This window comes from Xenopus laevis, chromosome 7S, assembly GCF_017654675.1.
Source record: "Xenopus laevis strain J_2021 chromosome 7S, Xenopus_laevis_v10.1, whole genome shotgun sequence".
In the NCBI taxonomy this organism is placed as follows: domain Eukaryota; kingdom Metazoa; phylum Chordata; class Amphibia; order Anura; family Pipidae; genus Xenopus; species Xenopus laevis.
This window is the reverse complement of record NC_054384.1, coordinates 4,129,552-4,271,349: the sequence shown is the minus strand read 5'-3', so window position 1 is coordinate 4,271,349 and position 141,798 is coordinate 4,129,552. Positions and strand designations below refer to the sequence as shown.

Sequence of the window (141,798 nt, the reverse complement as noted above, 5' to 3'; positions counted from 1 at the left end):
TCGTCTGATCACGAATTCCAAATAAGTTCAGTAAAGGAAGAGGTTTCAGTCTTACCTTGTTCTTTCTTCTAAAAAAATTTCTGAAGCTTTTTGGAAATATTGTATTCATTTCTATTAATCCTATAAGAGAAAATAAATATTGTAAATCTCTCATGTTATGCAAAAACAAAAAAACAACTAAAACAATTTATAATATTAAATTACATTTTCAGCTTTCTATAAAATAAAAGTAGAAACATACAATTAAAGTTCAAGAAAAGTCTTGTGGGGATATTGGATGGTTATAGGACAAGGAAACATTGGGGGAGGGGAATATGTTAGCCACCCACTCCACGTTGAATAAGATTTCTAAGACGGAGAAAAAAAACTAATAGGAATTGTAAATTTTGTTGACCCACAGTCTCCCAGCTGAGACCATAGAAAATGTTGCTACTTAATGACAATTATGTCAAGATAGACCATATCAGAATAATATAAACTTTAAATATAAACTCAGGGATGCATGGAGTCTCAGTATAAGAGCAGCCAAAGATTTTCTAACATAGATATGAGATTTACACCCGCTTAGCGCCTAATTTGAAATTAAATACAGTTAAAAATATAAAGTGTATATATAACTAAATAATAAAAGTAACATCCGTACTTACAAAAGTTAGTTAAGATCTCTTGTTTTTGTGTAGAAAAAATGCTTTTTAACTACCGAAGAGTCACAGTGTGAACTCATCGGTAGTTAAGCAGCAAGTGACAGTAATCTGGCAGTGAGTCAAGTAGTCACCTTTGATGATTATGACATCACAATGCCTTTCTTGTTGCCATGGCAACAGAGATGACATCACAATGCCTTTCTTGTTGACACAGCTGGTGCCATGGCTGACATCACAATGACATTCCTGTTGCCATGGCAACACAGGCTAAACCAATTATCTAATTATCAAGATATACTATGGCATCAATATTATTTTAAATAATTAAAAGAAGAACAGAGTAAAATAATTCATAATGAAAAGTGATAAAACAAATGTGCTAAAAGTAAAAATATATACAATATGAGGCACATTTATCAAAGGTCGGATTTGAATTCATGTGATTTTTTTTATGAAAAAAATCCCATAAACTTGCACGAACCAATTCGACCAATCTAAATTTATTTTAAAAAAATCAAATTTCCTAAACTCGTTTGAATAGGATCCACCCGAAAAATAAAATTTCTAGAAAAAACATTTGTATTCACTGGGGGTGCTTTATACCCCACCCCCGAGTGTACAAGGCGTTTCTTTAACAAAAGCCAGAGAGGTCCAATTTAATGAGTTTTTGTAATGTTTATTTCCTACTTTAAATAAACTCTAAATTTAACAAAAAAGAATGCCTGCTTATTTATTAAAAATCTGAATATGAAACATGTGAAACAAATTGAATAGTTCAAATGTTATTCTATCATGGGTCTAAAAATGTGAAAAACTTTGTTAAAAAAAGCTTTAAGATTGCTATAGATGGCTCCTGTTGACTTCTACATGAACTTGACAGCTTATAGATGTCAACGTTTTACATTTTGAGCTTTACAATTTTTCTGCTCTTTGTAAATTTTCGTGCATAGAAATTTTCGTGCATAATTCGATTTCAAAGTTTGATTCATATCAGAATAATATAAACTTTAAATATAAACTCAGAGATGCATGGAGTCTCAGTATAAAAGCAGCCAAAGATTTTCTAACATAGATATGAGATTTACACCAGTTTAGCACCTAATTTGAAATTAAAGGCAGTTTGACATACAAAGTGTATATTATAATAAAAGTAACATCCGTACTTACAAAAGTTAGTGAAGATCTCTTGTTTTTGTGTAGAAAAAAATGCTTTTTAACTACCGAAGAGTCACAGTGTGAACTCATCGGTAGTTAAGCAGCAAGTGACAGTAATCTGGCAGTGAATCAAGTAGTCACCTTTGATGATTATGACATCACAATGCCTTTCTTGTTGCCATGGCAACAGAGATGACATCACAATGCCTTTCTTGTTGACACAGCTGACGTCCTATTATCATGGGGTCAGGGACTACTTTAATTTACTATGGACCCTGATATTCTTTGACTGGCAACTATGCTATAAAAAAAGACTACTTGAGAAGTTGTTACTTAAAGGCAAACTGCCTCTCAAAGGACACAATTCATCGCCCAACATTGGCACTATGGGAAGACTTTATCTGCAAGTCTGCCCACAGAAATTTGAAAAGGTTTGGGGCCCATGGGTGGAACACGATGATGCTGACTAAAGGGCTCCCCCTAGGCTGCTCCCCTCTCTGAATACCCCTCCCCCACACTGGATAATGATGTATTTTCTTTTGTCATAGCCCCAATCGCCCAGTACAACACAATATGTACTTCATAGCCCTTGTTAAGAATGACATAACAACATCAACAAGGTTGAATGATCTCTGTGTTTACTTTATTGGTTTTGCATTCAATTATTTTACATACAGGAAATATACGGTAACAACATATTTGTTTTATACAGCATTTGAGATTTATTTATTACTAAACAAACAAAAAATTGTGTATAATATATATATATATATATGTATATATATGTACAATATATAAATATATATGGATGCCAAAATGCACCCTGAATTGCAACTTGAAGTCCCTCCACCACCCCCGTGCTTGTATGTTAAGTGGCACGGGCAGGGTCCCCAGGGAATTTTGCATTCTGTCCTAAACGGGCAGCCCGGGGCCCCCCACAATTGTGGGATCTGCTATATAATTTCTTATGCCACTGCAGGGCAGACTCCTTACGAATATCGAGATTGAAAGGTGAGCTCTCTCTCTGGGCCCATCTTATAGAGCCATCATATTTTTAAGTCGATTTCTGCTGGAATTTATTCTCATGTTTCAGTTTCTGAAGATGAAATTACACCACAATCCAGTTCTTTTAAGGCCATTTTAGTGTCCTCTAACAGTCTTATTGGCCAGATCGGCGGAGGCAATGCAAGGCTTCTAAAGCTGAAGAAAGGAGTTCTGATTGTAGGAACAAATGGAGGCTGGACTTGTTTTTTCTGTAAAGCCTCCCAGTCTAATCCCTGTAACAGATAAGAAATAAAAGAGTAGTTACATAATACAGATATACTATTCCCTGCTTGTGCCTAAAGTCAGTCCATACACAGGGGGCACAAGCAAAACTTTATAGAGGATGTGAGCAATAAGGAGTGAATCATAGACATAAACAGAGGGACTTACATCTTTCAAACATTGGCCCTAAGCAAGGTGCCCGAACAACTTACCTTGTAGAAATCACTGTTCTTTATATCCTCAGCACCATTTTTGCCGGATCCAAGACGATCCTCTGGGAATTTATTCAAGAGCTGCAAAATACATTGTTATACAAATAGAAGATTAGCAAACAATGCACAGACGGCACCAAGTCAGCATGTATTTAATTAGGTATAGTAGTTAGTAAGGTTTTAGAATAAATCTTAAATTCTAAAACTGTGGATATTTTAATTATAAGGCCAGACTAATGCTAAAGGCTTTGGGAACTTTTGACTGCCATAGTGCCCTTGAGGAAGAAATATTTTATGAGCAATGGCCATATCATGGTTGAATGAATAGAATTGGTGCCAATTTGGGTAAGGCTGGAAAGAGAAGGGCAGGTTGGTGGGCTTCCAGGTCTTGGGAGCCAATAGAACATGCCCAGGCACTGCCAAGTTATAGACCACTTACAGAGTCAAGCCTACAACTTCAGGCATCTCTAGTGAATGAAATTGGGGTTTTGTTAGAAATATGTCACTTTTACCTAATAGTAAAGTAGAATATAGAAGGCAATCATTATCATGGGTCTAAGTGATAATAGAAAGGGGCTTCCTTATGGATATATCACATGTGGCACTTACCCGTACTAAGATATTACGGGACTCCGTGGGCAGGTCGGGTGGGTATGTCGGCTGTCTGCAGGTTACACTTATAATAATCTGATTTTTTTTCTGTCCTTCAAAGGGAAACTGTAAGAGAAATACAATAGGTTTTTTTTTTTAGTAATTGAAATAATTTGCCTCAATTTGTCATTTGATTAATTTGATATTGTTTTATAGTTTGCCTTTATGTGTCATTAAGTATGTACTTGCCCACGCCAATAAAATGCTTTAACAGAAAAAGTATAAAGTACAGAAATTAGCCAGACAGTCTTTGTTTAGTCTGATTATCAGAAGGGGCACTTACCTTGCCGACGAGCATTTTATAAATGGCCACTCCCAGTGCCCACCAGTCGACTGATCTCGTATAGTAGGGAAGTGTAAAGATTTCTGGGGCCATATAAAATGCAGTTCCACATTGAGTTTTGGTTATGTCCGAAAATCTCATTCCTGAAGCAGAAAGAGAAGAGTAAGTTACATTTTAGTTAAAGGAAGTAAGTTATGTTCTATCCAATTATTATTTGTTATTTCTATAGAGCCAACAGATTTTGTCATTCACATCAGTCTCTGCCCCTCTGGAATTCTATTCATGAAACGTACCTTCTTTGCAGATGCCAAAGTCAGTCATTTTGGCATATCCGTCTCTATCCAGTAGAATATTTTCTAGTTTTATATCCCTGCATTTGAAAAAATGGACAGAAAAGCAAATGTAAATATTTACATTCAGTTTTAATAATGTAAATAAGAATAAATAGCAAATATCTGGGACTAAGGCAACACACGTGTGTATTCAGTACTCACCTATGAACGATGTTACGATCATGCAAGAATTGCAGCCCAAGAACAATACAAGCTGAATAGAATCTGCAAATAAAAAATATAGAAAATGAGCAGTGAATGTATAAAATGTACTGGGCTATTTGTCTATAAGTGCAACAAACACCAGTGATTACTGAGCCTAAATATTCAGCGGCCCATGCCTAAGGAACTGGGATACTCAAGCAGTCTATGTACAGATTACCCTATAATAATGGAGTTATTTAGGGATAGTGATGACGAGGATACTAGCAGGTTAGTTATTGTGTGACCCTGCCTATAAACCCACTGGTACTTACACAGCTCTCTCCTGTGATATTGCACAGTTACCTATCAGGGATATCAAGTCTCCTCCTTCAGCAAAATCCATAGCAAGACAGATATAATGTTCTGTCCTAAAGGAGGCAAATAGTGACCTAAGGAAGGGGCACTTTTCGATCTTGGCCAGCTGGAGGATGCGTTGCTCTCGGAGAATGGAGTTATTTAGGGATAGTGATGACGAGGATACTAGCAGGTTAGTTATTGTGTGACCCTGCCTATAAACCCACTGGTACTTACACAGCTCTCTCCTGTGATATTGCACAGTCACCTATCAGGGATATCAAGTCTCCTCCTTCAGCAAAATCCATAGCAAGACAGATATAATGTTCTGTCCTAAAGGAGGCAAATAGTGACGTAAGGAAGGGGCACTTTTCGATCTTGGCCAGCTGGAGGATGCGTTGCTCTCGGAGAACACTGGGAAAGAAAAGCCAAAATGTCAATCCAGGAAAAGATGCACAGAACAAATGATACAAGTAGAATTGTGGCAGAGCCAATGATTTAGTGCTATGTTAGCACAAAACACATAAGAATAACTTACATAGCATACGCGTCCGTTATATCCATGCAACGACTTTCAATAGCCTTAATGGCGATAGTCCTTCCTGTATTCCTGTGTTTTGCTTGATAGACCTGAAACGAGAGAGTGCCGTAGGATTATATACAAGTGTTGTTACTATAAAAAAAAATTAATTGGATGGACACAAAGGGGTTGAAGCTATGGGCACTAAACCTATTGGAAACTTTGCAAAATTAATGAGCTATTCCCCAAGGGCTGCACTCAGTAGGTAAGTCCTTGTAATGTTACTAGTGACAGAGGAGGAACTGTCAAAGCAATGAGCTGCATCTACCTACAGAACCAAGATGCATTTAAATACTGATTTGTATTTCCAGCACTGGACAAGAGGTCCAAGGTGATCATCTGCTTCTAAGTAACAAGCAGAAGCAATGGGGAACCCTACACAATACTGTGCAGTCTCCAGTCTGATTAAATCCCTGGATAACTGAATTAATAACATATTAAGCTTAGTTACAAACAGAGCAACTCACCTGTCTAAGTGATAATAGAAAGGGGCTTCCTTATGGATATATCACATGTGGCACTTACCCGTACTAAGATATTGCGGGATTCCGTGGGCAGGTCGGGTGGGTATGTCGGCTGTCTGCAGGTTACACTTATAATTATCTGATTTTTTTTTCTGTCCTTCAAAGGGAAACTGTAAAAGAAATACAATAGTTTTTTTAAATAATTGTAAAGTTTGCCTTAATTTGTCATTTCATTAATTTTATATTGTTTTATAGTTTGCCTTTATGTGTCATTAAAAAGTATGTACTTGCCCACGCCAATAAAATGCTTTAACAGAAAAAGTATAAAGTACAGAAATTAGCCAGACAGTCTTTGTTTAGTCTGATTATCAGAAGGGGCATTTTATAAATGGCCACTCCCAGTGCCCACCAGTCGACTGATCTCGTATAGTAGGGAAGTGTAAAGATTTCTGGGGCCATATAAAATGCAGTTCCACATTGAGTTTTGGTTATGTCCGAAAATCTCATTCCTGAAGCAGAAAGAGAAGAGTAAGTTACATTTTAGTTAAAGGAAGTAAGTTAAGTTCTATCCAATTATTATTTCTTATTTATTTCTATAGAGCCAACAGAGATTGTCATTTACATCAGTCTCTGCCCCCCTGTAATTCTATTCATGAAACGTACCTTCTTTGCAGATGCCAAAGTCAGTAATTTTGGCATATCCGTCTCTATCCAGTAGAATATTTTCTAGTTTTATATCATTGCATTTGAAAAAATAGACAGAAAAGCAAATGTAAATATTTACATTCAGTTTTAATAATGTAAACGAGAATAAATAGCAAATATCTAGTACTAAGGCAACACGTGTGTGTATTCAGTACTCATAGCATACGCGTCCGTTATATCCATGCAACGACTTTCAATAGCCTTAATGGCGATAGTCCTTCCTGTATTCCTGTGTTTTGCTCGATAGACCTGAAACGAGAGAGTGCCGTAGGATTATATACAAGTTTTTTTAAAACTGTACCTGGAGGATTCTTGACTACCATTTCCCTTTTTAATGTTTTCGCTTTCTCAGCCTTTTTTTCTTGCAGGTAAAGTATTCCTTGATTCACTGACTCTTTTTTTCTGCTGTGTTCCAATTTACAAAGCAATGACACAGCCATAAGCTTATATCATAAAACCTTAAGGCCTATAAAAAAAAAGGAAAATTAGTTTTTCTTCAAACTATATAATAGAGTAGCTTTGGTAAAATGTCTGGACAGATATGTGCAAACATTCTAGTATTAGTTGTTTTAGTATTAGTAGTAAACATGTCATAAATAGAGAGGATAGGTCTTAGAACTCATTGCAGACAATAGCCTTCCCTCAATCGAAACTCACCTTCATCTGAATGGGAATTACGGGAAAGAAGTATTTTAGAAGACAACTGTTTGGTAAACGTATGGTAACATTCATTATATCTTTTTAAAATATAACTGAACTCAAAGTTATCCAACTTGGGAGTTTGATGAGGACCTCAGACCTCTCCAAGTATCGTGTTTTGTAATGATATGATTTTTTTTAGAATAGATCTGTCAGTTCAGTTCTCCTTGTTACTTGTATTATCTTAGTCATTTAAATAAGTGGGAAATCGATAAGGAATAGTGACGTAACTAGATATTACTGGGCCCCACAGTTAATTATTTTTCAGGCCCCCAAAATTACAATATTTAATTAAAATGTATTTGAATTAGGGCCTCATGGGGCCCCTATACCTCCTGGGCCCCCTGCAGCTGCAGGATCTTATTCCTCTGTAGTTACACCCCTGGTCATGAATAAAATCATATACAAACACATAACTCACCATCTGCTGAGCAGGAACATCCTCTTTCATTTCACAGCACTTCTCTGAAATAACTAAAGACAAAAGAAAAATACTGATTAAAATAATGATTCTCAATTTGGCAAAAACACAATTTACTGTAGTGATAAAATCATTGGCCAGCTGGTAAGAGGTGTTTTTTGGTTCAAGCCCATCATAGACACTTCTGGTATTTTCCTGAGTGGTCCATCCCAAACTTTGCCATGTCTTATTTGTTTCGTGCTTTCACCCTATTATTTTGACCCAACTACAGTCACATTGATAGTTTTATGGTATCTCTTTGTGGGTTGTTTAAGGTATCAGTGGCACCAGTCCAAAACTCTTAGTGGTGGGCCCCCACAGCAGCCATAATGTATGTGTAATAGTATTACCCTCAAATAGGTGATTGTGACTGTAATTAGGCAGGTTTAAAGGAAAAGTCTGTTCTTATTGAAGTACACACCACCCTGGACCAACAGCCATGGGAGCAGGTAAATTGTAATCACAAATACCAGCTTTTTATAAGATGGACATTCATTGGTCTGACCAAACCCCTATTACAATAATTATCACACCCCCTGCTGGTCTCTAGTGAAGAAACAAGAAACCAGTAGGGGGTGTGATCTGCCTTTAATACTATAATAAGAAATCTATTAAAAACCAATCACAATTGCTCAGGGTTGTCCAATCGTTTACACCAACATCATGTTGGATCTTGATTTATATCAATACTTTAAGCTGAAATTGGAAGATCTAAATGTAAATATTTATCTATCTTATGCTTTATCTGGGGTGTTGCATATTTTATCTTCAGACTAGCAATGTCTGTTCCTCAAAAACCTTACCTGGAGGGGGTAGACTAATTATCTCCTTCTCATTTGCAACATTTGCAACTACTTTCTCTTTTACATATTCTTCAGTTGCATCTTCATCAACACTGCATGGCAGACTAATTATCTCCTTCTCGTTCGCAACATTTTCAACGACTTTTTCTTTTACATATTTTTGAGGTGCATCTTCATTAACAATGCATGGTAGACTAATTATCTACTCATTTGCAACGTTTTCAACTACTTTTTCTTTTACATATTCTTCAGGTGCATCTTCATCAACACTGCATGGTAGACTAATTATATCCTTCTCGTTCGCAACATTTTCAACGACTTTTTCTTTTACATATTTTTGAGGTGCATCTTCATTAACAATGCATGGTAGACTAATTATCTACTCATTTGCAACGTTTTCAACTACTTTTTCTTTTACATATTCTTCAGGTGCATCTTCATCAACACTGCATTTCTACAAATGGACAAAGTGAAGTATTAATGTTAGGCATTTTAGGAGAATTCGTAATATAATGGAATATATATATATATATATATAATTTCTAATAATACATTATATGAACATAATTAATTATATTAAAGAAAGTAAGCAAGCTTTTCCCTTTGTGACAGCATATGTAAATAACTTATTAATAGAATAGAAGGGCATGGCCCATGTTGTCTTGTGAAGAGAGATATAAAATAGATTAGGCACTCTCATTTTTGAATATCAAGACTATGTTTTTAAAAATCTTATTGGTAATGAACTTCCGGAGCAATAGCAGGTTGGGAGGAGACCACCTTTTTTAAATATGGGAAGTAGAAATTACTATTCATGTAGAAAAATCTAATTCCAGTGATGTAAGCAAGGGGCAGTTTTCGATCTTGGCCAGCTGGAGGATGCGTTGCTCTCGGAGAACACTGGGAAAGAAAAGCCAAAATGTCAATCCAGGAAAAGATGCACAGAACAAATGATACAAGTAGAATTGTGGCAGGGCCAATGATTTAGTGCTATGTTAGCACAAAACACATAAGAATAACTTACATAGCATACGCGTCCGTTATATCCATGCAACGACTTTCAATAGCCTTAATGGCGATAGTCCTTCCTGTATTCCTGTGTTTTGCTTGATAGACCTGAAACGAGAGAGTGCCGTAGGATTATATACAAGTGTTGTTACTATAAAAAAAAAAAATTAATTGGATGGACACAAAGGGGTCGAAGCTATGGGCACTAAACCTATTGGAAACTTTGCAAAATTAATGAGCTATTCCCCAAGGGCTGCACTCAGTAGGTAAGTCCTTGTAATGTTACTAGTTACAGAGGAGGAACTGTCAAAGCAATGAGCTGCATCTACCTACAGAACCAAGATGCATTTAAATACTGATTTGTATTTCCAGCACTGGACAAGAGGTCCAAGGTGATCATCTGCTTCTAAGTAACAAGCAGAAGCAATGGGGAACCCTACACAATACTGTGCAGTCTCCAGTCTGATTAGTTACAAACAGAGCAACTCACCTTTCCAAACGCTCCCTCACCAAGAAGTGACTGGAGTTGGAAGTCCTCAATCGATGGTGGGGTTTTAGGCAGAAACCTGAAAGAGAAGAAATACATTTGATTCACCCAACTATTGTATTTGTATCAATGTTCTTATGGAATATTCTCTGTTTTAGGGCAAGATCCATATTCATAGCAGGAAAGCCATGCATGAACAGGCATTCTAATGGACCATATATCCACTATTGGTAAGATCTCATATGATTTGCACCCCAAAGGGACAAGAAATACATCAAAAAGAATTACCTTGTGTCAATTTTGGTGTGGCTCATGACACGATTAACCCTTACAGGAGTAAAAACTCCTGTCAGCCTCCAGGTATAACAATTTACCCGCTGATTCTCAGGATTAGAAAATATCACTTGTTTCTGACGGTCCTGTAAAAACAAACAAAAGTTTCACAAACGAGCCATCACCAGGAATGAAGACCTAAGCCTGCTGGTTTGCATCCCATTATAACTTTAGTCTTTAACTGAAAAACATTACAGAATCATTTCTAAAATTTCCAAACAAGCCAATACCCAAAATGGCTCTTAAATTTATATCCATGGATTAACTGGTTAGATTGGACAGATTTAGCCCTTGTTAAGAATAACACAACAACATCAACAAGGTTGAATGATGTCTTTGTTTACTTTATTGGTTTTGCATTCAATTATTTTACATACATGAAATATACGGTAACAACTTGATGTTTTATACAGCATTTGAGATTTATTTATTACTAAACAAACAAAAAATTGTGTATAATATATATATATGTAGAATATATAAATATATATGGATGCCAAAATGCACCCTGAATTGCAACTTGAAGTCCCTCCACCACCCCCGTGCTCGTATGTTTAGTGGCACGGGCAGGGTCCCCAGGGAATTTTGTATTCTGTCCTAAATGGGCAGCCCGGGGCCCCCCACAATTGTGGGATCTGCTATATAATTTCTTATGCCACTGCAGGGCAGACTCCTTATGAATATCGAGATTGAAAGGTGAGCTCTCTCTCTGGGCCCATCTCATTGAGCCATCATATTTTTAAATCTATTTCTGAAGGAATTTATTCTCATGTTTCAGTTTCTGAAGATGAAATTTACGCTACAATCCAGTTGTTTTAAGGTCATTTTAGTGTCCTCTAACAGTCTTATTGGCCAGATCGGCGGAGGCAATGCAAGGCTTCTGAAGCTGAAGAAAGGAGTTCTGATTGTAGGAACAAATGGAGGCTGGACTTGTTTTTTCTGTAAAGCCTCCCAGTCTAATCCCTATAACAGATAAGAAATAAAAGAGTAGTTACATAATACAGATATACTATTCACTGCTTGTGCCTAAAGTCAGTCCATACATGCGGCACAAGCAAACTTTATAGAGGATGTGAGCAATAAGGAGTGAATCATAGACATAAACAGAGACTTACATCATTCACTCCAAACATTGGCCCTAAGCAAGTTGCCCGAAAAACTTACCTTGTAGAAATCACTGTTCTTTATATCCTCAGCACCATTTTTGCCGGATCCAAGACGATCCTCTGGGAATTTATTCAAGAGCTGCAAAATACATTGTTATACAAATAGAAGATAATCAAACAATGCACAGACGGCACCAAGTCAGCATGTATTTAATTAGGTATAGTAGTTAGTAAGGTTTTAGAATAAATCTAAAACTGTGGATATTTTAATTATAAGGCCAGACTAATGCTAAAGGCTTTGGGAACTTTTGACTGCCACAGTGCCCTTGAGGAAGAAATATTTTATGAGCAATGGCCATATCATGGTTGAATGAATAGAATTGGTGCCAATTTGGGTAAGGCTGGAAAGAGAAGGGCAGGTTGGTGGGCTTCCAGGTCTTGGGTACCAATAGAACATGCCCAGGCACTGCCAACTTATAGACCACTTACAGAGTCAAGCCTGCAACTTCAGGCATCTCTAGAGAATGGAATTGGGGTTTTGTTAGAGAGAAATATGTCTCCCAGGAAACTGCAGGAAAGAGTGAATAAACACTATGACTTAATAGTAAAGTAGAATTTAGAAGGCAATCATTATCATGGGTCTAAGTGATAATAGAAAGGGGCTTCTCTATGGATATATCACATGTGGCACTTACCTGTACTAAGATATTGCGGGATTCCGTGGGCAGGTCGGGTGGGTATGTCGGCTGTCTGCAGGTTACACTTATAATTATCTGATTTTTTTTCTGTCCTTCAAAGGGAAACTGTAAAAGAAATACAATAGTTTTTTTAAATAATTGTAAAGTTTGCCTTAATTTGTCATTTCATTAATTTTATATTGTTTTATAGTTTGCCTTTATGTGTCATTAAAAAGTATGTACTTGCCCACGCCAATAAAATGCTTTAACAGAAAAAGTATAAAGTACAGAAATTAGCCAGACAGTCTTTGTTTAGTCTGATTATCAGAAGGGGCATTTTATAAATGGCCACTCCCAGTGCCCACCAGTCGACTGATCTCGTATAGTAGGGAAGTGTAAAGATTTCTGGGGCCATATAAAATGCAGTTCCACATTGAGTTTTGGTTATGTCCGAAAATCTCATTCCTGAAGCAGAAAGAGAAGAGTAAGTTACATTTTAGTTAAAGGAAGTAAGTTAAGTTCTATCCAATTATTATTTCTTATTTATTTCTATAGAGCCAACAGAGATTGTCATTTACATCAGTCTCTGCCCCCCTGTAATTCTATTCATGAAACGTACCTTCTTTGCAGATGCCAAAGTCAGTAATTTTGGCATATCCGTCTCTATCCAGTAGAATATTTTCTAGTTTTATATCATTGCATTTGAAAAAATAGACAGAAAAGCAAATGTAAATATTTACATTCAGTTTTAATAATGTAAACGAGAATAAATAGCAAATATCTAGTACTAAGGCAACACGTGTGTGTATTCAGTACTCATAGCATACGCGTCCGTTATATCCATGCAACGACTTTCAATAGCCTTAATGGCGATAGTCCTTCCTGTATTCCTGTGTTTTGCTCGATAGACCTGAAACGAGAGAGTGCCGTAGGATTATATACAAGTTTTTTTAAAACTGTACCTGGAGGATTCTTGACTACCATTTCCCTTTTTAATGTTTTCGCTTTCTCAGCCTTTTTTTCTTGCAGGTAAAGTATTCCTTGATTCACTGACTCTTTTTTTCTGCTGTGTTCCAATTTACAAAGCAATGACACAGCCATAAGCTTATATCATAAAACCTTAAGGCCTATAAAAAAAAAGGAAAATTAGTTTTTCTTCAAACTATATAATAGAGTAGCTTTGGTAAAATGTCTGGACAGATATGTGCAAACATTCTAGTATTAGTTGTTTTAGTATTAGTAGTAAACATGTCATAAATAGAGAGGATAGGTCTTAGAACTCATTGCAGACAATAGCCTTCCCTCAATCGAAACTCACCTTCATCTGAATGGGAATTACGGGAAAGAAGTATTTTAGAAGACAACTGTTTGGTAAACGTATGGTAACATTCATTATATCTTTTTAAAATATAACTGAACTCAAAGTTATCCAACTTGGGAGTTTGATGAGGACCTCAGACCTCTCCAAGTATCGTGTTTTGTAATGATATGATTTTTTTTAGAATAGATCTGTCAGTTCAGTTCTCCTTGTTACTTGTATTATCTTAGTCATTTAAATAAGTGGGAAATCGATAAGGAATAGTGACGTAACTAGATATTACTGGGCCCCACAGTTAATTATTTTTCAGGCCCCCAAAATTACAATATTTAATTAAAATGTATTTGAATTAGGGCCTCATGGGGCCCCTATACCTCCTGGGCCCCCTGCAGCTGCAGGATCTTATTCCTCTGTAGTTACACCCCTGGTCATGAATAAAATCATATACAAACACATAACTCACCATCTGCTGAGCAGGAACATCCTCTTTCATTTCACAGCACTTCTCTGAAATAACTAAAGACAAAAGAAAAATACTGATTAAAATAATGATTCTCAATTTGGCAAAAACACAATTTACTGTAGTGATAAAATCATTGGCCAGCTGGTAAGAGGTGTTTTTTGGTTCAAGCCCATCATAGACACTTCTGGTATTTTCCTGAGTGGTCCATCCCAAACTTTGCCATGTCTTATTTGTTTCGTGCTTTCACCCTATTATTTTGACCCAACTACAGTCACATTGATAGTTTTATGGTATCTCTTTGTGGGTTGTTTAAGGTATCAGTGGCACCAGTCCAAAACTCTTAGTGGTGGGCCCCCACAGCAGCCATAATGTATGTGTAATAGTATTACCCTCAAATAGGTGATTGTGACTGTAATTAGGCAGGTTTAAAGGAAAAGTCTGTTCTTATTGAAGTACACACCACCCTGGACCAACAGCCATGGGAGCAGGTAAATTGTAATCACAAATACCAGCTTTTTATAAGATGGACATTCATTGGTCTGACCAAACCCCTATTACAATAATTATCACACCCCCTGCTGGTCTCTAGTGAAGAAACAAGAAACCAGTAGGGGGTGTGATCTGCCTTTAATACTATAATAAGAAATCTATTAAAAACCAATCACAATTGCTCAGGGTTGTCCAATCGTTTACACCAACATCATGTTGGATCTTGATTTATATCAATACTTTAAGCTGAAATTGGAAGATCTAAATGTAAATATTTATCTATCTTATGCTTTATCTGGGGTGTTGCATATTTTATCTTCAGACTAGCAATGTCTGTTCCTCAAAAACCTTACCTGGAGGGGGTAGACTAATTATCTCCTTCTCATTTGCAACATTTGCAACTACTTTCTCTTTTACATATTCTTCAGTTGCATCTTCATCAACACTGCATGGCAGACTAATTATCTCCTTCTCGTTCGCAACATTTTCAACGACTTTTTCTTTTACATATTTTTGAGGTGCATCTTCATTAACAATGCATGGTAGACTAATTATCTACTCATTTGCAACGTTTTCAACTACTTTTTCTTTTACATATTCTTCAGGTGCATCTTCATCAACACTGCATGGTAGACTAATTATATCCTTCTCGTTCGCAACATTTTCAACGACTTTTTCTTTTACATATTTTTGAGGTGCATCTTCATTAACAATGCATGGTAGACTAATTATCTACTCATTTGCAACGTTTTCAACTACTTTTTCTTTTACATATTCTTCAGGTGCATCTTCATCAACACTGCATTTCTACAAATGGACAAAGTGAAGTATTAATGTTAGGCATTTTAGGAGAATTCGTAATATAATGGAATATATATATATATATATATAATTTCTAATAATACATTATATGAACATAATTAATTATATTAAAGAAAGTAAGCAAGCTTTTCCCTTTGTGACAGCATATGTAAATAACTTATTAATAGAATAGAAGGGCATGGCCCATGTTGTCTTGTGAAGAGAGATATAAAATAGATTAGGCACTCTCATTTTTGAATATCAAGACTATGTTTTTAAAAATCTTATTGGTAATGAACTTCCGGAGCAATAGCAGGTTGGGAGGAGACCACCTTTTTTAAATATGGGAAGTAGAAATTACTATTCATGTAGAAAAATCTAATTCCAGTGATGTAAGCAAGGGGCAGTTTTCGATCTTGGCCAGCTGGAGGATGCGTTGCTCTCGGAGAACACTGGGAAAGAAAAGCCAAAATGTCAATCCAGGAAAAGATGCACAGAACAAATGATACAAGTAGAATTGTGGCAGGGCCAATGATTTAGTGCTATGTTAGCACAAAACACATAAGAATAACTTACATAGCATACGCGTCCGTTATATCCATGCAACGACTTTCAATAGCCTTAATGGCGATAGTCCTTCCTGTATTCCTGTGTTTTGCTTGATAGACCTGAAACGAGAGAGTGCCGTAGGATTATATACAAGTGTTGTTACTATAAAAAAAAAAATTAATTGGATGGACACAAAGGGGTCGAAGCTATGGGCACTAAACCTATTGGAAACTTTGCAAAATTAATGAGCTATTCCCCAAGGGCTGCACTCAGTAGGTAAGTCCTTGTAATGTTACTAGTTACAGAGGAGGAACTGTCAAAGCAATGAGCTGCATCTACCTACAGAACCAAGATGCATTTAAATACTGATTTGTATTTCCAGCACTGGACAAGAGGTCCAAGGTGATCATCTGCTTCTAAGTAACAAGCAGAAGCAATGGGGAACCCTACACAATACTGTGCAGTCTCCAGTCTGATTAGTTACAAACAGAGCAACTCACCTTTCCAAACGCTCCCTCACCAAGAAGTGACTGGAGTTGGAAGTCCTCAATCGATGGTGGGGTTTTAGGCAGAAACCTGAAAGAGAAGAAATACATTTGATTCACCCAACTATTGTATTTGTATCAATGTTCTTATGGAATATTCTCTGTTTTAGGGCAAGATCCATATTCATAGCAGGAAAGCCATGCATGAACAGGCATTCTAATGGACCATATATCCACTATTGGTAAGATCTCATATGATTTGCACCCCAAAGGGACAAGAAATACATCAAAAAGAATTACCTTGTGTCAATTTTGGTGTGGCTCATGACACGATTAACCCTTACAGGAGTAAAAACTCCTGTCAGCCTCCAGGTATAACAATTTACCCGCTGATTCTCAGGATTAGAAAATATCACTTGTTTCTGACGGTCCTGTAAAAACAAACAAAAGTTTCACAAACGAGCCATCACCAGGAATGAAGACCTAAGCCTGCTGGTTTGCATCCCATTATAACTTTAGTCTTTAACTGAAAAACATTACAGAATCATTTCTAAAATTTCCAAACAAGCCAATACCCAAAATGGCTCTTAAATTTATATCCATGGATTAACTGGTTAGATTGGACAGATTTAGCCCTTGTTAAGAATGACACAACAACATCAACAAGGTTGAATGATGTCTTTGTTTACTTTATTGGTTTTGCATTCAATTATTTTACATACATGAAATATACGGTAACAACTTGATGTTTTATACAGCATTTGAGATTTATTTATTACTAAACAAACAAAAAATTGTGTATAATATATATATATGTAGAATATATAAATATATATGGATGCCAAAATGCACCCTGAATTGCAACTTGAAGTCCCTCCACCACCCCCGTGCTCGTATGTTTAGTGGCACGGGCAGGGTCCCCAGGGAATTTTGTATTCTGTCCTAAATGGGCAGCCCGGGGCCCCCCACAATTGTGGGATCTGCTATATAATTTCTTATGCCACTGCAGGGCAGACTCCTTATGAATATCGAGATTGAAAGGTGAGCTCTCTCTCTGGGCCCATCTCATTGAGCCATCATATTTTTAAATCTATTTCTGAAGGAATTTATTCTCATGTTTCAGTTTCTGAAGATGAAATTTACGCTACAATCCAGTTGTTTTAAGGTCATTTTAGTGTCCTCTAACAGTCTTATTGGCCAGATCGGCGGAGGCAATGCAAGGCTTCTGAAGCTGAAGAAAGGAGTTCTGATTGTAGGAACAAATGGAGGCTGGACTTGTTTTTTCTGTAAAGCCTCCCAGTCTAATCCCTATAACAGATAAGAAATAAAAGAGTAGTTACATAATACAGATATACTATTCACTGCTTGTGCCTAAAGTCAGTCCATACATGCGGCACAAGCAAACTTTATAGAGGATGTGAGCAATAAGGAGTGAATCATAGACATAAACAGAGACTTACATCATTCACTCCAAACATTGGCCCTAAGCAAGTTGCCCGAAAAACTTACCTTGTAGAAATCACTGTTCTTTATATCCTCAGCACCATTTTTGCCGGATCCAAGACGATCCTCTGGGAATTTATTCAAGAGCTGCAAAATACATTGTTATACAAATAGAAGATAATCAAACAATGCACAGACGGCACCAAGTCAGCATGTATTTAATTAGGTATAGTAGTTAGTAAGGTTTTAGAATAAATCTAAAACTGTGGATATTTTAATTATAAGGCCAGACTAATGCTAAAGGCTTTGGGAACTTTTGACTGCCACAGTGCCCTTGAGGAAGAAATATTTTATGAGCAATGGCCATATCATGGTTGAATGAATAGAATTGGTGCCAATTTGGGTAAGGCTGGAAAGAGAAGGGCAGGTTGGTGGGCTTCCAGGTCTTGGGTACCAATAGAACATGCCCAGGCACTGCCAACTTATAGACCACTTACAGAGTCAAGCCTGCAACTTCAGGCATCTCTAGAGAATGGAATTGGGGTTTTGTTAGAGAGAAATATGTCTCCCAGGAAACTGCAGGAAAGAGTGAATAAACACTATGACTTAATAGTAAAGTAGAATTTAGAAGGCAATCATTATCATGGGTCTAAGTGATAATAGAAAGGGGCTTCTCTATGGATATATCACATGTGGCACTTACCTGTACAAAGATATTGCGGGATTCCGTGGGCAGGTCGGGTGGGTATGTCGGCTGTCTGCAGGTTACACTTATAATTATCTGATTTTTTTTCTGTCCTTCAAAGGGAAACTGTAAAAGAAATACAATAGTTTTTTTAAATAATTGTAAAGTTTGCCTTAATTTGTCATTTCATTAATTTTATATTGTTTTATAGTTTGCCTTTATGTGTCATTAAAAAGTATGTACTTGCCCACGCCAATAAAATGCTTTAACAGAAAAAGTATAAAGTACAGAAATTAGCCAGACAGTCTTTGTTTAGTCTGATTATCAGAAGGGGCATTTTATAAATGGCCACTCCCAGTGCCCACCAGTCGACTGATCTCGTATAGTAGGGAAGTGTAAAGATTTCTGGGCCCATATAAAATGCAGTTCCACATTGAGTTTTGGTTATGTCCGAAAATCTCATTCCTGAAGCAAAAAGAGAAGAGTAAGTTACATTTTAGTTAAAGGAAGTAAGTTAAGTTCTATCCAATTATTATTTCTTATTTATTTCTATAGAGCCAACAGAGATTGTCATTTACATCAGTCTCTGCCCCCCTGTAATTCTATTCATGAAACGTACCTTCTTTGCAGATGCCAAAGTCAGTAATTTTGGCATATCCGTCTCTATCCAGTAGAATATTTTCTAGTTTTATATCATTGCATTTGAAAAAATAGACAGAAAAGCAAATGTAAATATTTACATTCAGTTTTAATAATGTAAATGAGAATAAATAGCAAATATCTAGTACTAAGGCAACACGTGTGTGTATTCAGTACTTACCTATGAACGATGTTACGATCATGCAAGAATTGCAGCCCAAGAACAATACAAGCTGAATAGAATCTGCAAATAAAAAAAATAGGAAATGAGCAGTGAAATGTATAAATGTACTGGGCTATTTGTCTATAAGTGCAACAAACACCAGTGATTACTGAGCCTAAATATTCAGTGGCCCATGCCTAAGGAACTAGGATACTCAAGCAGTCTATGTAAAGATTACCCTATAATAATGGAGTTATTTAGGGATAGTGATGACGAGGATACTAGCAGGTTAGTTAATGTGTGACCCTGCCTATAAACCCACTGGTACTTACACAGCTCTCTCCTGTGATATTGCACAGTCACCTATCAGGGATATCAAGTCTCCTCCTTCAGCAAAATCCATAGCAAGACAGATATAATGTTCTGTCCTAAAGGAGGCAAATAGTGACCTAAGGAAGGGGCACTTTTCTATCTTGGCCAGCTGGAGGATGCGTTGCTCTCGGAGAACACTGGGAAAGAAAAGCCAAAATGTCAGTCCAGGAAAAGATGCACAGAACAAATGATACAAGTAGAATTGTGGCAGAGCCAATGATTTAGTGCTATGTTAGCAGAAAACACATAAGAATAACTTACATACGCATATGACTTTTTCTTTTACATATTTTTGAGGTGCATCTTCATTAACAATGCATGGTAGTCTAATTATCTACTCATTTGCAACGTTTTCAACTACTTTTTCTTTTACATATTTTTCAGGTGCATCTTCATCAACACTGCATTTCTACAAATGGACAAAGTGAAGTATAAATGTTAGGCATTTTAGGAGAATACGTAATATAATGGAATATATATATATATAATTTCTAATAATACATTATATGAACATAATTAATTATATTAAAGAAAGTAAGCAAGCTTTTCCCTTTGTGACAGCATATGTAAATAACTTATTAATAGAATAGAAGGGCATGGCCCATGTTGTCTTGTGAAGAGAGATATAAAATAGTTTAGGCACTCTCATTTTTGAATATCAAGACTATGTTTTTAAAAATCTTATTGGTAATGAACTTCCGGAGCAATAGCAGGTTGGGAGGAGACCACCTTTTTTAAATATGGGAAGTAGAAATTACTATTCATGTAGAAAAATCTAATTCCAGTGATGTAAGCAAGGGGCAGTTTTCGATCTTGGCCAGCTGGAGGATGCGTTGCTCTCGGAGAACACTGGGAAAGAAAAGCCAAAATGTCAATCCAGGAAAAGATGCACAGAACAAATGATACAAGTAGAATTGTGGCAGGGCCAATGATTTAGTGCTATGTTAGCACAAAACACATAAGAATAACCTACATAGCATACGCGTCCGTTATATCCATGCAACGACTTTTAATAGCCTTAATGGCGATAGTCCTTCCTGTATTCCTGTGTTTTGCTCGATAGACCTGAAACGAGAGAGTGCCGTAGGATTATATACAAGTGTTGTTACTATAAAAAAAAAAATTAATTGGATGGACACAAAGGGGTCGAAGCTATGGGCACTAAACCTATTGGAAACTTTGCAAAATTAATGAGCTATTCCCCAAGGGAATGTAGAAAAATCTAATTCCCTCATATCAGCAAGTCCCACAAACATGTCCCATGACCAGAAAGCTAAATATCATACCCTAAACCCACAATCTTCTATCCTATACATACAGGGCCCTCAAGCTTTCACACTTACCCTGGTCCTACATCCAAATAAGCATGCTTTTCTGAGTTTTCTTAGTTTTCTTGGTTTCCGCGTTGCTTCTACAGTGCAAAAATAGATATTTATTTTAATTCATTTCATTTATAAAATGGATTTACTATCATATACAATAGAAAATAAACTTCATAAACTTAGGATAAAATAAGGCAGTTTTCATACCGAGAGGTTTCTCAGAATTAGACTCTTGGGTCGGTGATACATCTTTCCCTTTGATATCAATGTTTTCCTGGAGTGAAAAGATACAAAATACCATTAAGTATTATTGGAAATATATAACCAATTGATACACTAAAGAAAGGAAGCAAGAGCAAAGGCCAAAGCCATAGACAAACAGGATAATAAAAAACAGACAGATTGAGGCAAATGCATGTTAATATTGATGGATGGGTGATGTCTATAATAATGGATTGCAAGTGTATTCGTCTGATCATGAATTCCAAATAAGTTCAGTTAAAGGAAGAGGTTTCAGTCTTACCTTGTTCTTTCTTCTAAAAAAATTTCTGAAGCTTTTTGGAAATATTATAGTATTCATTTCTATTGATCCTAAAAGAGAAAATAAATATGCATGGAGTCTCAGTATAAGAGCGGCCAAATATTTTCTAACACAGATATCAGATTTACACCATCTTAGAGCCTAATTTGAAATTAAATACAGTTTAAAATATAAAGTGCATATAATTAAATAATGAAAGTACTTACAAAACTTAGTTTAGATCTCTTGATTTTGTGTAGAAAAAATGCTTTTTAACTACTGAAGAGTCACAGTGTGAACTCATCTGTAGTTAAGCAGCAAGTGACAGTAACCTGGCAGTGAGTCAAGTAGTCACCTTTGATAATTATGACATCACAATGCCTTTCTTGTTGCCATGGCAACAGGGATGACATCACAATGTCTTTTCTGGTGCAATCGCTGACATCGCAATGACATTCCTGTTGCCATGGCAGCACAGACTAAACCCATTATATAATTATCAAGATATATTATACTATAACATCTATATTATTTTAAATAACTAAAAGAACATAGTAAAAATAATTAAAAATGAAAAGTGATAAAAACAAATGTGTTAAAAGTAAAAATATATACAATATGAGGCACATTTATCAAAGGTTGAATTTTGACATCATGTGGTATTTTAAAAAAATCCCATAAACTTGCATGAACATATTTGACCAATCGAAATGTATTTAAAAAATCTAATTTCCTAAACTCGGGTGAATAGGATCCATCCAAAAACTCGAATGTCAGGAAGGCTGCAAACAACTCCAAATTGTCTCCCATTGACTAAAACAGCAATTCGGCAGGTTTTAGGAGGGAAATAGTCTAATTTGAGTTCGTAAAGGGCCAGTGTATGAGAAATCTCGAAAATCAAATTTTTACACCAGCTAAAGATCTAAGATTTACAGCAGTTTAGAGCCTAATTTGAAATTAAATGCAGTTTAACATTCAAAGTGTATATTATAATAAAAGTAACATCCATACTTACAAAAGTTAGTTTAGATCTCTTGTTTTTTTGTAGAAAAAATGTTTTTTAACTACTGTGATATGAACTCAAAACAGTGACCTTCCAACTTCTATCCCACATCAACTTCTAGAGACTACACTGCAATATCACCACCACCACAAATCTAAACACTTCTAAAATAAATGCATTCACACGCCATCCAGATATGATTCTTTTTTTCGGCTCTAAAACATTAGAGCAGTCAAAAACACAGCTGTTTTACCTGTTAAGCAGCAAATGAAAGTAACCTGGCAGTGAGTCAAGTAGTCACCTTTGATGATTATGACATCACAATGCCTTTCGTTTTGTCATGGCAACAGAGATGACATCACAATGCATTTCTTGTTGACTTGATCACTAACCAAATATCATCCAGGTATCTATCCCATCCTATCATCCAGGTATCTATCCCATCCTATCAGGCTAGGTCCACATCAGCACCTTTATTCTGTCCTTATCTGATGGCTTATCTGCTTATTGTCCTGCATGGCCCAGAATTAAGGGTCATGCACCATTATTACATATGTGCCCACTCTGTACAGGCATAAGGGTAATAGGGTTCTCCTTAGTTCCTAACATTCTGCGCTGGGGGGGGTGCTGCCTTGACTGCATGTGTATAGGAAAAAGATAGGACTGGATCCTAAAGGACTATAATAGCTGTTGTAGGGACCCTGAGATTTGTATTAAATTACTCAGGCAGTTCCCCTGTAGTATTCAGACACCTAAAGGTCTTTTAGTAACTCAGGCAGCTATGTCCCTAGCTGGGTCCACATTAGTACCTGGGGATTGTCCACTAGATGGCACTGTTTGATAATATAAAAGGGTTTAGCACCATGAGGTCTGGGTCTGTCCTGGGACTTTGCCTCAGTGTGAGGTACTACAAGTCCAGGTCTGCCGGAAAAGTTAGTGAAGCGTGAGATAGGGATAGTACTACAGTAATAGTCGCTCTAGGAGTGAAAGTTAGCCCAGGGTAGCTAGAGAGCAGACGTGGCTCCAACGAGGAGAAATAGTGGGGTTAGGACCCCGTGGTATTTGAACCACTAGTGCAGGGACTACAGTGGGTGAGTTGAGGACCAGATAGGATACCAAGACCCAAGATCCCAGGCTGAATACAGTGGGTGAGGTGAGGATCAAGTCCGGTGCCAAGATACAAGACCCCAGGCTGAGAAACCCATGCCTTAGTGTTCAACCATAAAGGATAGTGCCAGTGAGAGTGGTAACTATTTCCCAAGTCTATTGTTACTGATCTATATTGATTTCTACTCCGTCTGTTGCATCTTCTAACCCCCTGGAGGGAATATTGTTGTTGGAGGCTACTCTATAACTGCCAGTGAACATCAAAGTACTGTAACCTATGATCTTGCCGGTGCTCTGTTAATAAACCAGTTATAATTTACTGCAAAGGACTTGTCTGGCTGAATCTACTGCTGCATTTATCCACACCAGGTACCGGGAGTTGCCCGGGTACACTGGGGGTCGGGGGCACACTAATAGCAGTGTTAGCCTGGTCACATACAGCCTCAATACACAGCAAAAGTACACTCAAGGGTGTGCTACACTGTACATCTGTTTCTAAACAGCATTTAATTAAGCAAACCCAGGGAAAAGCAACAAAAAATGCATTGATGGTGTAGTAACTCTTATTAGAAGCATTGGGAAGAGACAGAATATTAAATATCTCTGCTGTTATTGGTATAGTGCCCAATATATCAAGTATAGGAACCCACATACTATATATTTACATGTTTCCAAAAAGAAAAAAAAAGCTAATGTAGTGCACAGAAAATGATATAACGTGGGACCCCATGCAATGCCGTCTCAGTGTTAAATGTAAAAATGGGAGAGAGGAGGGTCCAGAAAGGGCATTATAGGATGACAAATGGGCAGTGGGTGATTCAGAACACGGATTGAGGTCTGCAATTAGTTATCATCATTACCCCTTGTTCCGTAGGGTCTATTATTCCCTGTTAGTTATGCCGCTGGGCACAGTGTATTTATTCAAAAGTAATGAAAAAAATCTGAATGGTTACATACAAGCAGCTGTTGGTACCAAGTAAATGACCATTTTAAATGATCAGTATGATCAGTTCTGAGCTGATATTTGTACTTAGCAATGAGAACTGCCACAGCCAAATCTCTATTTAATAAAGTACTTGCTCCTATCTGTGCTGCTCTGTGCTTGAGCCACGTGAGATAGGCTTCTTTTCACCTGCTTTGTAGAATACAGAGGAAGGCGCCGCACATTGTTGTCCCGTTTACTTCACTGCAGCCTTGAACAGGCAGCAATTGCAGGGTTTGGTTTTTGTAAAATATTTTTGTGTGACATATACAGTATACAATATATGTATCTTAGAGAACTTAAGAAGATATAGTCCATGAGTTTTCACACTAGGAAAGGAAGACAATAAAATAGCAATATGTCTTTGATTTCATATAACAACATATTTTGGTCCCTCAAGTGCCCTTTATCAAGTGTGGGGAGCCGAAAAGATGTCATTTTATGGTCTTATGAAATAAAAGAAACTCTACACTTTAATTGTTTTGCATAGTGCTCCCCCAGCCACTTGCTTTTCATATAGTATGTAAGATAAGGAGTATGGCTTATAAAACAGGGGTTGATCCATTGTGCACTGAAATCCTCACTTTTCACACTTTCTGGTATTCTACTGCTAAACTTAAGAGAGGCCCAGATTATCACAGCTCGGGGAGGTTTCGGTGAAGATGAATAAACAGTAGAGTAGGAGACAAGACATGGTGGAAATCTTTGTTCCCACTCTACTGGTTATGAATATTTCAGTCCTTACAAAGGGGGTCTCCTGGAGTAAGAAGAACAAAGCCTTTTGATGGAATTATGAGGCATGCAAAGCCTTTCTGCCTGAACTCAGTGAGCATTGGAGAGAATGTCCATCTGCTCTCCTAAATACACCTGAAAGCCCAATGTGAAGGCCAGTTAGGCCATATGTACATAATGTCCTAAATATTCATTGGGGCAAATTCACTAAGCAGCGAAAATGCACTAGCAACGCCTTCGTCGCACTTCGCCAGGGTGCCACTAATTCACTAAAATCCGAAGTTGCGAACGGTAGCGAAGTTGCACTCGCGTTAATTCGTCAAGCAAAGCAAAGTTGCGCTAGCGATGCCTAATTTGCATACGGCGCCAAGTTAAAGTTGAATGGACGTATATGCCCATTCTGCCCATCTTCCTGTCTCATGTTATTGCAGCAAATACATTACACTACACAAGGCTGGGAAAGCTTCATTAAATAAAATAGAGTTGATATTTTGCCCTATACATGTGCCCACTGTATAGATTAGGTGCCATATGTTAGGAAATGTAGGGGGGAAGGAGGATGCCCCCCAAAAAAATTACGATCCTTTTCAGCCTATCACCCTTAAAATAGGAAAAGACAACAGCGTTTTTTGGGACTTAGAAAAAATTTCAACTTTTTTTGAAGCAATCCCTATCTTCTCTATTGCACTTCGCCTGGCCTGAGGTAAAATGCGCAAGTTAGTGAATTAGCGTAGTTATGTCATCCCTTCGCCATAGCACAACTTCGTCTGGCGTAAGGGTGCGAAGTAGCGCTAGAGTAGGTCCACTTCGCTAGCGAATTTACGCCAGCGCCCATTAGTAAATCGGCAAAGTTACAAAATTACGTCATGCTGGTGAATTTGCGCTAGCATTAGGCGCTTGCCCTTTAGTGAATTTGCCCCTTTATCTCATAGAGATATAAAAAAAAGATTGAAATTTAAGCGAGACTTGAATAACCACTGTTTTAGAATATAAATGCAATGCCATTGACTTTTTAGGCAAGCAGATCAGAGGAAACATCTGAAATGTCCCAGGAGCAAGGAGAGCAGGAGATGGGTACTTGGCTTCCCAGTGGTCACGCACAAAATAACCATTTATAAGAACTACTAAATGTGACCATTTATTGTGGATGTATGGGAGCAGTGCATTGTGGACAAAACCTTTAAAATGCTGTAGAATAGAGGCAAATCGGAACTCAGCATTGTGGCTTTTCTTCAATGTGGCCCTTCTTTTAATGGTGTTACCATTTAATATTTTAAGAAATTCACACAATTTCACACAATTTTGCCATAATTGTTTTTTTTTTAAAATACCAAATTGATATTGAATTAATGGATATTTTGTCATCTTGCCTTATGTCTTGCTGGGGTTTCTCCACAAGCCTGTTCCTCAACCATTCTGCCCATCTTCCTCTTTCGTGTTATTGCTCTCCATGCCAGCTGGTACCCATTATTCCTTCATCTCAATTAATTCTGGAATGCAAACACTTAACTCAACTCCATCTGTAGTGAGAAACAAATACATATGTGGGTAAGCTTAATGTAGAAGGCACAGTGGTGCATTAATTTAGTAATTTGCCACTGGAATTTTTCTATGTATCTGTATGACCCGTATGGCAGGAGTGGGTCCTCCGGTGTAGCACCTGGTACCACAAAGGGTACATGATCAGGGGTGGAAGCACTCTACCATTGTTTTAGTGGTGCAGTAATTGGCATGGCTATCTTATAATTCTGAGGTTCAGGCCTATACATCGTCAATGTGTTTATTGTACATAGAAATGATTGTCTGTTTCATCATGTTTGGCTCCAGTTTATCTATATCAGATGTAATAACTGAAAATGGGAAATCTGTCAATGGACATCTCCTTCTATTTGGATGTTCTGAGATGAGTAATCTGGCTAGTTTGGTCATTCCTAAATGTTAAGTAAATATGATCCCTCATTAAACCCTTAAGTGGATGTTTGGAATCAGCCAGTTTGTGGAGACTTTTGGAACAGAGTAATTACTAAACAAGTGTGTAGCATAATGTGGGATGTTATGATGAGTAGGTCAAAAACAGTCTATATTATCGAATAAAAACGGACTCACTGGGAACATAAAAATATGTATGTATAATCTAAACATGTATATTATTATTTTAATACATTTTCCAAACACATACACTTCCCTTACAACTTAGGCAGGTTGTACATTGCATTGGCTTCTTCCCCTGTAATATGAGGACATGACATTAATATAAAAACTTATCTAATTGGCACCAGAGCCTGGGGGGGGGAGAGTAGATGTAGTATCTTTAGGCTCTGCACATAGTGGGGCCAACTAAAGCAGCAGTCTTAGGTAGAAATATCCTAGGTATAGTGAGATAGGGGCCCTTGGCTCACGCATAGGGGCCCTTGGCTCACAAATAGTACTGTTTAAGCACTAACTGCCTATCAGAAATCTGGATGGTCTGTGAAGGGAGATGGTGATGATTTTACTTCACCACATCTGTTAAAGTCCATGTGCCTGATTACATTGACTGCATAAAGTGGGCAGGAACATCTAACTTAAATACATTTTTAAGAATGATAAACAGGTTGCTGCTAGAGGAATAAATAATTATTCCAGCTATACCTCTTTGGTAAAAGTCATACACCTTCACCAGCTGTGATGCCAAATTTTTTACTGGGACATCTTGTCTTGCCAGGAAGGAAAAACATTGTATTTCATGGGAGAGCTACTAAAGACCAAAAGGGTGAACACAGGCAATGATATAATAGGGGGCAGTCAGCTCTAAAAGTAGAAATGGAGATGAGGGGAACAAGGACTTTCAAACATTGGAGACAAAATAACCACAAGCATTTGCATCTTGGGATCCAGCTGGTTTGTAATATCTGAATTTTGTACAACTGTAAATCCAATGTAGTCTGAATGGAGCAATGCCTGATAAACATGTACACAACCTGATATCCTATAAATCTTATTCTGTCTTCTCATTTCTTTCTCAGCACAAACATCCACCTTCGACACCAGCCTCCTGCTGAAGAGGAGGTTCTACCTTTCTTCTAAACCTCATGCCATCTTGTATAATTTGTACTTTCTTATACACTACTTGATATTTTTCTCACCTCTTGGTATAACTATGCATAAGTGTCCCTAAGTTTATATAAATTTGTCCTGGTTCCTCTATATGGTTACAGGATGCAAGCTTGGTCTATACATACCTATGCCCATATGTCATTTTTTTCTTAACAGGTTACTTTTTATTAATCTATCTATTAATCCATTCCCTGTCTGGCATCTTCCTGGTTGCTATGGTATGTGGGAACCAATGGTGAATTCTCATTTGGTATAACCATGCCCATACTTTCCCGGTAACCCAGCACTGTGAAGAAGTGGTTTTGCATACAATAGGGAAGGAACAGAGGTTAGGGATAGGGGAACAGGCCTTTCTGGGGCATCCATATAATTTCAGAAACTCTTCATTGCTCTCTACATCATACTTAATATTCATTGTAAGGTCTACACGCCTATAATGGACCCACTGTTCTTAGGCACCTTTTGGAACCAAACACAACTCAGTTTCTGTCATTCACCCCTCATCTCATTGATATAAATCACTATTTAATCTATTTTAATTTCAATCTTTTTTAATTATTTTTTCAATTCTTTTTTTTCAAGCTACAGAAAGGGAAACAAAGAGAAAAAAATTATATAAATGCACAAGCAAAAACATAAGCAAAACAAATTATATGGATAAATAATAATTAGTGATCTGTCTCAGATAATGATCCTGTCCTATGGTTCTAGAGCTCTTTTATGAAGGTGCAACATACAACAAAAATAGCCGCAAAGCAACATGTAATTTTTTTTAAAGTGCACGCATAGGGTTGCCACCTCTTCTGGAAAAAAATACCGGCCTTCCTATATTTTTGTGGTTTTTCCCTATAAATAACATTGGCATCAAGTAAAATACCGGCCAGGTGGCAACCCTATGCACGCAAGGAGTTAAATCCTGTCAGAACTGCACTTTGCATGTGTCATTTTGTCCTACATTTCTAGCATCATTGTGGTTGTCATCTAGTTGCCTGGAGCTGCTCCTCCAATCTGTGCACACGTTTTAAACTTGTGTGCTCAGGTGAGAATGAATACAAAATTTCGTGTTTTCACTCCAAATGTTTTGTGTGCACCACAATTTATTGTGTGTGCTGGCTTCAAAATTGTGTCTGTGCGCACGAGTGCACACCTTACAGGGTACGTAGGCAGGAAGGACTAAATAGCACTGAGCACAAAAAACACCCTTTGACACAAGTACTGTATCTTTAATCAGTGAGATTATTTGCACAAATAACTGCAGGGAACTTTGTGTAACTGCAACTGAGGTATGGGATGTAAATGAGCCCATATATGTACAGTATGCTGGTATAAATTAACATTTTTTGTGTCAGGAGAGCATTCCATGTTTTTCTTTGAACACCAATAAAAGGCTGCTTCATTATGTGGGACAAATGCCTGATAATTGCACTTGTGGATGTACAGGTATGGCATCCGTTATCTGGAAACCTGTTATTCAGAAAGCTCCGCCGTCTCTCATAGACTCAATTATAGTGAAATAATCCAGATTTTTAAAGATGATTTCATTTTTCTCTGTAATAATAAAACAGTACTTTGTACTTGATCCCAACTAAGATATAATTAATCCTTATAGGAAGCAAAACCAGCCTATTGGGTTTATTTAGTGTTTAATTGATTTTCTACTACACTTAAGGTATGAAGATCCAAATTACGGAAAGATCTGTCATCCAGAAACCCCAGGTCCCGAGCATTCTGGATAACAGGTCCCATACCTGTATAAAGAAGAATAAAGAATAATTTATGAATAATAAATAGTAGTAAAATCAATATGATTTTACTACTAATTATTATTCATCAATTATTCATTGTGTTTCCTGGCCAGACAGTGTTTTAGGGATTATATAATAAATTGTATTCTTAAATATATTGGTTTTGCAATCCACCTTCTACTTGTTCTATGTATTTTGGTTTTTAGCCCCAATAGGACCTTGGGGATTGAAGGTGTGCAGCCTTGACCAATATAATATCTTTCCCCCATCCGTCACAAGACCTCTATCCATACCTGTATAAGATTATTGCAGCTGGATATAATACACATTCCCCAACAGATAGGGTTGCCATCTTTTCTGGAAACAAATACCGGCCTTCCTATATATTTATCTTTTTTCCCTATTGATAACATTGGGATCACTGACCTTCCTATATATTTATCTTTATTCCCTATTAATAACATTGGGATTACTGACCTTCCTATATATTTATCTTTATTCCCTATTAATAACATTGGGATCACTGACCTTCCTATATATTTATCTTTATTCCCTATTAATAACATTGGGATCATATCACTGGCCTTCCTATATATTTATCTTTTTTCCCTATTAATAACATTGGGATTACTGACCTTCCTATATATTTATCTTTATTCCCTATTAATAACATTGGGATCACTGACCTTCCTATATATTTATCTTTATTCCCTATTAATAACATTGGGATTACTGACCTTCCTATATATTTATCTTTATTCCCTATTAATAACATTGGGATCACTGACCTTCCTATATATTTATCTTTATTCCCTATTAATAACATTGGGATCATATCACTGGCCTTCCTATATATTTATCTTTTTTCCCTATTAATAACATTGGGATCACTGACCTTCCTATATATTTATCTTTATTCCCTATTAATAACATTGGGATCACTGACCTTCCTATATATTTATCTTTTTTCCCTATTAATAACATTGGGACCAACCATCATTTTTACCTGCCAGGCTGGTAAAATAGCAGCCAGGGGCAACCCTACCCACAGATCCATACGCACAGCAGCACTTGGCCATGACAGACCCACAGCTACTTTATAGTTTTGTTCTCTGTTTCAGGCGTTAGTGTCAGTGCCAGGGGTTGCGAATTAAAACAGGCCCTGGCATTTCAGGTACACAAAGGCCCAATCAGACCACACAGGGGTCTAATAATCCCACACAGAGGACTAATCATCCCACACAGAGGCCTAATCAGGCCACACAGAGGCCCAAACAGTCCCCAGCAGCCCACTAAATAGTGACTGTGTATGGCACCTTATAGCAGCCTCTCTGGCATTTGCCAGAAGCCACAGATTGCCAGTCATTGCCTGGTGGGCACAACATACTCCAGGACATAAACACAGGAGCAAACAGTGCCACATTATAATTGTGCTGTGTGAGGGTTGGGGCGGGGCAGAGCTTGCTGATGTGGGAGGAGCAGACTCTGTGACTGGTTCTGTGAGGGTTGGATCAGCAGGGCTGTAACTGATCTCTCCTCTTGATTTAGAGCCTGAACTACTGAGTCACACTCCCATCCCCCGCTCTTCTCCCTGGCACCGGCTCCATTACTGAGCTGCGGGTGGGAAAGGGTTGTTGGCATTAGTGAGTGACTGTACCTCACAGTGTTCCCTGATTATCTTGCAGGGAGGAGTCTGTTTATTGTTGCACAGTGCACTGCCCTTTGAAACCTACAGATATCTGACAGGGAATGCCGGTTGCTGCAGTAACAAGTCACAAATGGAATATGTAATAAGCACCATAAGCCTGTGCATGGCCACATAACAATGAAGTAAACAGAAGTAATAACCTTTGCTGCTTCTTGTGCTATTCTCTTGTTTAATGTTACCACAAAGAAGGAGTATGGCTCATAAAACAGGGGTTGATCCATTGTGCACTGAAAGCCTCACATTTCACACTTTCTGGTATCCTACTGCTAAACTTAAGAGAGGCCCAGACTATCACAGCTCGGGGAGGTTTCAGTGAAGATAAATAAACAGTAGAGTAGGAGACAAGACATGGTGGAAATCTTTGTTCCCACTCTACTGGATATGAATATTTCAGTCCTTACAAAGGGGGTCTCTTGGAGTAAGAAGAACGAAGCCTTTTGATGGAATTATGAGGCATGCAAAGCCTTTCTGCCTGAGCTCAGTGAGCATTGGAGAGAATGTCCATCTGCTCTCCTAAATACACCTGAAAGCCCAATATGAAGGCCAGTTAGACCGTATTTACATAATGTCCTAAATATTCTTTATCTCATAGAGATAAAAAAAAGATTGAAATTTAAGCGAGACTTGAATAACCACTGTTTTAGAATATAAATGCAATGCCATTGACTTTTTAGGCCAGCAGATCAGAGGTAACATCTGAAATGTCCCAGGAGCAAGGAGAGCAGGAGATGGGTACTTGGCTTCCCAGCGGTCCCGCACAAAATAACCATTTATAAGAACTACGGTACTAAATGTGACCATTTATTGTGGATGTATGGGAGCAGTGCATTGTGGACAAAACCTTTAAAATGCTGTAGAATAGAGGCAAATCGGAACTCAGCATTGTGGCTTTTCTTCAATGTGGCATTTCTTTTAATGGTGTTACCATTAATATTTTAAGAAATTCACACAATTTCATACAATTTTGCCATAATTGTTTTTTTTTTAAATACCAAATTGATATTGAATTAATGGATATTTTGTCATCTTGCCTTATGTCTTGCTTGGGTTTCTCCACAAGTCTGTTCCTCAACCATTCTGCCTATCTTCCTGGCGAGGCTGGTAAAATACCGGCCAGGTGGCAACCCTATGCACGCAAGGAGTTAAATCCTGTCAGAACTGCACTTTGCATGTGTCATTTTGTCCTACATTTCTAGCATCATTGTGGTTGTCATCTAGTTGCCTGGAGCTGCTCCTCCAATCTGTGCACACATTTTAAACTTGTGTGCACAGTTTTTAAAAACTGTGTGCTCAGGTCAGAATTAATACAAAATTTCTTGTTTTCACAATTTATTGTGTGTGCTGACTTCAAAATTGTGTCTGTGCGCACAAGTGCACAACTTAGAAGGTACATTGCAAGTGATGTGTGTGCCTTAATTTTTTGGCACAACTGTGCTACAGCGATTGACACACGGTGCTGTGGGAACCCTAAATTTACCAGCTGCTTTAGAGGTGGAGGTAGACTCGTGTAGCAATAGGTGCAACTGTGCTTATTTGGAAAGGCAAGGCAGGAAGGACTAAATAGCACTGAGCACAAAATGCACCTTGACACAAGTACTGTATCTTTAATCAGTGAGATTATTTGCACAAATAACTGCAGGTAACTGTGTGTAACTGCAACTGAGGTATGGGATGTAAATGAGCCCATATATGTACAGTATGCTGGTATAAATTAACATTTTTTGTGTCAGGAGAGCATTCCATGTTTTTCTTTGTACACCAATAAAAGGCTGCTTCATTATGTGGGACAAATGCCTGATAATTGCACTTGTGGATGTACAGGTATGAAATCCGTTATCTGGAAACCTGTTATTCAGAAAGCTCCGCCGTCTCTCATAGACTCAATTATAATGAAATAATCCAGATTTTTAAAGATGATTTCATTTTTCTCTGTAATAATAAAACGGTACTTTGTACTTGATCCCAACTGAGATATAATAAATCCTTATAGGAAGCAAAACCAGCCTATTGGGTTTATTTAGTGTTTACATGATTTTCTAGCAGACTTAAGGTATGAAGATCCAAATTACGGAAAGATCCGTCATCCGGAAAACCCCAGGTCCCGAGCATTCTGGATAACAGGTCCCATACCTGTATAAAGAAGAATAAAGAATAATTGATGAATAATAAATAGTAGTAAAATCAATATGATTTTACTACTAATTATTATTCATCAATTATTCATTGTGTTTCCTGGCCGGCCAGTGTTTTAGGGATTATATAATAAATTGTATTTTTAAATATATTGGTTTTGCAATGCACCTTCTACTTGTTCTTTGTTTTTTGTTTTTTATCCCCAATAGGATCTTGGGGATTGAAGCTGTGCAGCCTTGACCAATATAATATTTCCCCCATCCGTCACAAGACCTCTATCCATACCTGTATAAGATTATTGCAGCTGGATATAATACACATTCCCCAACAGATAGGGTTGCCATCTTTTCTGGAAACAATAACATTGGGATCATATCACTGGCCTTCCTATATATTTATCTTTATTCCCTATTAATAACATTGGGATCACTGACCTTCCTATATATTTATCTTTATTCCCTATTAATAACATTGGGATCACTGACCTTCCTATATATTTATCTTTATTCCCTATTAATAACATTGGGATCACTGACCTTCCTATATATTTATCTTTATTCCCTATTAATAACATTGGGATTATATCACTGACCTTCCTATATATTTATCTTTATTCCCTATTAATAACATTGGGATCACTGACCTTCCTATATATTTATCTTTATTCCCTATTAATAACATTGGGATCACTGACCTTCCTATATATTTATCTTTATTCCCTATTAATAACATTGGGATCACTGACCTTCCTATATATTTATCTTTATTCCCTATTAATAACATTGGGATCACTGACCTTCCTATATATTTATCTTTATTCCCTATTAATAACATTGGGATTATATCACTGACCTTCCTATATATTTATCTTTATTCCCTATTAATAACATTGGGATCAACCATCATTTTTACCTGCCAGGCCGGTAAAATAGCAGCCAGGGGCAACCCTACCCACAGATCCATACGCACAGCAGCACTTGGCCATGACAGACCCACAGCTACTTTATAGTTTTGTTCTCTGTTTCAGGCGTTAGTGTCAGTGCCAGGGGTTGCGAATTAAAACAGGCCCTGGCATTTCAGGTACACAAAGGCCCAATCAGACCACACAGGGGTCTAATAATCCCACACAGAGGCCTAATCATCCCACACAGAGGCCTAATCAGGCCACACAGAGGCCCAAACAGTCCCCAGCAGCCCACTAAATAGTGACTGTGTATGGCACCTTATAGCAGCCTCTCTGGCATTTGCCAGAAGCCACAGATTGCCAGTCATTGCCTGGTGGGCACAACATACTCCAGGACATAAACACAGGAGCAAACAGTGCCACATTATAATTGTGCTGTGTGAGGGTTGGGGCGGGGCAGAGCTTGCTGATGTGGGAGGAGCAGACTCTGTGACTGGTTCTGTGAGGGTTGGATCAGCAGGGCTGTAACTGATCTCTCCTCTTGATTTAGAGCCTGAACTACTGAGTCACACTCCCATCCCCCGCTCTTCTCCCTGGCACCGGCTCCATTACTGAGCTGCGGGTGGGAAAGGGTTGTTGGCATTAGTGAGTGACTGTACCTCACAGTGTTCCCTGATTATCTTGCAGGGAGGAGTCTGTTTATTGTTGCACAGTGCACTGCCCTTTGAAACCTACAGATATCTGACAGGGAATGCCGGTTGCTGCAGTAACAAGTCACAAATGGAATATGTAATAAGCACCATAAGCCTGTGCATGGCCACATAACAATGAAGTAAACAGAAGTAATAACCTTTGCTGCTTCTTGTGCTATTCTCTTGTTTAATGTTACCACAAAGAACTCCATTTTATGGGGCTCTCCTGCCTCCATTCATCAGGTACCCGAGTAAAGGAGGCACAGACACCCCTGAAATGTTGTTTTTTGTGGTAACATGGGCTAATGAACACAAGAAGTGACACTGTGGGACAGTCTGTGCCTTTGGGCCTGAGTCTTTTACTCAGCAGTGCCGTGGGCTGTTTTACAATACGACACCGGGGTAGTTACCAATAGCAACCAATCAGCAATCGGTTTTGAGCAGCCTACTCCATGTGGAAGAAAATGAAAACAAAGATCTGGTTGGTTTCAGAATGATTCTGGTGCAGTTTAGCACATGTGTAAGAAAATCAGCCCCGCTCTTCCCTCAGTGGCCCCCTCCTTCTCTTTGTCCCCTCTCATCTGTGTCTTTTCCCCTGAGCTGTCTCTTCTTTCTACTCCTTTCATTCTTCCTTTTTCCTCTGACCCTGCTCTGAATGTCTCCTTTCTACCAGTTCTCTCCCACAGGTGCATCTCCTCTCTCTTTCTGTCCTGTCTCTTCCTGGTCTCCTATTCCCTTCTCCTCCCTGTCCTCCTCCCTTCAGCTCTGCCCTATCCCTTGGCTCCCAGATCATGTGAATAACTGGGGTGACTTGTAGAAAATATTTGTATCTTAGAGAACTTAGGAAGATATAGTCCATGAGTTTTCACACTAGGAAAGGCGAGTGGCTGGTGGGAACTCTGTACAAGGCAATAAAATAGCAATATGTCTTTGATTTCATAGTGCCCTTTATCAAGTGTGAGGATGTCATTGTATGGTCTTATGAAATAAAAAAAACTCTACACTTTAATTGTCTTGCACAGTGCTCCCCGGCCACTTGCTTTTCATATAGTATGTACGATAAGGAGTATGGCTCATAAAACAGGGGTTGATCCATTGTGCACTGAAAGCCTCACATTTCACACTTTCTGGTATCCTACTGCTAAACTTAAGAGAGGCCCAGACTATCACAGCTCGGGGAGGTTTCAGTGAAGATAAATAAACAGTAGAGTAGGAGACAAGACATGGTGGAAATCTTTGTTCCCACTCTACTGGATATGAATATTTCAGTCCTTACAAAGGGGGTCTCTTGGAGTAAGAAGAACGAAGCCTTTTGATGGAATTATGAGGCATGCAAAGCCTTTCTGCCTGAGCTCAGTGAGCATTAGAGAGAATGTCCATCTGCTCTCCTAAATACACCTGAAAGCCCAATATGAAGGCCAGTTAGACCGTATGTACATAATGTCCTAAATATTCTTTATCTCATAGAGATAAAAAAAAGATTGAAATTTAAGCGAGACTTGAATAACCACTGTTTTAGAATATAAATGCAATGCCATTGACTTTTTAGGCCAGCAGATCAGAGGTAACATCTGAAATGTCCCAGGAGCAAGGAGAGCAGGAGATGGGTACTTGGCTTCCCAGCGGTCCCGCACAAAATAACCATTTATAAGAACTACGGTACTAAATGTGACCATTTATTGTGGATGTATGGGAGCAGTGCATTGTGGACAAAACCTTTAAAATGCTGTAGAATAGAGGCAAATCGGAACTCAGCATTGTGGCTTTTCTTCAATGTGGCATTTCTTTTAATGGTGTTACCATTAATATTTTAAGAAATTCACACAATTTCATACAATTTTGCCATAATTGTTTTTTTTTTAAATACCAAATTGATATTGAATTAATGGATATTTTGTCATCTTGCCTTATGTCTTGCTTGGGTTTCTCCACAAGTCTGTTCCTCAACCATTCTGCCTATCTTCCTGGCGAGGCTGGTAAAATACCGGCCAGGTGGCAACCCTATGCACGCAAGGAGTTAAATCCTGTCAGAACTGCACTTTGCATGTGTCATTTTGTCCTACATTTCTAGCATCATTGTGGTTGTCATCTAGTTGCCTGGAGCTGCTCCTCCAATCTGTGCACACATTTTAAACTTGTGTGCACAGTTTTTAAAAACTGTGTGCTCAGGTCAGAATTAATACAAAATTTCTTGTTTTCACAATTTATTGTGTGTGCTGACTTCAAAATTGTGTCTGTGCGCACAAGTGCACAACTTAGAAGGTACATTGCAAGTGATGTGTGTGCCTTAATTTTTTGGCACAACTGTGCTACAGCGATTGACACACGGTGCTGTGGGAACCCTAAATTTACCAGCTGCTTTAGAGGTGGAGGTAGACTCGTGTAGCAATAGGTGCAACTGTGCTTATTTGGAAAGGCAAGGCAGGAAGGACTAAATAGCACTGAGCACAAAATGCACCTTGACACAAGTACTGTATCTTTAATCAGTGAGATTATTTGCACAAATAACTGCAGGTAACTTTGTGTAACTGCAACTGAAGTATGGGATGTAAATGAGCCCATATATGTACAGTATGCTGGTATAAATTAACATTTTTTGTGTCAGGAGAGCATTCCATGTTTTTCTTTGTACACCAATAAAAGGCTGCTTCATTATGTGGGACAAATGCCTGATAATTGCACTTGTGGATGTACAGGTATGGCATCCGTTATCTGGAAACCTGTTATTCAGAAAGCTCCGCCGTCTCTCATAGACTCAATTATAATGAAATAATCCAGATTTTTAAAGATGATTTCATTTTTCTCTGTAATAATAAAACGGTACTTTGTACTTGATCCCAACTGAGATATAATAAATCCTTATAGGAAGCAAAACCAGCCTATTGGGTTTATTTAGTGTTTACATGATTTTCTAGCAGACTTAAGGTATGAAGATCCAAATTACGGAAAGATCCGTCATCCGGAAAACCCCAGGTCCCGAGCATTCTGGATAACAGGTCCCATACCTGTATAAAGAAGAATAAAGAATAATTGATGAATAATAAATAGTAGTAAAATCAATATGATTTTACTACTAATTATTATTCATCAATTATTCATTGTGTTTCCTGGCCGGCCAGTGTTTTAGGGATTATATAATAAATTGTATTTTTAAATATATTGGTTTTGCAATGCACCTTCTACTTGTTCTTTGTTTTTTATCCCCAATAGGATCTTGGGGATTGAAGCTGTGCAGCCTTGACCAATATAATATTTCCCCCATCCGTCACAAGACCTCTATCCATACCTGTATAAGATTATTGCAGCTGGATATAATACACATTCCCCAACAGATAGGGTTGCCATCTTTTCTGGAAACAATAACATTGGGATCATATCACTGGCCTTCCTATATATTTATCTTTATTCCCTTCCTATATGACCTTCCTATATATTTATCTTTATTCCCTATTAATAACATTGGGATCATATCACTTGCCTTCCTATATATTTATCTTTATTCCCTATTAATAACATTGGGATCACTGACCTTCCTATATATTTATCTTTTTCCCTATTAATAACATTGGGATCATATCACTGGCCTTCCTATATATTTATCTTTATTCCCTATTAATAACATTGGGATCAACCATCATTTTTACCTGCCAGGCCGGTAAAATAGCAGCCAGGGGCAACCCTACCCACAGATCCATACGCACAGCAGCACTTGGCCATGACAGACCCACAGCTACTTTATAGTTTTGTTCTCTGTTTCAGGCGTTAGTATCAGTGCCAGGGGTTGCGAATTAAAACAGGCCCTGGCATTTCAGGTACACAAAGGCCCAATCAGACCACACAGGGGTCTAATAATCCCACACAGAGGACTAATCATCCCACACAGAGGCCTAATCAGGCCACACAGAGGCCCAAACAGTCCCCAGCAGCCCACTAAATAGTGACTGTGTATGGCACCTTATAGCAGCCTCTCTGGCATTTGCCAGAAGCCACAGATTGCCAGTCATTGCCTGGTGGGCACAACATACTCCAGGACATAAACACAGGAGCAAACAGTGCCACATTATAATTGTGCTGTGTGAGGGTTGGGGCGGGGCAGAGCTTGCTGATGTGGGAGGAGCAGACTCTGTGACTGGTTCTGTGAGGGTTGGATCAGCAGGGCTGTAACTGATCTCTCCTCTTGATTTAGAGCCTGAACTACTGAGTCACACTCCCATCCCCCGCTCTTCTCCCTGGCACCGGCTCCATTACTGAGCTGCGGGTGGGAAAGGGTTGTTGGCATTAGTGAGTGACTGTACCTCACAGTGTTCCCTGATTATCTTGCAGGGAGGAGTCTGTTTATTGTTGCACAGTGCACTGCCCTTTGAAACCTACAGATATCTGACAGGGAATGCCGGTTGCTGCAGTAGCAAGTCACAAATGGAATATGTAATAAGCACCATAAGCCTGTGCATGGCCACATAACAATGAAGTAAACAGAAGTAATAACCTTTGCTGCTTCTTGTGCTATTCTCTTGTTTAATGTTACCACAAAGAACTCCATTTTATGGGGCTCTCCTGCCTCCATTCATCAGGTACCCGAGTAAAGGAGGCACAGACACCCCTGAAATGTTGTTTTTTGTGGTAACATGGGCTAATGAACACAAGAAGTGACACTGTGGGACAGTCTGTGCCTTTGGGCCTGAGTCTTTTACTCAGCAGTGCCGTGGGCTGTTTTACAATACGACACCGGGGTAGTTACCAATAGCAACCAATCAGCAATCGGTTTTGAGCAGCCTACTCCATGTGGAAGAAAATGAAAACAAAGATCTGGTTGGTTTCAGAATGATTCTGGTGCAGTTTAGCACATGTGTAAGAAAATCAGCCCCGCTCTTCCCTCAGTGGCCCCCTCCTTCTCTTTGTCCCCTCTCATCTGTGTCTTTTCCCCTGAGCTGTCTCTTCTTTCTACTCCTTTCATTCTTCCTTTTCCCTCCTTTCTACCAGTTCTCTCCCACAGGTGCATCTCCTCTCTCTCTCTCTCTGTCCTGTCTCTTCCTGGTCTGTCTCCTATTCCCTTCTCCTCCCTGTCCTCCTCCCTTCAGCTCTGCCCTATCCCTTGGCTCCCAGATCATGTGAATAACTGGGGTGACTTGTAGAAAATATTTGTATCTTAGAGAACTTAGGAAGATATAGTCCATGAGTTTTCACACTAGGAAAGGCGAGTGGCTGGTGGGAACTCTGTACAAGGCAATAAAATAGCAATATGTCTTTGATTTCATAGTGCCCTTTATCAAGTGTGAGGATGTCATTGTATGGTCTTATGAAATAAAAAAAACTCTACACTTTAATTGTCTTGCACAGTGCTCCCCGGCCACTTGCTTTTCATATAGTATGTACGATAAGGAGTATGGCTCATAAAACAGGGGTTGATCCATTGTGCACTGAAAGCCTCACATTTCACACTTTCTGGTATCCTACTGCTAAACTTAAGAGAGGCCCAGACTATCACAGCTCGGGGAGGTTTCAGTGAAGATAAATAAACAGTAGAGTAGGAGACAAGACATGGTGGAAATCTTTGTTCCCACTCTACTGGATATGAATATTTCAGTCCTTACAAAGGGGGTCTCTTGGAGTAAGAAGAACGAAGCCTTTTGATGGAATTATGAGGCATGCAAAGCCTTTCTGCCTGAGCTCAGTGAGCATTGGAGAGAATGTCCATCTGCTCTCCTAAATACACCTGAAAGCCCAATATGAAGGCCAGTTAGACCGTATGTACATAATGTCCTAAATATTCTTTATCTCATAGAGATAAAAAAAAGATTGAAATTTAAGCGAGACTTGAATAACCACTGTTTTAGAATATAAATGCAATGCCATTGACTTTTTAGGCCAGCAGATCAGAGGTAACATCTGAAATGTCCCAGGAGCAAGGAGAGCAGGAGATGGGTACTTGGCTTCCCAGCGGTCCCGCACAAAATAACCATTTATAAGAACTACGGTACTAAATGTGACCATTTATTGTGGATGTATGGGAGCAGTGCATTGTGGACAAAACCTTTAAAATGCTGTAGAATAGAGGCAAATCGGAACTCAGCATTGTGGCTTTTCTTCAATGTGGCATTTCTTTTAATGGTGTTACCATTAATATTTTAAGAAATTCACACAATTTCATACAATTTTGCCATAATTGTTTTTTTTTTTAAATACCAAATTGATATTGAATTAATGGATATTTTGTCATCTTGCCTTATGTCTTGCTTGGGTTTCTCCACAAGTCTGTTCCTCAACCATTCTGCCTATCTTCCTGGCGAGGCTGGTAAAATACCGGCCAGGTGGCAACCCTATGCACGCAAGGAGTTAAATCCTGTCAGAACTGCACTTTGCATGTGTCATTTTGTCCTACATTTCTAGCATCATTGTGGTTGTCATCTAGTTGCCTGGAGCTGCTCCTCCAATCTGTGCACACATTTTAAACTTGTGTGCACAGTTTTTAAAAACTGTGTGCTCAGGTCAGAATTAATACAAAATTTCTTGTTTTCACAATTTATTGTGTGTGCTGACTTCAAAATTGTGTCTGTGCGCACAAGTGCACAACTTAGAAGGTACATTGCAAGTGATGTGTGTGCCTTAATTTTTTGGCACAACTGTGCTACAGCGATTGACACACGGTGCTGTGGGAACCCTAAATTTACCAGCTGCTTTAGAGGTGGAGGTAGACTCGTGTAGCAATAGGTGCAACTGTGCTTATTTGGAAAGGCAAGGCAGGAAGGACTAAATAGCACTGAGCACAAAATGCACCTTGACACAAGTACTGTATCTTTAATCAGTGAGATTATTTGCACAAATAACTGCAGGTAACTTTGTGTAACTGCAACTGGGGTATGGGATGTAAATGAGCCCATATATGTACAGTATGCTGGTATAAATTAACATTTTTTGTGTCAGGAGAGCATTCCATGTTTTTCTTTGTACACCAATAAAAGGCTGCTTCATTATGTGGGACAAATGCCTGATAATTGCACTTGTGGATGTACAGGTATGGCATCCGTTATCTGGAAACCTGTTATTCAGAAAGCTCCGCCGTCTCTCATAGACTCAATTATAATGAAATAATCCAGATTTTTAAAGATGATTTCATTTTTCTCTGTAATAATAAAACGGTACTTTGTACTTGATCCCAACTGAGATATAATAAATCCTTATAGGAAGCAAAACCAGCCTATTGGGTTTATTTAGTGTTTACATGATTTTCTAGCAGACTTAAGGTATGAAGATCCAAATTACGGAAAGATCCGTCATCCGGAAAACCCCAGGTCCCGAGCATTCTGGATAACAGGTCCCATACCTGTATAAAGAAGAATAAAGAATAATTGATGAATAATAAATAGTAGTAAAATCAATATGATTTTACTACTAATTATTATTCATCAATTATTCATTGTGTTTCCTGGCCGGCCAGTGTTTTAGGGATTATATAATAAATTGTATTTTTAAATATATTGGTTTTGCAATGCACCTTCTACTTGTTTTTTGTTTTTTATCCCCAATAGGATCTTGGGGATTGAAGCTGTGCAGCCTTGACCAATATAATATTTCCCCCATCCGTCACAAGACCTCTATCCATACCTGTATAAGATTATTGCAGCTGGATATAATACACATTCCCCAACAGATAGGGTTGCCATCTTTTCTGGAAACAATAACATTGGGATCATATCACTGGCCTTCCTATATATTTATCTTTATTCCCTATTAATAACATTGGGATCACTGACCTTCCTATATATTTATCTTTATTCCCTATTAATAACATTGGGATTATATCACTGACCTTCCTATATATTTATCTTTATTCCCTATTAATAACATTGGGATCAACCATCATTTTTACCTGCCAGGCCGGTAAAATAGCAGCCAGGGGCAACCCTACCCACAGATCCATACGCACAGCAGCACTTGGCCATGACAGACCCACAGCTACTTTATAGTTTTGTTCTCTGTTTCAGGCGTTAGTGTCAGTGCCAGGGGTTGCGAATTAAAACAGGCCCTGGCATTTCAGGTACACAAAGGCCCAATCAGACCACACAGGGGTCTAATAATCCCACACAGAGGCCTAATCATCCCACACAGAGGCCTAATCAGGCCACACAGAGGCCCAAACAGTCCCCAGCAGCCCACTAAATAGTGACTGTGTATGGCACCTTATAGCAGCCTCTCTGGCATTTGCCAGAAGCCACAGATTGCCAGTCATTGCCTGGTGGGCACAACATACTCCAGGACATAAACACAGGAGCAAACAGTGCCACATTATAATTGTGCTGTGTGAGGGTTGGGGCGGGGCAGAGCTTGCTGATGTGGGAGGAGCAGACTCTGTGACTGGTTCTGTGAGGGTTGGATCAGCAGGGCTGTAACTGATCTCTCCTCTTGATTTAGAGCCTGAACTACTGAGTCACACTCCCATCCCCCGCTCTTCTCCCTGGCACCGGCTCCATTACTGAGCTGCGGGTGGGAAAGGGTTGTTGGCATTAGTGAGTGACTGTACCTCACAGTGTTCCCTGATTATCTTGCAGGGAGGAGTCTGTTTATTGTTGCACAGTGCACTGCCCTTTGAAACCTACAGATATCTGACAGGGAATGCCGGTTGCTGCAGTAACAAGTCACAAATGGAATATGTAATAAGCACCATAAGCCTGTGCATGGCCACATAACAATGAAGTAAACAGAAGTAATAACCTTTGCTGCTTCTTGTGCTATTCTCTTGTTTAATGTTACCACAAAGAACTCCATTTTATGGGGCTCTCCTGCCTCCATTCATCAGGTACCCGAGTAAAGGAGGCACAGACACCCCTGAAATGTTGTTTTTTGTGGTAACATGGGCTAATGAACACAAGAAGTGACACTGTGGGACAGTCTGTGCCTTTGGGCCTGAGTCTTTTACTCAGCAGTGCCGTGGGCTGTTTTACAATACGACACCGGGGTAGTTACCAATAGCAACCAATCAGCAATCGGTTTTGAGCAGCCTACTCCATGTGAAAGAAAATGAAAACAAAGATCTGGTTGGTTTCAGAATGATTCTGGTGCAGTTTAGCACATGTGTAAGAAAATCAGCCCCGCTCTTCCCTCAGTGGCCCCCTCCTTCTCTTTGTCCCCTCTCATCTGTGTCTTTTCCCCTGAGCTGTCTCTTCTTTCTACTCCTTTCATTCTTCCTTTTTCCTCTGACCCTGCTCTGAATGTCTCCTTTCTACCAGTTCTCTCCCACAGGTGCATCTCCTCTCTCTCTCTCTCTCTGTCCTGTCTCTTCCTGGTCTCCTATTCCCTTCTCCTCCCTGTCCTCCTCCCTTCAGCTCTGCCCTATGGCTCCCAGATCATGTGAATAACTGGGGTGACTTGTAGAAAATCCAGCTAGAAGGGCTGCACTGATCGCATGTGTCTCTGTCTCAGCTTTGTCTCCCTCCCCTCAGTCGTCTCCCTCCCCTTCAGACTTATGGCCCGGAAGAAAACCCAACCCTGCAGGAAGCAGAAGTTCCTCCTCTAGCTGTCTGTAGATTCCCCCATCCACAAACCCTGTCGTTCCCCCCTCCCCAGCCTTTGCCGTGGAGAGGGGGCGACCCCGGAGAAGAGAAGGGAGAGGAGTTGCACCATGTGAGGAATGACAAGGGGGGACTGGGACAGAGGGAAGGGGAGAGGGGCAGAATGGACGGACAGAAGGGGAGGGGGTGGGGAAGTGACAGACAGATATGAGAACAGGCACAGACATACAGACTGTCACACACACACACAGATACACACACTTATGCACAGACAAACTGTCACACAGACAACCATAGAAACACACAGACCCACATTATCAGACACACACCCAGACTGTCATACACAGACACCCAGATTGTCACACATTTCATACATACCACTTAGACACCTAAACACATACAGATACCCAGACTGTCATATAAACATATAGACACCCAGACCCATATACAGACACCTAGACTGTCATTTATGCATTACACACACACATACTAACATACAGCACCCAGCCTGGCACATAGACAACCACTGAAACCCAGACTGTCATACATCCATCCAAATTGTCTTACAGACCCACAGACTGATATATAAATACCTAGACAGACATAGAGATCCCAGACTGATATATAAATGCCTAGACAGACCCCAGACTGATATATAAATGCCTAGACAGACATACAGACCCCAGACTGATATATAGATGCCTACACAGACATACAGACACACAGACTGATATATAAATGCCTAGACAGACATACAGACACCCAGACTGATATATAGATGCCTAGACAGACATACAGACACACAGACTGATATATAGATGCCTAGACAGACATACAGACACACAGACTGATATATAAATGCCTAGACAGACATACAGACTGATATATAAATGCCTAGACAGACATACAGACACACAGACTGATATATAAATGCATAGACAGACATACAGACACACAGACTGATATATAAATGCCTAGACAGACATACAGACATACAGACTGATATATAAATGCCTAGACAGACATACAGACACACAGACTGATATATAAATGCCTAGATAGACATACAGACCCAGACTGATATATAAATGCCTAGACAGACATACAGACACACTGACTGATATATAAATGCCTAGACAGACATACAGACACCCAGACTGATATATAGATGCCTAGACAGACATACATACACCCAGACTGATATATAAATGCCTAGACAGACATACAGACCCCAGACTGATATATAGAAGCCTAGACAGACATACAGACACCCAGACTGATGTAAAGATGCCTAAACAGACATACAGACACACAGAATGATATATAAATGCCTAGACAGACATACAGACACACAGACTGATATATAAATGCCTAGACAGACATACAGACACCCAGACTGATATATAGATGCCTAGACAGACATACAGACCCCAGACTGATATATAAATGCCTAGACAGACATACAGACCCCAGACTGATATATAAATGCCTAGACAGACATACAGACACACAGACTGATATATAAATGCCTAGACAGATATACAGACACACAGACTGATATATAGACGCCTAGACAGACATACAGACACCCAGACTGATATATAAATGCCTAGACAGACATACAGACCCCAGACTGATATATAGATGCCTAGACAGACATACAGACACCCAGACTGATATAAAGATGCCTAGAGAGACATACAGACACCCAGACTAATATATAGACGCCTAGAGAGACATACAGACACACAGACTGATATATAAATGCCTAGAGAGACATACAGACACACAGACTGATATATAAATGCCTAGACAGACATACAGACCCCAGACTGATATAAAGATGCCTAGACAGACATACAGACCCCAGACTGATATAAAGATGCCTAGACACACATATAGAAGAAACAGACTGTAGATAATCGGGCTGGCACAGATAGGCACATGGCTGTGTAGACAAATACTCAAGAGGAACTTATTTCACATACAGACACAGCAAAGGCTAATGACAAGCACTGTATATCATATTTGCACTGGTACATGTATATCTATATATCATATCTGCACTGGTACATGTATATATATATATATATATATATATATATATATATCATATCTGCACTGGTACATGTATATATATATATATATATATATATATATCATATCTGCACTGGTACATGGTTCAGATAGTGACACTGGGCCTGGATTTGTTTTTTGTATGTTTCACCTTTATCTTATGGAATGTCTCATTCTAAGCGACTTTTCAATTATATATTTTTTTTTATATATTTTTTGAATTATTTGCCTTTTTTTCTCTTTCCAGCTTTCAAATGGGGGTCACTGACCCCATCTACAAACAAATGCTCTGATGCTCTGTAAGGCTACAAATCTATTGTTATTGCTACTTTTTATTCCTCAGTTTTCTATTTGGCCTCTCTTATTAATATTCCAGTCTCTTATTCAAATCAGTGCATGGTTGCTAGGGCCATTTAGACCCATGGCAACCAGATGGCAGATATTGCAAACTGGAGAGCTGCTGAATAAAGAGCTAAATAACTCAAAAACCACAAATAATAAAAAAATGAAAACCAATTGCAAATTGTCTCAGAATATCACTCTCTACATCATACTAAAAGGTTAATTCAAAATGAACAACCCCTTTAATAATAGCAGTAATAATCATCAGATGTAAGTTTTAATAATAATAATAATAATAAGTCAGATGAAATACTTACCTGGAATTCCCTCCTTCAGTTCCAAGATGGCGTCTGACTTGGGAAGCAGCCTCACCTCCATAGACTGGCTTCCGCAGCTCACAATCCAGGCTTCGATAAAGGGTTCCCAACAGAACAGTGTAGGGCGTAAGGGCCCAGGATCCCCCGCAGACCCAAGTGCCATGCTGAGCAAAGAGGAAGCTGCGGCCCACCGAGATGGAAAACCCCCTTACAGCTATGCCAACCTCATCCAGTATGCCATCAACTCTGCTCCAGCCAAACGCATGACCCTCAGTGAGATCTACCGCTGGATCTGTGACAACTTCCCGTATTATCGCAGTGCTGGGGTGGGCTGGAAGGTGAGTGTAAGCAGGGGTTCCACTTAAAGGAGAACTAAAGCCTAACTAAAGAAGTAGCTTGAAATGTTGTACATGATGTTTTGTGCTTCTGTACCAGCCCAAGGCAACCACAGCCCTTTAGCAGTAAAGATCTGTGTCTCCAAAGATGCCCCAGTAGCTCCCCATCTTCTTTTCTGCTGATTCACTGCACATGCTCTGTGCTGCTGTCACTTACTGAGCTTAGGGAGCCACTCACACTATACAGTACACATAGAATAGAAATGTCACAATATAAGGCTGATTAGTAATTAATACACATAATTACTACATGGCAGCACAGAAACCAGTGCAATTAGCATCAGAATTGAATAATCAGCAAACCTGTAGCATCAGCTTATATTACAGCCAGGGAAGCTCATTTTCTGCTGGATAATTAGTGACGAGCCCTAAGCTTAGCTTCTCAACAGCCAATCAGAGCCCACTGAGCATGTGAGTGTCACAGACACTTTCCAAGATGGTGACCCCCTGTGACAAGTTTGAAGTCCTGGATCATTGCTGCTATTGACAAGCTCAAACTTTAGCCTCGTGCAATAAGTTCACTATATAAAATATAGCATTTTGAATAGGGTTGCCATGTGGATAGGGTTGCCACCTTTTCTGGAAAAAAATACCGGCCTTCATATATATATATATATATATATATATATATATATATATATATATATATATATATATATATAATTTTTCCCCTATATATATATAGACAAACACTCGCACTCTGATCCAGTCTTGGAGTTACTGTGGGTGCTGGTTCAAAGCTTTAGCATACAGTAATTAAATAGGGACCCGCACTCCAATGTTGCGTGAAGAAAAAAAGGTTTTTATTTCAACTTGCGCATCCAACGTTTCTGCCCATGCCTGGGCCTTTCTCAAGGATCCAGGCATGGGCCGAAACGTTGGATGCACAATTTGAAATAAAAACCTTTTTTTCTTTACGCAACATTGGAGTGCGGGCCCCTATTTAATTACTATATATATATATATATATATATATATATATATATCTTTTTTCCCTATTAATCACATTGGGATCAACCATCATTTTCACAGGCCAGACCTGTAAAATACCGGCCATGTGGCAACCCTAAATGCGGATAGAGGTTTGTGCCAGTGACTGGATATCAGTGGCAGTTCTAATGCTAAATATTTGGAAAGCTGTACAGGTGATGGGTTCCATTATAGCTGTTGGGTAATGTAGTTAATGGGCCACCTTCCAGCTGATAGGCTGTACAGACAATGGGTTAGTTTCCAGCATTCTTGAGAACTGATACTAGGCCCAGATTTACTGGGTGCACATGCCTCAGCCCAGTTTTACTGTATAAAGGGAATGCAACTAGACGAGCCATGTGCTCCTCACCAGGGCCATCAGGGGGCACAGAGAGAACAGTTGTCCCAGGCCCTGCAGGGTTTTATGTCTAAGGGAGGCCCGGCCATGCTTTACCTGCTTTCACCATGCTGCCAGCTTCATAATGTAGGACAGCAGCTCTGTGCACACCAGATTTTTCTGCTATTCTGATTCTCTGTACCCTCATTGGTTCTTTAAGGATAAGTCCCGGTAAAGCTGTACAGGGATTGGATAGGGGAAGTTAGAACGTCCCCTTCAGCCTATCCAATCCCAATGTAGCTTTACCGGGACTTATCCTTAAAGAACCAATGAGGGTATAGAAAATCTGAATCAATGGCTTTTTATGGCTTAGGGGGGTTTAATGTTTTAGCTCTGATGTCTGTGTGGCCTTTTTACTGTGGGGTGGTCGAGATATAGGTGTGGCCTTTTTACTGTGGGGTGGTCGAGATATGGGATGGGGTTTAAAGGTGGGCGGGGGCCCAGAAAATGTTGCACGATAGGGCCCTGCGATTTCTGATGGCGGCCCCGCTCCTCACTCTGTAATCGTTTCTATCTGTGGTTGGCACAGAAGACTTGGCACAGGATAGGATGGGCCAAGTGAGCTTGGGGAGGCGGTCGCAGCAATGCCATGGTAATTCTTATCAGGAGAGTCAGACAAGCTCATTGTGTGCATTACCTGCTCTCGTGCTTGTGTCTTGCAGAACTCGATACGACACAATCTGTCCTTAAATAAATGCTTCAGGAAAGTTCCGCGCCCCCGAGATGATCCCGGAAAGGTAAGAACAATGTGCCATACAGGGTGAGAAACAGCACGAATGGCAGACGAGAAAGGGAACCTGAACCATTCATTAACTTGGCCTTTATTGCAGGGATCCTACTGGATGATTGACAGTTGTCCAAAAGAAGACATAACTCTGCCTCGCAGGAAAAGGCCGCATCCAGACGATGAGGTACCTACATCCTTTCAGTCACTGCCATCCATATGGGTGCAACACACACATCCAACCCCTGCATCATAAAATGTGACAAATACAACATTATGTTAGCAGACTTGTAGTCAGCACCACTTCCACTTTCTTCCTTGGATGGGTGCACGTCCTCCAATGGCCACTTTCCACTGGCAATACTGACAAAGAAATGAGTCCAGCACCCGCAGTTTTAAATATTTTACTTTATTGGTGCAAGGGCATTACAGCAACGTTTCAGACTGTATGGTCTTTTATCAAGCTAACCAGCATGTGTTTAATAGTGCTACTTATACTCTATTCCACCATCTAGTGGTCATTTGTGCAAACTTATTCAATTAACATGAAACAATAAACAAATAATTCTTATACATTTGTCAATTTAACACTGTGTGTCTAGAACATTACGCAAGCAAGTGTTCAATATCGTTTGAAGCGAGTTCGACAAAATGTCTATAGTGAATATATCTGTAAGAGATAAAAAATAAAACATGTAAAATCAGAATAAAAACCAAGTAAGAATTAAAATCATCAGAAAATGGGACTCAAGTTGTTTAAACCCCCATGGTTCTAGGGTTTCAAGTTTTCTAATCCAGAATGCCTCATTTTATAATAACTCTTTTAATCTATTCCCTCCTCGACGCTTAGATTCAATGGTCTCTACAATCTGGAATTTTAACTGATTGACCCTTTGAGCATGATCGATAAAGTGATCGGCAACTGCTTGTTCTTTTTTTCCGGTATTAATTGCAGATTTGTGTTCTCGTATCCGTTCACGGACCGTTCTCTTGGTGTGGCCCACATATGCTAGCCCACATGCGCATTTGATCACATACACTGCATATGTGGAACCACAAGAGTATTGGCCCCTTATTTTAATAGGATTACTCTTTCTGGGGTGAAAAAATACACTCCCCTACTTGTACATTAGAACAACAGTTGCAATTAAGACAAGGATAAAGTCCCTACTTTTCCCTTAAATACAACATTATGCACATACTATAACCAATACATACGTGCACTGTTCTACTAATATATTGTGTTGGTCTACCTGTTGTCCCTCCTGCAGGTTTTGCTTCTGGGAGTTTCAGGGGATCCTGTAGAATGTAATTACATTGCTGCTGAAAATATCAATGTGCCTGATCTCTAGTGTGTGGTTCTTTTGCAGGTTTCCCAGGATTCATTTGAACAAGAAGTCAACAAAAGCCCCCTGAGTTCAGCCAGTGAGGTGTCTATGCCCCAAGAAGCCACCCAAGGGCATCCTATGAACAATAACTCTCCTCTCCCTACCTACAGCCAGGTGAGCGTGCATAGCAAGGTTAAAGGCATACTGTTATGTGAAAAAAACACATCAGTTAATAGTGCTGTTCCAGCAGAATTCTGCACTGAAATCCATTTCTCAAATAAGCAAACAGATTTTTTTATATATAATTTTGAAATCTGACATGGGGCTAGACATATTGTCAGTTTCCCAGGTGCCCACAGTCAGATAAACTTCAGTCACTCTTTACTGCTGTACTGCAAATTGGAGTGATATCACCCCTCCCTCCCCCCCCCCCAGCAGCCTAACAACAGAACAATGGGAAGGTAACCAGATAACAGACTTCAGATTTCAAAAATGTTCAGCTGAGCACTCTGAGCAATGTTTTGTGAATTTGTTTATATTGCCTTTAATATATATCTACATGGAAAAGCTCATGATATCTGATCTGGTTAGCTGTCATTTAGTTACTCTGGTAAATGGTTAGGTGTGCAATGCTTTGTCTGAGACCAGTTCACCATCGGACTGGGACACTGTTGGCCCCCTGGGGCTGCGACTTGAAGGGGTCCTCTTCCTGACATACGCAGGAAACAAAACAAACGTTAGTATTAACTGGCAGCTGACTGCACTTGGGGTGATTTTCAATACGGTGGTACAGGCAGGGGAGCAGGCCCAGGTTTGCAGGGGCCCATGACTGCCGGGGTTTTCTCCTACTGGCCCAGTCTGACCCTAGTTAGATGTATAATCAGTACAAATTCTTAATTACTGCATTCACTTCATTCTATGGATCCATTGTCTCTCTTCCTTACCAAACAGGCCAACCCCACTCAGATGCCACCAGATTCCCGGGCTCCTACATACAACAACAACGACTGCTACAAGTTCTCCTTCTCAGAAAGCACCTTCCCAGATCTGAGCTGTTCCTTCCGGAGTCTGTATCACTCTCTGTTGGGCAAACAGGGGGAGAGAGGAGACAAGGATCTGTACAACTCTATGCAGAGCAAACAGGGTGAGATGGGCACATAGGCATCTGTCACTGGTAGCATATGGTGTTGGTAAGGGAATATGGTAATGGCTAATGCTGGGCATGCGACAATGCAGACAGAAGTACTTTTTATGCACCTTCCATTGTCCTCTTTGGTGCCTTAAATGGGAGAGGATCACCTTGATGAGGAAACACCCTGTTTAAGTCAATGATCTGCCACCATAGTTCTTCATCTGTTAATCTCATTTACACCAATCAACCACTTCCCCGTTTGTCTCCACCAGTTCTGCCCCCTGTTCATTCAGAAGTACAGTCATCGAGCTGCTGTATGTACCAGCAGAATTCTGGTGCTGCTCCCTCTAACCTGCACCCCCACAATGTCCCCAGCATCAGTGGCCTTCCCCCTTCTCACCATCAAGCTCAACACCAGCAACCTCCATATCTGCCCCAGCAGCAAATGCCTCGCCCCCCAGCTCCTGGCATGTCTTTGGGTAAGTGTCCCTCGGTGTGAATGGGTAGAAAGGGCATGTCTCTGAAATACCCCATAACTAACTGACATTCATCTCTCTGCCTTAGGGCTTCCAAGTGACTGGTGTTCGAATATTGACTCCTTAAAGGAAAGCTTCAAGATAGTCAGCAGTTTGGATTGGTCCTCTGTGGATCTGTCCCAATTCTCAGGTAAGCCGCTAAAGCCCACCTGGGCCTGTTTGCAGTATACCCCAGTATAAACGGAAACTATATCAGTTTGTGATGCATTGTGTATCAGATAACATCATTTAATGCTAAATTAAGATTAATAGAAGGTTCGGAGTTAAAGGACCTATAAATAACAGGACAGTACAGTTTCAGTTGATCTTCCACTGGGTGGATCTCAAATACAATAAGAGTTGCCTGTCTGGAAGGCTGCATAAAGCAGGTCATGAGCACACTATGGGTAAATGTCAGATAATTCCCTTTATTCCTGTTGGCAGATCTGATGGAGAGTCTGCGTCAGGCTGAACTTAAGAACTGGAGCCTGGACCAGGATCACATTGCCAGCCTGTGTGATTCCTTAAGCCATCTGCTGAGTACGACTGGCCTCCTCCCACAAAACCATGGACAGCCTCCATCTTGCCAGGCTCCCTGTATGCCACCAACTACCAGCAGTGCCTGCGCTCTACGAGGAGGGAAGCCTGGACATAACATGGCAGGTAAGAGGAATGGAACAAGTCAAGAGCTGTAGTGAAGAAGGGAGAATCGGAATGTAGAAATGGGCGGAGATGAGGTCTGTAGTCTTGTAACCCATAGCAACCAGTCAGCTGTTTTCATTTGCTTGTCTACTGTCATTAGAAATATTAAAGGAACAGTTCAGTATAAAGATAACAACTAGGTAAATAGGCTGTGCAAAATACAAAATGTTAACAGAATAGCCAGAACACTACTTCCTGTTTTGCAGCTCTCTTGGTTTCCACTGATTGGTTATCAGGCAGTAACCAATCAGTGACTCGAGGGGGGGCACATGGGTAATAACTGTCCCATGTTTCTCCCGTAAATTTGTTGACTAAAGGTGGCCATAGACACAAAGATCCGCTCGTTTGGCAACATCGCCAAACGAGCGGATCTTTCCCTGATATGCCATTAACGAGCATGGCTATATCGGGGGTAATCTGATTGTTCGGCCGTATGGCCGAACGATCCGATTACGATGCGCAATGGGCTCCGGCAGGATCGGTCAACCCTGACCGAATCGACCAAACTACTGATCTCCGCTGGACGAAAGACACACACCACACTCGATCCGAAAATCGTACGAATCAAAGATAGGATCTGTGTGTCTATGGCCACCTTAACTCAGAGTTAGAGAGCTGAAAAGCAGTTACTGTTCTGTTACACATCCAGTCACTCCAGCCTTTATACATTATGTTTTTGGCTAACTAACGATATTAGAATTTTTATTTTATTTTGCACAGTCTATTTATCCAGTTTTTATTTTTAAGCTGAACTGTTCATTTAAATGCAAGCCTCTGATTGGATGCTATGGGTTATAAAACCTAGATAAAATATTCTACTTATTACGCTGTTCTCCCCAGAAAAGGGAAATAAGGATGAGACATTGGGGTATATTTATCAAAGAGTGAAGTTAGAGATCCCCACAGTCCTCTAGAGTGAAATTCCGCCACTCTCCATTCATTTCTATGGGATTTTTAAAGGCGTATTTATCAAAGGATGAACTTTCACTTTCACCCATTGATAAATACTTGTTTAAAAATCCCATAGAAATGAATGGAGAGAGGAGGAATTCCACTCTAGAGGACTGTGGCGATGTCAGACTTCACTCTTTGATAAATATACCCCATAGCCAATCTGATCTTATAAATGTTTGTGTCTCCCTCCTCAGTAAATTCATATGGACAGAATCAGCCTCCTCCCGTGTCCTGTGGTCACACCTTTACCGTCTCTTCCGGTTATCCCATCCAGTCCCAGGCACCACCAACGTACAGCCAGCAAGGTGAGCAGCTTCATTAAACAAGTTGGTATGACGGAGAGAGGGCATCACAATGATAATGCCAGTGATCAAAGAGATCTTCTTAACCAAGTACAGAGGCAGGGGCGTAACTACAGAGGAAGCAGATCCTGAGGCTGCAGGGGGGCCCGGGAGATATAGGGGCCCCATGAGGCCCCAATTTATAGAAAATTTTAATAATAAAAAACAGGTCAACCGTTAGACATTTTGGAAGCCTGAAAAATAATTTGCTGTGGGCCCAGTAATATCTAGTTATGCCACTGAACAGAGGTCTGATTCTCTTCCTGGTTTGGGCTGCTCTCTTTCCCATGGACAGCCTGGGGGTGGAGGACTTTGAAGCAACGGACAGCCAGTTAGGAAGGTTTCATTGACCTGTGTGGGCGGGGTACTGAAGATCTGGTTCATGAAGCTTTGGTCAGGGAGCCAGTCACATAGTCATTTCAGGAAGATTTATGTAGAAGATTAGGGTTTTAAAAGAACAGTTCAGTGTAAAATAAAAACTGGGTAAATAGACAGGCTGTGCAAAATAAAACTTGTTTTCAATATAGTTAATTAGCCAAAAATGTAATGTATAAAGGCTGGAGTGAGTGGATGTGTAACATAATAGCCAGAACACTACTTCCTGCTTTTCAGCTCTCTAACTCTGAGTTAGTCAGTGACTATAAGGAGGGCCACATGGGACATAACTGTTCATTTTCTATTTTGCACAGACTATCTATTTACCCAGTTTCATTTTTTACACTTTAATTCACTTTTTTATTCATTTTAACCAAAAACCAGCTGATTACAGGTTACAGGTTAATTACAGGTTAATTACAGGTTACAAAAAGTTTAGAACATTAGCACATTTCAGATAACAATATAAAGTTTGAATTCATATGAATTAAATAAAAACTCAATAAAGTAACATATGATCCCATGTAGGTAAACAAAGCTAAAAATAAAATGTAAAAAAAAAAATCAACTTAAAGATTACTATTCCAAGTTGCAATTTTCTCTACTCGACAACAAAATAAAGAGGGTAATAAAATCCTTTTGAAATTAAACATAAAATCCAAATTCTTTTTTTTTTTTTATTAAAGCATTCGTAGCTGTTGTAAAGTCATTTGAAAACCTCAGCTGTCAATCAAATATTCTGCAGAAAATATGAAGGTGTGGGACACATCCAAGGCAGCAACTGGACTGCAATAATTTCTTTATTGGGGGTAGAGATACACAACATGTTTCGGGCGGCGCCCTTTGTCAAGTGTGTTGTCAAATATTCTGCCCCACCTCTATGCCTTAGGCAATTACTTTCACTTTCTATTCAGCAATTACTAGGGGGCACATTTACATAGGGTCGAATATCGAGGGTTAATTAACCCTCGATATTCGACTGCCGAATGTAAATCCTTCGACTTCGAATATCGAAGGATTTACCGCAATTAGTTTGATCGAACGATTAAATGCTTCGAATCGAACGTTTCGAAGGATTTTAATCCTTCGATCAAGCGATTTTACTTTGCCTAAAAAAAGCTAGGAAAGCCTATGGGGGACCTTCCCCATAGGCTAACATTGCACCTCGGTAGGTTTTAGGTGGCGAAGTAGAGGGTCGTAGTTTTTTTTAAAGAGACAGTACTTCGATTATCGAATGGTCGAACGATTTTTAGTTCGAAACGTTCGATTTGAAGTCGTAGTCGAAGTAGACAATTCGATGGTCGAAGTAGCCAAAAAAAAATTCCAAATTCGACGTTTTTTCTATTCTATTCCTTCACTCGAGCTAAGTAAATGGGCCCCTAGATGTCACTGCTCTCCCCATCCCTCCTTACCATCTAACTGTAAAGCCAGTTCATTGGGATTGTCATCAGGTCCCCCATTCTGGTGCACAAAGAAGATCCTGAGATGATACAAGGCTTAATAACGGTGTCCACAAAATGGCTCCTGCCTGCTTGTTATAATTATGAATTCCCAGACTGAAGGAAACAAGATTTAAATAATTTATACAGTGGAATTAAAGTGCATTTTGCTTGATTTATGGGATGAAATAGGATATCGAATAATTTTTTGGGGTGATGGGTCCCCTTTAATAAACTTTTCCACTTTGTGCCAAAACCTTTTCACATCAGGACATGACCATAAGTAATGAAGGATATCTGTAGTATATTCAGTTCATTGCATTTTGGGCAAACAGAAACAATTGAGGAGTTGTGTCATTTCTTGTAGATTAAATCCTGCCCCAAATGTTATTTTTTACACTTTTTTATTTTTTACAGGACGCCACCCACATCGTGCTTTGTACCCACCTCAACGTCCGACACTTCGTTACCCACAGAGCAGCGATGACATTCAGGATGATTTTGACTGGGACTCCATTGCCTAGAGACATTATTCACCCTCTGGGGGGGGGGGGACAAAACAAAGAGAGAGAGATGCGAGGGGCCACGGTATTCCCTCCCTGTGTATAATATATATGAATATATATAAATGTATATCTTCGCCCGACAATCAGGGACAAAAGCCACACTGTACCACGTGGAAACTGTCAGTTTATCAACAAAACCCCGTCTGCTAAACCACAGCCTAATGCCTTTTGCTGCATTGTGAAGATTGTGACTTCCCAGCCAATGTATCTGCCATCAGCAAAGCGTGGATATGCCAAGGACAGAGGAAAGGGCACCCAGCATGGGGCGCCCGCTGGGAGAAGCAAGGGTAACTTCATTTAATTTATTTACATGGCACAAACCTTGGAACCAGCAGGACGGCACAGACAGGACAGCAGAAGATTCCGGGTGAGAAGATCCAGATATATAAACATGTGAACTGGGCAGTACCCGGGTTGAATGGTTCAGCTGTGCCCACAGTCTCATTAACGGAGCTCATGTTTTGGCACTTTCTGGGATTTTCTCATTATTATTATTTACGTGTGTGTGACCCTTAATTGTGCGTTGGACTGCAAACCAGACCCGAAGATGAGTTCATTCTAGTATTAAGCACCACCTTATCCTCTTCTACCACTGTGTATAATATATATATATATATATATATATATATATACGACAAAAAAGCTGAAGCACACCAGGATTTTCTTCAAGAAATATAAAAGTATTTATTCCATCAACGTTTCGGCCCTCGAGTGGAGCCTTTATCAAGATAGAGATTACACCAAAGTGAAAACAATTTAAAGACTCACCCAGCTCACTCCCACCTCCCAGTGACGCCCCCTTTTTTTTCAGGTGTGAGGGATAATTAGAGAATTCATTAATGTGACTGGTTTTTCCAACAGGTACATTCTGTAGAAACAAATACATATAAAGCACAGAATGTGAAATACAGTGTATAACGTGCTATACATTAGTAATAAATATTAAACATCAAAATAGAATTTTTATATAAAAAACACTTAAAAATCCACCAAAGGATTACCAGTATCAAAACCTAAAAACAAACTGTTTGCAGAGATCGCTAGAACCTACTTGTCAATCATTTTACAGAATCTACCACTTTTATCTTTTGTCCAAAAAGATTGTGCGTTGGACTGCAAACCAGACCCGAAGATGAGTTCATTCTAGTATTAAGCACCACCTTATCCTCTTCTACCACTGTGTATAATATATATATATATATATATATATATATATATACGGTGCCTTGGATCCCTATGAGCAAGTGTCGCTCAGACTCAGTCCGTGCGCATAGACAGGAAAACAAATAATGCTGCAGGTACAAAGGGAAGGTGTAAATTAAATACAAGCTGCTTCTATACGAGTCTGTTGTTTGGTGATTTTTTTTCCCACACACTGTCTGCTGTGGTTCCCTTAGCGCAAACTATGGGGGCTGGAGCGCGTCTGGGGGACGGGGATGTAGGAAAAGGCCGTTTAGGGTGATATTTGGGGGAATTGCTCAACTAGACACTCCTGGAAGCAGCTTGTTGGTCAGTTAGGGGTGGATTTGGGATATGGAGATTTGAATGATTCTGTGTTGAACTAAATACTCATGGGACAATGCACAGGATACACAGTAGATAACAGATACTACTATAGTTTATATAAACAAGCTGCTGTGTAGCCATGGGGGGGGGCAGCCATTCAAGCACAGGATACACAGTAGATAACAGATAAGTACTACTATAGTTTATATAAACAAGCTGCTGTGTAGCCATGGGGGCAGCCATTCAAGCACAGGATACACAGTAGATAACAGACAAGTACTACTATAGTTTATATAAACAAGCTGTTGTCTAGCTATGGGGGCGAGTATCTCTTTAAGGGAAGTTTTATTTGCATCCAGGAATTCTTTGCTATCTGAGCGTTGCTCAGCCAGTGCTCTATGTAGAGCTAATCTGATTGCAGCTGCTTTTCCAGGCCCAAAATCTCCAAATGATGTGTAGTTTTGCTTCAGTTTACAAATAAGTCATTAAGATTGAGTTCAGATCCAGTATTAGAGATAGGGGCAAGTCAGTTTGTACCCTAGATAAATGGTAGTAGCTCCACATACCTATAGCACAAGCACTACATAAGCTCTTGGCGTCTATGTGGCTTTAGTGCACAACACTGTATAAAAGAATTGGAACCACAAATGTGATATTCAGGCAGATACTGAGCTTAAAGGGATACTGTCACTGTCAATAGTACTGCTCCAACAGAATTCTTCACTGAAATCTGTTTTTCAAAAGAGCAAACTGAATTCTTTATATTTAATTTTAAAATCTGACATGGGGCTAGACATATTGTCAGTTTCCCAGCTGCCTCCAGTCATGCGAATTGTGCTCTGATAAACTTCAGTCATTCTTTACTGCAAGTGTGAGTGATATCACCCCCCCCCCCCCATCAGCAGAACAATGGGAAAATGACAACTAAACTAAAAATAAAATAATACACTTGCTGGTTCAGGAATGACATTTTATATTGTAGAGTGAATTATTTGTAGTGTTAGTGTCATTTAGGAATAAAATGACACCATTAAAATCATGACAGAATCTCTTTAAAGTCAGGAATTAAATGAATGAAACGAACGTGGGGTATTCATGGCACATCCATGCCTTTGGTGAAGTCGCCTGACGAGTAGATATTTACCTGATCTGGTAACACCAACCAGATTAATCCAATAGTAAGGAACCAGTGCCGATGATCAGATCAGAAAAGAGAACAATTCAGTATAATACTGTAGGACATTCAGATTTTTGTTCACGAGCCACTCCATTGTTGCTTTGCTTTTGGGATCATTGTCCTAATGAAAGATGGACTCTTGCCCAAAAACTTTAATCAAGGTTTCAAGCCCCTGCTTATGAAAACAAGCCCTCGGCACAATTTAAGGGGAATATAGCAATATGTAGGCATGACACCCCACACCTTGTGAGAGGTCAGAGATCCATCCATCATGTTCCGTTCCCTAGTTACAGCCGCCATATAAACTCTGTAATTCTTCATTTCGGCTGAAAAGTAACCATGGCAGGGAAAGGGACGATATCCTGAGATAATTGTGGTTGCAGGATGATCCACCACTGAGAAGGGTACAGTCAGGACCTGTGTTGGGTCGTCTAATGGGTCCATCAACACAATTATTGACTTGGTGGGGCTTGTTCAGCACATGGCTCCACTGCTAAGGCAGGGCAACTGGGGCACCCCTGACTCATACCGATTCCCATTTGAAGCACAAATGGGTCTCTTCTATTCCCTATGGAGGCTCTAGGTAACTGATAGTTTTATCAATTTGGAATACTTAGGGCTGAAGTTAAATCCCTGTAATGGTGCAGACTTACTGTGCCATTCTACTGCGTCAAAGGCTTTAGCCATGTCTAGAGCAGCAAGCACGCTTTGGCCAGAGTTGTCATGTTTGGTTGGTAGGTTTACAAATAATCTTCTGATGTTCAGAAAAGTCGCTTAAAGTTCTTAACTTGGAACTTATCTTAGTGGCTATATCCTTGGCCAAATGGTTATATCTAACCTAATATTCATCTGGGCTTGGCACGGTTAATTAAAGGGGCCTCATAAACTCATGGAAGGAGTTGGCCACCAACAATGGCAGATTATGTGGCCAGTAGATTTATACTGTATATCTCATTAGAACGGCAGTCTCGGCCTTTATTGCCGCACGCATTACTGAAATTGTCATTGAGGTAGGCCTTGCGGATGGAAAGATAAATCAGCGGGCTGATCCCGTGCCTGGCAGCAAATACACATTCAGGTTGAGAAAGGCAGCAGAGGAGCTTTTCTCTATTTACACACCAATGGCAGAATCAACCCGAGTCCTGTTAGCCTAGAGGTGGCCATAGACGTTACAATTACGATCTATCCTGGAAAAGAGGTTTGTAGAGCTGAATAGTCATATATACAGATAGAAACAATAGAATTCTGACAATTCAGCACTAACAATGGGCGACATTTCTGGCCAGCCTGATCAACGACCGATATCGAACGGAAATTCTTTTCCTATGATATTATCGGTGTGTCTATGGCCACCTTTAGGGAAAAGCATCGTTCATTTTTTATCGCTTGTTGTTGAAGCCCTTCTAGAAGGGGAGAGGGGCGCTGAGCAGTTTTATCTTCCCACAGCTTAACTGCCTTGATTTGTTGATGTAGAACCGCTTTAGATAAGCTTCCAATGCCAACCCAGACCACTAGTGAGTCAACAGAACCATGAAAATCTTGGGTTGTACTCCTCATATTTATCAATAACATTCAGTCAAAATGGGTCCCACTACTTATATTAATGTGCTCTTCAGTTACCCAGTTAATCTTTAGTTGAGTGTGGTCAGAGACACCCCTGGATAAATAGAGTCTACAGGCCCCCCCAGACATTTAACATCATGCTTATCCTTGATAAAGAAAGATGGTGGAGAAATAGGAATAATGATTATTGTGTCTCCATAAGACTTGTTTAAGATGTCATTGGCAAGAGATTTGAGTGACACACACACAAACACACACACACACATAGGATATCAGTGAAGTACAGGCAACTGGAGAAAGCATCACTTTTTTAAGGGATTTGGTGCCTCCCCCTCAGCTCAGTGTTCCAATCTAGCGGTCACTTTCCTCTTCCATTGCTACAAGGCCGAATGTTGCCAGTGTTTGGCTACTGGGGGGTGTGTTTTGGCTTTTTGATCTCACAAAAGGGGCCCAGGTAACAGAAACGTCCTCTCACTTTGATCTTGTAACCAAAAATTTAGTTTTTCATATAAAAACTATATTGACAAATATAAATACATAAATATTGATTGTACAAGCAGGAGTAACTGCACCTGTATCTCTAGTTAATACAGAACTAAATAGCTTATTACAATATATCTTATACACTGATAACACCATGTAGGAAGGTATAAAGGACATTGTAACAACTTTCAGGGGCTATACACTATTCTATACACTCACTGCACTGTCCATACATCACATTCACGCACACGGCTCTGCCCCCTGAACAACATTCACACACGTGGCTCTGCCCCTGAACAACATTCACACACGTGGCTCTGCCCCTGAACAACATTCACGCACACGGCTCTGCCCCTGAACAACATTCACGCATGCGGCTCCACCCCTGAACAACATTAACACATGTGGATCTGCCCCTGAACATTCACACATGTGGCTCTGTTCCTGAACAACATTCACGCATGCGGCTCCGCCCCTGAACAACATTCAGACACGCGGCTCCGCCCCTGAACAACATTCACACACGCAGCTCTGCCCCTGAACAACATTCACACACGCAGCTCTGCCCCTGAACAACATTCACACATGCGGCTCCGCCCCTGAACAACATTCACACGCGGCTCTGCCCCTGAACAACATTCACGCATGAGGCTCCGCCCCTGAACATTCACTCACGTGGTGCTGCACCTGAACAACATTCACAACAACTCTCTAGTCTAACTACCAGTCTAGTTCCTCTGTTGACAGGAGCCCAGTCAGGTAGAGGGAAGGCCAAGACTGTGGTTCAGAGTATCATCCAGTCGGGCGGTTTCTCTCTCCAGGATTTCTGGTCGAGGATCACTAACCACAGTAGCCAGTGATTCAGTAAGATCATTGCGTAGATTCATGATATCATCATTGGTGCGTGAACAACGTTGTATGTAATGCGAGCGGAGTTCTTGTTCCGCCTTCAGCTGTGACTTTAAGAGGGACACCTGCAAAGATATGAACCCAAATTTCCATCTGCAATTTCATGTGTATCCGCAACCAGCCACCATACTCCCAATATCATGCCCTTATAGTATACTGTATAGAGTAACTGTTTATTGTGAGTGGGTCCCTATGCTCAGGTACAGTAACTGACAGCAGCCCAGAACATGGGGGCTTGAGGGCTAAAGTGCTTTGGTTTTTCTGAAGAAGACTTTGTTTCAGCTCTGACCCAGCACCCTGATGACTAGCCACCGTTTCCTCTCTAGTTTTTATCACTCACCTGTTTTTGCAAGTCTAGCAAGCTTAGCGTTGACGTAGAGCTCCCTACATCCTAGAAAAAGAGAAAAACATAAATCTCAAGTTATTGTATTTAAGCCCATCATCCTTGGGCATTGCCATAGACTGACCTTCAGTTGCTGCATGGCCACAGAACTCTGAGGCGACATCATGGTGAGACTGCGCATTTCCCTTCGGAGATTCCTCCTCTCACTTTCCACCTGAGGGAAGATCATGGGTGAGTTTCTCAGCCAGAACAAATCCAAAGGCTCACAAAGACAGGTCCGTTACAAACACTTACTCTTTGCAGGGTCTGACTCAGCTGCAGGGTTCGGATTTCCAGTGCACCTTTCTCATTCTCCAGTCTTGCCACTGTCCCTTGTAGGACTTCCAGTCTTTCTTCTAAACTGCCACGAGCTGCAGCAGGTGTGTGGAACTAGGGACGGCAGGTAAGAACATATCAGGTATACCCACCACAAAATGCACTCACTAGCTGCATGGCTACTTGCATACTGGCTCTTAGGGGCAAATTCATTAAAGGTCGAATTTTCATCTGCGAAGGCTTCGCCACACTCTCTGCGGCAAAAATTGGCTACCGTTACACTAATTCGCTAAAATGCAAAGTTGCGTCTCAGCAGCCAAACACTGGCGATGTTTCGTTAGTGTTAATTTGTAAGCGCGAGCATCTCATATGGAACTTTCACTAACGTTCTTTTCTGCCTAGCGAAACTTTCTTAGTGCCTTTACGCTTAGGTCAATGTGAATAGGGCGGGTACATATAGGACATATATACGTCTTTATTAGAGATGTTGGTGCAAATGCTTCAAGTGGCCATTTATTATAAATGTCCAAGGAAGCAAAATAAAGACAAAAGAGATCCTCTAATCCCCTAGACATGAGCCCACCCTAAAAAAAATGGTTAAAAAATGGTTAAAAAAAGGTTAAAACAAACATTTTTAATAGCTAGAACTTTTGAAGACAATCCAACTTTAAAATATGAAAAAACGCCAGTGGTTGTTAGAACCTTTCTGCATACAGGATATGATGTCACTGACATACGGTTGAGGAGGACGTAGCTTCATTTTATCAGTTTGCCAGGTCTAAGGTGACGCAGGAAACTCTGGCGAAACGTTCTGTACAATTTGCACTTTAGTGAATTTGCGGAGTAATGATCGTTCGCCTGGCAATAGGGCATGAAACTGCAATAGTAACGATCTCTTTCGCTAGTGAATTGTCGTCTACGTCTGTTAGTAAATTGGCGAACTCCCTGCAGATGCGGCAAATTTTTGATAGTGACGTCACTTTACCCTTTAGTAAATCTGCCCCTTCTTGATCCAAAAGACTAGGTTGAGTCAAATCCTTAGTGCTACATTGGACCTAAGCTTTTCTTCTTCAATGCATACATGATGTCTAATGACTATATGCAATTTCTATTCATTAAGCAGCATTAAAGCTCTGGCACTGAAGAATTTAGATCTCTTTGGATGATCCCCTATATGCCCTGTATGGAAGCTCTTTTCGCTGCCTTACTATCTCTATCAGACACCTTTTGCTCTTACACCACTTACATTTCTGAAACTACTGATCACATGACTTTTTCCACAATACCATGAGGAATATGATTGGGGAAACAGATTCTCTGATTCAATGGACCAAACTCTCCTGCAAGCAATTCTCTGAAATCTAAGGACAATTTGCTATGATTACTGCCATAGTTAAAAAAAATGCCTCTGTACATTTGATTCTCACCTGTCTGGCCCTGTTCTTGGCTTCCAGTTCCCGAGCCTTTTCCCTCCAGGCAATCTCCTCTGACTCTGTGTGTCTCAATGCCATTTCTGTTCTCTTGAGCCTGTGTTTCAGACGTTCCTCCCTTTGCTTCCCCTCATTGTTTTCTCTCTGAAGAGTCTCTATCTTCTGATACAAATCACCCAGACTTGTGTTCCTCTCCCATTCTCTACTATAGGGGCCACTTTCCTCTAGTTCTTCATCAACCTCGTTCATCAGCCTACACCTCCCCTGTTCCTCCTTCTTTGTTGGCTTCCCTTTATCAATATCCAGGATGTTTCTCATGTCTTCTCTTATCTCATTGTCCAGCTTTGTTGTTCTTACAGAGGCACTCTCTCCCTTTGAGTCTTTTTCATCAAATATCAAGTGGCCAAGTTTCTCCAAATTTTCCCTGAGAACTTTATGTTCTGCTACTCTCTCAAAAATCCCACTCCTCTTCTTTTCCAGAAACAGGGAAAGTTCTGTAATTTTATTACTTAATAATTCATTCTGCTTTGCTTCTTTATCCTCTTTTAGAACCTTAAACAATTCTATTAGTTTTCTCAACAGTGAAGCATTTTCTTCATCTTCTTTTATTTCTATCAATTCTCTCCTTTTCAAATCCTGAGTTATTTCTTTGAACCTCACACCCAAAGCCATTCTTTCTGCTTCACTCAACCATATTTGATGTTCTTTTTGAGTCAGAGTTTGTACAAGTTGTGCTATCTTAACCTCAAGGGCTGCAATTTCTGTCTCTTTAATCTGTTCTTCTGTTGGAGTTTTGGAAAGTTCTGTCAGCGTTCCACCTAGAGCCTGCCTCTCTTTCTCATCCTTTAAATTCTCCTCTATTTCTTGCATTTCTTCTGTCTGGGCAAGTTCAGCTTCCACTAACTTGTTTCTTAGACTTTCCATCTGGACTCTGTTCATCTCTGCCTCTCTTTTCTTCTCTGCCATGGCCTCTGAAAGTGTGGCCACCCTCTCTTTAAATTTGTCCTTTTCAATTTCACTTTGTTTTGCTCTTTCTTTTACCTCTTCCTCCTTCTCTATGAGAGCTTGCTCAAGTTGTCCTATTTTTTCTTTCAGAGCTTTTATATCCAAACCTGCATATTCTGTCTCTCTTTCACTTTTTAGCAGAGCGTCAGAAAGTGATTCCACCCTCTGCATTAATTCTTTCTCGCGTTCACGTCGTCTATCTTCCTCTATTATTTCTCTTTCCTTATTTATTAGGACCAGTCTGAGTTCTCCTATCTTCTCCCTCGCTGTTTTCAGCTCTGTTCCTGTCAACTCCACCTCCTTTTCCTTCTCTTTCAGAGACTGACAAAGTGATGTTAGGTTTAATTGCAGTTCTTTTTTCTCTTGCTCTCTCACTTTTTCTGCATTTTTAATCTCTGTTTCCTTCTGAACCAAATTTTGCCCAAGCTCTTCAATTTTCTCCATTAGGGTTTCCAGCTCTTGTTTAACATCTATCTCCTTTTGTAGCAACGCCTGTGAAAGTTCTGTCACTTTCTGTCTCAGAAACTTCTTCTCATTTACACTTTGTGCTTCCTCCACTGATTTCTCTTGCTCTTTTTCTATGAGTGCTTGTCCAAGTTCTCCTAACTTTTCTCTCATAGAGTTTGTCTCTCTTTCTATCATTTCAGAGTTTCTCTCCTTCTCTAGCAAAGCCTGTGAAAGTTCCAACACTTTCTCATTCAGTTTTTTCTTTTCCTTCTTCTCTACCTCATACTCTTTTTCCTTCAGTTTCAAACTCTTTCCAAGTAAATCAAGTTTGTCTATCAAGGCTTTGTCTTCACTTTCACCCTCAAATATTCCCCCAGCCAGCGTGTGGAAAAGCTCCGAAATCTGGTTCTTTAGAGATTCTTTCTCCAGCTTCTCTTTTTGTGCCTCCTTCTCTTTCACGAGAAGGGTATTTTCACAAATGTCCAGCCTTCCTTTCAGAGATTTTACCTTCAATTCCTTCTCTTCTTCCTGGAGTGTCTTGTTTATCAGAGTTTCAAAGAGTTCTGTGACTTTCAATTTTAAAGCTTTTATCTCTTTCCTGCTCTGCCTCTCCTCTTCAGTTATTTCTTGTTCCTTGTCTATCTGTGATCTTCTGAGGTCCCTTATTTGAATGGTAAGATCTTCCATCTTTCCTTTTGTCAATTCAAATTCTCTCTCCTTCTGTAATAAAGCCTGTGAAAGGTTTTTTACATTCTGAGTCAGAGCCTCCTTTTCTTTCTCATTCTGGTTATCTGCTTCCATTTTTTTTTGCTCTTTATTTCTCAGGGTTTGTTTGAGTTCTTCTTCCTTCCTTCTTGCAGCTTTCACTTCCTCTTGCAAAATGTCTGCCTCTCTTTCCTTTTCTAATAATGCCTGTGAAAGTTTTTCTGTTTCTTGAATTAGAGCCTCCTTTTCTTTGCCATTCTGTACATCTGTTTTAATTTTTGCATGCTCTTTATCTTTCAGGGTTTGTTTGTATTCTTCTTCCTTCCTTCTCACAGCTGTTACTTCCTCTTTCAAAATGTCTGCCTCTCTTTCCTTCTCTATCAAAGCCTGTGACAAATCTTTTGCTTTCTGACTTAGAGCCTCCCTTTCACTGTGGTTCTGTGTATCTGTGTCAATTTGTTTGTGCTCTTGATCTCTCAAGGCTTGTTTGAGTTCTTCCTTCTTTCTTCTCACAGCTGCCATTTGCTCCTGTATCATGTTTGCCTCTCTGTCCTTCTGTAAAAGAGCTTGAGAAAGTTCTTGTACTTGTTGTCGCAGAGTTTCTATTTCCAACTTATCTTCTTCAAACTGTTTTGCATTCTCTCTGACAGCTTTCCCAAGTCTCTCTGTTAGACTCTTGTCTTGAGATTCCTCAGAAACCTCCCCAATCACAGCATGGGAAAGTTCTGAAATCAGCTTAGCTAACGTTTGTCTCTCTTTTTCCTGTTTCTCTGCCTCCATCTCCTTCACTAAAAGGGTATGGCTAGTTATTTCCAGTCTTCCTTTCAGAGCTTTCACTTGCCCTTCCATCTCCTCTTCATGGATATTTTTGTTTATTAGTGTTTCGGAGAGTTCAGACACTTTTTTCTGAAGAAAACAAATCTGTTTCTCATGCTGTTTCCCTTCCTCTCTTAACTCACTGTCTTTTTCTGTCAAAGCCTGTTTGAGCTTGTTCATATCATATCTCAGGTGATCCAGCTCTTCTTGCCTTATTTCTGATGCCATCCTATCCTCTTCCAGAGTCTGTAAAAGTTCTTTCACCCTATGTTGCAGGGCCTCCATCTCTTTCTCACTCCACTTTTGATCCTCGGCTTTCTTCTTCTCCTTTTCTATCATAGCTTGTCTGAGTTCTTCAGTCTCCATTCTCAGAGTTTTAATTTCCTCTGCTGCATCTCTCTCTTTATGAAAAATATCTTGTGAAAGTTCATTGACTCTCTGTCTTAGCAATTCCCTCTCTCTGTTGCCTTCCAGATATTTCTTCTCCTTCTCTTTGAGGGTTCTTCCAAACAGCTCAACTTTCTGTATTAGAGTATCATTTTCTCTATCAACCTCAGATACTTCTCCAAGTACATCCTGGGAAAGATCTTTTATGAGATTGTGGAAAATCTGCCTGTCATCTTTTGCTCTCTCTGCACTGTCTATCAGGACATTTTCAACTATTTCTAGTCTCCCTTTCAGTGCATTCACCTCTATTTCTCTCTCTTGCTGTTGTACATCTGTGCTAATTAGAGCTTCAGAAAGCTCTGTTACTCTCTGTTTCAGTGAGCTTATTTCTCGCTCACTTTGTCTCCTCTCATCCTCTACATGCTTTTCTTTATCTTTCAAGGCTATTTCACACACTTCTATTTCCTTTTTCAAAGCTTTTATCTCCTCTACCCTTCTCAACTCTTTAGTATCTCTCATTATGACAGCCGATGAGAGCTCCGATACTCTAACTTTCAGTGCACTGGTGTCTTTTTCTGCCTGTTGTTTCATGCGTTCCGTTTCATTTTCATTCTCTGTCAATGTCTGAGAAAGTTCCTTTAACCTCTCTTTTAGGACTTTGATGTCTTTTTCTCTGTGCTCCTCAGTTTGGGTGAGTTCTGACACTCTTTGCATTAGATTCCTATTCTCCCTCTGAACTTCACTATTGTTTTTATACATTCTCTCTTTCTCTTCTATATGCTGGGTAAGGGAATCTAATTGCTCTGTAAAAACTTTACTGTCTCTTTTGGCCTGTCTCTCCAGGAGTACTGCTTCACTTTCTTTCTTACTTAGAGCCTGGGAAAGCTCTGAAATTCTATCCAAAAGAGACTTCAATTCTATCTCTTTTTGTCTCTTAGCTGATTCTCTTTGGGAATCCCACTGATCTAATGTGTGTTTCATCAAATCCTTCTCCCTCTGTAAACTCTCTTGCAGTATCTTGATGTCTCTGTCTCTTTCCTGTACAATAAACATATGTTGAACTAGCATACTCTCTTTTTGTCTATGGCATTCCTGCACAACCTCCTGCAAGGATGTCAGTTTAGTGTCTTTCTCCCCTAAAAGTTTCTCCTTGTTCTCCAGAATTAGAAATGCTTCTTCTATTTCTTTCTGCAGAGACCAAATTCTCTCTTCCTGCAATCGTTTCTCGCTTTCTTTTTCTGACAACTTTATATTTTGGGACTCCAGACAACCAAGGGTAGCTTCCTTTTCCTCCTGGCTATTTTGTAGAGCTTCTTTCAGTGTTGCCACTTCTTTATTTCTGTCTTCAATGGTCCGGCATTGGATATCTAAAGTGCAAAGTGCTATCTCTCTTTCCTGAGCTGCCTCTTTTAAATGACTGATCTCGGTGTCTCTTTCCTCTAGAGCTAAAATCTGATCCTGCAATGAGTTAAGAGCACTTGTTTTTTCCAGCTCACACTCCATCAACCTCTGTTTTAATGTCTGGAGTAAAGTGTCTTTATCTTGTGCGATGATGGTTTGAGACTCTAATTCCTTCAAGACATTCTCCATTTTACACTGACTCTCTTTTTCTGTCTCTTTCATTTGACTGATTTCTCTATCCTTCTCGCTCAAAATAATGCGACTGCTCTCTTCTGCTTTCAAAGCAATGTCTCTCTCTGTCTCGCACGCTCTGATACGCTCTGTTAGGAGGACCACTTGGGCTTCTGTTTCACTGGCGATATTTTTATAATGCTCTAAAGCAGTGACAGCATCTTCATTTTCATGTTGGACCTTCTGAATATTTTCTTTCAAAGACCTGATTTGACGTTCTCTCTCTTGTACAGTCATGGTTAATTGTGCTAGAGAAGTTAAAGTGGTCTCTTTTTCCTCACTGCAAAGTTGGACAGTCTTTCTCAACTCTATAATTTGCCTTTCCTTCTCCTCTATAGTGTAAGCATTACGCTGTGTGATTATCAGAGCACTTTCTTTTTCTTCCTGGAAGCTTCTGTTGGCCTGTTTCAAGATCTCAATTTCACGGTCCAGCTCTTGTTTCATTAGAATCTGGTGCTCTAAGTTGTAAAGAGCAGTCTCTTTCTCAGTTTGGCTGTCTTGCAGGCTTTGCCTGAGATAAGACACCTCTTTCTCAAGCAGTTTCAGAGAGGCAGTTTCTTCTTTAAGTTGCAGCTGAAGATGCATAGTTACTTCTTGCTCTTTTTCCAGCGACTCTTGCAGCGTTCTCTGAACTTCCCTTTCTTTCTCTGCTTGTCTCTCAGCAGCTTGTTTTAGGGATATTTCCTCATTCAGATTATCTGCCACAATCTCTAATTCATTCTGCAATGAGATTTACTTGTTACTTATGGAACAGGCAGAACAATGATCCAATAACCCCCACCCCAAACGGCAGGTTATTGCCACTTTAGTAGGACTTTACAAAAGGCAGGCATCCCCTTTAAGTTCCCTCACAATTACTCAAAACTCTTTGCTATTAGTGCTTGGTAGTGTCAGCATGTCCCCTGTCACAGATACATAGGCAATCCTGAGCTCATTCATTCAAATTATTAGACACCACTGTAATACTTTCATTTAAACTGAATGAACTGGACAATCTATATTCTGTTGCTGTTTTGTTACTGGGATGCACATTGAATTCACTTGTGTAGTTGCTATAATGGTTTCTCAACAGACCTGGACTGGCAACCTGTGGATTCTGGCAAATGCCAGAGGAGCTGCTGTAAGATGCCATAAACAATCATTATTTTGTGGGCTGGTGGGGGCTTTTTGGGCCTCTGTGCACTTGGAATGCCAGGGCCTATTTTGAATCCCAGTCTGGACCTGCCACTGGCAGATTCACAGTCACTATCCAATATGTATGTATAGAACTAGCTTTATTTCTGCAGAGCATTCCCACCACCTTGTATTTCACTGTATACCACAGGTCTGCAGAGTACTGCTACTAAGTTACACCTAGGCCAGCCACAGGCCTGTGCAGCACAACACAGCTTTAAATAAATATGCTTCTATTATACCCCAAACCTACCTTAGCATTTTCAATGGCCAATCTCTGTGCTCTCTCTTCCTGCAACTCTTGCTCCATGTCAGACAGTCTCTGGGACAGAGCAAGCAGGTTCCTCTCTGACGTCTCCCTCTCGGCATGGAGAATGGACACCTCACCTGAAAAAATCCACAAGCGGGTGTAACTGCCGGTATCTTTCTGCCACAATGATATATATTGTCATTGTCAGTATGTCTCCCACCTTGGATTGTGTCTTTAGACTGCGCTACTGATAAAAACTCCATCTTCAGCTGGCTGCAAGAGATGTCAAGCTGGGATGCTCTGTCCTGGGAGGCAAACAATGAACTCTCAAGAGACTGCTTCATGGATCTGAAAGATAAGAGAACTTTTTAGGTATTATTCTTGCTATACTTACTAGTTATTGTTGTTTATTGATATAGTGCATTGCAGTCATATGGATTTCCTTTTACATTTTTTTCTGGTATTTAAATTGCTTGGACACATTTCTGCAGCGCTTTACAGAGAATATACATCAGTCCCTGCTGATGGAGCTGCAATATAAGGTCCCTACCACATTCACATACACCATGGTCTATTTTATAAGGAGCCAATTAGCCTGCCTGTGTGGTTTTAGAGTTTTTCCTCCACATTACCAGGAGGAAACACAGACAGAAGGGGGCAGCAAATACAAACACCTCACTGGGTTGCAAATTGCAACCTCCCACTGCCCTGCAGAACACTCTCATTGTTTCCCATTGTCTACAACAGTGGTACTTTTATTAAATGTTTGCCTATATTATATTCATGGAACCATGTTTCATTTTTAAAAACAACCCTCTATGTAGCTGTGCAAATACCATTTGCCCTCTAATGCTTTTCTATTCTAATACTACATTCACTTTTCTAAAATTCATTGCATTTTCCATGCATTTGAACAAAGGAAAGAGAAAATATGAATGTTCTGTGCGCAAAAACAAAATGCTGTTGGAGGATATATCTGATGCCATGTTTACTAAGCACTGACAGGCATGGAATCCTACTCTGGGTGGATTTCCACTAGGGTGCATTTTTTGGGGCAGTAAAGGCTGAAAAAAGGTTGGCATTAAACGTCAGAGGAAAAAACATGCATCTTATATTAGCTTTACTGTCTGTTTAATGGAAATAAATAAATAACATATTGTGCAAAATCTCAGGGACAATGCTTCCCACTATCATAGGAAATTAAGCAAGCAACCTTTAAAGGAGAAGGAAAGGTTAAAGTGAAGTAAGCTTTATCAGAAAGGTCATATTTATTTCCTTCTATTGTGTATACATGGACTTGCTTCTTTCAGCTTAAACCCCCAGGGCTTGAGCATGCTCAGTTTGCTCCTCTCCCCCTCCCTCTTGTAATCTGAGCCCAGAGCAATAAGTGAGCAGGGAAAGACTCAGGCAGGAAGTGATGTCACACCAAGCTAATATGGCAGCTGGTATCCTAAACAAACAGAGAGTTTCTAGAGCTGTTTATTCAGATATGGTAAAGTATTCTACAGAATAAATATAGAGTTCTAGCTTGCACTATTGTGGTTAATCTATTTGCAAAATACTGTCTTGGTAGCTTTCCTTATCCTTTAAGGAGGATATTTATACTGAAAGACAGATTTTTACCTGGGGTATTCACACACACACACAAACTTACTCTTTATGCCACGATTATATATTCCTGCTAAAATTATACTACCAGCACATATGTGGCACTGATACTTACTGTGTATCTTTCAGCTTCTCCCTCAGGTCATGGCATTCCCTTTCTATTACTTCTAGCTGTACAGTAAGGGTAGATTTCTCTCGCTCCATTGTCTCTGCCTCTTGGGCCCATCTGCCTTTCTCCTCTTCCAGCTGGTCTATCACCTTGGGAGATAGATACCAATACAATTATTAGAAGTTAGAATTCTACTTCCGTCAGTATTTACTACTACAAAGCAAGAACATATGCATTTCTGTAGCCATTATAAAATTGCACTTGGAGATAGTTTACTCTTTTTGGCAGGAACTTCCAAAAATAATGACTTTTTTGTTATGGAAATGAATGTATCTGTGTGTTGGGACCTAAAACAGAACAGGCTTCTGTTTAACGCATCAGTTAATAGTGTGGCTCCAACAGACTTCTGCACTGAAATTCATTTTTCAAAAGAGCAAACAGATTTTTTTATATTTCATTTTGAAATGTGAAGGGCTAGACATATTGTCAGTTTCCCAGCTGCCCCCAGTCATGTGACTTGTGCTCTGATAAACTTCAGTCACTCTTTACTGCTGCACTGCAAATTTGAGTGATATCAACCCCTCCTGTTTTCATCCTGTTTTTACTTAAAGGACAAGGAAGCCCAAATACTCTTACTCTGTGTATCGATAGTCCCTCCACCTAAACCACATCATTTTCATGCATTACTCTGCTCACATCACAAGCGATGCTGCTTTTTATAAAACCAATTCTTGCGTTTCACCCGGGTGTCATTTTCATCCAATCGCATCATCAATTACATAGTGTAGTGCGCAATGCGCATTTGTTTAAAGTCCCTCCCGCAGACCAAACCCTCTCAGGTTTTTTTTTTTAACTTTATTTAAGTGGGCTTTACTTGTCCTTTAAAGTGAACTGATGGTTGGCTGAGTTGGGTTATGATGCAACACAGTCATTGTACCATTTTCTTCTGTCATGGTGCTCTTACCTTCTTCCAGTTGTAAAAATAGGGCCAAAGAAAAAGCATAATTCAACCTAACTAAACCTGAACTAATCATCTTTCCACCTAAGTCTGGTCCTACCCCCCCCCCTTTACTATCTCTATTGTTGGCATGCTCATTAACCCTGTCAACTCAGCTCGCTGTCTGGGAGTAAACTTTGACTCCTCTCTCTCCTTCTCTGATCATATTTCACTTTTCACTTTTTCTTGCGCATTATTGCCACCTGTTACAGCCAAGATGCTCATGCATGCTCTCATCCTATCCCGACTAGATTACTGTAACCTGCTACTAACTGGCCTCCCTAACTCCCATCTCTCCCCTCTACAGTCTGTATTAAACACTGCTGCCAGAATTCTCCTCCCCCTCATCCAAAAGGGTACAGGCCCCTCCCCTGCTGAAGTCCTTATCATGGCTTCCTATAAAACAAAGAATAACTTACAAACTCCTCCTCATAACCTTCAAATCCCTGCACTCCTCTGCACCTAACTACATCTCATCTTTTGTTTCTCTATATGTTCCTGGCCAAAACCTCTCACTCCTCTCAGAGCAACCGCTTGGTTGTATCCCCCACTAATACTGCTGTTTACCGTATAAAGCCCTTCTCTATTGCTACTCTTTATATTTGGAATGTCATTCCTGAATCTCTCTGGAGAGAATCCTCCTTCAATATCTACTCAAAGACTACATCTGGGAGCACCTGGATAACACCTGAACTGGGAACTGACACTTATATGTGACACACACTTTAACCTACAGCCTTTACTACCCCTCCGAATTGTGTCTGTAAGTTACCCTCCCATTCAGACTGTAAGGCCTAGGGTAGGGTCCTCCATCCTTTTTCTCCTAGACACTGAGCACTTAATCTGTAGTGTTATTATATTTTATACTTATTTGAATTGTATTTCTAATAATGCACTTAATGCAGTGACCCCTTGTTTGTTCCTAATAAGTTATAGTTCTGCTGTACAGTGCTTTGCTCTCAAGGAGCGCTAAATAAAAATATACATACATACAATATACCTGCGTGAGCTCAGCCCGTAGTCTCTCTCTTTCTCTGTGGACATCCGCTAGCTCGACTTCTAGGCTCTCAACTGCACCTTGATTTTCTTGTGCTAGAAGCTGTCTCTTGGCAATCTCTGCACTCAGGTCTGAATGAAGCTGCTCTCGCACCAGTGCAAACTCTTTTTCTGACTCCTGCAATTGCTCTCTAAGAGATGCAACCTCCCTCTCCAGCTGCAGCCCGTAGGGAACAGATGGGATAAGATAAAAAGAAAGGCAGCAAACAGTAATTACTACACAAAACATGATCTATTTAAGTACCTGAAGATTGAGGTTGTTTAATTCCACTTTATCCAGGGACAGGGCCCGGTTCAAATCGGCCATCTTGCTGACGGCATCTTGAAGATTATCTACTTCTGCTTTGTGCCTGCTCTGAGTCTTGGCTAACTCAACATTCTTTGTCTCTGCCTGCAAAAACACCTGGTAAGTGATCTGTCATGCTCACACTGTTGTCTTGTTGCTCATGGGGCTGTGATACCTCTATCTCTTATCAGCATACTCTACCTCACTGAGAGCACTCCGAAGGCCTTTGCACTCTTCCCGACATAATTCTCCTTCCAGACGTGAGCGCAGTAGATCCTCCCGACACTGTATCAACTCCTGGTGCACAGCAGATCGCTCGGACTCTAGAACTTCAAAAGACTGCTGCCTGCATGGAGTGGGCCGTGGAATAAAATAAAATACACAGTAAAGTTATGATAACATGGACAGATATGCCCAGGTATCAAGCTTAAATAGAAAGGAATACATTTAAAGGAGCAGAAACCAATTTCTATAGATAGAGCCTTTGGCTGGTAGGGCACAGCAGGGGTGGGTCAGGGGCATGTTTGTACATGCATTGACCATATTTTCTCTTACTGGGCCCTATATTTCATGTTGGCAAGGCCCTCTGCCCAAATGGTTAATGGGTTAATACCTGAGGCTTTCTGGGGGCATGCCATGTTAAAGGGATTCTGACAGTTTTTGTTTCTAAATGACACTGTTTACACTGCAAATAATTCACTGTACAATATAAAATTTCATTCCTGAACCAGCAAGTGTATTTAGTTGTAATATTGGTGTGTAGGTGCATCTCGGGTCATTTTGCCTGGTCATGTGCTTTCAGAAAGAGCCAGCACTTTACGATGGAACTGCTTTCTGACAGGCTGTTGTTTCTCCTACTCAGTGTAACTGAATGTGTCTCAGTGGGACCTGGATTTTAATATTGAGTGCTGTTCTTATATCTACCAGGCAGCTGTTATATTGTGTTAGGGAGCTGCTATCTGGTTACCTTCCCATTGTTCTGATGATGGGCTTCTGGGAGGAAGGGGTGATATCACTCAAACTTGCAGTACAGCAGTAAAGAGTGACTGAAGTTTATCACAGCACAAGTCACATGACTGGGGCAGTTAAATATTAAAATATGTTTGCTCTTTTGAGAAACAGATTTCAGTGCAGAATTCTACTGGAGCAGCACTATTAACCATTCCCATGACAGTATCCCTTTAACTTAGGTGGGGCCCTGTTATGGTGGCCAGCAGCGGACTTTCTATCCCGTCCTGACCCACACCACGCACAGAGCTCAATAATGCCCATACATGTTCCCATACATGTTAATAAAATGTAGAACAGTGGGTATGGCATGTTCCATTTCTCTCTGCTAGATGTCCTTTTCCCAGATATCTGGTGTTGCTAGGTTTCACTGACTGGGAAACAAGATTTGTGCCAATGAGCATGTTCCTGAATGCCAGAGAGCTGGGAGAGGGCATCAGGCGGGCAGAGACGGCGGCAGTCCACCATTAACAGGTATGTGCAAACAGGGCTGTGTTGGAGAATATAGGTGGTGTGGTTAAGAAGTAGAAGGCCCCTTAAGGGAACATGCAGTAAATGGGTTTTCTTGTGCTTTAGCCTTTTCTTACATTCTCTGACTATTTCGCAACTGTTGCTTCTTATCCTCAAGTCGTGACTTTGCCTCCATCTCGTAGGTCTCCAGGTGTGATTTTAATGATTCAGCCTCGAGTGTAAATCCTGCCAGCTCTGACCTCACAAAACTTAATTCAGCCGCTGACATTTGAATTTGCTGCCTCAAAGCTTTGATTTCCTGCTCTGATGCTTTCAGTTTTAGCTGTGATGTTTCCTCCTCCGCTTCCAATTGTGATCTCAAAATAGCTGTCTCTTCGATTTGGGCCTCTAGTCGTGACTCCGTTGACTTTGCTTCTTGTTTAGATGTATCCAACTGTAACCTCGTGTCTCTAATATCCTGCTCCAATGTAGCAACCTTTGATCTTAGAGATTGTTCCACCTCATGTGCTGTCTCCACTTGAGACCTTATTGACCTTAATTCTTCCCCTGTTGTCACTAGTTCTATATGCGTTGACCTAATGTCCTCTTTTGCTGTCTCAAGTTGAGACCTAACACTAAAGACTTCATTTTGTGATGTCTCTTTCTGTGATCTCAGCAATGTGACTTCTTCTTGAGCTGCCTCTAACTGTGATCTCACTGATCGGACTTCTTCTTCCAATGCTTCAACATGTGATTGTACCTGAAAGACTTTATCTTCTGATATGTCTAATTGAGTCCTCATTGTCTCTAATGTTTGTCCTGATGTCTCAAGCAATAGACGGCTGGATACAATTTCCTGTTTAAGTGATTCATTTAAGGACTTCATTAGCTCCATTTCATGTCTGGATTCTGTAAGGTGTGACTCCATCCCCTGCTCTTCTGGGGGCTCTTCTTGCTCTTGGTCAGCTGATCTAACTCCATGGTCCCAAGTCAATAGAAGGTATGCCGGAGGTTCTGGTGATTGTGATGATAGAACTGGCATTCCTTGGATCTTGAATGATTTTAAGGATGAGCTGCAAGACTGTATGAGGCACAGACATCTTGACCAATCAGCACGTACCGATGATAAGTCTCTGAGGAAAGAAACATTTCTAGTAAAAAGTAAAAAATAACAGTCATATTTTGCATTGCTCACCACAAAATACATACCTCTCTGTTGCAGTTTTGAGTTCTCGAAAATGGCGCTGAAAAGCAACAACGTCAGTCCAGATGTGCAGAAGGCGAGAGTGCTCTCCTTTTATTTGACTGTTGTAACCCTATGGAGTGGAGAGGTTTACAGTTGGATAAATCTGTATCTCAGGAACATACACCCCCTTCTAATATTCCAGACAATAATAACTTCTAAAACCTTAGATATTTATCAAATAATCCAGATTTTTAAAATTGATTTCCTTTTTCTGTGTAATAATAAAACAGTAGCTTGTACTTGATCCCAACTAAGATATAATTAATCCTTATTGGAAGCAAAACCAGCCTATTGGCTTTATTTAATATTTACATGATTTTCTAGTAGACTTAAGGTATGAAGATCCAAATTACATAAAGATCTGTTATCTGGAAAACCCAAGCATTCTGGATAACAGGTCCCATACCTGTATTTGCTAAGGGAAATTAACTTATTTGATAGAGAAAAGATTGTATAAATATGACAAGTTCACCATAAAGTAGAGGGGCACAATACAATGTTCACCAAAAGAGAAAGTGTGACTAAAGAAGTTAAGTATCTTCATAAGTGGCTTCATAGTCATTACACAAAACTGTTAATTTCACCTGGAATTCTGCATGTGGCCCTAAAATGTTGCTGTAATGGTGGGAGTTGAAGTGCAACAGTAATCAAAGGCCCAGGCTAAAGGATGAACGTTTTAAGCATCAACAGTAGAAACAGCTTCATAGTCTTTAAAGGAGAAGTAAAGCCTAACTAAAGAAGTAGGTAGAAATGTTGTACATGATGTTGTGTGCTTCTGTACCAGCCCAAGGCAACCACAGCCCTTTAGCAGTAAAGATCTGTGTCTCCAAAGATGCCCCAGTAGCTCCCCATCTTCTTTTCTGCTGATTCACTGCACATGCTCTGTGCTGCTGTCACTTACTGAGCTTAGGGAGCCACTCACAATATACAGTACACATAGAATAGAAATGTCACAATATAAGGCTGATTAGTAATTAATACACATAATTACTACATGGCAGCACAGAAACCAGTGCAATTAGCATCAGAATTGAATAATCAGCAAACCTGTAGCATCAGCTTATATTACAGCCAGGGAAGCTCATTTTCTGCTGGATAATTAGTGACGAGCCCTAAGCTTAGCTTCTCAACAGCCAATCAGAGCCCACTGAGCATGTGAGTGTCACAGACACTTTCCAAGATGTTGACCCCCTGTGACAAGTTTGAAGTCCTGGATCATTGCTGCTATTGACAAGCTCAAACTTTAGCCTCGTGCAATAAGTTCACTATATAAAATATGCCATTTTTAACCACATTCAATTTTAGGGTTTAATTCTCCTTTAACAGATATTGGCTGCTTAAATTTTTCAGGAAACACAGCAATATGCTGAGAAATAAATATAAGTAAGGGCACACGGGCATATTCGGGGAGGTTTAGTCACCCTGCGACTAATTGCAACAATCTCCCTGAACTGCCTTACCCTACCTTCCCGCCGGCTAGAATGAGAAATTGCCAGGTAAACGACACTTGCTGTGCTTTGTTTTGCTGAAGTCGTCCGAAGTTTCCTTGTGAAGCAACTTCGGAAAATGAAGCGCCACCATCCCACTGGTGATTTCTCATTATAGCCAGAGGGGTCATTATAGCAGGCAGTTCAGGGAGATTGTTGTCCCGAAGAAGAGACGATTAGTCGCCGGGCGACTAAATCTGCCCGTGTGCCCTGACACTAATAAGTATAAATATGCCAGAGAACTACACCTCCATGCCGCAAGGGAGTACCAGGGAGGCAGGACATAAAGACTGCAGGCTCCGTAACAGATACCTGTAAAAATGAACCTTACCTTACAGGTTCCAGAAGTACTGACACCTAGTGGTTACTTTGAAGAACTACAGAGGAGCTGCAGTCACTTGAGAAATAAGCGTCATCTAGTGGTGTTTAGAGCAGTCTCATTACTGGACATAAACAGTAAAACTCGAGGTAGCAGGCTGTGCAGGGAGGCCTGTGCAGCCCATTTACATTACACAGACAGCGGCCCACCGGGCATTTGCCCCGAATTCACAGATAGCCAATAATTACTTTCTGTTCATTATTAGTATGCGGATGGCCAGCTTTTCACTTTTCAGTTTAATTGGCCTAAAACATACCTCTCTCTCTAGTTCCCAGTCTGTCTCTTTCTGTTTCAGTTCCTGCAGGGAGCTGTTCCAATCGGCAGTCAGTTTGTGCAAATCGTTCCCGAGCACCTTATTGGCTTCCTGTGTGCGGATAAGGTCGTCCCTGAGTAGAGCATTCACGGCTGCCAGGTTCTCGCACCTACAGTGTGACGGATACAATACAAGTTACCTGTTCATATTTATGTCATTGGTGTTCTCCTATTTACTGGCAGTTTTGCTAAGTCCATTTACCCAGAGGCCCTCCTACCTCTGCTGTTCCTCCTCCAGTCTCCGCAAAGCCCTCTCCAACTCGGTCTCTCCTGTTACCGTGCTCCATTCCTGACTCTGCTGCAGCTCTTGGTATCGATTCCGGTACTGTATCACCTGTTGGGGGAGGGCAAATAAAAAGAAATCATTAAATTGAGATGAACATAGATATATATATATATAGGTGTAACACATAGGCTGATTTCACTGGTTCTGTTTAGCATCTGTGCTAGTCCGTTACCAGCAGAAACCAATAAGCAATTAGTGAAACACTAAGGGGCAGATTAATCAAGGGTCGAATTGAAAATTCTATTTTTTTTTATGGTCAAAACTGTCAAATTCGACTAGGGAGCTATTCAAATTCAAGGTTTTTTTTTAAAAAAAAGTCAAAGTAGATTTTCAAGAATTATACTCTGGCCCTTTAAGAATTCTAATTCGACTATTCGTCACCTAAAACCTGCACTTTCAAGGGGTGGTTCACCTTCAGGTTAACTTTTAGTATGTTATAGAATTGCCAATTCTAAACAACTTTTCAATTGGTCTTCATTATTTTTTTTTTTATATAGTTTATGGATTATATGCCTTCTTCTCCTGACTCTTTCCAGCTTTCAAAAGGGGGTCACTGACCCCGTCCAAAAACAAATGCTCTTTAAAGCTACACATTTATTGTTATTGCTACTTTTTATTACTCGTCTTTCTGTTCCAACGCTCTCCTATTAATATTCCATATTCTCATTCAAATCAATGCATGGTTTCTAGGGTAATATGGACCCTAGCAACCAGATTGCTGACACTGCAAACTAGAGAGCTGCTGAATAAAAAGCAAAATAACTCCACAAATAATAAAAGGAAAACCAATTGCAAATTGTCTCAGAATATCACTTCCTGAATTTTTAGTGTGAAAAAAAAAAAAATTATTTCAAGACTTATACCCTGAGGATAGAAAAAGTCTGAATCTGAAAATCCGGCATCTTAGAACTGCCGAGGTTGAATATAAGTCAAACATATCTTGATCTGCACTGGGTTTAGTGCAATAATCCGAAGATTTTGTGGTTTTCGGGCAAAAACCAGAAAAAAATTTGAGTTTTCAGGTGGAAAATCTTAAAAATTAGTACGATTCTTTTTTTTTTTCACAATTTTTTCGAGGTTTTTCCTGCACAGAAAATGTCTTGATAAATAAGGGAAAAAAACCCGTTTGGATTCGGTCAGAGTATTCAGAATAGATAAATTCAGACTTTGATAAATGGGCCTCCCGATATGCACGACAAGAGTGTTGGTTTAATATAAAGCAAAGAATGATTGGGGTGCAGAATGTGTTTCACCCTATCCTTGTGGTCACCTTGGCCTGAAGCTTCTCCACCAACACGGCCTGTCTCTTCTGAGCATCCAATGAATTGTGCAGCTCCTTCTGCAGAGCCAGCCAATCCCGGCCATGCTCCGCCCCCTGTGTCATCTTTCTTTCAATGTCGCCCACCTAAACCAGATGACAGAAAATAAAAAAGGTAAATACGGGGGTCTTTGTACTACACATGTGCACTTGTACATTATGTATTCCCCAGATACCTTCAGCATCTCATGCCCAAAACAAGGGGATTAACATGGGTAACGAGGGGCCCCTTCATTTGCTGATATAACTGCTCCTACTTTTCTAGGAGGGTTCCCAATAGATGTTGGAACATTGTTGCTGGGAGTTGCTTCAGAGGTGCTTCACCTTTAAGTTAACCTTTAGCTTGTTTTAGTGAACAATTCTAAGAAAATTTTCAATTGGCCTTTATTTTTGCTTTTTTACAGTTTTTGAATATCCCCCTATAGCTAGAATGTAAAGTAAAATCAGATAAAGGGCCAGAAGTGAAAAACTCATGGATGAGATTCAATTCAAGGATTAGAAACTATTTTCTTCTTCTGACTCTTTCCAGCTTTCAAATGGGGTCACTGACCCCATCTAAAAAAAAAATGCTCTGTAAGGCTACAAATGTAGTGTTATTGTTACTTTTTATTACTCCTCTTTCTATTCAGGCCTCTCCTATTCATATTCCAGTCTCTTATTCAAATCAATGCATGGTTGCTAGGGGAATTTGGACCTCAGCAACCAGATTGCTAAAACTGGAGAGCTGCTGAATAAAAAGCTAAATAACTCAAAAACCACAAATAATTAAAGAATGAAAACTAATTACAAATTGTCTCAGAATTAGGGATGCACCAAATCCAGGATTATGCCTTTTTTAGCAGGATTTGTATTCAGCCCAATCCTTCTGCCCGGCCGAACCTAATCCTAATTTGCATATGCAAATTAGGGGTGGGGAGGAAAATTGCGTGACTTTTTGTCACAAAACAAGGAAGTAAAAAATGTTTTCCCCTTCCCATCCCTAATTTGTATATGCAAATTATGACTTGGTTCGGTTTTCGGCAGAATCTTTCGCAAAGGATTCGGGGGTTCGGTCAAATCCAAAATAGTGGATTCAGTGCATCCCTACTCAGAATATCCCTCTCTTCATCATACTAAAAGTTATTTCACAAGTGATAAACCCCATTAAGCCACAAGGACATTAGTGAAGTTGGGCATCAAGTCTGGCTCACAGTCGGGGTTCCAATTCATCCCACGGGGGTTCAGTTGCATTGGGGTCAGGGCTCTGTGTAGCTATGTCAGCAAACCCATTCTGTTGTGCATTATTGTGCTGAAACAGGAGAGGTTCTTCCCCAAATTATTCCACAAAGTAGGAAGCACGGAATAATCAGGAATGATCAATCTGCCCCCTAGTCTACTAAAAAGTCAGTTAAACATGAAATAAACCCAATAGGCTGGTTTTGCTTCCAATAAGGATTAATTATATCTTAGTTGGGATCAAGTACAAGCTACTGTTTTATTATTACACAGAAAAAGGAAATCAGTTTTAAAAATGTGAATTATTTGGATAAAATGGAGGCCATAATTCAGAGCTTTCTGGATAACGTGTTTCCAGATAACAGATCCTATACCTGTACTGACAGTTTGTAGGAACTCACCACAACAGACACATCAGAACCTAAAAAGGACCCAACAAGACTATGAATTAGGGCTGGACCAAATGCAGGAATTGGATGAATCTCAGCACTTTTTAGATTTTGCCTTTGGAAAAATAATGAATGCTGATATGAACCCTAAAAAAAATGGATTTTTGACTGAAAAGTCAGAAATATTTAGATTTTTGTGCTAATTCCATTACAGCCTACAGAAACTCCCAAATAGGATAGGGACCTCTCCCATTGACTTATATACAACTTCGGCAGGTCTGAGATGCTGGATGTTTGGATTCTGACTTTTTGCAGCATCAGGGTTTAATAAATCCCAAAAAAATGCAAGTTTTTTTTTTTTTCCACTTAAACTTCAGATTTTATAGTAAAAAAAAAACTCGAGTTTTTAACATTCAGACTTTAATAAATAATCCCCTAACAGTCATTTATTTGTATCAGCACCGCGTGCTATTCATTGCCATTTTCTTGGGAACGGCATCTCTTTAAATCAACGTGTGAAACTGGCCACATCACACTTGTAGATAGCGATTGCTGGTACATCAGCGCAGGGCTGCTCGGCGGAACAGTTATGAGATTTCACATAAATACAGTAGAAAATACATTTTATGTTTTTCAGGGGACCAGAAAAAAAATGGTGTAAAATCCAGGAAAATGTAAAATCATGATAATGTATTATGTATAGATAGGACCACAGATATTGATAAAATGAGGGGAAACTTAAAGGTTAAGTAAACCTTTAAAATAAGTGAATGTAAAATTGATGAGGGGCTATCCTAAGCACTTTTGTAATTTTCAATCATTATTTTTTTTAATTGCAAGATAAGGGACACATGTGCTGTTAATATGAATGAATTCAGTTACAGCAGCGCCACCTGCTGGTCAGTTTTCCACCAGTCTGACCACCAAGGTCAAATCTTTCCTAAGCAGAAGAACATCAGCCTCTTTCATTCTCCTGACAACTTTCTTGACTACTTGCTGGTCAGACTGGTGGGAAACTGACCAGCAGGTGGCGCTGTTGTTACTAAATTCATTCATATTAACAGTACATGTATCCCTTAAAGGAGAAGCAAACCCTAAAGTTAAAAATCCCCTACCCTACATAGAACCCTCCCTCCTCCCCCCAGCCTAGCTGCTACCCCAGGCAAATGCCACTAAGTCTTTACTTACCCCTCTGTGCAGATTCTGTCCAGCGGAATTCATGGGCGCCATATTCTTCTCTTCGGTAATCGGCCGTATTGGCACATTCGCAGTTAAAGCAAATTTCTTGTCTCACAACTGGGCATTCGCTGAAACTCATGGAAATTGCTGAAGCGCGAGGGGAAGACCCGAAGATTACCGAAGTGGCTGAAGATGGCTGCCGTGAACTCCGCTGGATAGAATCTGCACGGAGGGGTAAGTAAAGGGGTTATTAGGGGCATTTACCAGGGGTTGCAGCTAGGCTGGGGGGGGAGGTAGTCTATGTATGGTTGTGGGGTATGTTTTTTTTAACATTAGGGTTGAATTCTCCTTTAATATCTTGGAATTAAAAACAAATAACAGAAGTACTTAGAATAGCCGCCTTAAATTCACTTTTTTTAAAGGTTTACTTATCCTTTAAAACAGTAAACTTTCACCATAATCCCCGGTGCCACTCATTTTTTTTATAGAACCTCTTGCCAATGAGCACCCGTTTGTTTTTATTTTTCTGTGCATTTATTAAAAATGTTTCATTTTGCCAAAAGGGAATTTACTATACAAGGCCTAAAATCAAAGTGGCACCCCCACCTCTCTTATGAGGGGAGGACAATGAATGGGGGTGCTAAATGTTAGCCTATTGTTTTAATTAAGAAATATTTTGGGGCTTCTGTTATTTATTCACAATCCAAACTTCTTTCTGACTTTATATTTCAAAGAAAATGGTACGTTATCCAATGGGAGGTGCACAATGCTGGGTTTGGTGCAATCACGAGCCCCCATATTATAGAAACAAAGGCAGACTACATTGAGTAGCACTTGATGAAGGGGCTTGTACAGAACGCATTTTAGGACATTGTCAGGGGAAATCGTTGTCCTGCATGCGCTGTCCTAAGCAAGAGGAATCCAACATGGAATGCTTTTTTACTCATCCATCCTCCGAGGCTGATGTCACTCCTCCATCCTCCGAGGCTGATGTCACTCCTCCCTTGTCAGACATCCATCCTGGGGCCTCGCTTCTCACTCCTCAGCCATCCATCCTGGGTCCTCGCTCCTCAGCCATCCGTTCGGGGTCCTATCGTCTCCCTCCTCAGTCGTCAGCTCTAGCTCCTCACTCCTCAGGGTGCGCATATTCAGCCCTGCACCCTGATTATAGTTACTTGTTTTAGCCAATAGGCGTTTTAGGTTTTTTAATTGCAGCAGTCAAATTCAAGTTACAGCCGACGGCTGAGGAGGGAGAATCTAGGACCCAGGACGGATGTCTGAGGAGGTTGGAGTGATGACCCAGGACGGATGGCTGAGGAGGGAGGAGCTAGGACCCAGGACGGTTGTCTGAGGAGTTTGGAGTGATGACCCAGGACGGATGGCTGAGGAAATAGAAGCTAGGACTCAGGACGGATGTCTGAGGAGGTTGGAGTGATGACCCAGGACGGATGGCTGAGGAGGGAGGAGCTAGGACCCAGGAGGGATGTCTGAGGAGGGAAGAGTGAGGAGCGAGGACCTGACAGCTGAGAAGGGAGAAGTGAAGTGTGACGTCTGCTTTGTGAAGGGGTGAGTGGAAAAGCAGGCGACGTTACATCCCTCTAGCATAGGAGATCGCATACAGGAGATGGATTTGCCCTGACAATGTCCTAATATGCGTTCCGTAGGCTTGGCCTCGGAATGTTTTATGGGCTCTCCCCTCAATAAAAAGAGACCTTGGAGTTTTTTCAGAAGCATTGAGTGGAGCGTGCCTTTGTTTCTATTTTGTTTCAGTTATTTCTTGCACTAAACAGGGTAAATACAGAAATTGAAAGTAAAGTCAAGTTCTACGTCCTGCCGGGAGTAACACAATTCTCTATGTTGAGCTTCTCCTTATCACAATGCGCTGGCGCAGCAGCTGGGCATGCCTCCCAACATTTTGGAAGTAAAAAGAGGGACAAAAAATTTTTTTCCGCATTTAGCGCAGCAATTTTTTGACCACACCCCTTTCTGTGGCCAGACCCCCTAATTACCATGTTTGTTTTACAAAATTTGGCAGGTTATGAAAGTTTGAAAATATTTCTCCTTATCTAAACTGTGTTTTTGTGTCTCAAAATTGTTACAAAGTATCTTATTTGCACCTGTTAGCTGTTCTGGGCTCTCTGCTAAAAGCCAATTAAGTGAGAAACTTTTTTTCTTTTTCTGGCTGTTCAGTGCAGAGAAAAGAGGGACTTTCCAGTACAAATGAGGGACTGCGGGTTGAGCTGTCAAAAGAGGGACTGTCCCTCCGAAAAAGGGACAGTTGGGAGGTATGGCTGGGAAGGGGGGGGTTGTTTATGCAGAGGCTTGTTTTGCTTTTGTTGATTGGAACAGGAAGTAGAATGTGACTTTATGTTCAGCCATTGCTCATTAGTAGGAGGAGAGTCACATGACTGTGGGGATATTGTAGTCACAAGAAGTCCCTGAGAGAAGTGCAGTAACAACACAATACGGGATTATCCAGCCAGTTAGTCCTCAGTACAACACGATACATATCTCTAGTGTCTCTCTATAAGCGACACTGGCCCGGCTCTACTAATATACACGGTCCGACCCGTTATAATGATCACAAGCCCTTCCTCCAACCACAGCCCTATAAATGCGACCCTGCTCCTCCCCCTCCTTATTATTCCCCTCACGTGTCACAAAGCCAACCCTCTCTCCTCACACCCGTTCCCTCGCTCTCTCCCGAGGTGCCGCCATTTTTCTCTCACCCCATTTTGAATCTCCCTCCAGTTATAGCATCTGTGCGCCGGATAGAACGATATTGACCTCTGACCTTTCGTGCCTTCCCCTCGCTGGCCAACCACTTCCTGTCTTCCTGACCACGTGATAGGATGACGTCGACCCCGCCATTCGAGCCCTTGTTGCTTAGCAATAAGTTGAGATTGAGCACGTGATTTCCAAGCCTGCCTGATGTTTACTATTTGAGAGTAGATGTGGGTGAATGCTGGCTAGTCGTCTCTGTGTAAAAGATGAAGGGCAAATATGCCTTGTGCCCCCCTCAGCTTCAGAAGGGAACCCTTTTGGCGGGAGGGAATGTTAAATGTCATTTAAATAAACAGGACATGTCTGGTTACAAATAACTGAAATATAAGCACCCCCCTCACACAGTGGAACAGCCTTTATTAACGCTATATATCCAGAGTTTGTGAAGGCAGAATAATCAAGTTACATTTGTATTATTTGTCCACCACACGACATGTTTGGGGCACCAAGGCCCTTTTTCAAGCGATAAAATGAGTGTTTAACAGACCATTTATAATTTTGTAGTGGAACAGCCTTTGTTGGGCCTCGAATCGGACTAATTCCTGTCAGAGCTCAAGTGAAAGAAATAGAAAGGAATTCTGAATTGGTGCTATGGTTGTTGCCACCTCTTTGGTTTTCTGAGGCCTGTTCAGATCTGAACTTTCTGTTCGGTTTTCTGCCTTATGAAACCTGAACAATAATTTGGCCAATACGTGAAAAGCATTTAAATATTAAGATACTCATCTCAACATGGCTTAGTTACCATCAAGTGCACTTAATTTATTATTATTACAGATACAAAAAAAAAAACCATCAAAAATAAATGTTTATTTCTTTTTTTTTAAAAGGTAAGTTTTATTTCCTTTTGAACACAACATACAGACACACAGTACAAACTGTTGAGCAAACTGACACAAGGAAGGTACATAGCAGAAGTAGAAAACCAAATGGGACTCTATGCATAACAGGTAGGTAGTACTTCTAAAAAAGAGATGTAAGATAATTACAACACAATGATTAAGGCCTTCCCTGACAGGCCAGGGCTAGGGAACCCTCTATCACCACTGCTAAGAAGGGATGCTCTGAGACGGCTCAATCCGGGGGGTCTGGATCCACGTCAGCCCATGGGCCCCAAAAGCTGTCAAATTTCGTTAGGGCACCCCTAGATTCATACGTAAGTTTATATAGAGGTATCACACTATTAACCAGGCGTATCCAGGCACTAAGAGAGGGTGGGAGGTTGCCCATCCAGTGCATTGCTATCGTCTTCCGTGCGTAGAAGAGGAGGATGCGGAAGGCAAGTCTAGGGTATTTGGCTGGGACCAATTCCTCCAAGACCCCTAGTAGGCAAACAGTAGGGGAGATGACCCTCGGAAACTCTAGGTTATCCGCTAAGTAGTGTACCACTCTAGTCCAGAATTCGAAGATGTGTTGGCACTCCCATATTAAATGGAAAAATTCCGCACCCGGTTGCTGGCACCTGGGACAGTTGTCAAGAGGGACTCGGCCCATTTGTTTAAGGCGGATAGGGGTTATATATACATGGTGTAGAATTTTATACTGTACCAGCTTATCCTTGAGAGAGATAAGACCAGCGTATACATTGTCTATTGCCTCCTCCCAATCATCCTGAGTAAGACCAACAATTTTAGTAGTCCACCAGTCTTGGACAGTTCGGAATGGTTTGGGACCAGATAGGAGAAGTCGGTGGTAGAGTCTGGACACCAATTTGGAGGGGCTAGGGTCCCGGAGAATATCTTCTATAGTCGGGGAGGTTTGCTGGGGGGTAAGGGAGCGAAACTGGGAGTGAAAGGCATGCCGTAACTGGAGATATTGGAATAGCAGAATAGGCGTGGGGTGGGTCTTGCATTGAAGAGCAGGGAATGTGGGGAACGTTTGCGGGTCAAGGAGGTCCTTTAGGCACTTAATTCCGTGGAGTGGCCAGAAAACAGAGTCTGGCAGGGTTCTGAGGTGAGGTAGGTGGGAGTTTCCCCACAGGGGCAAGTGGGGGGACAGTATTGGAGGCTCACAACCCAACACCTTGAGGGCTAACATCCAAGCTTTATGAGGGGTGGTTAACGTAGTTGGTAGAGAGTTGTAGTCTTTAAGGGACCGGTATGGGAAATTGCGAAGACCCTCCCACGAGGCCACAAGGAGGGCCTGCAACTGCGAGTTGGGGTTATAAGGGTCAGGGTTAAGGCACCAGTGGAGGTAATAAATTTGCGAGGCCAGGTAATATAGGTGAAAGTTAGGGAGGGCCAGGCCACCCTCATCACACGGGGCACACAGTTTAGTCAAGGCAAGTCTGGGGGCTTTATTGTTCCAGAGGAAGGGGACCATGATCTGGTTAATACGTTTAAAGTAAGACTTCGGGATATATATAGGTGCATTGTGGAGCAAATGTTTATTTCTAAACAAGAATTGCTGTATTTAAGAGCTTTCTGGATAACTGATTTCTGTATAATAGATCTCATACCTGTAATTAAAGGCTTACTCATCAAGCAGAATATAGGGTTGCCACCTGTGTGGTTTTGAACTGGGCATCAACACATTAAAACATTGCGAAAACTGGATAGAAATCCAGCCAGTTTCATATAAGTGATGCAATAGCCTTGCTCCGGTGTCAGAACTTCACCAACATCATTGTGTCCACCTCTGATGTCATCATGTCTGTTCCTACATCACTGCCCCACCCCCAAAATTATCTGACCGCCTAGGGTTGCCACATGGCCACTATTTTACTGGCCTGGCCGGTAAAAATGATGGTTGATCCCAATGTTATTAATAGGGAAAAAATATAAATATATAGGAAGGCCAGTATTTTTTTTCCAGAAAAGATGGCAACCCTATGCATGTCCCCCATTTTCTGGTTTAGCCATCAGCAAAGGTGGCAACCCTAATTGGTGGGTGTTATGAGTTATATATATCTGTAACCTTCTTGAGTATACCAGAACCACCGTGCAACTCCTACTTTCACCTCTAACCAGCCACAGGATATAATTACCAATTGGTAGTTTATTTATTATTAAAAGAAGTTCATCAACTCCACATGCCTTTAAAAATCACCTTGTATAAATTCAACCGATTTCCCTTGGATCAAGTTCTATTTTCTTACTCAATTATGTTCTCACTTTTATCAATTCACTGGTATCTTTATCTGGGACCTCCTGTGTGTTTTGCTAAGTTTTTTTTAAGTCGAAGGATTTTTTGGGAAAATTGTACGATCATACGATAAAATCGTTCAAATCGTTCGTTTCGAAGTACGATCGGAGTACTATCGTACAATCATACTACGATCGGAATACGATTGTACGATGTATAAAATCCTCCGACTTCGAATTCGAATGTCAGACGATTCTATTCGATGGTGGAATTTCAAAGTTTTTTCTACTAGTTCGAAATTCGACCCTTGATAAATCTGCCCCTTATTATACTACAATCCAATTAATTCCCCATCATTGCCTGCGACTCCCTCTGCCTGAACGGATGCGTCATATTACTTGAGAGGGGTGAGAACACGCCCTCTCCTCTATCTCCCCTTTTCTAACCAACGATTACCATGAGAACCACATTTTGGCTTCCCATGTGTCAGTGGATGATGTGTCGCCTGATCAACTAGGTGGCACATTGTCTAAGGAATGGTCACTTTTCTTCCCCGGGGGTATTTACTTTATAACATCCTCCTGTGTCCCATCTATTTTTATATGCTGGTTTTCCTTTTTATTCATTTCTTATGAATTTTATCACCCTGGATTAATTTGTGTATGCATTTATTTATTGCTTATTATTTTACCACATATTAATTATGGATTAATATATTAATACTGCTGTAGATTAATTAAGATTGCTCAGTCCTAATATTCTTATTTATTTTGATCTTTTTATTATCAGGTGCAGTCTCTTTATTGAGATTTTTAATTTTGATTTAAAGTTTTTTAGATTTATGATATATCGGCCTGAGTCATTATTCCTGTTTTTGTATCTTGATTTCTTGCTATGTTATTGAATGAAAGCAGTGAATACATTATTTTCATTGATACCTACTGGAGAGACTGTGTTTAATTTGAAAATCCAATGGCTTTTGCGTTTGAGTAATTCTCGTTCTAGGTCACTCCACAGCCCAAAATTTAAGCCTGTAGGGTCCATATTATGTACCTCCTTAATGTGACTTGCTATTGTAGAGAGATTTTTTCGGTCTTTTTGATGTTACCTGCATTCCTAATTGTACTGCAATGTTGTTGTATTCTCAATTTGCCATTTGCATGGTCATACCGACGTATTCTAGGCAATATATTATTCCTTTGGATCTGCAGTTTATATGTTTTTGATTAAATCTATCTTCAAATGTTACTTTCTGAATAATTTTTTCGCACACATTGCAATCCCCACATGGGAAACACCCTTAATAATTTTTTCCAAATTAAGGTCCTCCAAAATGGCTTCTGCTTAGCATGTCATTCAGGTTTGGACTCTTTTTGTTACATACTGCTACTCTGTCGTTCAATATCTGGCATAGGGTTTCATCCTCTAATAAGATTGCCCAGTGTTTATCTATAATATCTCTTGTATATGTGCTATCTGTATTGTATGTAGTTATAAATCTAACTGTTTCCTTGTCTGCAGCATTTTCTTTTGTTTTTAGCAATTCAGTGCGGTCTGGATATAAGACCCGATGGTATGCTTTTTTAATTAATTTCCCAGAATATCCTCTCTGTCTTAATCTTTCCTTCAATTTTATGGCTTGTTCTTTAAAACCTTGTTATGATCTAAGGGGGCCCAGCCTGAAGGCCAGTTAGGGGGAGATTTGGGGTGAGTGCTTATTTGTGCCCTGGGTACCCCTGGAACTATAGCAGGGTGACTGGTACCCCAATGTTTCTATATATCTGTAACCTTGTTATGAGCTAAGGGGGGCCCAGTCTGAAGGTCAGTTAGGGGGAGATTTGGGGTGAGTGCTTATTTGTGCCCTGGGTACCCCTGGAACTATAGCAGGGTGACTGTTACCCCAATGTTTCTATATATCTACAGATATATAGAAACATAAGCACTCACCCCAAAAAACCTTGTTATGAGCTAAGGGGGCCAAGTCTCAAGGCCAGTTAGAGGTAGAATATTTGTCTGCATCATCTGAGGGCCATGAGAGTTTGTATTCAGCAGCAGGATTTAGGAACTATCTGGGGACTGTTCTTCAGGCTCTCAAAGTGTGATGACCTAAAGCTACTGTCCCTTGGCATAATCTAGTCTAATGACCAATCCAGCATAACAACATTTGGTATCCCTCGCACTCCAGAAACACCTGAGTACCCTCAGATGCTTGCAACATGTGATGGTCTTTGATGTCTCATGACTTCAATCAAAAAATTGGTGAAGCAGATGTGAAACCTCAACGTCTGGGCAATGAGTCTGATCATTGGGGGGAAATGTACAGTGTTTATTTCGTCCGTAGACATCAGTACCTGCTGCTTTGCAGACAAAGAACTTCTCTCTGGGTTTGGTTAACAAAAACCTTATATGAGACTTCACAAAAAAACTTATTGGCATTCCTCATGAGAGCCTACTCTTAGGTTCCCCTAACAAAACCTTTTCTGAGACTGTTCTCTAATTCTTGCTACTCCCAGATTGTACATAAGAGCCTTCTCTCGGGGGTAATAAAAAAAACTGTTCAGAAGAGCCTTGACTTAGACCACACACACGAGTGCCTTGGCTGAGACTGCATACAAGAGATTACTATAAGACTGCTCACAAAAGACTTCTCTGAGAAGCTGCACAATTGCTTTTTGCTTTGAGATTGCACACAAGTGCCTTGTTTCAGTGTGAGGCTGCTCAATAGTGAGACTCCTCATGAGACTGCTCACAGGAGCCTTCTCTGAGACAGACTTCAGTGCCAACACATAAGGCCCCTCTCTGAGACTAGCCATGAAAGAGCAGCGGCTCAGGGCTAACACTAAATGACACACAGCCCCTGAGTGTGTCCAGCTGCAATAGAACAATACAGAACCAAGTGTTGTTATTTTAAAATAGACACTGTTTTTGTAAAATATAATGTTATATTACATACACGATAAAATAATAATAATATTAGTAGTAACAACAATATGCCACTTAGTGTTTTATATTTCTAGACTCCAGCCAGACCATAGCCAAAGCAAAGATGGCAGCTGCCTAAATCCTTTATGTCGACATGTAAAACTTTATTGAAAACAGATAGATAGTTAATTGATAGATAGATGATAAATAGATGATTGGTAGATAGATAAATAGTTAGAAAAGTATATATATATATATATATATATATATATATATATATATATATATATATATATATATGATTAGTAGATAGATAAAGAGATAGATAAGTAGATAAATAGACAGACAGATAGATAGATAGGTAATTGGTAGATAGATCATTAATAGATGAATTAGATAGAAAAAGAGATAGATAAGTAGATAAATAATTGGTGGATAGATGATAGATAGGTAGATTGATTAGATAGATAAATGATAGATTCAATTGATTATAGATAGACAGATAGATGACGGATAGGTAGATAGATTTGATGACAGATACATGGATATATAGGTAGATAGATAGATAGATCTATCTAATGGTAGATAGATAATTGATAGATGATAGGATAAGTAAATAGATATATAAAAAGATAGATACAGATTACATTGATTATAGATAGACAGATGGATGATAGATTGTATTAGATAGACAGATACAGATTACATTAATTATAGATAGATAATGATGATGATTGATAGATACATAAATATATAGATAATATATAGATAATTGGCAGACAGTTGATAGACAGATAAAGAGATAGAAAGCTGAGCCGCAATGTGTTAAGCATCTTTCCATTTTCACTCGAGGAGGGAGTTCATGGGGTGGAATAAGTTTAAAGTGCCTAAGGGATGGTGAAGCCCTTGGAGGAGTTGAGGTACAGGGCCCAAAGCATTGTGTAGCTCGACTTTGGAGAGTCTAGAGCTTGTGGCAGCCAAGGAACAGTAAAGGAGCTGCCTGTGGATGGATGCCAGTAAATAGGGCTTTTGTTGTACTCAAAAGATTTCAAAGAGGCTTTGCATACTCAGCTTGGAAAGCTTGGGAGCCCAGCCTGCAGATTTGAAATGATATGGATGTTTATAGCAGCTCTGTGTGAGCACCCAGTGAGTCCTGCCTGTGAGGGATATTGGAAGGCTCCAGTGTGTGTCCCCTGTGTGAGGACAGGTGTTGTCTATGTGCCGGCTACGTGGGAGCAACTACCTCTGTCCATCAGGAGAGGTATTTGGGGCAGTTGGTGCTACCTGGGGAAAGCTTGGGGGAAAGGGACTGTGACTGTCTTTATCCACCATGGGTGGAGTGTGGGACAGTGCCTGGTAAAGACTGTGCCGGGATTGGATTTATCACAAGGGTTTCCCAGGGCAGGGGTGATATTGATAATGTTATTGTATTTTGCCTTATCTCTCAAGTTGTATAAAGTTCTATCTGTTTGCAACACGTGTGTGTTTAATTATTGTCAGTGAAATCCCAGTATCTTTCATATAGCAAAGGGGATTCAAGCCCTGTATAGGTAAGAAGCATTATTTTTATTAAGAGTATACATCCTATAATACACGAGGGACTGCGCACACACACACACATGACACATATATATATATATATATATATATATATATATATATATATATATATATATATATATATATATATATACCTGTAATGTCCCATACAGTTATGTAAGAATCCACAATAATCATGAAAATATACCTTGAACTTGTAAATGTCTTTTAATAACAACATTTCACTGTACAGCTCAGTGATATAAATACTGTATAAAATACATCAGTCTTTTCCCAAACTCACAAATTCAAATCCACAGAACACTTGAGGGGGGGGGATATGTACAGTTGTATATGGAGAAATGATGCCAATGAAACGTTTGCATGGGCTCAGGATAATACTCATTCCCACTGATTATATAAACATTAAAGTATCTCACACCGGGAGGAACTGGTTCTGGGGTTCTGAGAGATGGACAATGGTGGAGAACAAGAAGAACAGACTCCAGGGTTGGGTTAATGCTTGGAAAACAGTAAAAGTGCTCTGAATGGAGACATGCAATGAAATCAGGTCACTATATAGAGTGATGTTCTAGTAAATTCACAAGCAGTACTCCCCAACTCCATCTGAGAGGGGCTTTGCTCTCCATTCTATGGTGAAACGTGCCGTGTGCTTCCTGGAGCCATCAGTTCAGGTGAAAAAAAGGGCAAAGGTTGTAGAAAAGGTTTGTACTGTGGCCCTACAGCCCCCAATGTACTTTACATGCCCAAATGTCTCTAATACCCTAATGTCTCTAATATCCTGACTGGGGGAGAGACCTCCTTCGCCCCATGTCTCCTGGCACACAACACCTTTATTTATTGCACTAATTCTCCTTCTAGCCATGGGATCCGCATCCGGAATCCCATTAACCAGAAATCTCTGAATTAAGGTACTCCATTATAATCAAATAATTCAACATTTTAAAACCTATTTCCTTTTTCTGTGTAATAATAAAACAGTAACTTGTACTTGATCCCAACTAAGATATAATTAATCCTTATTGGAAACAAAACCAGCCTATTGTGTTTATTTAATGTTTATGTGATTTTCTAGTAGACTTAAGGTATGAAGATCCAAATTACAGAAAGGCCATCTCCCATAGACTCCTTTTTATCCAAATAATTCAAATTTTAAAAAAAATTGTTCCCTTTTTCTGTGTAATAATAAAACAGTAGTTTGTACTTGATCCCAACTAAGATATAATAAATCCTTATTGGAAGCAAAACCAGCCTATTGGGTTTGATTACATTTGGAATAATTTTTCAGAAGACCTAAGGTATGGAGATCCAAATTACGGACATCTGGAATACCCCAGGTCCTGATCATTCTGGATAACTGGTCCCTGTACTATTTACTGTATTGTCAGCTGGACAGTGCTATAGAAATAAAGCTATACGTAAATATGTAATTGTATGGCACATTCTGTACCTGATACCCCCAGAGTCATTGATATAAAAGGAATCTCCTGTCACTGCTTCAGATAGTTTTGGGGCCAAAATGCACATTTTAGTGTTTCTAGGCTGAAAACTGTCTGTAACAAACATTGGATTCCATTCACATGAATGACGGGAGGTTTGGGGGGGAGGCTCAGTGGGGACGTGGCTGTACAAATTGTTTGTAAATGTAAGTGTGCAAGTGGCCTGACCGCAGGGAAGTGATTATATACAGTGGGGAAGACGTAAGAAAGTTTATGAACCAGACTCAATTTAGGGAACCTGTACAAGTAGAATTGGGAATAGAGAGAAGGACCCTGGGGTAAATGAGAAGACTTTGCCCCAAGGGGACACTCTCATTGGATCTCATGGCAGTGGCCGTCGGACTCGGACCTTTAAAGCCCGAGGAGATCAAACACTTCCCGTAGATCCTCCATGTCGTATGGTGGCTGCAATAGAAAGAAGAGGGGGTTACTGAATTATACTGAATTACACTAAATTATACTGAATTATACTGAATTACACTGAATTACACCGAATTATACAGAATTATACCGAATTACACTGAATTATACCGAATTACACTGAATTATACCGAATTACACCGAATTATACTGAATTACACTGAATTGTACTGAATTACACTGAATTATACTGAATTACACTGAATTATACTGAATTACACTGAATTACACTGAATTATACAGAATTACACTGAATTACACTGAATTATACTGAATTACACTGAATTACACTGAATTATACAGAATTACACTGAATTATACTGAATTACACTGAATTATACAGAATTACACTGAATTACACTGAATTATACCGAATTATACTGAATTATACTGAATTACACTGAATTATACAGAATTATACAGAATTACACCGAATTACACTGAATTACACTGAATTATACAGAATTACACTGAATTACACCGAATTATACAGAATTATACAGAATTACACCGAATTACACTGAATTACACTGAATTATACAGAATTACACCGAATTACACCGAATTATACAGAATTACACTGAATTACACTGAATTACACTGAATTACACTGAATTATTAAACTGAATTATACCGAATTATACCGAATTACACTGAATTACACTGAATTATACCCAAAGGAAAAGGAAGAAGAAGCAGTGAAACGATTTCCAAGAAGTTCCTTTGCCTCACAGCAAAATCCTAATAGGGTCCCACTTATTTTCCTTCCCAGGATTCCATGTGCTCATTATAATGTATATTAGAGCAAGTTACCCCCATATAAAGCCATATAAATCTCGTGCAAGAATTACCTGCAAGATGCGAGTCAGCTTCCGCGCCAGTCTGACCGAGTTCTCGTGTAATCCATCCCAGGCTTCGAAGCGCCTCTCCCGGGACTCCACAAAGGTGTTCCAGCAGTAGAAATAATCTGTAATGGGAATAAGATATTATTTGGTGGCAAGGGGAGAGAGAGAGATACATATTGATTATATGTGCTTATTTAGAGCTGCTAAACACAACTATACTGTATATTGGCTTTATTATGCACAGGGTTGCATCCAACGTGCATGCCTGGACATGTAGTTTAAAGGGATTGTTCACCTTTAAATTAACTGTTACTATGATGTAGCGATGGATATTCTGAGTCAATTTGCAATTGGGTTTCATTTTTTATTATTTGTGGTTTTTGACTTATTAAGCTTTTTATTCAGCAGCTCTCCAGTTTGCAGTTTCAGCCATCTGGTTGCTATGGTCCACATTCCCCTAGCAACCGTGCACTGATTTGAATAAGAGACTGGAATATGAATAGGAGAGGCCTGAATAGAAAGAGGAGTAATAAAAAGTAGCAATAACAATAAATGTGTAGCCTTACACAGCATTTGTTTTTTTAGATGGGGTCAGTGACCCTTATTTGAAAACTGGAAAGAGTCAGAAGAAGATGAATGCAAAAAATTCACAAAAAAACTCACTTACCCTTGTAGCTCATGACAGACAGTCGCACCCCCGCTTTCTGCAGTTTCCGCAGCCCCTCAGGCTCTGCGTTGCGCTCTTCACAGAAATAGAGCCTGGCGCTGAAGATGCGCAGGCTGAAGTTGGGGTGCCCCTTTAAGAACTGGAGGGTGCGCTTGGCACAGTCATAGCAGGGGCTCCAGGAGCTGAACCACGTGACCCGGTAGTCCCTGTGGGGGTCGTGACCCACCCAGACAGACAGGTAGCGCAGGAAGAGCATCTCAGCGTGGCAGCCAATGCGGTTCCGCAGGTACCCGAAGTCCAGAGCGCAGGAGACTGAGCTGTATCTCCGCTTGACTATGTAGCACAGGTAGGTCTCATGCCGGCCCCGGGCCCAGCGCAGGTTCTTGTAGTGATAGAGGAACTTGCTGCGCTTCAGCAATAGGCTGTGGGGAGAAGACAAACAGGGACCTGCTGAGCAATCCAATATGGCCGCATCCCTAATGCCAGAGAATACTCCTCTACTGTACTGTCCCTTTAAAGGGGTGGTTCACCTTTAGGTTTATTGTTAGTATGATGTAGAGAGGGATATTCTGAGACAATTTGCAATTGGTTTTCATTATTTGTGGTTTTTGAGTTATTTGGCTTTTTATTCAGCAGCTCTCCAGTTTGTAATTTCAACCATCTGGTTGCTACGTTTGAAATTCCCCTAGCAACCATGTACTGCTTTGAATGAGAGACTGGAATATGAATAGGAAAGGCCTGAATAGAAAGTTGAGTGATAAAATGTAACAATAAATTTGCAGCCTAACAGAGCATCTGTTCTTTAGATGGGGTCAGTGACCCCTATTTCAAAGATGATAAGAGTCAGAAGAAGGGAAATAATGAAAAAACGATATAAATAATAATAAAAAAATAATGCAGAGCAACTGAACGGTTTCTTAGAATTGGTCATTCTATAACTTCCCGAAGTTAATTTAAAATCTGCAGCCCAGGGGAGGTGTAGCAATAGCAATAGTTTCTATTTACTTTTAATATTTATTTTAATTTGTGCTACTGGGTCTGGTCTGGTGCCCCTGCTGGGAGTAGGGTTGCCACCTGGCCGGTATTTTACAGGCCTGGCCAGTAAAAATGATGGCTGATCCCAATGTTATTAATATGGAAAAATAGATAAATATATAGGAAGGCCGGTATTTTTTTCCAGAAAAGGTGACAACCCTAGCTGGGAGACAAAGGCAGAACTGAACCCGACCCAACATAGAGAGAGAACGCATCTGGACCCTGCAGTAGCCTGCCTGACAGGGGCGCTATGAGTTACAATTTGGACCCCTCACTGTGCAAATCCCAGTATCATTCAATGCACATATACTGTTGGCCACTAGAGAGCGACATAATGCATTGCATAAACCACAATATAAGTGTTGCCTCAATAGTGCTAAATCGAAAAAAAAGAATTTCAGCGTTTCGGCCCTTACTTGTGGCTGAAAGGGGCCGCAGGGGCCAAAACGTTGAAATATTTTTTTTTTGTTTTTGCACTATTGAGAAAGTTCTATGAGTGCGGTTATTGGCTTATACTGTGTATGAATTGTAATTATATATAAATATATATATATATATATATATACTGTATATAAAGGATGATAGTGATAAGTCCTGTGCAGTTCCTTTAGTTGCCAGCAGAGGGCAGCTGAAAACAGCCCTGTATTTGCAGTTGATTTTATTTTTTATCTTATTTTGGTTTTTGCCTTTCTTGTCACTTTTCTGCAGTTATTATTGGATCCGTAATGGTAACTGCCCCCTTTCCATGAGCAGATGTGCTGATTGAGGTCACTGCCAACCAGATGTTGCTGAAATATATTTGGTGCAGGGTTCAAATGCTTTTATGAGAATCCCACACACAGACTGGGAGATCCAGACAGCTGGCGTATGGGCAGTTTTATATAGAGACCCATAGAGACCTAACATTAATTATTCTTTGTGCAGTTGGATGATTAAAGCTACAGCACATGCTCGTTGCTTGCCATGGATTGCCCCTCCAGGGTAAATTTCCTATTAATTGTCCCACAGCAGGGCACAAAACATGTGCACCCAGTCCTTCTGGGTATTAACCCTGAATTTCCACATTATACTGTATATCTAACCTCTCCTCTTTATAGGAGCAGCCTGACACTCTATCTGCCCACTAACCAGGCGCCGGGCATAATCACTGGTCCCCATCAAATATACTTTTGCTGGTACTGTCCCTTTAAGGTTTAACTTCATCTTATAAAGTAAATGAATGAGCAGAGGATTCCCATTTACAATCAAACTCACAAACAGAGTCAACGGCTCTCGGGCCCCCAGGGGACCCATCATAGGAGTAACGAAACTTGCTGGCTATTGAGAATAATGTTATTTGTGAAACCACGAGAGTGACGCTTCTTTCTCATTCATATCTGTCCCTCAGCACTTGTTGCTCATTATATCTCACACACACGCCGATGAGCAGCGCACCCTCTAATTCATGTCATTGCATGGACCCCTCGCATCACTCTAGCTGAGACCAGGTCTGGGAAACACAGAGATAAACGGCAGCAGCAATTGAAGAATGAATGAAATAAAAGGGACGGGCAGATACAGTGGACTCATTCAAGCACCAGAAGAGATGTTAGCGTTTAAAGTGAAAGAGTTCTGCAAATCAGCTGTAGGGCGTGGGATTGGGAACCTTTGGGAGACACTAATAGGTGCAGCTGGTTACACGCCAGCGCCATGGCCACTCCTACTTTTGCTTTCTAGAGACATCATGGCCCCGTGGTGTGATGCAATAGGGAATATCGTCGATGCAACTACAAACAAATTGTTTTGGACCCTTTATTTCCAACTCATTTTGGTACGTTTTATATTGTCTCATGGAAAAAAGAATGAAACCAAGCAGGATTAATGGAAGCATCTGGCACTCCCCAATAATGAAGTGCTATGTTCATGGTGTGTGCCTGATGCATCAATACAGCCTACTCTAGCTGAACATGCAGTGATGAGGTTGTTATAATGAAAAGGCACTGATTGTATGGCCCAGTTTCCCCATATACAGCAGGATCTATTTAAGCAGCTGGCACCCCTCAATAAAATGAAGTGCTATGTTCATGGTGTGTGCCAGATGCATCAATACAGCCTACTCTAGCTGAACATGCAGTGATGAGTTGGTTATAATGAGAAGGTACTGACTGTATGACCATTTCCCCCATATACAGCAGGCTCTATTGAAGCATCTGGCACTCCCCATTAAAATGAAGTGCTATGTTCATGGTGTGTGCCGGATGCATCAATAAACCCTGTTTTAGCTGAACATGCAGTGATGAGGTTGTTATAATGAGAAGGCACTGACTGTATGACCATTTCCCCCCATATATAGCAGGATCTATACAAGCATCTGGCGCTCCCCATTAAAATGAGGTGCTATGTTCATGGCGTGTGCCAGATGCATCAATACAGCCTGTTCTAGCTGAACATGCAATGATGAGGTTGTTATAATGAGAAGATACTGACTGTATGGCCCAGTTCCCCCATATACAGCAGGATCTATTAAAGCAGCTGGCACCCCCAATAAAATTAAGTGCTATGTTCATTGTTTGTGCCAGATGCATCAATACAGCCTGCTCTGAACATCTAGTAAGGGAATAAAAAGGTTGTTATAATGAGAAGGTACTGACTGTGTGGCCACTTTCCCCCAATATACAGCAGGCTCTATGGAAGCATCTGGCACTCACAATCACCCCCTTTCACTACACAAATAAAGTTGTTTTCACAGTCTGCACCAGATGCATCAATAAAAAAAGCAATTCCCGAATACTCAGTTAATGAGTGACGAGGTTGATATATTTTTTGACTTTCATCCATACGAACACAGGAACTTTAATTTAGAGAAGCTGCTTTTGGGGCATTTTAAAAGACATGGGGGTATATTTATCAAAGAGTGAAGTTAGAGATCGACACAGTTCGCTAGAGTGAAATACTGCCTCTCTCCATTCATTTCTATGGGATTTATCAATGGGTGAAAGTGAAAGTTCACCTTTTGATAAATACGCCTTTAAAAATCCTATAGAAACGAATGAAGAGAGGCGGAATTTCACTCTAGCGAACTGTACTCTTTGATAAATATACCCCATGGGGTGCATAGCTTCTTTAAAAACAGTGCAGGCCTCAGGTAGGCTGTATGTGACTCTTACACAGTGAGGTTGTTGGCTTCCCCATTTGACATAGGCAATTAGCAAACACTAACTATGCACTTGGATATTGTCCAAACTGTCTCTCCGATTGGATGTTCAACAAATGATCAAATAGTGGCGCTGTTGTATTGCAACCCTATGGCAATAGCTGCCCAGCAGCACCATCTGGTGAGTCAGGGAACTGCAACCCGTCGTCCCTGAGCAAATAGATTTTTCCTGCAGTAACATTTGTATAAAGCACCGAGCACAGAGGCAGAATAAGCTGAGTGAGCTCTGCTGGGTATAGATTTGCCACATAATATATATATATATTAATATAGACATTCAGCAGCCTGAGAGCTACGCGGGGGGAAATACTATGAATATCACTAGCAGGTAAATTCCCCAGGCCGAGGGAGTGATTGAGTATAGGAATGAGTGATTTGCACAAGTACTAGAAGGTTTAGTGAGCAGAGAGAGAGAGAAAGAGAGAGAAAGATTGAGTCAGAAAGAGAAAGTGGGGGTCCTCACCTGTCCATAGTCATTTCTGCGACTCTCACTGACTCTCTGCTGTGCACTTGGCTCCTTAAAATACCCCCCAATACGTCAGCCCCTTCCCCTGCGTCACACGCTGCACCCCCAACGGCTGCCAGAATTCAAACTGCTGTCAATTTGAACATAAATATTACAGTTCAGCCGGTTCCTTGCCCCCCCGGGGGTGGTACCACTTTATCTTGCAGTATTTGAGAGATTGGGGCAGATTTTTTTAGATCTAGAAGAATTCTCAGCAGTCAATTTAGTTTAGGATATATCAAAGTAAAGGCATTCTGCTCTGTGGGGTGTTAGTGCTCAGGGCTTCTCAGCTCAGCACCCACCTCAGTCCCAACTCCCCGAGGAGATAAGGGTCCCTGAAAGGTGCATATTGGGAGCATTAGAAATATAACATGTTAAGACTGGAGTATAGACTGTACAGGTATGGGATCTGTTATCCAGAATGCTCGGGACCTGGGGTTTCCAGATAATGGCTCTTTCTGTAATTTGGATCTTCATACCTTAAGTCTACTAGAAAATCATATAAACATTAAATAAACCCAATAGGCTGTTTTTAAGGCCTCCAATAAGGATTAATTATATCTTAGTTGGGATCAAGTACAAGCGACTGTTTTATTATTACACAGAAAAAGGAAATCATTATTAAAAATTAGAAAAGTTAAATTGCACTTAAAGGGGAACTAAACCCTAAAAAAGAATCTGGCTAGAAATGCTACATGTTATACTGACTTTACTGTACCAGCCCAGAGGATCAGGAACCCTATAACAGTAATGATCCAGACCTTCAAAGATTTCCCCCTGCAGCTCGCCATCTTGGATCTTGTTAGTGGGCTCTGGGCAGCTGGTGAGAATTGAAGCTTAGGGGTCGTGGGAAATCATCAAGAAGAAAAAGAGATTCCACTGTCATAGAAGCTGATGCTACAGGGCTGATAATTAAATTCTGATGCAGACTGCACTGATTTCTCAGCTCCCATGTAATGGGAATCGAAATAAATTACTAATTACACCTGTAGAAGTAATGGTGTAAGTGTGTGATATGTTCCTGTATCATGTAAATGGGCCCCGGAGCCTTTATACACTTACAGCTGGTTACAAGTGAAATGTCTGCGGGTGCGTGAGGTTTTGCAGCAGGAAACTCATGGTCTGTGGCTCTGATTCCCGTCACACTGAAGGTTCAGATCTCGCGCTGAATGCTCTCATTGGTCATACACAGCTCCTCCCACTTCCCAGTGGCCCCTCCCTGTAGAGAAACACTTTCTCTTTGAACTAAATATAGAAAAACCATAAAAAACAGACAGAAAAAGTCCTTGGGGATGTCAAAAAAGAGCTGTGATTCGCTGTTTGTAGCCCCTTTATGGACTGGTAGCCTTCAATAGGGTCTGTTTGGCAGTACATTTGGTTTTTATACAACTAAAACTTGCTACCAAGCCAGGAATTCAAAAATAAGCACCTGTTTCACAGTATGTGAATCATCAGCAGTCATGATCAGGGGGAATGTAGTTACATGGGCACTGACAGGAGGGAATGGTAGGAAAATAAATCAGGAGGAGGGACTGGTTTAGGGAGTGAAGATTAAAAGGATGGACCGGTTTAGACACAGAGGGTAAAAGTGGTGCAAGAGAATAGATAAGTAAGAGGGACAGTTTTGGATGAAGGGACTAGTTTTGCAGTAGAGCTGGGCAGGTGGACAATATTAAGAGCAGAGATTTGACAGAGGAACACATTTAGGAGCAGAGCATGGAAGGAGGGAGTAGAGAAATAGCAGGTGTAAGAGCAGAGACGGATGGATGGATGGATGGATGGGCACGTAAAGGAGTAGAGATGGATGGAAGTAAGGGAGAGTACAAGAGTAGAGATGGATGGAAGGAAAATCAGGTTTAGGAGTAGAGATGGATGGATGGATGGAAGAGCTGGTTTACAAAGAAAAAAAGGATGGAAGGAAAATTAGTTATAGGGGTAGAGATGGATGGAGAGAGAGGAGAGAAGGCTGGAAGGAAAATTAGGTACTGTATATAGATAGAGATGGATGGAAGGAAGTGCAGGTTTAAGTGGATTTAGGAGAAGAGATGGTTAGAATAATGGGTTTACCTGCCCTTCATTGGTTGCACTTCACTGGTATAGTAATTGTATTATGTGGCCACTTGCCTTGCATGGCATTTCCCTACTTCTTCTTGCCTCCAGAAGTTCCCACGAGGCAGTGGCCCCTCTACTCTTGTACTGATTGCTGGGCCCTCAGCAATCATGATTTTAGGGTGTCCTTAAACTTTGGGATTCAGTGACCCACTATACTATCTGGGCCCCCCAGCAGAGTCTGCTTCCTCTGTAATCATTCTCATATCCAGAACAAGTACCTGCCCTTTGTGGGCAGCAATTTGTTAACTGAGATTATGTGCACATATTATTCTCAACTCCCCATTGTGAAATGTTTCACCTTGAACCAGTGATAACCCCACAATTCACAAGGTGCAACAGGGTTGGGACTGATTGCTAATTTGCATGACGAGGCAGTTGGTTAAATGAGGCAGAGTGTGGGGCGCATGAGAGTCACAGAGATGGTTTGCACTTTAAGAGGGTGCACAGAAAGGACTGTGGGGTATAATATAGATAATATATAGGGGATGTATATATATTTATAGGGCCATGCAGCTGACTGCTCCTGGGTTTTAATGTTACTACAGTATTTTTCTGCTTATTGGCCTTAATACAAACGCTTGCAGGTTCTGCCCATTGCAATGTGGCCACAGGTGGAAGCCACCCAAACAGAGACCATACTGATGTGGTTGGTAAACCCTGGGCATTCAGTTAGATTAGAAGGAGGGCAGAGGTTGTGCGTGCAACAGAGGATGCTGGGATAGCAGTTCTCAGTTAAGGGGTGCAGAGGCACAGCTGTGTGTGGGAGGGAAGGCTGGTTAGCGAATATACAAACATGAAGCAGGTGTGCGGATGTGTTGTGTTGGGGGCCGGGGGATGTGAAAGAGAAGGGGGGGGTAGCAGTTTGTGTTTTTGCGAAATACACAAAAAAACAAGTCAAAAATACAGAGTCACGACAGAGACACACCCACTGCACAGCACTTTGGGGGACACATTGTGGCACCCCCTCTTCCTAGTCTCTGGACAGCAGTGCCAAGGGCAGTGGCAGAAAGAGGTCTTTGCAAATGGGAACGTAATGTCCTTCCTCAGTCTTGTTGATCCAGTGACTGGTCCAAGTGCTTTCCCGGGAATCAGGAACCAAGTCAAGTGCCAGTGAGGCTAGCGGGATAAAATTGCTCTGTAGATGCATCAGTATCAGTCCTACACTGGTTCAACTCCACGAGTGAGAAGGAATAGGATAAAGAAGGGAAGATGGAATTGTTGCCTCAGATATTAAAAATGCAGGTGTCCCCTCCTTGTCATGAAACCAGATGGTACATTTGGGGCAAATTGCTCAGAAGTGACTACAGACTGTATACCAACTTGTCTCATGGATTTCACAGTAACTAGACAACAACCTCATTAGATGTTCCTTGGCCTTGAAACACATGGGTTCTCTTTGCACTTTGATGGAAGTTGGCTGTTGCACCTACAATTTAATTGGACCAGTATTTCCATTACTTTATTTGACAAACATTGCCAAAAATTATACTAGGCCATGCTCTCCTGTCCCTCTAAACCTCACCCCTAAGGTAGTAGATGGTACAGGTGGGCTGTAGAAGGAGATTGCAACCCTAAACATCAGCAGAAACCTCTAATCCTATTAGGAACCACTCTAATCCTATTAGGAACCACCTTTAAGTTTGGATTTGGGGTTGCTTGAAATTTGGCCTGGAGGGCATTCATTTCTAGTAAAACAACTTCCAGTGTCAAGGACTGAGCTATTCATTAGAGCCTTTTCCTCACTTTGCCTATGATAAGTTGTTTATAACAGCATCCCACTAGTATAACTAGTACTTTGTGTGGCTCATTTCTCCTGTTGATGATACATTTAGTACCCAAGTGATGACAATGAGGAGACCCAAACAGAGGATAAATCTAACTTTTAGATTGTATCCTCTTGTGAACAAGGACCTCTAATCTTCTCTAATCTGTAGTCCATGTTCTTGTTTATCAAGTGAAGTGAACACAAGGTACAGAGAAAGAGATCCAACTGGGAGTACAAAAATGGGTTTATATGGTACTTAAAGTGACATCTGTTTACTTAAATACACAGATATAAATGCTTGTTATACAGTGTCATGGAGCTTCTTCAAGATAATCAACTCTACCACCAAAGTCCCACCACACTTTGTTGATGTAGCACCTTTACTATCTCAAAGAGGCTTGGCCCATAAATGTTCTTAGACTGGGCCATATGAAAAGAGCTGGGGAAGTCCTGTAGTAGAGGATATAAAATGGGTATGAGTAGGAAAGTACAATATTTGAGGACTTCAGTATGGACCTGGATACAGTATTCTGGGGGTGCAGATTTCAGAAGGTTCTGGTGCAATATTTGGGGGTTAGGATAAACAATATCTCGGGGTTTCCCTGTAACGATTTCCCCTATGGTTGAGGAGTTGTTTTTTCTTCTGAAACTTCAACAGGAGCATCAGGAGGCTGAGGAAGGCGTCGGGGAGGTAGTCCAGCCAGCTGTCGGCACTTGTCTTCTGTTAGATGGCAGTTAGGAGAGGAGAAATGAATTTGGGGAAACAGAGATGGACACAATACCACCAACCCAGTGACTTTAATCACTTACCCTGCATCAGTTCATCCTCCTTACACATGATTTTTGTGCAAATCTCCTTGTTGAGAATATAAACCCGTCGAACACTGAAGAAAAGGATGAATAATAAAGATATTAAAAAGACAGTACATTGGACTAACTATGGACTTTTCCATCTATAATATACTTTCTAACACAAACACATCATTTGTATATACAAGTTAGCAGTAAATCATTTTCAAATATGTAGGAAATATTGTCCAGATTTTGGTCCCTGAACTTTATGCTGGAACAGTGTTATTGGAGATTTCTATACTTGCATGGAGGAATCCATTCCTGGTACTCATGTGAATATTTCTATTTGTTTAATGACAAATAACAGCAGCCCTGTCTTGCTTTATGGCAGGTGATCTAGATGAAGAGTAACCCTTAATATGGTAAGTTGCATTTACTTCACTGCTGCTGCAGGTTATTTGATGGCTTTAAATCTGCATTGCAAAACTATGTTTATATATTAAATATAAAACTTTGATGGAATATATCCTATCCCTGCTCCTTCCCCGCCACCCCGGCACTGGGCCCGCTGGGAACTATGGTCCCAAAACAACCGCTGGATAGGCCCTAATGATAATCCACCACTGACTGAAAAAGCATTTATAGAATAAAGAATTAAGAATTAGAATAACAAGAGAAAGAAGAGAAGGAAGAAGAAAAGGATAGGGAAGAAGAGAAGAAGGAAGGAAGCACACATTCATTAGGCAAGCCCCTATCATGCATCTTGGTCTACATCTTCCTTGAAGGAACATATGTGAAGCACAAGCATCATACCAAAATAATAATAATCAATCATTTCAAAACTTGTTGAATAGATGGACATGAAGAAAGAAAAGAAGAAAAAGAGAAGGAAGAGAAGAAGGAAAGGAAAAGGAGGAAGAAGAAGGAGCAAATGGAGAAGTAAAGGAAGGAAAAAGAAAAGAAGAAGATAGGGAAGAGAAGGAAAGGGGATAAAATGGATAGGTAAAAAAGGAAAAATAAAAAAGAGATGGAATATGAAGAAAATAAGGAGAAAGGGAAGAAAAGAAGGGACGGAAGAGAAGGGAAGAAAGGAGAAGAGGAGGAAGAAAAGGGAGAGGTAGATAATGAAAAGGAAAATGAAGGAAGAAAAGGATAAAAGAGAAGGAAGAAGAGAAGTAAGAAAAGTAGGAAGAGTAGAAAAGAAGGAAGACGAGAAGGAAGAAATTAGGAAGAGTAGAAAAGAAGGAAGAAGAGAAGGAAGAAAAGTAGGAAGAGTAGAAAAGAAGGACCAAGAGAAGGAAGAAAAGTAGGAAGAGTAGAAGAAAAGGAAGAAATTAGGAAGAGTAGAAAAGAAGGATAAAGAGAAGGCAGGCAGCAGACAAGTGTCATGATATCTCTCATCATTGGATGTTCCTGAAGGGTCAGGCTTGGAGCACAAGCGTCATAGTGAAATGATAATCAGCCTTTAGGCACAATGTCCTGTGCTCAGCACAACATCACAACCCCATTTTCATTTTAGCAACTCAAGCAAAACCCAGTTGTCACAATAACAACCACGACAGCTACTAATTAGTTTCACATCTGCTGCCACCAAGAAGAATCATTGCCATGACAACCAGAATCTAGCAGTCACTCGCCGTGACAAATGAGAGCAGTTATTCTATGGCGACAAGCTGCACAGAGAAAGTATCTCATCTACATTCCTCATAATTAGGCAGAGCCAATCACAGGGAGCCTGGCTGGGACCTCAACTGGTGGCGTCTCCTGGTCACTGAATGTGATGGGGGAAGAGGGGACAATTAACTAACGGAGCTACTAATTGTCACCAGTGCACTTACCAGCCGTAACCAGTGTATTGCCCAGTTATTCATTACAATTGCCCCCATTCTATTATTAACCAATCAGAACTTAGCTTTAATTAGCCTAACACAGATGGAAGAATAATAGCAGCTATCTGACAAATTACCCCCTAAATCCAATCCTGGGCTACACAGTGGGCACATTGCAGAGACCCCCATTACCTGGTGACACACAGATAACTGATACACTGCTTGACTGGCTTCTGTACAGAATATACCCGGGTGCAGGGGTACTGGACCTCTTTACAATCTAATGGGAACAAAGAGAGGGGTATTATAAGAGATGTGTGTATGTGTGTGTGTATATAGATATATAGTCAATAAAGTACCCCTAGGATATAAAATATATAAGCATATTATAAGTCACCGAGGAGTTCCATGACCTGTATAAAAGCATGAGGCCGAAGGTACAGGTACAGGTCATGGAACTCCGGGGTTAAATATCCTCATATTTTCCAACATTGGCTACTTTATTTATTATAATACGCAAGTTTTAATGAGTCATGTGATAAAAATTACATCACACTATATTTATTATAATACACAAGTTTTAATGAGTCCTGTGATAAAAATGACATCACACTATATTTATTAAAATACACAAGTTTTAATGAGTCATGTAATAAAAATGACATCACTAGTCTCCATTTATAACTGATGACATCACTTAGAGATTTTTATATAGTGAATAAAGTACCCCCTATTGTAAATTATAAGGATAATCGAAGTCACGAGGAGTTCCATGACCTGTGTAAAAGCACAAGGCTGAAGGTACAGGTCATGAGACTCCAGGGTCACTTCTAATATCCTCATATTTTCTAATATCCTCATATTTTCAACAAGGAGTACTTTTTTTTTCTGATGTCACAAAAGGGGGGAGGGACAGGAAGGCTGAAACCACCAGTGTAAGGTTGTGAACCTGTCCATAACCTGGAAAACTCTTGTGGAAGTCGACCTGAACCCACCTGATCCCCACATCACTACTTCTAGTAGCCGCTGCCTGTTGCTAGGGTAAATTCTGCCCTAGCAACCAGACTGCTGCTGAAATTCCAAACTGGCGGGCTGCAAAATAAAAGGCTAAATAATTTCAAAAAGTATAAAAAATGAAGGCCAACTGAAAAATGTCTCAGAATATCAAAGTCTATATCATACTAAAAGTTAATAGAACTACCACTTTAATATAACACAGTATACTTGCATTCAGCGCCCTCTAGTGTTGTGGAGTGTTATGCTAGACTGTAACTGTCCACTAATGATCTGCTGTATACAGTATATATATATAAATATATAAATGTGCAGTAACATGTGGGACACAATATTAACCAGTAACATTTAACAATAAAGTCTGAGTGATCACAACACACAATAAACACGAGGATGAGCGACTCACCTGATGCTTGTTCTGGGGCAGGTGAAGCTTCTAGAACACAAGGAAACAGCTTTATTCAGGGCCGGCCATGCACAGTACTAGTGCCACAATTAGCCACTGGGGCTACACAAGTCTCAGTCCCTGGGACATAGATACGGTTGCCACTTAACCAGTAACTGACTGACCTGCCTTTTAAATCACTGGCTACATAATATATTAAATACTCACTTTTTAGCACTTGCACCTTCTCTTCATAAGCAGCCCCTGTCCTCCTGCCCCTGATCTGCCCCCTGATCTGCCCCCTGATCTGCCCCTGATCTGTCCCCTGATCTGCCCCTGATCTGCTCTCTGATCTGTCCCCTGATCTGTCCCCTGATCTGCCCCTGATCTGTCCCCTGATCTGCCCCTGATCTGCTCTCTGATCTGTCCCCTGATCTGTCCCACAGGACTGTCTAGCACGGGGGGGGGGGGGTAAATGTCGATATGTCCCCAAAAGATAAATGTCTGTCTGTCTGTCTGTGTGCAAAGCCCACCACACTGCCTTGAGCCATTCCCACCAGCAATCTTCCATGCTCCAATCCTAAAATTCCCAGTATTCCCAGTTACTCCAGACTCCCCCACACACAGTCCTATAGTGAATGAGTATATATATATATATATATATATATATATATATATCTATATATATAGATATATATAGATATATATATATTATAGTATAACGAGGAGCTCACCTGCTGCAGGGGTGACAGAATCATCTATAAGAGAAACACAGGCTGGGGTCAGACATTGTATCATAGAGACGTGTTTTGCATCTTATTCCCCCAATATTTCTGCAGTTTTGCACCAACATTGCAATAAAACTGAGCAACACCACATATTCCCCCTGCCCTGCACTGACTTGGACCCCCCCATGTAAATCACTTGTATCTGTGGCTCCAGCAGTGGGTGGTGCCTTCGACCTCAACACAGGGGCTGTGGGAGGAGCATAAGCAACAAACCAAAGGCATTGTCGCCTGTCTGTCAGTGCCATGCTCCTCCCACAGCTCCTGTACATGGAGGGCAGCTCCACCCTCTTCTCAAGCCCAAGACTTGGCAGCTGTCCTGGAAACATGTAGTGCTCAGATACTAAAAGATCACCTTATGATGATAGATCCAAATATATTCTGGACAGAGTATTATATCACTTTAAGGAATAATAAATGGAATTTCATTTTTCTAATGAACTTTGGTAAAAACAATAATCCGTACTCACCGGTGTCCCTCCGACCAATCACATCCCCCAGGGCAGGCCCTGCTGCAGACACAACAAATAGAAATTCAGTAAGTGCTTGGGCCCTAGGGCTTCTTAACAAGTGTGTCCTTTACTGAACTTAATGCTGGCTGAGGATGCTGGGAATTGTAGGTCACAAATCGGCTGACACATCTACTGTGTTTCTATCTACTTCTATCTTATTATTCACCCTGCCCAGTGCTGGAATGTCCTGAATTAGAGAGAAGAGTCCACAACTCAGCATTCTAATTATTAGTGCAAATATGTGCAGCATTCTAATTATTAGTGCAAATATGTGCAGCATTCTAATTATTAGTGCAAATATGTGCAGCATTCTAATTATTAGCGCAAATATGTGCAGCATTCTAATTATTAGTGCAAATATGTGCAGCGTTCTAATTATTAGTGCAAATATGTGCAGCGTTCTAATTATTAGTGCAAATATGTGCAGCATTCTAATTATTAGTGCAAATATGTGCAGCATTCTAATTATTAGTGCAAATATGTGCAGCATTCTAATTATTAGTGCAAATATGTGCAGCATTCTAATTATTAGTGCAAATATGTGCAGCATTCTAATTATTAGTGCAAATATGTGCAGCATTCTAATTATTAGCGCAAATATGTGCAGCATTCTAATTATTAGTGCAAATATGTGCAGCGTTCTAATTACTAGTGCAAATATGTGCAGCCTTCTAATTATTAGTGCAAATATGTGCAGCATTCTAATTAATTAAATTATTAGTGCAAGTAACAGCAGCATTCTAATTATTAGCACAAGTAACAGCAGCATTCTAATTATTAGTGCAAATATGTGCAGCATTCTAATTATTAGCGCAAATATGTGCAGCATTCTAATTATTAGTGCAAATATGTGCAGCGTTCTAATTACTAGTGCAAATATGTGCAGCCTTCTAATTATTAGTGCAAATATGTGCAGCATTCTAATTAATTAAATTATTAGTGCAAGTAACAGCAGCATTCTAATTATTAGCACAAGTAACAGCAGCATTCTAATTATTAGTGCAAATATGTGCAGCATTCTAATTATTAACGCAAATATGTGCAGCATTCTAATTATTAGCGCAAATATGTGCAGCATTCTAATTATTAGCGCAATTATGTGCAGCATTCTAATTATTAGTGCAAATATGTGCAGCATTCTAATTTAGTGCAAATATGTGCAGCATTCTAATTATTAGCGCAAATATGTGCAGCATTCTAATTATTAGTGCAAATATGTGCAGCATTCTAATTATTAGTGCAAATATGTGCAGCATTCTAATTATTAGTGCAAATATGTGCAGCATTCTAATTATTAGTGCAAATATGTGCAGCATTCTAATTATTAGCGCAAATATGTGCAGCATTCTAATTATTAGTGCAAATATGTGCAGCGTTCTAATTACTAGTGCAAATATGTGCAGCCTTCTAATTATTAGTGCAAATATGTGCAGCATTCTAATTAATTAAATTATTAGTGCAAGTAACAGCAGCATTCTAATTATTAGCACAAGTAACAGCAGCATTCTAATTATTAGTGCAAATATGTGCAGCATTCTAATTATTAGCGCAAATATGTGCAGCATTCTAATTATTAGTGCAAATATGTGCAGCGTTCTAATTACTAGTGCAAATATGTGCAGCCTTCTAATTATTAGTGCAAATATGTGCAGCATTCTAATTAATTAAATTATTAGTGCAAGTAACAGCAGCATTCTAATTATTAGCACAAGTAACAGCAGCATTCTAATTATTAGTGCAAATATGTGCAGCATTCTAATTATTAGCGCAAATATGTGCAGCATTCTAATTATTAGCGCAAATATGTGCAGCATTCTAATTATTAGCGCAAATATGTGCAGCATTCTAATTATTAGTGCAAATATGTGCAGCATTCTAATTTAGTGCAAATATGTGCAGCATTCTAATTATTAGCGCAAATATGTGCAGCATTCTAATTATTAGTGCAAATATGTGCAGCGTTCTAATTATTAGTGCAAATATGTGCAGCGTTCTAATTATTAGTGCAAATATGTGCAGCATTCTAATTATTAGTGCAAATATGTGCAGCATTCTAATTATTAGTGCAAATATGTGCAGCATTCTAATTATTAGTGCAAATATGTGCAGCATTCTAATTATTAGTGCAAATATGTGCAGCATTCTAATTATTAGCGCAAATATGTGCAGCATTCTAATTATTAGTGCAAATATGTGCAGCGTTCTAATTACTAGTGCAAATATGTGCAGCCTTCTAATTATTAGTGCAAATATGTGCAGCATTCTAATTAATTAAATTATTAGTGCAAGTAACAGCAGCATTCTAATTATTAGCACAAGTAACAGCAGCATTCTAATTATTAGTGCAAATATGTGCAGCATTCTAATTATTAGCGCAAATATGTGCAGCATTCTAATTATTAGTGCAAATATGTGCAGCGTTCTAATTACTAGTGCAAATATGTGCAGCCTTCTAATTATTAGTGCAAATATGTGCAGCATTCTAATTAATTAAATTATTAGTGCAAGTAACAGCAGCATTCTAATTATTAGCACAAGTAACAGCAGCATTCTAATTATTAGTGCAAATATGTGCAGCATTCTAATTATTAGCGCAAATATGTGCAGCATTCTAATTATTAGCGCAAATATGTGCAGCATTCTAATTATTAGCGCAAATATGTGCAGCATTCTAATTATTAGTGCAAATATGTGCAGCATTCTAATTTAGTGCAAATATGTGCAGCATTCTAATTATTAGCGCAAATATGTGCAGCATTCTAATTATTAGTGCAAATATGTGCAGCATTCTAATTATTAGTGCAAATATGTGCAGCATTCTAATTATTAGTGCAAATATGTGCAGCATTCTAATTATTAGTGCAAATATGTGCAGCATTCTAATTATTAGCGCAAATATGTGCAGCATTCTAATTATTAGTGCAAATATGTGCAGCATTCTAATTATTAGTGCAAATATGTGCAGCATTCTAATTATTAGTGCAAATATGTGCAGCATTCTAATTATTAGTGCAAATATGTGCAGCGTTCTAATTACTAGTGCAAATATGTGCAGCCTTCTAATTATTAGTGCAAATATGTGCAGCATTCTAATTAATTAAATTATTAGTGCAAGTAACAGCAGCATTCTAATTATTAGCACAAGTAACAGCAGCATTCTAATTATTAGTGCAAATATGTGCAGCATTCTAATTATTAACGCAAGTAACAGCAGCATTCTAATTATTAGCACAAGTAACAGCAGCATTCTAATTATTAGTGCAAATATGTGCAGCATTCTAATTATTAGTGCAAATATGTGCAGCATTCTAATTATTAGTGCAAATATGTGCAGCATTCTAATTATTAACGCAAGTAACAGCAGCATTCTAATTATTAGCACAAGTAACAGCAGCATTCTAATTATTAGTGCAAATATGTGCAGCATTCTAATTATTAACGCAAGTAACAGCAGCATTCTAATTATTAGCGCAAATATGTGCAGCATTCTAATTATTAGTGCAAATATGTGCAGCATTCTAATTATTAACGCAAGTAACAGCAGCATTCTAATTATTAGCACAAGTAACAGCAGCATTCTAATTATGAGTGCAATGATAATGATGTGCTAGTGAAAGAATCCAACAAGCAGGGACAGGCCTGAGTGTAATCGCAGTGTGACATATAGAATTCATATTGATGGTTACAGATAATTGCTCATTAGAATAAATAAGTAATTAGTGACCACAATACACACAGTTAACCGAACTGAAGACCGAGCCCTGCAACATATCCCTGGAGGGGGGGGCAAGCTTTCTACAAATAATGCAGCGTCTGTTGGATACCACTGGTGCAGTGTTACCGGCCCTTTAAAACAAAATGGGTTGCTCAGAATAAGCGTTACGCTTTGCTTAGTGGTAATGGAGCAAATAGAGTTGTTCCTTTAATCTCTGCTAAATACACGTTACGGTCAGGGCTGAGCTTTGGGGTGGTGCAACTAAGTGCAGCCACTTGACCGATCACTTCTGGATAAACACTTGAAACCCCCCAGATGACAGTTTCTATCTGTAAAACGTCAGCAGCTCAGTATAAGCCAACAGGTGAGATATGGGAGTCAGCTTTGGCCTGTGTAACAAACAGGGCTGGATAAAGGGGACACTGTCCTTATAGATCTTATTTGTCATGGGGGTGCCCTGTGCTATAGTGCACTATCCATCTCCAGCCCTTCTTCCAGTTCCAGTAACTGCAGCAACATTCAGGCCTGGGCTTGTGGAAATTCCACTATACCTCCCAACATTGTAGAAATAGAAAGAGGGACAAAAAGATTTTTTTTAACCACATCCCCTAATTACCATTTCCATTTTACAAAATTTGTCAGGTTATGAAAGTCATTTTTTATGTGTTATTACAGTTTTGCCTATGAAGGTGAATTGCCCTTTAAGCTGCAGGTCACAGTTTCCCCAAGAGACCTGCTTTTCTTAAATTGTTACAATTGTTTCTTTGCTTATCTTAAATTGATACAAAAGTATCAAAAAGTGCAGCTGACAGGTATTCTGGGCTCTCTGCCAAAAGCCAATTAAGTTTAAGAAACTTGTATCTTTTTCTGGTTGTTCAGTGCAGGAGATCAAAGAGAAAGTCGGGGTAACAATCCGGGACTGAGGATTGAGCTGTCAAAATCGGGACTGTCCTGCGAAAAAGAAGGGAGGTATGGGCCACATAGGCTGGGGCCTAGAGCAGCAGGATTTTAGGGGCGGCATGCTGTCCAACCACATCCGAATTGCTTGGGAAGCACTCGATATGGGCAGAAAACAGTATAGTTTTTAAATTTCCAATGCGCCAATCCCCAGTGCTCCAGACCCAATGATAATTTGTGCACAAATAAAGAGGAGGGGTATGAGGGGAAAAATGGCAGTGGGCCTAGGGGTGCCTGATATGTAAATCCGGCCCTGGGGATATTCAACAGTTGGCTGCGATGGTGCCATTAGAATTGCGCCCAGTTGGCTGTCCCCTGCAGCCCCTTAAATGTGCAATAATTCAGTGGATTCTATATAAGCGGTGTAGTTACAAGCTGCAATGCTTACTGGGCTTAATACCCCTGGGTAAGGAGCTGTTACTTTCCAGCCTCGCTCCTCGGGGGACACGCAGTAAGGTTGACTCAATAAGCTTTTCATTTCCAGACTCCTTCCACTGGGAGCCAATGATTTGACAAGACATTGCACTGCTCCAAGGTGCTAATTAACAGCTTCCCAGGGGCTCCGGGGCACGTGACTGCCTCCAGGGCTGCTAATTGAGTGCAATAAATTCACAACTCCAAGGTCTGGAGCCCACAGCTGGACTGAGAGGTCCGTGAGATACTCACCAATGCCTGAGATGGTCACGAGTAGGAAGCACAGGTGCACCTTACTGAATTCAGGCATTTCTGCAACAAAGGTGACAAAGGGGACGTGAGAGGCAGGAATTGGGAGAAATCTATACAATGCGCTAGATATTGGGTGTCCATTTCACCTTAATAAGTGGCTCTTAGAGACCTGCTCTCATGTTTCTCTGCTCAGGAAAGATACAAGTAAAGTCTTCTGAGGCTTCTGATCTCTTCCCTGAGCAGAGCAACATCAGATCACTTCCCTGTTTTCCTTCTCTCTCTTCTACCCCCTCCATACAGTTATTATAGGAACTGACCAGCAGGTGGGGCTTTTGATACAAAATTCATTATATTAGCATTTGATTAAAACTTCAATAGTTCTGAAACTTAAAAAAAAGTACATTGCACCCTGAGTTGTTTTACATTTTTCATTTTTTGGAGGTTGACCTATAACCTACATTCGCACAAGCCTGTGCAAAACACAAGGGTTCTGAATGGAATTATGGGACTTCAGCTTCACTCTCCCATAAATACAGAGGCTCTATGTTCCCCCTCCTTACACACTCACTGCCCTAGCTCTAAACTCCCCACATATTACACAATCCTTCTGTGTCTATAGCACACTCACTGCTTTATTCCTCAGCCTCTCCCTGTCACACACACTCACCTTGTCACTCTCATATAAATATACACATCACACACACACAGGTCTCTCTACCTTTTTGGGAGGACTCATTGCAACTGCCAGGACTGCACAATTGCCGCTTATCCATGAGCATATCCATCGTTCCCTACATGGTATCCAGTGACACTGGGACTCCTCACTTCTGGCACATAGTGAACTGACAGTTGCACCTTTGGAGGGGAAAGGGGCAAAGGCCTGTGTGTAAATGCCGCACAGGGAAGCTAAGTGCCAAAGGAGCTGACCCTTTAATTGCCTCCAAAAGTCCCACTCACAGACCCACAATCAGAACGGATCAATCTCTTTCACAATTACACAAACACTGGCACATTAATTAAAGGGGAAATACAGTTGCCAACAGTTTGCCAAGGATGGGGGGGGGGCTACAGGTTTCCGTTCATTTCTATAGGATTTTGAGGGGTGCATTTATCTAGGGGTGTCACCATCTAATAACACAAACAAAATGACATCTCTTGGCCTGTACATAGTGAGCGCTTAGTGCAAGGAATAAGCTGGTACTTACTGATCTCTGGGTCTCTTCACTCTCTTTCCAACGCTTTCGTCTTCTCCTCTATCCCCTTCTCCAACTCCCCTCTTTCTCCCCTCATTTTTGTCTTTTTTCCAGTATTTCTGCCTTTCGCAGCCACACCCAGAGACACTAAATATTTGGGGAGTGTGGCAGCTGCTTTGGACACATCTGCCTTCTCCGCCCTGCGAGTTCTTACACTATATTTCTATAAATTTCTATATTTCTATATATATGTGTGTGTGACTGTAGCTCCCTCGCTCACTCGCCCCCCACACACAGGCACTTTAGCTGCCCCAATATTGGGGTACAAGAGGATTACAGTGTCCAGGGGGCTCAGTTATAAAGCAAACAACTAAATAGGATTTGGCTGATTTTGTGCATTGCCAGAATTTGGCAGTTTTCTCTGGCGAGAGCCAATGGAGGCAGCAGCTCTGAGCCCCGATGCTGAGATTCCACTCGGGACGGGGAGAGGCCCAGTGAGTCACATTTTGGCTACTAACAATGGGTTATGACTCACATAGGCCTGGGAAAGTCACCATTTTTCTATGTATATAGCCTAACAGTTAGATTGCAAGCTCCATGGCACAAGGACACAGTGAAGCTCACCTATTAGGTCCCTCTTTGGCTGCAGATGAAGTGAGTCTTCCATGATGCCAATGCCAGAAATAGGGCTGCCTCTTGGCTAGTATTTTAACAACCAACCACAAGAGGTGGCACCCCCCAAATTGCAGTCACTGAGCACCCCGACATTCACTCCAGCGAATCTGCATGGAGCATTTGTAGCCGGTAGAAGCTTGGCAATGCCAGGGCTCATTTATAAAGACTGGCAAAGTATAGACATCAAGTGTTTGTTTGCCCCCAAATGCACTTTGTTTTCCCATCATGCACCTGTACTTGCCCCTGATCTTTGTGCTCTGTTGCAAAGGTAATTAGTGGCAGTCATTGTTACAGCCTCCATATAAAGGGGTGGCATATGGGTGACCCCATTCTCACCCTCACATTCCCTTTAAACTAGGAATGCACCGAATCCAGGATTCGGTCGGGATTCGGACAGGATTCGGCCTTTTTCAGCAGGATTCGGATTCGGCCGAATCCTTCTGCCCAGCCGAACCGAATCCAAATCCTAATTTGCATATGCAAATTAGGGTCAGAAGACGTAAAAAATGTTTTCCCCTTCCCACTCCTAGTTAGTATATGCAAATTAGGGTTCGGATTCGGTTCGGTATTCGGCCGAATCTTTCGCGAAGGATTCGGGGGTTTGGCCGAATCCAAAATAGTGGACTCAGTGCATCCCTACTTTAAACTTGTAACAGATGATCAGTTTCATCTCCAGTGGCAGAACTCAGTGATCCAGTCCAGATGATTAGTTCTTGGTGGGTGTATTGAAAAACTGTCAACAAATTCCAGCGCTTCAGGAGTCTCTACTGAGATGCAACTGCCAAGCGACGTCAGTCTAATGAGCCTCTAATGAGCACAGGCAGCATCTCGCTGATACATTTGTACAGTTCAGGCCTATAGAGACAAGGCAATTAGAGATTTATTCTCAGTATACGGATTTCTAATTCTTCAGTCTAAAGTTATTGCCCCTTTTGCCTGTTTATTAAAGAAGCCCCAAATCTTATGCTTTTTAAAGGGGACAAGGCTAGTTATTGTGTCACCATGTAAATATTGTCATATCGGACCCCCTGCTACAGATGAATGATATGATAAAAATCATTACTCCTCACCATGTTTAGCCTTTATTGGAAGCAGCAGTTCTGTCCTGCTTTATGGCAGCTGAGATTCTAGCTATCTGTATAACAGAGCATTCTGTCCCAGTGGCTGCACAGATCCTATCTGATCCCCATTGTAAGCAGCAGTCCTGTCCTGCTTTATGGCAGCTGAGATTCTAGCTATCTGTATAACAGAACATTCTGTCCCAGTGGCTGCACAGGTCCTATCTGATCCCCATTGTAAGCAGCAGTCCTGTCCTGCTTTATGGCAGCTGAGATTCTAGCTATCTGTATAACAGAGCATTCTGTCCCAGTGGCTGCACAGATCCTATCTGATCCCCATTGTAAGCAGCAGTCCTGCCCTGCTTTATGGCAGCTGAGATTCTAGCTATCTGTATAACAGAACATTCTGTCCCAGTGGCTGCACAGATCCTATCTGATCCCCATTGTAAGTAGAGTAATAAGAAACTTATCAGGGCACAGTAAAGCAACACCACAGTAGTGTATAAGATTATTTAAACTGAAACTTTATTAACCCATAAACACCCAGTGCCAAATGAGCATTACAGCTGTATAGTGCCATTGCAGTGGAATAATCACACACAGAGGCACCTGCCTATAGAATACAAGGTTGGGTGATACGGTTTATTGGCTAATTGTTTAAGTAAAAATTGCAAGCCCTCCGGGTGATAGTATTGCATCTCTCCTTCAGGCGTAAAAGTATGTTCTGCATTTCTTCCAATCTCTAACTCAGATTAATATCACATTTTTACAGTGAAATCTTAAGCCTGAGGTTGAGTTCAGAGGTTTAATGAGAGACCAGCAGGGGGAGCGCTGTGACTTTATTATTCACAGAGTGGCCGGTGGGGGTGTTAGTGGTGGGATGGAGCAGAAATTGAATTTCTTTTCCTTTGGAGCTGAGAATCCTGAGGAGCTTGCAATCTGCAGCTGGTCATGTGCTGCCTGGAGCCCTCCCTTATGTGGGTGCAGAGGAGCGGGCGCTGGAGTGTCTATGGGGGGAATTGGCTTGTCCTGTCCCTTTGTTGTCGGCCATGTAACATGTTCTGGGTGGGGCGCTGTGAGAATGTAGGGTGCACTGGGTGCTAACGGGATCCTTAAGTGAGTGCTGGTGGGATGATGTCAGCATTGGGGTGCAGCGTGTCCTGGGATCACCCTATAGAATTTGGGGTGTAGTGTGAGATCCATTGGGGAATGGCTACTGCTGGGTGGGAGCCCGTGGAGATCGGGGTGCAGTTTGCTGGATTGGAATACATACACCCCTGTGGGGGATGAGGTATATTGCTAGATGTTTGGGTACAATGGGTGCTGGGTGGGAACCAGGTCTGGACTGGGAGTCAAAATAAGCCCTGGCATTCCAATAATAGAGAGGCCCAAATAGTCCTCCACCAGCCCAATAAATAGTGACTGTCTGTGGGACCTTACAGCAGCCCCTCTGGCATTTGGCACAACCCCCAGATTGCCATTCCTTCCCTGCTGTTAGGAACCCCTGGGGTTTGGATGCTGTGTGTGCTGGGATAAGCTCTAGGGTGCAGGGTGTGTATCTTGGATTGCTGTAAAGACATTGGGAGTTGCAGTTGAACAACTGGGAGGCTGCAGGTGTATGGATGCTGCATGGGAATAAAGAGAAGCAGGAGAAGTGCAGCCCATGTATCCACCAATGAGCATTCAGCTCTCAGACACACCTCCCCTACAGCTGCATCTCTGGCTCATACCATTGGGGGCGGGGGAACATAGCCCTGATGGGGGGGGGGGGGTTACAATTAACCTTTAGTTAGTGCCAATATCTGGCTGATAACAACACACACTCCACCTTCTGTCTCTTACCCCCCACAGTCCCCATATTCCCCCCTCACTCACTAACACAAACCCACCTCTGTCTCTTAATCCCCAACAGCCTCACTTCTCTGCTTTATTCACCTTCTCACATCCCCTCTCTTCCTTTATACACTCCTTGTACCTGCACACCCACCAACTCTCTACTGCACTCTAATCTCTCTACTGCACTAGATCCTCTCTACTGCGCTCTATCCTCTCTACTGCACTCTAATCTCTCTACTGCACTCTATCCTCTCTACTGCACTCTAATCTCTCTACTGCACTCTATCCTCTGTACTGCACTCTATCCTCTCTACTGCACTCTAATCTCTCTACTGCACTCCATCCTCTCACTGCACTCTATCCCTTCCTCTGTCATTCACACACCTTCTCTCACTCTTTCTCTACATCCCTCTCTCTATTAAAACTCACTCTCTACCCCTCCCCCACCTATCTCTCTCTACCCCATCCCATCACTCTCTACCCCTCCCCCACCCCATCACTCTCTACCAATCCCCACCCCATCACTCTACCCCCACCCACCTCTCTCTACCCCTCCCCCACCCTGTCTCTCTCTACCCCTCCCCCACCCCATTTATCTCCACCCCATCTCTCTCTCTACCCCTCCCCCACTCAGTTCTCTCCCTTCCCCCACTTCATTTCTGTCTGCTCCCCTGACATCCGTTGTGAGAGAATAGAGTGAGTGAGAGATTCTTGCTCATTATTTGTGTATAATAAACAGGAAGGAGAAACACCAGCCACGTGTCCCATATTTACAGTCCCTACAAGAGAATTTATTACTTCCATAGTGTTGACAAAACAAAAGGGGAAGTAAACACTTCCTAGTTCCTACTAAGTTTAGGGTTAAGTTAAGTTTAGGGACTGAATGAGAAGCCAATAAAGAAGTAAAAGACACGTGGTACATGGCAGTAACAGCCGCCACGTGCACTCGGTTCTTATTGGCTCACACTGCAGAGGGCGGGGCCACACACTGATTATAGGGGATCAGACATGGGGGTGTCCTCTGAGGGAACCAGTGCTCCTTTCAACTAACCAAACATACGTCATCTTTATTCGATTTTAGTTGTAGTTCTGTACAGCCGTGCCTGCTGGGAGTTGTATTTCTCTACAGCGGTGCCTGCTGGGAGTTGTAGTTCTCTACAGCGGTGCCTGCTGGGAGTTGTAGTTCTCTACAGCGGTGCCTGCTGGGAATTGTAGTTCTCTACAGCCGTGCCTGCTGGGAGTTGTAGTTCTGTACAGCCGTGCCTGCTGGGAGTTGTAGTTCTGTACAGCCGTGCCTGCTGGGAGTTGTAGTTCTGTACAGCCGTGCCTGCTGGGAGTTGTAGTTCTGTACAGCCGTGCCTGCTGGGAGTTGTAGTTCTGTACAGCCGTGCCTGCTGGGGGTTGTAGTTCTCAACGGCAGTGCCTGCTGGGAGTTGTAGTTCTGTACAGCGGTGCCTGCTGGGGGTTGTAGTTCTGTACAGCCGTGCCTGCTGGGAGTTGTAGTTCTGTACAGCCGTGCCTGCTGGGGGTTGTAGTTCTCAACGGCAGTGCCTGCTGGGAGTTGTAGTTCTGTACAGCGGTGCCTGCTGGGGGTTGTAGTTCTGTACAGCCGTGCCTGCTGGGAGTTGTAGTTCTGTACAGCGGTGCCTGCTGGGGGTTGTAGTTCTGTACAGCCATCTGAGTGCTGTGTGTGCGCTGAATGTGCATGTGGTGCTGCAGACAAGTAGTGGATACACAGAGCTGTAATATTGTGGTGACTAATTAGTAGTTGTTGTATTGGAGTCAGGATTGTGTGAGAGTAATGATTGTGTGTGAGTAATGATTGTGTGTGAGTAATGATTGTGTGAGAGTAATGATTGTGTGAGTAATGATTGTGTGTGAGTAATGATTGTGTGTGAGTAATGATTGTGTGCAGGTGACACTGATACAATGTAAGACAATGTCACAAGTTGCTGATCAGACAAAGATCCTCCATATGAGCAGCAGTTCCCTCTCCTCTGACTCCCCAGGAAGCAGCAGATGGGGCCCCTGACAGGAGCAGTGAGGGGCCCTGGTTCCCTGGCAGTTGCTGGGAGAGTGGGCGGGGCTGAGCTGATTGGTGCTGAGGTGGCAGTGCTTATGCCGGGATGCTGCAGCCTCTGTATCACTTTCTCTCCGCCCCTCCTCTGACTCCTCCCCTGACTCCTCCTCCTGAGTCCGGTTTCAGCCAGTTCAGTACCGGCCAATGCAGCAATGGGAATATCCACACCCCATCCCCCCACGTACCCCACATTCACTGTGTATAATATAAGGCACCTCCCATGTGACACGTCCTGGCCCCGCCCACAGTCTGAGCATCAGCAGCACCGTCGGCCACTCTCAGTTGTGAAACTGCAACTCCCACTATTCCAGAGATCTTGGGGATGATCAGGGGAGTTGTAGTGAAACAGGAAGCAAGTTGCCACCCCTGACCTATCCAGAAGCTTAGATGCAACAAGGATGCTGGGAGTTGTAGTTGCACAGCACATGGAGCAGGGCCTCTGACTGTGAGATTTATAGAAGAATCAGTTGATAGAGAGATGGGCAGAGAGACAGACTTGTCGTAACTGAAGCAGAGGAAGATTTAAATACAGATGGCAACTTGTATCTGAGAGTTTGTAACAGGCTAAAAATAGATTGCATTATTTTCTATGGAGCAAGCCACACGGGCAATAAAGTATGTATTGTAGTGCGACACAATGGGCTGTACTTTTAGCTTCTCTCCAGTAGCTCATGGAATAGAGAAGCACATACACTATCTGATATACAGAGGGCCAGGCAGTGGTCTATAGAGTCCAGCAGCACAGGGCAAATGTACATAGAACATAAGGAGAAGGACAGACAGCAGGACTGTTGGACAGATGCCGCACACACTGACTGTCAGCTCCATGGCTCCATCTGTCAGTTGTGATGCGCAAAGCTTGTCTCCTGCAGAACAAAGAGAAATGAGCTGGAGCTCTAGCGCGTGCACGTTCTCTCTCACACACGTGACCGCTCTCTCGCACACACGGGCACGCGCACAGCTCTGGTTCCAGCCGGTTTGAGTAGAGAGGCAGCTGCTGGGTCCCTGCTTCAGGCTCAGGGCTGGGGAGAGGGGAGGAAGGAGAGAGAACTGATCTAATTGCCTTTTCTTTTCAGCAAGACAATAAATGAGACATAAAGGGGCAGGTTGGTGTCAGGAGTACAAGGGGAGGAGAGCAGCACTGGAGGGAATGGTGGGGGGAGGGAGGGAGAGGTACATGCCAGTCATTCCTCAGCTCAAACTGGAAGATCTGGAGCTGAACCCACAGCCTGTGCTGATTCTGACCCACGTGACTCAACCCCACTCTGTCCCACAAGAAACACAAAGACCCCGGGCGTCGTGATCTCCAGCAACTACTCGTTCTCCTCTCAAATTCTGCTGCTCTCCTTCCCTCTTCTTGCGCCATTCCACCCGGAATCACAAAGTTCCCTGCGCCATCTATGCTGATTGTGGGGGCACCCATGCAGGGATAGGGGCCCCTGGAAGTTTAGCTAAGCACACACTTGCCTCTATAGTGTGTGCAAATGTGATAGGGACCTTAGATTGTAAACTCACTGGGACAGGGACTAATGGGAATGTGATAGGGACCTTAGATTGTAAGCTCACTGGGACAGGGACTAATGGGAATGTGATAGGGACCTTAGATTGTAAGCTCACTGGGACAGGGACTAATGGGAATGTGATAGGGACCTTAGATTGTAAACTCACTGGGACAGGGACTGATGGGAATGTGATAGGGACCTTAGATTGTAAGCTCACTGGGACAGGGACTAATGGGAATGTGATAGGGACCTTAGATTGTAAACTCACTGGGACAGGGACTAATGGGAATGTGATAGGGACCTTAGATTGTAAGCTCACTGGGACAGGGACTAATGGGAATGTGATAGGGACCTTAGATTGTAAGCTCACTGGGACAGGGACTCATGGGAAAATGATAGAGACCTTAGATTGTAAGCTCACTGGGACAGGGACTGATGGGAATGTGATAGGGACCTTAGATTGTAAACTCACTGGGACAGGCACTAATGGGAATGTGATAGGAACCTGAGACTGTAAACTCACTGGCACAGGGACTGATGGGAATGTGATAGGGACCTTAGATTGTAAGCTCACTGGGACAGGCACTAATGGGAATGTGATAGGAACCTGAGACTGTAAACTCACTGGCACAGGGACTGATGGGAATGTGATAGGGGCCTTAGATTGTAAGATCACTGGGCCAGGGACTGATGGGAATGTGATAGGGGCCTTAGATTATAATATCACTGGGCCAGGGACTGATGGGAATGTGATAGGGACCTTAGATTGTAAGATCACTGGGGCAGGGACTGATGGGACTGTGATAGGGACCTTAGATTGTAAACTCACTGGGCCAGGGACTTATGGAAATGTGATAGGGGCCTTAGATTGTAAACTCACTGGGGCAGGGACTGGTGGGAGTGTGATAAGGGCCTTAGATTGTAAACCCACTGGGCCAAGGACTGATGAGAATGTGATAGGGGCCTTAGATTGTAAGCTCACTGGGTCAGGGACTGATGGGAATGTGATAGGGGCCTTAGATTGTAAGCTCACTGGGGCAGGGACTGATGGGAATGTGATAGGGGCCTTAGATTGTAAACTCACTGGGCCAGGGACTGATGGGTAATGTGATAGGGGCCTTAGATTGTAAGATCACTGGGCCAGGGACTGATGGGAATGTGATAGGGGCCTTAGATTATAATATCACTGGGCCAGGGACTGATGGGAATGTGATAGGGACCTTAGATTGTAAGATCACTGGGGCAGGGACTGATGGGACTGTGATAGGGACCTTAGATTGTAAACTCACTGGGCCAGGGACTTATGGAAATGTGATAGGGGCCTTAGATTGTAAACTCACTGGGGCAGGGACTGGTGGGAGTGTGATAAGGGCCTTAGATTGTAAACCCACTGGGCCAGGGACTGATGAGAATGTGATAGGGGCCTTAGATTGTAAGCTCACTGGGACAGGGACTGATGGGAATGTGATAGGGACCTTAGATTGTAAGATCACTGGGGCAGGGACTGATGGGACTGTGATAGGGACCTTAGATTGTAAACTCACTGGGCCAGGGACTTATGGAAATGTGATAGGGGCCTTAGATTGTAAACTCACTGGGGCAGGGACTGGTGGGAGTGTGATAAGGGCCTTAGATTGTAAACCCACTGGGCCAGGGACTGATGAGAATGTGATAGGGGCCTTAGATTGTAAGCTCACTGGGTCAGGGACTGATGGGAATGTGATAGGGGCCTTAGATTGTAAGCTCACTGGGGCAGGGACTGATGGGAATGTGATAGGGGCCTTAGATTGTAAACTCACTGGGCCAGGGACTGATGGGTAATGTGATAGGGGCCTTAAATTGTAAGCTCACTAGGCCAGGGACTGACAGGAATGTGATAGGGGCCTTAGATTGTAAACTCACTGGGGCAGGGACTTATGGAAATATGATAGGGACCTTAGATTGTAAACTCACTGGGCCAGAAATTACTGATGCGTGTCACTGCATGTGCCATTGCCCTTAATACACTGTAATTGGGAAAGTTGCCCTTGAGACAGACAGTGACGCTGGAGTCAGACATCTGCAGCTACAGGAACACACACTCTCAGTATGAAAGGGGTGAGAATAGAAGGTGTCGCTATTAAAGGAACAGTAACACCAAATAATAAAGCGGTTTAAAGGATGTCAAGAATCAAGGTTAATAAGGACTGAGAGAACTTACCGTCATTGCTTATACCAAATATTATTGGCTGGAATCCAACAGGAATTCTACACAGCTCTGGTTTGTACATCGATAAATTTGTAGCAAACACTAAGTCTGTGCTGTAAGGAAAACTGAAAGTAACAGCAAATAATTAAAGTGTTTAAAAGGAATGACAATATAATGTAGTGTTGCACTGCACTGATACAACTGGTGTGTTTGCTTCAGAAACACTACTATAGTTTATATAAACAAGCTGCTGTGTAGCCATGGGGGCAGCCATTCAAGCAGAGGATACACAGTAGATAACAGATAAGTACTACTATAGTTTATATAAACAAGCTGCTGTGTAGCCATGGGGGCAGCCATTCAAGCACAGGATACACAGTAGATAACAGATAAGTACTACTATAGTTTATATAAACAAGCTGCTGTGTAGCCATGGGGGCAGCAATTCAAGCACAGGATACACAGTAGATAACAGATAAGTACTACTATTGTTTATATAAACAAGATCCTGTGTAGCCATGGGGGCAGCCATTCAAGCACAGGATACACAGTAGATAACAGATAAGTACTACTATAGTTTATATAAACAAGCTGCTGTGTAGCCATGGGGGCAGCCATTCAAGCACAGGATACACAGTAGATAACAGATAAGTACTACTATAGTTTATATAAACAAGCTGCTGTGTAGCCATGGGGGCAGCCATTCAAGCACAGGATACACAGTAGATAACAGATACGTACTACTATAGTTTATATAAACAAGCTGCTGTGTAGCCATGGGGGCAGCCATTCAAGCACAGGATACACAGTAGGTAACAGATAAGTACTACTATAGTTTATATAAACAAGCTGCTGTGTAGCCATGGGGGCAGCCATTCAAGCACAGGATAACAGATAAGTTCTGAAGAATCCCATTGTATACTACAGAGCTTATCTGTTATCTGCTGAGTATCCTGTGCCTTTCCTCCTTTTTCGAATGGATGCCCCCATGGCTACATGTCAGCTTCTTTATATAAACACTCTCATCTTTTGGTGTTTCTTTAAGGGAACGGTATGCGGCCAGAACTAGGAAGAGGCAGTTGCACAGGGAGCAATGATAGGGGGGTGCTGGGCAGGTACCTCTTAAATTGTCTTCTGCCGACCCCTAGTCTGTGTTTGCCGCCCTCTCTTCTTTCCTTCTGTCCTCTCTGTTGGGGAGAGGGGAAGGGGATGACCGGCCATGGATAATCCAGCAGCAAATGAGTTAAATGAGAAGTGCAGCCATGCGGTGAGACTCTGCACATGTGGCAGTTGCAGGAGCTGCAGGGAGAGCGGCTGAACAAAGGCAGGGGGAGGGGGAGTGTCAGATAATCAGAATAATAGGAAAGAGAGAAAGTCTGGTGCAATAGTGAAACACACGGGCAATGTAATAACCTGATGTGATACATCCAGGGATCAGCACCTGCCCCGTCATACACACGTCATACACACGTCATACACACGCCATACACACGTCATACACACGTCATACACACGCCATACACACGTCATACACACACCATACACACATACCATTCAATCAGCTGCACCAGGAATAACAGGAGAGAAGGAAAAGATGGAGAGCTGAGATCACACTGTAGCTTTATTCTCTCCAGATCACATTGTAGCACTAAACTAAAAAACAACAAGAAAGGCCCCAAATGTTGTTGTGCAGCCGACTGACTATAATGGCTTGCAACTGTCACTAATGGCTTGCAACTGTCACGAGGGAATATGCCCGGCTGTGTTCCCTGGGGGCTTGAGGATATGATGAATTGGGCTTATTCAGCCTCCCTGTGTCCAGGTACAGTACATATGATGGGCACGCGGGGCTGCTCTCCTCTCCATGTAAAGGGTGGGTGCAGCTCTCATCACTTTTTAGTGCCACTGGTTCAGTCTATCCAGTGAGATCAGGAGGAAAGTAAAAAAAAAAAAAAAAAAGTGCAGCTATGACTTTAAAAAGGTGTGGTTTAAATTGTAGTGACTTAGGAAGGGGCGTGGCATGTGCATGATGGGTCTGTGCACTCAGTAACCTTCCCCTGCCCAGCGGGAATATCACTGAACCCATCACTGAAAGGGATTTAGGAAACAATTGTTTTCCTCTCGAAGTACAAAGGTCCCACATTATTATTATTATTATTATTACATGGCCGCTGCCAGGGGACGGATTCCCAGAGACAGGAATTCTATTTACACTTATTTGGTGTCGGTTCTTTCTTTGCGCTACTGGATCGGGCAGTTATAAGCCCTTAATTCCCTGCTGTTTCCTTTTGCCTCCGGCCTTTAACTGGGGATACACGATTATTTGGGATTTGCCTGAATCCCAAATAGGGTGAATCCCAAATACGGTTGCCACCTCACCCCTTAAGGGCTCTTACACACGGCCGTTACTTCCACGCTCCATGTTGCACTTCAGCCGCAGGGGAGCGCAGGAGTAGACGCACTCAATTATTGTGAAGAGGCCGAAAACAGGTGAAATGCAACATGCTGTGTCCCACCTTCGTTTGGTCACTTACATGCGTCTGTGTGAGTAAAGCCCTTTCACAATAATTGTCTGCATCTACTCCTACGATCCCCTGCGGCTGAATGGAAGAAAATGCAACGCAGGGGAGCGCAGGAAAAAACACCCATGTGTAAGAGCCCTTAAAACTGAACAAATATGGAATCCACAGCCTGCCTGGCTAATTAGCAATTCATTTAGGGCTCTTACTGACGAGCGTTTTTACCTGCGCTCCCCTGCGTTCCGTTTTTCTGCTTTCAGCCGCAGGGGAGCGCAGGAATAGACGCATTACATTTTTTCCAATGGGGCTGTACTCACACAGACGCGTGTAGGCGCCGAACGCAGGAAAAATGCAGCATGTTGCCTCTCAACCTGCGTTCGGCGCCCTACACGCGCCTGTGTGAGTACAGCCCCATTGGAAAAAATGTAATGCGTCTATTCCTGCGCTCCCCTGCGGCTGAAAGCAGAAAAACGGAACGCAGGCGAGTGCAGGTAAAAACGCTCGTCAGTAAGAGCCCTAAGATGCATGCTGCAGACTGAACTGATTTATGTGCAGCCTTGCATCATACATCTAAATGAATTGCTAATTAGCCATGCAGGATGTGGATTCCATATTTATTCAATTTTAAGGCCCTTAGGGCAGGACTCCATGGACGATTCTGCCGCGATCCGACGCGCTGCGCAAAAACGCAGGCATCACGTCAGATGCAAACAAAGGAACAGCTCATGTTTCTTCAGATGGACACTTGCAGAAGTATGAATGAAGAGAAGGTGGGAAGGAAAGTTCTCCCAGACCCCTCATACAATAAAACCCCCTATGAGGGGCAGAATGTTGGGTCTAACATAATGGTGAAGCACAGGCTCATACGCAGCATAACAAGAAAACAGACGTAGAAATGGGAAACAAGCAGCCTTTTATTCTGAAATCGTTTTATGAGCCGATTTATGAGAATGAGCCAGAATTTTGGTGTTTTGGAAAGAGGAGTTTGTACCAATGAGAGAGGCTTAAGGAGAACTCTCCCACACACGTATGTTCCTCTCGCTTTACATCAAAATAACTGCCATTCTGCATCGGCTTTTCCACTGCCCCGTGATGCCCGATCCCACAATACATGGGCGCTGGCTGGAGGGAAGAGAGAGACATAAAGATAAAATGTGTGGATAAATGTGTATCTGTGTCCATAAACATACATATGTATATATAGTGTATGCATGACAATACAAAGCTGATAATAATTAGTAAATAATTAGTAAATAATTCAGCCATTCAAGCACAGGATACACAGTAGATAACAGATAAGTACTACTATAGTTTATATAAACAAGCTGCTGTGTAGCCATGGGGGCAGCCATTCAAGCACAGGATACACAGTAGATAACAGATAAGTACTACTATAGTTTATATAAACAAGCTGCTGTGTAGCCATGGGGGCAGCCATTCAAGCACAGGATACACAGTAGATTTCAGATAAGTACTACTATAGTTTATATAAACAAGCTGCTGTGTAGCCATGGGGGCAGCCATTCAAGCACAGGATACACAGTAGATAACAGATAAGTACTACTATAGTTTATATAAACATATAGCAGCTTGTTTATATAAACTAAAGCAGTACTTACAGAGGTAGTACTGCTTCCTCTGTAGTTACACCCCTGCTGGTGAGTGTATCGTCAGAAGCCACAGATCCTCTTTCTGCTACTCCGAGTACCAACAGAGCATAGAAAAGTAGCCATGCTGTGTATGTGTATACTGAATACTGAATATGCCCGCGCATATCTGTCTGTTCAGCCCAAGGGTCGATCAGTCGGAGAGGGAAGAGTATGGGCCAGTGTAGGGCCACCATGGCTTGTCCACATTCTAGCTGAGGGACTGCACGAAGCACAAGAGAAGTTTTTTTAGCATTGCACAGATGAGAGATCCACTTTAAACCCGCCTGCACAGTTTAAATGATTTATAGTCACTTTCTGCCCTTCAATAGCTGCAGCCCGAGGCAGGTTCTCATGTTTCCTTGTTATCCAACGACTCCTGGTCCCTTTGTTCCTCCTTTTTCTTTTTGTTTCATCTCTCTGCAGGTATTACAGCTCTTTATCTGGTGTTAGAAAGTGCCCATTAATATTCAAATGGTCCATAGGTTACCCACGTCTGACTGATGGTTGGATTAAGGCACTGCGTGCGATCCCTCTGGAGATGCTGGTGGTGGTTGTTTATGATGGTGCACCTCGTAAGGGCTTCTTATACGCTCTCCTCCAAACAGGGCTGCTCCTGGCATGTGGTAGGGTGAGAAGCTTGCTTCAGGCACCAGCGAGGGGCCAGTTACAAGGGGCATCAAAATGCCACCTCTCTTAACTTTAAGAGACAAATTTCTGGGTTTTAATCCTGGGGCCTCATTCAAGTGAGTGGAGCAAGAGCAGATTGGTGGTGCATTTATGGGCACATTACTGGTTGTTCAGTTGTGCAAATAGGGAAAACAATGGATGAGTAGGCCCAGGCCCACCAGGATCGTGGCCCACTGTGTTTTTATCTGGTACACATACCTGTAGGGTTGCCACCTTTGTAGAAATAATATACTGGCCAGCGGGGGAAGGGAGTGACAAAGGGGGTCAGCCCATGATGTCACAGGGGGTACAGTGATGACAAAATGGGATGGAGCCATGGGATCATGTCAGCTCAATGAGGATCAGGGAATAGAAAAAAGTGTAGGTTTTTACTAGATTTTAGGTCGAATATGTTGGCGCTCTAAAAATATATGTTATTAATAATAATAATAATAATGCAGGCTCAAGGGAGCAGGCCAGGGGCTTGTATTACGAATTTACCGATTACTACATTGACCGTAAAATACCGGCAGGGTGGCAATCCTGGGTACACCGGTGGGCCAGTCTGACCCTAAAGCAACTCCTTTAGAAAGTCCTAGCTATATCTGCAGATGATGCTTTATTATAAGCTTGGGCGCCCATCAAGTCTGCATTTGTAAATGAATTTGTGTGGCTGAATGAATCCTATTTCTTGTTGGAAAAGAGATGGCCGAGACAAATAGTTATGGTCCTAGGCAAGCATAGTTTACATTGAAAGGGCAGGAGGAAAGCAAAAGTGAAATGCTGCAATGTAACTATAGGTTGGATCTCCAGGACAAGTGCATGGACAGAAGCCGAGAGCCTGGCACCTGGGAAATAGAAGAGTGTCAAGGAAGAAGAGACGTCCATCAGATAAACTAAAGTAAAGTCATTTCCTTCTCTTCCCATCGGGAAACTGGAAAGACTGGAGAGGGTGACAACCCACTGTAGAGCCTTCCATCACCTATAGGAATGAGCACCTGTCTACAACATATTATTTCCCTGCAGGTGAGTGGAGGAACAGAACTAGAAGCTGGAGGTTCATCTTGGGAATCTCAATAATAGAGCAGCAGTTAGCTGGGTGCCAACCCGAAAAAGCACTGGGTGCTGAATCACCATCTCCAGGGCCTTGAGACACTGATTGTTGAGCTTATATTGGGGTATATGGGGTGAGTGTATCTATCTATACTCAGGTAAGGTCCCTTTATACAGACTGCTTGGTACCTGGGGCAGATCATTTAAACATTCCAAAACATTTAAACATGGATTAAAACCAAAAGGATTAATGCTTTGTCTCCAATAAGGATTTATTAGATCTTAGTTGAAATCAAGTACAAGCTACTGTTTTATTATTACACAGAAAAGGGAAATCATTTTTAAATATGTGGATTATTTGATTATAATGAAGTCTATGGGAGATGGCCTTTCTGTAATTTGGAGCTTTCTGGATGATGGGTATCCGGATAACGGATCCCATATCTATGACATATACTGTATTGAAAAGAAAAATGGCCAGTACCTTAAATAATACATTACTTAGAGACATTAACTTCACATATGCATTGAAATGTTTTAAGAATATTAACATTTTGGCTCCAGATCAATAAAACATAACATTTATCAAAGGAATGCAGCCATCTCTTTACTGTATATAATGTACCCCTCTATTTAAATATATGGATATCAGAAGCCACTTCTTTAACCATATAAAGACACAAGGCTGCAGGTTGAGTTATACAGGGAACTCTGAGTATCACTCATGTATTATAAGGGATAATGTACCCCCTACTGTAAATGATAAGGATATTAGAAGTCACTGAGGGGTTGTTCTGTGACCATATAAAGGCACAAGGCTGCAGGCTGAGTTATACAGGGAACTCTGAGTATCACTCATGTATTATAAGGGATAATGTACCCCCTACTGTAAATGATAAGGATATTAGAAGTCACTGAGGGGTTGTTCTGTGACCATATAAAGACACAAGGCTGCAGGCTGAGTTATACAGGGAACTCTGAGTATCACTCATGTATTATAAGGGATAATGTACCCCCTACTGTAAATGATAAGGATATTAGAAGTCACTGAGGGGTTGTTCTGTGACCATATAAAGGCACAAGGCTGCAGGCTGAGTTATACAGGGAACTCTGAGTATCACTCATGTATTATAAGGGATAATGTACCCCCTACTGTAAATGATAAGGATATTAGAAGTCACTGAGGGGTTGTTCTGTGACCATATAAAGGCACAAGGCTGCAGGCTGAGTTATACAGGGAACTCTGAGTATCACTCATGTATTATAAGGGATAATGTACCCCCTACTGTAAATGATAAGGATATTAGAAGTCACTGAGGGGTTGTTCTGTGACCATATAAAGGCACAAGGATGCAGGCTGAGTTATACAGAGAACTCTGAGTATCACTCATGTATTATAAGGGATAATGTACCCCCTACTGTAAATGATAAGGATATTAGAAGTCACTGAGGGGTTGTTCTGTGACCATATAAAGGCACAAGGATGCAGGCTGAGTTATACAGAGAACTCTGAGTATCACTCATGTATTATAAGGGATAATGTACCCCCTACTGTAAATGATAAGGATATTAGAAGTCACTGAGGGGTTGTTCTGTGACCATATAAAGGCACAAGGATGCAGGCTGAGTTATACAGAGAACTCTGAGTATCACTCATGTATTATAAGGGATAATGTACCCCCTACTGTAAATGATAAGGATATTAGAAGTCACTGAGGGGTTGTTCTGTGACCATATAAAGACACAAGGCTGCAGGCTGAGTTATACAGGGAACTCTGAGTATCACTCATGTATTATAAGGGATAATGTACCCCCTACTGTAAATGATAAGGATATTAGAAGTCACTGAGGGGTTGTTCTGTGACCATATAAAGGCACAAGGCTGCAGGCTGAGTTATACAGAGAACTCTGAGTATCACTCATGTATTATAAGGGATAATGTACCCCCTACTGTAAATGATAAGGATATTAGAAGTCACTGAGGGGTTGTTCTGTGACCATATAAAGGCACAAGGCTGCAGGCTGAGTTATACAGGGAACTCTGAGTATCACTCATGTATTATAAGGAATAATGTACCCCCTACTGTAAATGATAAGGATATTAGAAGTCACTGAGGGGTTGTTCTGTGACCATATAAAGGCACAAGGCTGCAGGCTGAGTTATACAGGGAACTCTGAGTATCACTGATGTATTATAAGGGATAATGTACCCCCTACTGTAAATGATAAGGATATAAGAAGTCACTGAGGGGTTGTTCTGTGACCATATAAAGACACAAGGCTGCAGGCTGAGTTATACAGGGAACTCTGAGTATCACTCATGTATTATAAGGGATAATGTACCTCCTACTGTAAATGATAAGGATATTAGAAGTCACTGAGGGGTTGTTCTGTGACCATATAAAGGCACAAGGCTGCAGGCCGAGTTATACAGGGAACTCTGAGTATCACTCATGTATTATAAGGGATAATGTACCCCCTACTGTAAATGATAAGGATATTAGAAGTCACTGAGGGGTTGTTCTGTGACCATATAAAGGCACAAGGCTGCAGGCTGAGTTATACAGGGAACTCTGAGTATCACTCATGTATTATAAGGAATAATGTACCCCCTACTGTAAATGATAAGGATATTAGAAGTCACTGAGGGGTTGTTCTGTGACCATATAAAGGCACAAGGCTGCAGGCTGAGTTATACAGGGAACTCTGAGTATCACTCACGTATTATAAGGGATAATGTACCCCCTACTGTAAATGATAAGGATATTAGAAGTCACTGAGGGGTTGTTCTGTGACCATATAAAGGCACAAGGCTGCAGGCTGAGTTATACAGGGAACTCTGAGTATCACTGATTCACTGATGTATTATAAGGGATAATGTACCCCCTACTGTAAATGATAAGGATATTAGAAGTCACTGAGGGGTTGTTCTGTGACCATAAAAAGACACAAGGATGCAGGCTGAGTTATACAGGGAACTCTGAGTATCACTCATGTATTATAAGGGATAATGTACCCCCTACTGTAAATGATAAGGCTATTAGAAGTCACTGAGGGGTTGTTCTGTGACCATATAAAGGCACAAGGCTGCAGGCCGAGTTATACAGGGAACTCTGAGTATCACTCATGTATTATAAGGGATAATGTACCCCCTACTGTAAATGATAAGGATATTAGAAGTCACTGAGGGGTTGTTCTGTGACCATATAAAGGCACAAGGCTGCAGGCTGAGTTATACAGGGAACTCTGCGTATCACTCATGTATTATAAGGGATAATGTACCCCCTACTGTAAATGATAAGGATATTAGAAGTCACTGAGGGGTTGTTCTGTGACCATATAAAGGCACAAGGCTGCAGGCTGAGTTATACAGGGAACTCTGAGTATCACTCATGTATTATAAGGGATAATGTACCCCCTACTGTAAATGATAAGGATATTAGAAGTCACTGAGGGATTGTTCTGTGACCATATAAAGACACAAGGCTGCAGGCTGAGTTATACAGGGAACTCTGAGTATCACTCATGTATTATAAGGGATAATGTACCCCCTACTGTAAATGATAAGGATATTAGAAGTCACTGAGGGGTTGTTCTGTGACCATATAAAGGCACAAGGCTGCAGGCTGAGTTATACAGGGAACTCTGAGTATCACTGATTCACTGATGTATTATAAGGGATAATGTACCCCCTACTGTAAATGATAAGGATATTAGAAGTCTCTGAGGGGTTGTTCTGTGACCATATAAAGACACAAGGATGCAGGCTGAGTTATACAGGGAACTCTGAGTATCACTCATGTATTATAAGGGATAATGTACCCCCTACTGTAAATGATAAGGCTATTAGAAGTCACTGAGGGGTTGTTCTGTGACCATATAAAGGCACAAGGCTGCAGGCCGAGTTATACAGGGAACTCTGAGTATCACTCATGTATTATAAGGGATAATGTACCCCCTACTGTAAATGATAAGGATATTAGAAGTCACTGAGGGGTTGTTCTGTGACCATATAAAGGCACAAGGCTGCAGGCTGAGTTATACAGGGAACTCTGCGTATCACTCATGTATTATAAGGGATAATGTACCCCCTACTGTAAATGATAAGGATATTAGAAGTCACTGAGGGGTTGTTCTGTGACCATATAAAGGCACAAGGCTGCAGGCTGAGTTATACAGGGAACTCTGAGTATCACTCATGTATTATAAGGGATAATGTACCCCCTACTGTAAATGATAAGGATATTAGAAGTCACTGAGGGATTGTTCTGTGACCATATAAAGACACAAGGCTGCAGGCTGAGTTATACAGGGAACTCTGAGTATCACTCATGTATTATAAGGGATAATGTACCCCCTACTGTAAATGATAAGGATATTAGAAGTCACTGAGGGGTTGTTCTGTGACCATATAAAGGCACAAGGCTGCAGGCTGAGTTATACAGGGAACTCTGAGTATCACTGATTCACTGATGTATTATAAGGGATAATGTACCCCCTACTGTAAATGATAAGGATATTAGAAGTCACTGAGGGGTTGTTCTGTGACCATATAAAGACACAAGGATGCAGGCTGAGTTATACAGGGAACTCTGAGTATCACTCATGTATTATAAGGGATAATGTACCCCCTACTGTAAATGATAAGGCTATTAGAAGTCACTGAGGGGTTGTTCTGTGACCATATAAAGGCACAAGGCTGCAGGCCGAGTTATACAGGGAACTCTGAGTATCACTCATGTATTATAAGGGATAATGTACCCCCTACTGTAAATGATAAGGATATTAGAAGTCACTGAGGGGTTGTTCTGTGACCATATAAAGGCACAAGGCTGCAGGCTGAGTTATACAGGGAACTCTGCGTATCACTCATGTATTATAAGGGATAATGTACCCCCTACTGTAAATGATAAGGATATTAGAAGTCACTGAGGGGTTGTTCTGTGACCATATAAAGGCACAAGGCTGCAGGCTGAGTTATACAGGGAACTCTGAGTATCACTCATGTATTATAAGGGATAATGTACCCCCTACTGTAAATGATAAGGATATTAGAAGTCACTGAGGGGTTGTTCTGTGACCATATAAAGGCACAAGGCTGCAGACTTAGTTATACAGGAACTCTGAGTATCACTCATGTATTATAAGGGATAATGTACCCCCTACTGTAAATGATAAGGATATTAGAAGTCACTGAGGGGTTGTTCTGTGACCATATAAAGGCACAAGGCTGCAGGCTGAGTTATACAGGGAACTCTGAGTATCACTCATGTATTATAAGGGATAATGTACCCCCTACTGTAAATGATAAGGATATTAGAAGTCACTGAGGGATTGTTCTGTGACCATATAAAGACACAAGGCTGCAGGCTGAGTTATACAGGGAACTCTGAGTATCACTGATTCACTGATATTATAAGGGATAATGTACCCCCTACTGTAAATGATAAGGATATTAGAAGTCTCTGAGGGGTTGTTCTGTGACCATATAAAGACACAAGGATGCAGGCTGAGTTATACAGGGAACTCTGAGTATCACTCATGTATTATAAGGGATAATGTACCCCCTACTGTAAATGATAAGGATATTAGAAGTCACTGAGGGGTTGTTCTGTGACCATATAAAGGCACAAGGCTGCAGGCTGAGTTATACAGGGAACTCTGAGTATCACTCATGTATTATAAGGGATAATGTACCCCCTACTGTAAATGATAAGGATATTAGAAGTCACTGAGGGGTTGTTCTGTGACCATATAAAGGCACAAGGCTGCAGACTTAGTTATACAGGGAACTCTGAGTATCACTCATGTATTATAAGGGATAATGTACCCCCTACTGTAAATGATAAGGATATTAGAAGTCACTGAGGGTTGTTCTGTGACCATATAAAGGCACAAGGCTGCAGGCTGAGTTATACAGGGAACTCTGAGTATCACTCATGTATTATAAGGGATAATGTACCCCCTACTGTAAATGATAAGGATATTAGAAGTCACTGAGGGATTGTTCTGTGACCATATAAAGACACAAGGCTGCAGGCTGAGTTATACAGGGAACTCTGAGTATCACTGATTCACTGATGTATTATAAGGGATAATGTACCCCCTACTGTAAATGATAAGGATATTAGAAGTCTCTGAGGGGTTGTTCTGTGACCATATAAAGACACAAGGATGCAGGCTGAGTTATACAGGGAACTCTGAGTATCACTCATGTATTATAAGGGATAATGTACCCCCTACTGTAAATGATAAGGCTATTAGAAGTCACTGAGGGGTTGTTCTGTGACCATATAAAGACACAAGGCTGCAGGCCGAGTTATACAGGGAACTCTGAGTATCACTCATGTATTATAAGGGATAATGTACCCCCTACTGTAAATGATAAGGATATTAGAAGTCACTGAGGGGTTGTTCTGTGACCATATAAAGGCACAAGGCTGCAGGCTGAGTTATACAGGGAACTCTGCGTATCACTCATGTATTATAAGGGATAATGTACCCCCTACTGTAAATGATAAGGATATTAGAAGTCACTGAGGGGTTGTTCTGTGACCATATAAAGGCACAAGGCTGCAGGCTGAGTTATACAGGGAACTCTGAGTATCACTCATGTATTATAAGGGATAATGTACCCCCTACTGTAAATGATAAGGATATTAGAAGTCACTGAGGGATTGTTCTGTGACCATATAAAGACACAAGGCTGCAGGCTGAGTTATACAGGGAACTCTGAGTATCACTCATGTATTATAAGGGATAATGTACCCCCTACTGTAAATGATAAGGATATTAGAAGTCACTGAGGGGTTGTTCTGTGACCATATAAAGGCACAAGGCTGCAGGCTGAGTTATACAGGGAACTCTGAGTATCACTGATTCACTGATGTATTATAAGGGATAATGTACCCCCTACTGTAAATGATAAGGATATTAGAAGTCACTGAGGGGTTGTTCTGTGACCATATAAAGACACAAGGATGCAGGCTGAGTTATACAGGGAACTCTGAGTATCACTCATGTATTATAAGGGATAATGTACCCCCTACTGTAAATGATAAGGCTATTAGAAGTCACT

General features: G+C 41.0%; 5 protein-coding genes across 8 annotated transcripts; 1 reads left to right on the top strand and 4 right to left on the bottom strand.

Moving 5' to 3' along the window:
• Window positions 1-45,211: 45,211 nt before the first annotated feature.
• foxj2.S (forkhead box J2 S homeolog) lies at window positions 45,212-59,135 on the top strand. The gene is given in 11 exon segments (NM_001094052.1): window positions 45,212-45,332; window positions 47,975-48,293; window positions 50,379-50,453; window positions 50,547-50,627; window positions 51,811-51,942; window positions 52,720-52,912; window positions 53,173-53,379; window positions 53,465-53,566; window positions 53,860-54,078; window positions 55,266-55,376; window positions 57,644-59,135. Coding segments are annotated over 10 exon segments (1,539 nt in total). The 5' UTR covers window positions 45,212-45,332; window positions 47,975-47,981; the 3' UTR covers window positions 57,751-59,135.
• A 3,383-nt stretch (window positions 59,136-62,518) lies between these two features.
• Window positions 62,519-88,103, bottom strand: cep250.S (centrosomal protein 250 S homeolog). Of its 2 annotated transcripts, XM_041570829.1 has the most exons (18): window positions 87,988-88,050; window positions 85,268-85,480; window positions 82,428-82,562; window positions 81,090-81,205; window positions 80,816-80,981; window positions 78,657-78,763; window positions 77,585-78,580; window positions 76,191-76,335; window positions 75,948-76,094; window positions 75,648-75,860; window positions 73,657-73,799; window positions 72,154-72,281; window positions 71,937-72,070; window positions 65,516-71,230; window positions 64,068-64,202; window positions 63,898-63,987; window positions 63,771-63,821; window positions 62,519-63,495 (listed from the first exon to the last, which is right to left on the bottom strand). In XM_041570829.1, exons 2-18 carry the CDS (start codon window positions 85,307-85,309, stop codon window positions 63,277-63,279), a joined length of 8,682 nt encoding a protein of 2,893 aa, XP_041426763.1. In that variant the 5' UTR covers window positions 85,310-85,480; window positions 87,988-88,050; the 3' UTR covers window positions 62,519-63,276. The 2 variants fall into 2 exon arrangements, with proteins under 2 accessions (XP_041426763.1, XP_018082756.1); XM_018227267.2 differs by lacking the exon at window positions 85,268-85,480 and having other exon boundaries at window positions 87,988-88,103.
• Window positions 88,104-96,843: 8,740 nt separating this feature from the next.
• On the bottom strand, window positions 96,844-103,741 carry aicda.S (activation-induced cytidine deaminase S homeolog). The gene is made up of 4 exons (XM_018227078.2): window positions 103,728-103,741; window positions 99,037-99,458; window positions 98,376-98,491; window positions 96,844-97,509 (listed from the first exon to the last, which is right to left on the bottom strand). The coding sequence occupies exons 1-4, from the start codon at window positions 103,739-103,741 to the stop codon at window positions 97,456-97,458; spliced, it is 606 nt and encodes a 201-aa protein (XP_018082567.1). The 3' UTR covers window positions 96,844-97,455.
• Window positions 103,742-107,872: 4,131 nt separating this feature from the next.
• On the bottom strand, window positions 107,873-119,675 carry LOC108697331 (microfibrillar-associated protein 5). 2 transcript variants are annotated; one of them, XM_041570828.1, is made up of 8 exons: window positions 119,507-119,675; window positions 118,302-118,361; window positions 112,922-112,960; window positions 112,401-112,424; window positions 111,688-111,717; window positions 110,460-110,547; window positions 108,457-108,530; window positions 107,873-108,367 (listed from the first exon to the last, which is right to left on the bottom strand). In XM_041570828.1, exons 2-8 carry the CDS (start codon window positions 118,357-118,359, stop codon window positions 108,264-108,266), a joined length of 417 nt encoding a protein of 138 aa, XP_041426762.1. In that variant the 5' UTR covers window positions 118,360-118,361; window positions 119,507-119,675; the 3' UTR covers window positions 107,873-108,263. The 2 variants fall into 2 exon arrangements, with proteins under 2 accessions (XP_041426762.1, XP_018082755.1); XM_018227266.2 differs by having other exon boundaries at window positions 112,922-112,963; window positions 119,507-119,665.
• A 4,948-nt stretch (window positions 119,676-124,623) lies between these two features.
• On the bottom strand, window positions 124,624-130,359 carry LOC121396191. Of its 2 annotated transcripts, XM_041570826.1 has the most exons (3): window positions 129,953-130,359; window positions 128,846-128,958; window positions 124,624-126,165 (listed from the first exon to the last, which is right to left on the bottom strand). In XM_041570826.1, exons 1-3 carry the CDS (start codon window positions 130,258-130,260, stop codon window positions 125,837-125,839), a joined length of 750 nt encoding a protein of 249 aa, XP_041426760.1. In that variant the 5' UTR covers window positions 130,261-130,359; the 3' UTR covers window positions 124,624-125,836. The 2 variants fall into 2 exon arrangements, with proteins under 2 accessions (XP_041426760.1, XP_041426761.1); XM_041570827.1 differs by lacking the exon at window positions 129,953-130,359 and having other exon boundaries at window positions 128,846-129,046.
• Window positions 130,360-141,798: the final 11,439 nt, after the last annotated feature.

What these genes read in the sequence shown, in the direction of transcription:
- LOC108697331 (XM_018227266.2), bottom strand. Translation starts at nt 118,359, where the DNA reads ATGCCTGAATTCAGTAAGGTGCACCTGTGCTTCCTACTCGTGACCATC. An exon ending in TTCTGTCACCCCTGCAGCAG is followed by an intron (nt 111,718 to 112,400) that starts GTGAGCTCCTCG and finishes CTTGTGTTCTAG; the next exon opens with AAGCTTCACCTGCCCCAGAA. An exon ending in TGCCCCAGAACAAGCATCAG is followed by an intron (nt 110,548 to 111,687) that starts GTGAGTCGCTCA and finishes TGTTCCCATTAG; the next exon opens with ATTGTAAAGAGGTCCAGTAC.
- aicda.S (XM_018227078.2), bottom strand. An exon ending in GTCTGTCATGAGCTACAAGG is followed by an intron (nt 98,492 to 99,036) that starts GTAAGTGAGTTT and finishes TTCCCATTACAG; the next exon opens with ATTATTTCTACTGCTGGAAC. An exon ending in AGCTGACTCGCATCTTGCAG is followed by an intron (nt 97,510 to 98,375) that starts GTAATTCTTGCA and finishes TTTCTATTGCAG; the next exon opens with CCACCATACGACATGGAGGA.
- LOC121396191 (XM_041570826.1), bottom strand. Translation starts at nt 130,260, where the DNA reads ATGTATCACATCAGGTTATTACATTGCCCGTGTGTTTCACTATTGCAC. An exon ending in GGCAGAAGACAATTTAAGAG is followed by an intron (nt 128,959 to 129,952) that starts GTACCTGCCCAG and finishes TGTTACTTTCAG; the next exon opens with TTTTCCTTACAGCACAGACT. An exon ending in ATTTGGTATAAGCAATGACG is followed by an intron (nt 126,166 to 128,845) that starts GTAAGTTCTCTC and finishes CCCTCTCCCCAG; the next exon opens with CCCTGAGCCTGAAGCAGGGA.
- cep250.S (XM_041570829.1), bottom strand. Translation starts at nt 85,309, where the DNA reads ATGGCGCCCATGAATTCCGCTGGACAGAATCTGCACAGAGGG. An exon ending in TGGAGAAGCTTCAGGCCAAG is followed by an intron (nt 81,206 to 82,427) that starts GTGACCACAAGG and finishes CTCCCCCAACAG; the next exon opens with GTGATACAGTACCGGAATCG. An exon ending in TGCTAGACTTGCAAAAACAG is followed by an intron (nt 63,496 to 63,770) that starts GTGAGTGATAAA and finishes ATATCTTTGCAG; the next exon opens with GTGTCCCTCTTAAAGTCACA.